Source organism: Zootoca vivipara, chromosome 13 (assembly GCF_963506605.1).
Source record: "Zootoca vivipara chromosome 13, rZooViv1.1, whole genome shotgun sequence".
Lineage (NCBI taxonomy): Eukaryota > Metazoa > Chordata > Lepidosauria > Squamata > Lacertidae > Zootoca > Zootoca vivipara.
The window spans coordinates 22,674,103-22,775,453 of NC_083288.1; the positions used below are offsets into that span (position 1 = coordinate 22,674,103).

At 46.4% G+C, this 101,351-nt stretch overlaps 2 protein-coding genes across 6 annotated transcripts; both read right to left on the reverse strand.

Annotated features, from left to right (window-relative positions):
- Window positions 1-16,537: 16,537 nt before the first annotated feature.
- Window positions 16,538-58,894, reverse strand: STAT3 (signal transducer and activator of transcription 3). Of its 5 annotated transcripts, none has more exons than XM_060281459.1 (24): window positions 58,791-58,894; window positions 41,801-41,950; window positions 39,348-39,492; window positions 38,573-38,671; window positions 36,404-36,499; window positions 36,158-36,239; window positions 35,091-35,185; window positions 32,149-32,300; window positions 31,527-31,685; window positions 31,229-31,321; window positions 30,121-30,180; window positions 28,725-28,754; window positions 27,926-28,019; window positions 27,771-27,818; window positions 26,672-26,755; window positions 25,959-26,057; window positions 25,690-25,825; window positions 24,544-24,596; window positions 24,349-24,443; window positions 23,313-23,452; window positions 22,085-22,297; window positions 21,346-21,388; window positions 20,743-20,855; window positions 16,538-18,742 (listed from the first exon to the last, which is right to left on the reverse strand). In XM_060281459.1, exons 2-24 carry the CDS (start codon window positions 41,926-41,928, stop codon window positions 18,684-18,686), a joined length of 2,316 nt encoding a protein of 771 aa, XP_060137442.1. In that variant the 5' UTR covers window positions 41,929-41,950; window positions 58,791-58,894; the 3' UTR covers window positions 16,538-18,683. The 5 variants fall into 5 exon arrangements, with proteins under 5 accessions (XP_060137442.1, XP_034992410.1, XP_034992411.1 ...); XM_035136519.2 differs by having other exon boundaries at window positions 22,082-22,297; XM_035136520.2 differs by lacking the exon at window positions 58,791-58,894 and adding an exon at window positions 50,798-58,708 and having other exon boundaries at window positions 22,082-22,297.
- A 7,158-nt stretch (window positions 58,895-66,052) lies between these two features.
- CAVIN1 (caveolae associated protein 1) lies at window positions 66,053-91,892 on the reverse strand. The gene is made up of 2 exons (XM_035136521.2): window positions 91,208-91,892; window positions 66,053-69,094 (listed from the first exon to the last, which is right to left on the reverse strand). The coding sequence occupies exons 1-2, from the start codon at window positions 91,631-91,633 to the stop codon at window positions 68,411-68,413; spliced, it is 1,110 nt and encodes a 369-aa protein (XP_034992412.1). The 5' UTR covers window positions 91,634-91,892; the 3' UTR covers window positions 66,053-68,410.
- Between the last annotated feature and the right edge of the window lie 9,459 nt (window positions 91,893-101,351).

Below are 101,351 nucleotides of genomic sequence, written 5' to 3' on the forward strand. Positions count from 1 at the left end.
GGATTTCAATGTGGCCTGAGTGGTCCAGGTAGCCAATATTTTAGAAGATCACAACAGGGCAGGATCTGGCTAAAATGGGTTAGGTTGGGTTGAGGAGTTACCGGTACTTGAGAGTTCTGTATGTCTCCCTGCCCCCACTGCCATAAAATTGTATACACCACTTAATTGTGAAAAACCTCAAAGCAACGTACAGTACAAAATGAATACAACAATGAAATTACCAGTAAATAAAGAAGAAGAGAGTTAAAAACTATGTTCTAAAACCTTCAAAAATAATTAAAAATCACTGGAAAGTTAAAAACCAGATTAAAACACATATCCAAATTCTAGAAGGCCAATTATGCTTGCCTAAACAACAATGTTTTTAGCAGGCCCCAAAAAGACTGAGTGCAGGTGCCTTCCTGATGTCATTTGGCAGGGAATTCCAAAGTGTGTGCTCCCCTCCAACCCCCTCCCCCAAATAATTTGCGTAAATCCTTGGTGAAAGCACACACAGATACAGTTGTTCCTTGGATCCCGAACGCCTTGGTACTCGGACATTTTGGCTCCCAAATGCTGCAAACTGTTCTGGTATGTGAATGTTCTTTGGAACGAGAATGTCCGACGGGGCTTCCACAGCTTACTATTGGCTGCAGGAGCTTCCTGCAAGCCAATCAGAAGCCGCACTTTGGTTTCCAAATGGAATTCCGTTTGACTTCCAAGGTACAACCATATAGTGTATACCTATAGTGTGAACATGAATCCCTGGCTAACTCATGTGATGAACTTTTTCAATTTACAGTACTAGCATACTTCCAAGAAATGTGGGGAAGGTGAGGAGCATCTTTCCCTCACCCCACCCCACATTTTTGCTTTCTGTACCAAGGGTGATAGGCAGCCAACTCAAAGACTGCCAGGTTTTTTCTGTTTGACTGTTGTCTTGTGGCCTTGTACTTAGTTCAGATTAGTTTGCTTCCATTTCCCTGCCTGAACAACACCAGGGGCCGCTGGCTAAAGCTGTAGGGAAGGAAAGAAAATCCAAGTATGAAAAGGATTTTACTAAATGATACAGATTTCTCTGCTCATTTCTCCACCCACATGCCTTTCCCTCAATGAAATCTTGTTTTGAAAAGTATGGAATAATATAAGAAACTGTCTCTGCCACAACTCCTTGATCTCCAGATTAATAAATCACTTCACAGATTACATTCAATGGTAAATTAATCGATTTGGCCTCAACTAAAGATAATGCATTTAGTCAACTGGCTAAAACATGGCTATATAGTTTCACTAGACCAAACTACGATTTTATTAAATCAAATAAGACCTCCACTCTTCCAATATCTTCGATTCTGGCATAGAACAAATGAACGATGTGGACTGCAAAACACCACGTTTGAAAACATAATAGTTAGTGATAATCCAAGGTTGGGGGGTAGTGGTAAGTGAGGAATATGCCTCTTCCTTTCCAATATCAAGACTGATCAGCTGACAACCGTATATAAAACAAAATGCAGGGGGATTTGAGAAACAGTCACATGAAGTACAAACAGAATGGACTTAGTTTTTTGAAGATAAATACTGAAAATAGAAATAAGCACAAATCTAAGAGATATTTTTTTCAAGTCTGTTTATCAGTGGTCCTTACATCTTATCAATTAAACAAGATATACCAGTTTGTTTTGTTTTGTTGGAGGCATAGGAGATGAAGAGCGGATTATGTACACATTTTTGTGGAAGTGTAAAAATGAAAATCAGACATTGGTCTTAAAACACACTACAGGAAATGACAGGATACAATATCTTAAGGAAGTCCTAAAAATGCTGTTGTATATTAAAAGCAGGTATACAAATTTTCCCCAGTTTCTTAACAGGAATGAGACCAAGTTTGGAAAGAAAGAACTTCATCTTTAAAAGAAAGGTTACAGAAAATATAGGAAATTGCTCTAATGAGTACATTGACATATTAGAGGCAAACGCCAAATAATCAATGAGAGAGATTTATAGAACGACGAGCTTTCTTTAGTTACCATATAATTAATTCCCACCCACATGACTCTGAGTTCTTCTCTGATATTGACATATTCTTTAATATACTCTTCTTCTACTGTACTTTTATATATATTTGATATATATTTACTATCTTTAACATAAACACAACTTATAATGTAATCACAACTTTAGTTCTTCATTTTTTTATCTGCTCAAAGAAAATAAGGAGGGCAAGGTTGAAGGTCGAAAACAATGGTTGTGGTGAAGCCTTTGCAAATAGCTGAACCCACACTAGAAGTTGTTTCTGAGCCTTAAAAAAAACTATTAAAAAAAACCATTTTCAAAAATTGCCTCCTCAGGATAGATTGATGCTGCAGCCCAAAATCTGGTTACCTGAGAGAAAGCCCTATTGAACCCAGAAGGGCTTACTTCTGAGCAAAGGTGCCATCTTTTGAAAAACATGGACATCACTGGAGGGCCCATCTTCATGTTTGTCCTAACAAATGATGTGCGGCCCCCTCAAAAACAACATTGAGGGGGCCCAAAGTGTTTCGGCCCCTATGAGCTGGCCCCTATGCTTCTGATCAGAAAAAGTATGGAGGGGAGAGTGTTCTTGTGCTCATGCCCGGCTTGCAGGCTTTCCCACAGGCATCTTGCTGACCACGGTGGGATCCTGCACTAGAACGGCTTTTGGTCTCATCCAGCAGGGCTGCTGTTATGTTTTATATTAATACTGTATATTGAGCAATGGTCAGGGATGCATGAAGAATTGTCCCTTAATTGCCCCTTGAATAACCTCTCTCTTAATTGCCTCTCAGTCCACTTTTGCTCTGTGGGGGTGACTTTAATTGCTAATTTATTTGCATTGCCTATTCTTTCCACTATTTAACAGAAAAATGGTATTTCTTCAGAAAAAAGGGAAGCGGACAGTAAGAGGAAGAGAAACTCAGCAATTAAAGCCTTTCATCCTCCCCCGATAACAGAAACTGAAATTGGGGGAATTAGCAGGAGCAATTCAGGAGGCAAGAGGGTATTCACTGCTATTCGTCACTCAGCCTGAACCCACAGAAAGCTACAAAAGAGGCCACACTGGCAAACAGGATTCTCTTTGTTAAAGGCACAAGAGCCCTGAAAGGCCTCAATAGTGTTTTGCTTGTCCACACTGGGCAGGCTGGTTTCACACCTGCTTTCCATTATTGTTTTGTTTTATGCTAGATTTTGCTTTTAAAAAGAAAGAAAGAAAAGAAAATGTAATGTAACGTAATATAATGTAATGTAACATCACATCACGTTGCGTCATGTCACGTCTTGACGGCACAACACATCATGTCACAACACGTCACAATGCCACAGCACACCATGTCATGATGTCGTGACCCGTCACATCACGACCCACCATAGTGTGGCACCCGCCATGGCATGACACGCCAAGTTGTGACACAGCACGTGATGCCGTAACACGACACACCACACAGTCACATCACAATGTCATGTCCTGACATCGTGACCCTCCGTGTCGCGAGTCCCATCACATCATGACACTGCTGGTCTCGTTGTGTTCCACCCTACCAGCCCCAATGGGTATGAGATGAAACACAGCTGTTAAAAAGACGACGACAACTTGGGTTATTATATTTCTGCCTGGTACTTGGCTGCATTGGAATGATTCCTGTGGCCTTTTGGTCACTGAACTGCTGATGATGGGTTTGAACTTCAAGGTTCTTTTCTACAGTATCTGAAAGACTGTTCTGACATTTTGATTCATTTGCCACTCTGGAGTTCCTCGGAAAGTAGGCAGGATATAATCCAAGTAATAATAAAGCCACAGACAGCAACCTTTTAAAGAATAAACTTCCTTTTTTGCAACGCAAGCAAATTGACTAAAATTGACCCCCAAAGGTGCACTTGCAAGACTACTTGCAAGACTACTTTTACTATTGCAAAAGCACAAAGCAGGGCAGCAGGTACTGTAACTCTTAGGGCACCAGGTCCAAGTTAAGAACACCTTTACCTTTTGCATGCCTGTCTTGGAGCTTGCAAGGATGCAGGGGCCTGCTTGGGGCCAGTCTGGCATCGTGGTTAGAGTGTCAGACTAGGACCTGGGAGACCCAGGTTCAAATCCCTACTTGGCCATGAAGCTCAGTGAGTGACTTCAGGCCAGTCACTGTCTCTCAGCCTATCCTACCACACAGGGTCGTTGTGGGGATTAGATAAGATGGGAGAGAACATTGTGTGTCACCTTGAGCTCCTCGGAGGAAGAGAATATGGACTGTGTTGTATATCTTGTCCTTCTCCTATTCTGGGGTCAGCCCTGCCCTACCACCATGCATTATCCTGCACTTCCCAATTGATTTTCCCATTCCCTTTCCTTATTGCAAAAGGGGGAAGCAAGTTTGTTGTGCAAAATCACCAAATCTACATCCTGAATTTTCTGGGATGTGACTGACTCCTACCCGCTAAATATCAACAGTCTGGTGTCCACACAGCAGTCTTGAGAGACTGGTGAGCTATTTGCATTTTTCTGTGAAACTTTAAATGCCATTTCTAGAAACCGTGTAAAAGCTGATTTCATTGAGTAAGATGTTAGCAGCCAACAGTAAAGGCATTTCATATAGGCTTGAATAAAAGGTAAAGGTAAAGGGACCCCTGACTATTAGGTCCAGTCGCGACCGACTCTGGGGTTGTGCGCTCATCTTGCATTATTGGCTGAGGGAGCTGGCGTATAGCTTCCAGGTCATGTGGCCAGCATGACAAAGCCACTTCTGGCAAACCAGAGCAGCACATGGAAACGCCGTTTACCTTCCCGCTGTAGCGGTTCCTATTTATCTACTTGCATTTTGGCGTGCTTTCGAACTGCTAGGTTGGCAGGAGCTGGGACCAAGCAACGGGAGCTCACCCCGTCACAGGGATTCGAACCGCCGACCTTCTGATCAGCAAACCCTAGGCTCAGTGGTTTAACCCACAGCGCCACCTGGGTCCCTATAGGCTTGAATAGGGTTGACATATTTCAAAAAGTAAAAATCCAGACACAAAAGTTGTTGAGCTTTCGTCCGGATGCTATTTCCAAATCCCAAATATGTCCGGGAAATTACAGGTGTATGGCAGCCCTAGAATGGAGTAGGCAATCTGGAAGAGGGAGCAATCTAGCAGCCACTTACAGAGACTTTAACAAAAAACAACCTGGAGGATTAAAACACAGAAGCGATATTGGAGTAATGAACTGCAGATGGAGGGAACTCGAGGAAGTCCCCCCATACAATGTTAAAAGAAAAGGATTTTGCATTTGGATTTTTGTATTTGTCTTTTTAATGTTGTCTTATTGTGTTTATTGTTATTTTCATATTGTGTTGTTTTTTCTGTTGTAAAATCAATAAAAATCATTACAAAAAAACAAAACAAAAAAACACAGAAACAATATTGAATAACAACTATCAAAGCCAGTTATTATAACAAGGCTGAAAACAATGCTCTAGGATGGGGAAATGGGGATGATAAAAGGGGTTGAGAGGGACAGAATTAGCTTGATAAAATAGCTGCAAGAAATAGATTATCACTGTTGTCTGTATGAAAGACCTTGTGTGGGACTCTGCTGATGAGGAGATCCGCACCAGTTCAGGAGAAAAACAATGTGGGTGTGGGTTGTATGAGTGTTTGTTTTAGTAGGCATATCATGTGCTTTAAGGAGGTCTGTGTTAAGGTCAATAAAACTACAATACTAATCCTGTACAGCTGAAAAAGAAGGGGAAAGGAGATAGTCTGAGCTCTGCAAGTGCACCTTCCTCCCGATGGAAGTGCAGAGGATCTGAGGACCAGGACATTGGCAGGGAAACCAAAATACTTCTTTCCGAAGCTATAGTACCACTTATAATAAATGCCATCTCCAACTCCTTGAAAGATTCCATCAACAGAGTCTCCGAAATTTTTTGCACATCGCTTGGGAAGACAAGCAAACTAATGTCAGTGTACTGGAAGAAGCAAAGATCACTAGTGTCGAAGCAAATTATTCAACATCAGCTTCGTTGGACTGGTCATGTTGTACGGATGCCTGATTATCGTCTTCCAAAGCAACTACACTATTCCCAACTCAAAAACAGAAAGCAAAATACCAGTGGACAACATAAGAGGTTTAAAGACACTCATAGAATCATAGAATTGCAAAGTTGGAAGGGACCACGAGGGTCATCTAATCCAACCCCTGCAATGCAGGAATATTTTAATGGACACATGTACCATGAACCTATCACAGGTGGTTATAAGGCAACTTCCTATGTTCCTAGCAGTCTATGCTGGCTGTGGGCAGTCTTTCGCAGCCCTTCCTGGAGATGCCAGGGATTAAACTTGGGACTTTCAGCATAGAGAAGCACTACGCCAATGAGCTACAAGCCCTTCCCTAGCTAGTGTGCTACCATTTGTGCCTGAAAGCAAGACTCCAGCCCATCTCTCGGAAGGCTGAGGTCCATGGCAACCAGGAACTCATGAGATGGCGACAGGAGGGTCCCAAGAAAATGAAAACGGAACAGCTCACCCTTTCCCCTGGCCTTTGTCTCTTTCACTGGCTGAAATCTAAACCATCCATGTATATCTGGGCAAACAGCATGCTGAAATTGCATAATGCCCTAGGAAATTGCGTAATACAATTCAAGTGTCCAAGGAAGTGGGCTTGGTGAGTTTCCAAGCCATTTAGCTCTAGTCCTGAGAAATCCATCCTCTTTCCTCAGCTGGGTCATGGAAAAGATCCAAAAGCGTGGGTGACTGGTTAACACAGCCAAGGTGGGGCTGTTTGGGAAAAGCTGGTTTCGGAAGGTGGTTTCTTTTTTGTTTGTTTGTTTGTTTTTGGCAGAGTCCTAGACCCATTTAGCATTTGCCGCCTGGATTTAGTTGGGAAGAGTTGTAACCAGAAGCATCTTAAATACTCTGTGAGATGCAAAGTGGAGTCACCAGATGGATTTTGCATGTGGGAATAACAAGAAAGAAGAAGAAAAGAAGCAAAAGCAAAGACTTGCTTGTTTTGTTTTTAAAGCTGTTGCTAAGCGGTGGTGCTCTATTTGTTGGCTAAACTGGGTTGCCACCTTTTTCCATATAGGAATGATAAGCATTTTCCCACATGAATTTGTCTCATCCTCTTTTAAACCCATTCAAGTTGGTGGTCATCACTGCCTCCAGTGGCAGCAAGTTCCACAGTTTAACCAGTGTTGGATTACCAAATAGGCAGAGCCTTTGGGCCCTCACGTCTTTTAGGGTCTCTGTGACAACAGATCAAAATCATATTGATTTGATCTTGAAAGAAATTTACAAAAACATACTAGCAGATAATTTACAAGGGGAGGCCCCTGAAATTTCAACTGCCTAGGGGGATCCACAGGGGTTTAACCCAACCCCAAGTTTAACCATGTGCTGCATAAAAAGTTACTTTATTTCATCTGTCCTGAATCTCCCAACAGTCAGCTTCCCTGGTTCTAGCGTTACGAGAGAGGAAGACCAGGCTTTCTCTGCCTGCCTTCTCCATGCCATTTTGTGCTTACCGGTTTTGATATACTCAGGCAGCTTTACTTGGAAACAGGGCTGCTGTCTCTGGGACAGAGGTGGTTGTCCAGATCAGCTGGAACAATCTGATCTGGTCTCTAATCAAAAGACAATTTACCTATCAGCCGAACAGAACAAATACATGAACAAAGAGAAAAACAAAAGGCACAAAAGAGGACAGAGACGTGCCTAGCATTTGTGCGTGTTAATTTACACGTATAGATGCCAACTTTGAAATCATTAGTATAATAAAAATAGGAATACAATATGTCTTACCATAGTGGGGAAGACTGTGAGCTGGTGACTTACTCTGCTCGACAGATGCTAACGAATGATGGTCAACTTGTTCTTCCCTTCTTAGCGTTCTTTATCATTAAGCTGGACGTGAACCCGGGCAGCCCTTTCATAGAGGGCTCCTTTACATAGAGGACTGCCCTCTGTGAACTAGGCCACCTTGCCCACTGTAGCAGGAAGGCAAAGGCAGCAGCGAAACAAGGCAGCTTCTCCCTCAGGTGGCCTCAGGTGAGGGCATTGTAGTGGGATCCAGACAGTTTGGACCTGTGGGACGCAATGGGCTGGAGTGTTCTCCCTGCGCAAGCCCCATCGAAAGGAATTAAGCCCACATCCATACCTTACATGTAAAGCATTCCCATGCTACTTTAAATAGCCATGGCTTCTGCCAAAGCATCCCGAGAGCTGCAGTTTGTTAAAGGTACTGAGAGTTGTTAGGAAAGGCCTATTCCCCTCACAGAACTGCCGTTCCCAGAGTTCCCTGTAAAGAGGCAGTGATTGTTACAAACCCACCCTCTGATAAGTGTAGTCCTGGCAGGGGAATAGCAGGTCTCCCTCCTAACAACTCTCAGTACCCTTAAACTCAGTTCCCAGAATTCTCTGTGGGAAGCTTTCACTGTTTAAACCACGGTGCCTTAAAACTATGGTGTGAATGTGGCCTAACTCTGCACAAGGGCACTAAGCAGCTTTCGCATGGCTCTTTTTCATTCCAGTGCGGTGGGTGGGTGAGAATGCCCTAGTGGTTTGGGCCCTGTGTTAATTAGCTGAGGAAAGCATTTTTTTTTTTACCTCAGGCACCGACCATAATGCCTGGGAGCAGCTCAGAGCAGGAAACCTGGATGTGGGAGGGACGACTATGAGCCCCAGGGTGTTCTCTTCCGAGAACTGTTTTCCAGAATGGCTCCCTCAGATAGCCAGAGATGGCTATGGCCAAAGACAGGCACGTCCAAAGTCCGTTTTGGGGGCCTAATCCGGCCCGCTGGTCGATTTAATCCGCCCCCCATGGCAGTATATGCCCTGGGGTAAAACCCTAAAAAAAAACCTCAACAACCTTGGTTGGCCCTCACATATGTTCACTTCATCAAATCTGGCCCTCTTTGAAAAAAGTTTGGGCACCCCTGGCCTAAGACCTTCACTGCACCTCAAGTTGTGGGTAATCATTCTGAACAATGTGGGATTCACTGCAGCTGGGCTGCTGTCCATCTCTGCATGCTATTCTGGCGATATGGGAAATGCAGCAACTGGTAAGTTGAGTGGAATGGGCCCTTCTCCTCTGGCTCCTACCGTATGAGGATGGCTTCTTGTCAGACATTACCAAAATACCCCAGGAAGTAAATGGTCTGTGCCCCAGCAAATTGCACTCTACTGAGGGAATAGCACCCTCATTTATTCAATCAATCAATCAAAATTTGCAGACTAAGAAAAAGAATAATATGGCCACGAACAGCAATAAAATTACACCCACAAAACATACAAAATGCACCGGAAAATCATAATACTTCAACGTAGCTAGATCACCCCTTGGGGGGAAGCCTGGGGGAGCAGGGTTGTCAGAGCACTATGCCAATCATTTCACGGTTCTTTTTTCAGTCAGCTGAGTCACCCAGAATCTTGTCTCAGTTCAGCTCATCTGTTGGTGAATTCCCACATGGGAATAAACTCTTCACCCTTTCCAGTTTAAAGCAGAGGTTTTCAACCTTTTTGAGTCCATAGCTCCCTTGACCAACTACATTTTTTCTGCGGCACCCTTGTGGGGCTCAGGAGCCCAGTTATGATGTCACCCCTTGCTTGCAAGAGCCCAGTTATGTCACCCTTTTTTGAACATCTTCTATTGTGAAGTGTTCCCTCAGCCTCCTCTCCCCTCCTTTGGGCAGTGACTGATGTGACTGGGCTGGGCTCTGTGCTGCCCTCCTTGCCTCAAAGAGAGGTGCCTCCTCACACTGTCCCACATTGGCCTAGGACTTGTCTGTCCATTCCCAACAGCAAGGGCTGGTGGACTGGCTGGCTGGGCTCCCTCACCCACTTGCTTGCTTACTCCAAGGCTGCCTCAGCTCCTGTCAACCAGCACCCCCTGACCAGCCCCACAGTTACCATTCACATGGGGAGCTTGTAGCCGGAGCAGCTGCAACAAACAGCTGTGCAAGTCCTTTGGGAGACGGAGACATGAGAGGGCATCGGAGGGGGGGAGGGAAGGAAAGAGGGACAGAGGCCAGTGTTAAATTACTGAATTATTGAATAATTAAATTAATTAATTATTGAATAATTACTACAACTTATACAACTACTGGTCTAAGGAAAATAAAGTAAAACTATGTAACAGATAATTATTTCACCTCTTTGTTCTTTAGCCATCTGGGCAAAGTAACAGCCACATCACTTCTCTCCCCTTTTTGGAGTCTGTCTAATAAATAAGTCTTTTGCTAAGGAAAGCCTGTTGCTAGGGGCAAAAATACACAAGGATCATTTCAAGCCTACTTTTAGACTACACCAACAAGGGTGAGTTCTAAGCAGGTGTCAAAATGCCAGTAGGTGCCTTCCTGATATTTATTGGAAGTGCATTCCAAAGGGCAGGTACGGTACCACCACACTAAAGGCCCTGGTCTGAGTGGAGACAAGATGAACCTCAGTAGCATAAGACAATAAATGTCACTCCTGAGGACCAAAGTGACCAGGCAGCGGTATGCAAGGCAAGGGTATCCCAGAGGCCCTAAGTTGATCATGCCTTTACATGCCCATAGGAATACCTTAAACTTGGCCTAGTGGTACATCAGCAGCCAATGCAGCTCTTTCAGCACAGGCAATGCACCTCCTCCAGCAATTTTGCTGCAGCATTCTGTACCAGCTACACCTTAGACGTCTGCGCTACTTATCACTGTGTGTGTGTGTGTGTGTGTGTGTGTGTGTGTGTGTGTGTGTGTGTGACAGAGGGACAGCCGCCTGCAGCCTCCAACCCTATGATCAGTTAATCCTTTCATTACTGAAGCTGCTCCCCCAGATTCCTTGTTGTCTGTAGGGAGTGAACTTTGTAAATAAGAGAACAGAAGGCTGGGGGAAAGGAAAAGGATAGGCTTTGGTTGTTCCCAGTCTCAGAGGCAGCTGGTCCTACTTTCCCCCTGGAACACCATTTTTGAAGAGAAAACAACAAAGGGGTCTTGAGGCACCTTGAAGATTAGAACTAGCAGACTTATTATGCTGTCCTCTTTTATGTGCGACAGACAGTCCACGTCTATCGGATGTACGAAGCCTTATCCCAAATTGCAGATACATAAACAGATGTCTGGGTGCACAGGAATATAAAAAGTGAAGTGAAAATGCAGAAAAGTACAGCCAGTGGTGACTACCTACTGAGCAGTGGTAATTCACAAAGCAGTTTTTGAAGACACAGACACCCTAGCATTGGTAACTGGCATATAAAGTGTTAAGAGTCCTCAGTCGCATTTCAATCCACCAATGCCAGTGCTGGTTTCACATAGCAAGGGCCTTTGCTCCAGGATTGCTGCTTTTAAGGTCACTTCCAGTGTGTCCTGGGAAGGTTGAACAGTTCCCCCGCAGGCTTTTGGATATTGCGTGGCAGGGCATCTTCCCTCTGTGCAAGAGTAGCTTTTGTGACAAATTACCAGCAACATGGGTCCCTCCATCCATCTTCTGCCATCCTCTCTGCATCTAACCCAGGTGCCTGAGGGTTTATCTGGGGAGTGGCATGTATGCAGTGATAAGGGCTCCTTGCCTTGCTTTGCATCCTCCTACTGTATTAGGTGTGCGAGTCACATTTGTTGCTAAAACGCAGTTGCAATAGCGGTTGTATTAAACCCAATCAGCACAATGAAGAAGAACAGCCTAATGCTTCATCTTTCCCCAGGACTGTCTGGACAGAGCTCCCACCCTGCTTCAGGGAAGAGGAAACCAGACTGGTTTGCAGGGGGTGATGTCATGGACTGGCTAGACACAGAGGAATGGTGGGAGGCACCAGCTGGGGAACCCCCAAGGGAAAAAGGCTCAGAACCAGGGAGTTGGTGGTGGGACAACAATGAGTGGTCAGAGGAAGAAGACTGAGAGGGGCAGGTGTCAGAAGCTGAAGCAGTAACAGGGCTTGGTGAGCAGGGGGAGTCTGTGGCAGAAAGAAGTCCAGAATCAGAGGCAGAAGCGGAGGCTGCAGGGCCAAAAGGCAGAGATGAGTCAAGCTGCTGAAGAAGCCAGGGTGTTTCCCCCTCCTGCTGCAACAAGCTCCCCTCCCCACTGGACTCCCAAGGCCAGAAGAGGTATGAAGAGGGAGGAACAGACAGAGACTTGCAGGCCTAGTCTCAGGTTGCTTGGGAAGAACCTGGGAAGGGAGTGATTTAGGCAGCTATGGGAAGGCAGGGACCTTCAGCCCCCACAACTGCCTCATAGGGCAAGACCTACTGAGAAGAGCTGCTGTGGCCATTGGGCCTGGTGCTCTTGAGTTGACCTTGTTTCTTCTAATGAAGAGTTTATGTGATTTATTTATGACACCCGCTCTTGACAGACAGGATACACATCACATTGACAACTAGGGACTGGGTGTATAGCCAGAGAGATAGATAGAAAGATTATTGTGTGTGTGTGTGTGTGTGTGTGTGTGTGTGTGTGTGTTCAAGATTCAATCACATGCTGGCAACTTTGGGTAGCACAACTAAAGCTGATTTATGGGCTCTTATGCAGCAACAAGCTCACTTCCCCAGAAAATCAGGTTTTGGGGGAGTAAGGAAAATGATGGGGAAATGAAATGCTGAAGAATTTCCACAAGGGCTTTTCTTTAAAAGTAAGTAAATCACAGACTGATATGCAAATGTGAAGAACTGAATGTTAAGGTTGAAAAAACGAGGAACCGAAAACAGGAGAGATTTGCCCGTCCTTAAAGCTTGACAAACAATCTGCCTGGAAGCATCCGCAGAATTATAGCCGCAGTGATTCCAGCTCTCCACACGAGAGCAGCACTTCACCTCTTCCAAAAATAGTGGTTTTTACAAAATTTGTTCCTCTCCAGCTTTGCTAGATCAGAAATGGTGGGCAATGACAGCTTGGGAAATCAGGGTGGGAAACTAGTTTACTACAAGGAGACACCTATAATAAACCAGACTGGGGCTTCACCCCTTATCAGATCACACCTTAGGGTTGCGGGGCGGACATTCTTTCTATTTGTTGTATTTTTATATTCTGTTGAAAGCCACCCAGTGTGGCTGGGGCAACCCGGTCAGATGGGCAGAGTACAAATAACAAATTATTATTACTAATAGTAATTATTACTAATAATTTGTATTATTATTGAGAATCTACTGAGCCTTTTCTACTTTTTGCACCATAGCCACCAAACAATCGTGTGACTTCCCCATTACAGGTTCTCTACTCTCCCCCCGCCCCAGTAGTGGCAACCTGCAATTTTCCAGACAAGCAAACACGAACACCTGCAAACTAGATGCCTTCAGGAAGACTCAATGATAACCTCCTCTGTTTCTTTCCTTGCCCCCTTCTCCGAAAATAAGACATAGCCATAAAATAAGCCATAGCAGGATTTTTAAGCATTCAAGGAATATAAGCCATACCCCGAAAATAAGACATAGTGATAGGTGCAGCTGCAATGCCAGTCGCGGCAGGAGGAGGAGGGAAAAAATAAGACATCTCCTAAAAATAAGCCATAGTGTGTGTGTTTTTAAAGGAAAAATAAATATAAGACGGTGTCTTATTTTTGGAGAAGCACGGTACCTTGCCCCATGCTATGATGCCGTGCAGCCTCAAACATCAAAGTTGGTCCATGGTGATGGAGGGGAGATAAAGGTCTGGGGCAAAGAAGGTTCCTCACTACTGTTCTGCTGGATCCATCTTTTACCTGCCCCCCCAAAACTCTCTCTCTCTCTCTCTCTCTCTCTCTCTCTCTCTCTGTGTGTGTGTGTATTTCATCAGTCTACCTGGGACAGAATGACCCAGGGGTGGGATTAGGAAAAGAGAAATAACCAGAGACAGTGGTACCCATAGCACTGTCTCACAATTCCAAATGTGCCAACAGCCCCCCCCCCAAAGTTAGTAACCTCTGTTTGCTTATTTATGGACTAGCACTTGAGACGAATACCATCAGCCTAACTGCTGAGGTAAGAACACTCCTGAAAACCCGGGATTCAGCCTTTAAGTCAGGGAATATAGACATATACAGAGAGGCAAGAACAAATCTCAAAAAAGGCATTAAGGCAGCAAAACAACAATATAAGCTTAAGGTGGAAAATTATTTAGCCGAAAACAACATGAAACAAGTGTGGCAAGGACTGCAGCACTTAACCAACTACAATACGAGGAACATGGTTAAGGCTGATGATTCGCTGGCAGAGGAGCTGAACATCTTCTTTGCTCGCTACGAGGTTAAGAGATTGAACACTTTAGCCCCTGCCTGCCAGCCTACAAACTCTCAGCCACTTATTCTATATGATCATCAAGTGAAAGCTGCATTGAAGGCAGTGAATCCCAGTAAAGCGGCTGGCCCAAATGGGGTGCTGAGGATAGTGGTCAAAAATTGTGCTGATCAACTAGCAGGGGTCCTGACAAAGATTTTTAACATCTCCCTGCAAATGGCTTGTGTTCCATCATGCTTAAAGGCAGCTACTATTGTCCCAGTTCCAAAGAAAACGGCAATTACCTTCCTGAATGACTACAGACCTATTGCATTAACATCTGTAGCGATGAAATGCTTCGAAAGACTGGTCCTTCAACACCTTAGAACTTGCTTTCCACCGGACTTTGATAAACATCAGTCTGCCTATAGAAGAAATAGGTCCACAGATTATGCCATAGCTACTGCCTTTCATCTTACAGCAAGTCATCTAGAGAAACCGGAGAACTGTGTCAGGATGTTGTTTATTGATTATAGCTCAGCTTTTAATACCATCCTTCTGGACATCCTCATTAAAAAGCTGACTGACATGAACCTTTCTTCTACCATATGTGGCTGGAATTAAAGACTTTCAGATCGATCGGACACAAACAGTGAGGATTGGACAAGTAACATCTAATTCCTTAAAAATCAGCACCGGCACACCACAGGGATTTGTGCTAAGTCCCTACCTGTATTCATTGTATACATACGATTGTGTATCAACTGACTCGTCTACTGCAATTATTAAGTTTGCAGATGACACCACCATAATGGGTTTAATAACAGGTGGAGACGAATCAGCGTATAGAGGGGGAAGTCCAAAAAATATCTACATGGTGCCTAGAGAACAACTTGCACCTTAATATTAGCAAGACAAAGGAGATGGTGTTGGACTTCCGGAGGAAGAGAGAACTAGCCCCGCTGTACATCGGGGAGGGCTGTGTGGAGAGAGTCTCTTCCTTTAAATTCCTAGGAGTTTATCGCAGGGAAGACCTTACTTGGGAAATCAATACAACCCAGGTGGTTAAGAAAGCCCAACAGAGACTCTATTTCCTTAGAGTATTGCGAAAGAACGATGTCAATCAACATTTGATGATCTCCTTCTACAATAGAAAGTGTCCTTCATACTGCATCATGGTGTGGTACGCTGGCTTGACATCAACAGATAGGAAATGCCTACAGAGAGTGGTAAATACAGCACAAGATATTATGGGCTGTCCCGTCAATCCGCTGGATGATATCGCAGAAGAAGAGTGAGGAAAATTCTTAGGGATGATTCACACCCTAGCCGGCACTTTTTTGATCTCCTGCCCTTGGGCAGAAGATATAGAAGCATGATTAGTCGCACCAACAGGGTAAAGAACAGCTTCTATCCGTGGGCTGTTAGGCTGCTGAATGAAAAGATAACAACAGGGCAACTGACTTTCGGGTTTGGTGGGTGTGCGTCAGTAAACGTGGGGAATTAAGACTAAGAGAGCTGAGTGGGGGTGCTTGTGTAATCTCAATGTATACAAGTTGTACAAGTGACAATAAAGTATATCAAATTTCAAAATTCAAAAACTTGAGGCATCCTTTTCAAGTATGATGCAATGAACACAAGGGTGGGATCCTGGGTGCTTCCAGACTGATGCTATTTTCAGGAGGGATTCAGTCCCATAGCAACAAATACAGGCTGCACAGTTTAGTTGTTGGGGAGGTCTCCTAATCTCCCCTCATCTCTGATCTTCTTCACAGAACTAAAATCGCCGGAGTTCCCTGGGAAGAGGGATTGGCTGTTAAACCAGTTTCAGTCTGTGGTGTGGATGTGCCCCAAATCTTCTGCGCGCACACACACACACCTTACTAAAAGTGTACCTAAAGCACTTAAAAGAATCTCATTTATACTTCTTCAAAAAAACAACAACAAACCACCCCACAACCTTTAAAAAGTAAAAAGTTAATGGAGTGAAGTAGAAACCTAGTTAAATGAACAAAACTTAACACCTGCACCAAATAGTTCAATCTTGTTTATACGACTTCTCTGAAGTAAACCCTGGAAATTTCAATGGGACTTACACCCAGGTAACTACGGACAGGGTTCCACTCATCACCTCAATACAGTTTTGGCCCCACAGCACGGGGGGGGGGGGACCCAGCCCCTCATCTATGCATTTGGAGAAAAGATCCAACTCATCTCATCTCTAAGTCAAATTTCTTTCAAACAGACTCTCTCTCTCTCTCTCTCTCTCTCTCTCTCTCTCTCTCTCTCTCTCTCTCTCTCTCTCTCTCTCTCTCTCTCTCTCTCACACACACACACACACACACACAAGCCACTCTGCTTTCTCAGCTCAACAAACACACCAAGTACCCAATGCTTCATCTCCAGCAGAGAAATGTGGTGTTAAGGACATTTATTTATTTAAGAGAAAGTTTAAGCCTGTAGATACAGCAATAAAATATACAAAACATACTATTAAGATATTTACGCTTTGGGGAGCAGTTAGCTATAAAAGAAAAAAAAAGGAAATTTTTGGCGGTGATGATGGGGGAGTAGCTTTGGTACTAAGAATTTGGGGTATATAAGCTATTTTGGAATTAGGGCAGCTTTGCACTAGTTGGTACGCTTTCTAAGGCTTGGCATTTCTGAAGGAGGCAAGTTCTCTTCGTAATAGCAAGGGCCTGCTTTTCCCTCCAAAGGTTGCTGAACTACACTCTGGGTTGAGGAAGTCTGGTGTAGGGAAAGAGGACAGCTCTGACCACGAACTGCCTCCTGTTTAGCCAACGCCTCTAAGTAATACTGGAAAATACTTGTTGCATCATTCTCTCTCAGTGCCGGGAGAGCCCACTGGGCTATTGCAGAGCTGAAAGGGACCCTAAGGGTCACCTAATCCAACCCCCCCCTGCAAAGCAGGAATCTGCAGCTGTGATTCCTCATTCCTTTGGGTTCCTGCCCATCTCTACGAGGCTACAATTCTATGAACTCGCACAAGCCCAACAGCTGAGATTTACAACTAGATTATCAGCGTCTGAGTTCTAGTTTGCCTATGCCAGACTGCCAATTGTTATCTCAGGCAAGCAACAGCCGACTAGCATCAGGTACAGCTCAGGCTTAAGCCCCAGGAGGTGGAGAGAATGACTGGGCAGATAGTAATAAAAAATAATTACAGCCGAGAATATTTTAAAAATGGGAAAGCGTAGGAAATGGGCAAGCCAGACAAAGCCCGGTTTGGGGTGGGAGGAGAGGAGAGACGCTGGCAGGAACGCTTTTTGCCTCTTTGCTCCTAACACAACAGCTAAGATGAGAGTGCAGTGGCTAGAATCAGGAGACCCGGGTTCAAAGCCTGACTTAGCCAGAAAGCTCAGGCCTATTGCTGCCACTAATCTACCTTACAGGAGGAATCCTTGTCATCCCTAACCTACACCGCAAGGTTGTTGAGAGGATAAAAGGATAAGGGGAAAGGAAGGGGCGGAGGTGTGCATGCTGCCCAGGGCTCCTTCAAGGAAGGGCAGGATAAAAGTGCAATAAATAATAATTATTTTAAAAAAGATAACCGGAGTGAACAGATCTCCAAGTGTGAATCTAGCAGGTGAGCTCTTGACTCAGCTCGGTTGCCTCATCTGGGCTTAAGCGCAGAAGAGAAGAGCTCTCCACCGCTAATTTGAGTGTCCTGGGTCAAAACCCCACTTCTGCCAAGGGTTGCTCCATTAATGGTGAGCACATAATTCTAACAACTTTCGTTCCCTATCTGTAAAACTGGAATTAGCCTAGTGCTGGTGGAAAAAAAGTATTTAAAAAATAGAAATTCCCGGAGCTGGCAACCAAGTGCAAAGTGTGCACAGGTGTCCAATGCCCCTGGCCTTTCTCTAGCCCTGGGGAACACAGGTATCTTACCTTGAAGGGCCTAGGTGCTAGGCCTACATTCACCTTCGCACCATTTGGCAAGTTTTTTTTTTAAGCAGAAGTGGGCCAGCGAAAGATGAGTGGGGAGGGAAATGGAGCTTTAATGTGGGCAATGATACAGAAAAAAGTTGCACCGATATCTAAGAATGATACCCCCACAATTTCTTCTTCCTTCCCCTCCTGCCTACACTTGACAACACAGCTTGTCGAATAGACTGGTTAAAAACCTTGGAAGTTGGTGTGAGCTGCACAAGCAGCCTTTTGCGGCATGCAGCAAACATGTACAGGAGGCCAGCAATGTGGACATGAAGAGGCACTTGGTCTAGCGAAGACAAACAGAAACACCCCTGATACAAGTAGCTTTTATACATGAGGGAGAACTATTTTTTTTTTCTTCTGGAGGGGAAAAAGCCCAACTAAAATCAAGCAGGGCTTTCCCTCCAGTCACGGGAGCTCAGGCAAGGAGCTGCTGACGACGGTGTATTTGAAAGCGGCTCGCGACGGACCCACAATCAAACGTCTCATGCCGAGGCAGAGTCTGGGTGCCGATTGGGCTCATCCGACAATGCAAGAAGAGGAAGAAGGTGTTTCTTGTGCCAGGGAAATGCAGAACCGATCAGCTGCCCGGGAGGAGTCCAATCACATGGGAGAGTTGGCGCTCTCAGCGGCCATCTCCATGTCGAAGACTTGCAAGGACTCTGCGGGAGATACGGAAAGAGAGTTGAATGCAATAATTCCGGTTCAACATCTCCTGGACAGATTCACAGCCTGCAGCATGCTCAAGGTTTTGCATATTCCTCAATGAAGTGCATATGTAAACAAACCCTTTCAGAACAGGATATGGCTGTAGAATTCCGCTCCTTGAGATCTCCCAAGTTTCTAGCCATTATGGTTGCAAAGACAGTCTTTAAAGCCAGGCTGGAGAGCCTTGGGCCTGAGGGTTAGATATGGCCTCTCTTATCTCTCCTCCTTTCCCCTTTCCACAGCACATACCCCTTGACGGCTATGCTTTGCACCCCAAATATTTTTGCATGACTGTAACATGTCCTTGAACTCTAATAATGCCACTTGCTGGCCTGGGTGGAGTGGGTGTAGGAACTAGCCTACTCCACAAAGGTAAAAATCCGCACTCGTCACTTTGTTGTCTCCCACCCACCACTGCTGTGGAGCTCTTGGGAGGCAGCACAGAAGGCAGTGCAGCCCCCAACAACATGACCATTGGAGGAATCCTTTCTGACCGGGATCAAATTGTGGTTTGCAATTCTACCGTGTTTCTCCTAAAATAAGACACGTCTTATATTTATTTTTCTGCCCAAAAAACACAACATGGCTTATTTTCAGGGGATGTCTTTTTTTTTTTTTAAGCTACTACCCTGGGAGGCTCGGCTCGCCGCTGCCGCAGCCGACGTCCTCCCAGGCGGAACGCTCCACAGCGCTTTGCCCCACAGCGAGCCCTTCAAGGCGCCGCCACCGCCACCACCGCCGTTGGCCACCAGGTGCTGCTGCGGATGCGACGTCGGCTCCTCCTTCCGCTGGCCGCCGCTCATTTTCCTTTTCGGCCGCGGCCGTCTCCCTCCCTCCCCGCCGGGCCACTGCTGGGTCGGGGCTCGAGCGGGAGCCGGCAATGACAGGCGCGCCGCCGCCGCCTCCCTCCCTCCCCGCCGGGCCGCTGCTGGGTCGAGGCTCGAACGGGCGCCGGCAAAGACAGGCGCGCCGCCGCCTCCCTCCCTCCCCGCCGCTGCTGGGTCGGGGCTCGAATGGGCGCCGGCAAAGACAGGCGCGCCGCCGCTGCCTCCCTCCCTCCCCGCCGGGCCGCTGCTGGGTTGGGGCTCGAGCGGGAGCCGGCAAAGACAGCAGTGCGCGCCTGTCTTTGCCGGCTCCCACTCGAGCCCCGACCCAGCAGCGGCCCGGCGGGGAGGGAGGGAGGCGGCTGCGGCGCGCCTGTCATTGCCGGCTCCCGCTCGAGCTCCGACCCAGCAGCGGCCCGGCGGGGAGGGAGGGAGGCGGCGGCGGCGCGCCTGTCATTGCTGGCTCCCGCTCGAGCCCCGACCCAGCAGCGGCCCGGCGGGGAGGGAGGGAGGCGGCGGCCGAAAAGGACAATGAGCGGCGGCCAGCAGAAGGAGGAGCCGACGTCGCATCCGCAGCAGCACCTGGTGGCCAGCGGCGGCGCCTTGAAGGGCTCGCTGTGGGGCAAAGCGCTGCGGAGCGACTCAGCGAGACCCAGCGGGACCCGGGAGAGACAATACCCCAACACGTCTTATTTTTGGGGGATGTCTTATTTTTTTTTTCTTTCGAAAATCGTGCCATGGCTTATTTTAGAGGCACGTCTTATTTTAGGAGAAACACGGTAGTTCAAAGGGAGCACTGAGACAATAGTTCCCTGGGTTGGATGCAATAGGAAACTGTGGTTTGATTAAAACAGGAAGGCAATGAATTAAGCTGCAGGAGGAGGAGGAGGAGCAGGAGCAGGAGGAGGGTGTGTGTGAGAGAATGATGCTTGTTCATGATCCACTGAAATCAGAGGCGCTTGGACTTGTGGAATCTACATTGACAAGGGTTGAAAGCTCGAGTTTCAGTAACCTGCTTCTAGAGGGCAGTCTGGATGCAGCCTCGGCCTGTCCTTTCCATAATGAGATGCACGAGAGCAGAGCCCGCCCCCTTCCAGCAAACAAAACAGCACTGCAGACCACACACTCACCAAACTGGCCACTGGCGTTCCCCTCTGCTCCCTCACCATTACTGCCAAAATGGATCAGAGATTCGAGAGTGCGGGGTGACATAGGCAGTTCAATAGTATTACTGCAAGTGGTTCTGGGAAAGGCACGTGGGAGTGGGGGGGGTAGAGAAAAATAGGAGAGGGTACAGAAGGGAAGCACAAGTTATAAGTTGTAAAAGCCCCAGTCTCCAGAACCACCAAACTCTGCTCTGCACCATGGAGTACAGAGCTTTGACTCTCAATGAAATAAAACCCAACCTGTATCTTTATGCATACGTGTGTAGCTGCGCATGTTAGTAAGTTTGATCCCTCCTTCTATCTCTATGCCTTATGTCTTTAACACGAGGTGCCTGCCGGATTTTGTTCCTCACTTATGCACCGGGTGCAGTGGTGTGGTGGTCGCTGCATTGAACCACTTCCTCTCTGGGCACTTTTCCACCTGTGCTTCAGCTGTTTCTGAAGAGAGACCTCTTGTTTCCAAAGCACAGGTGAGGGAGGGAGCTCGGCTTCTCAGCAAGCCCCAGCTAATTGCTGTGCAAGACCTCTGGAGTCCCACCCAACCCTTTCAAAGAGGGAAATACTCACGGGGTCACACAGATGAACTTGGTCTTCAGATATGGAGCAGCACCTGTTTTTGGGGTGGGGAAAGAGGAGAAGGTATTTGATAAGCTGGTGTGTGCCAAAGATCAGCAGGGGCATCTCCTCTTCAATATGCTATGACTCTGAAACCCTTTCCATAGAGAGGATTTGAAGGTGGGAGAGGGGGAAAGGAGGGGAAGTGAGAATTGCCCCAAAACTATGGTAGGAGGATTTGGAGGTGGGAAAGGGGAACTGAGAATTGCCCCAAAACTATGGTAGGAGCCAGAGGGACTGCTGCTGCTGTTGTTTTTTGGGCTTCTTAACTGCTAACAACGTGCATATTGTTTCCAGAAGCATCAGCAAACAATACAAAACTCACAGCGGCCATGCCAAACTTCAATTTGAAAAAGTTCTTGCCTTCACTCCTCTCTAGTTTTTAAAAAGCTGCGAGTCAGACTTTAGCCAACAATGACAATTGGCAACAATTCATACGGGCTTTTCCCCTGGCTTCCCATCTGTTCGCTTTTTTCACCAACCCGTTATGGTCACAAAAGGAAGAGCTGGGAACGTAATCAAAATAAACAAGCCAAGCCCCCTGCATTTTGGAGAGAGTGCTGGAGGATGCTAGTCACAGTTATTACCGTAGCAGTGTGAGACCTTTTTGTGGAGAAAGCCAAAATCCCAAAAAGTCCCTGTAAAGTGGAGAACCAAAGGGCTGGAGCAAGCGCGGAAAGCCAACAACTACCTGGGTCAGTGGCTTCGGGATGCTCCTGGCTCTCAGGGCGGCAGTATTTTCCAAAAGCCTCCTCCTTGGGGATATCAGGATACAAGTAGACAAGTGGGGAGACCAGGATGTTGGTGGCATCCATGATCTTATAGCCCATGATAATCTCAGCAAACGACATGCTGTTGAGCTGTTGCTTGGTGTACGGCTCCACTGACTGGATTTGTGTCTTCCCTATGGCAAAGGGTAAACAAGAGATTTGATCAAAGGGGACGGTTTTTATTTGCAAGGATAGCATGAAAAGGAGCACAATTTCTTGCTCAAATGAAGAGAGCCAGAGTCACATCAACATCAAAGCTTCACCAAATTAAGAGAGTTGAAAATATATTTTTTTAAAAATCACAAGACAAGATTAAAAACTGACCATCATTGATGGCCTGTCCCCTAGCCATTGGCTGAGCTGATGTGGTGTCACTGAACGTTCATGAATGCTACTTAGGAGTGTGCAACAGATGACTGGTACAACTTCTGCAAGAAGTGAGGTGTCAGTATGGGGTAATTTAGGAGCAGAGGATATACTTTGCCTGCAGAGTGCTGTAGGCTCAATCTATGCCATCTCAATGATTAAAGGATCTCTGCAAGGCTGAGAAAGACCTTTGCGTAAGAGGGAAGGGCCATAGCTCAGCGGCAGAGCACCTTTGTATGCAGAAGGTCCCAGGTCCAATTCTTGGCATCTCCAGGTAGGGCTGGGAATGTCCTCCACCTGACATACCTGGAGCGCCACTGCTGGTCAGTGTAGACATCACTGACCTAGATGGACCAAAGCTCTGACTCTGTATAAGGCAGCGTTCTTCAATCGTTCATTGACTGACACAACAGTCTGGACCAAGTACCCTGAGATTTACCCTGATTTGGTATGAGCAGGGCTGCAATGTGTGAGCAATTAACTGGGTTCTAAAAATGGTTAATTGGCTAAAAAGCCTCACCCAATTAACAAGGCAGATCTTGTTAAAAACACGATTTTTAATACGAGCGCTAACAAAAACTGCTGGTAGCACAGAGGCCTTTCTTTCCAAGGAAGAATGTGTCCTTTTCTCGCCTGCTACGATCAAGTGCATGCATCATCCAAAAATGGAAAATGGGCTTGAGAAGAACACAGCTTTTACACACAGGCAAACGTAATTAATAGATAAAAAGGAAGATCTGGCTTCAGCCCTAAGCATAAGGCAGCTCCAGTGGCATTCCTTACCGCTAATGTCCTTCTCCACCCAGGTGAAGGTGATCCCACCCTCCTTGCTGCTCTCACTGAATCGCAACAGGAAGGTACCGGGGGGCTTCGTGCTCAGGATTGCTCTCTCCCGCTCCTTGCTGATGAATCCCATGATATATCTGAGGAAGAAGAAATGGAAATATGAGGTTTTCATTGGCTTCCTTTCCTTTTCCTTGGCCCACCAAGCCTAGCCCCCAACGCCAAGAGCCACCAAGAAGTTCCACTGGAAGTTTAGCACAGGGATGGAGAGTCTGCATCCCTCCAGGTAAGGATGAATTCCTATCAGCCCTAATCAGCATCAGATACAGCAGGGTTTCCCGAACTTGGGTCTCCAGCTGTTTTTGGACTACAGTTCCCATCATCCCTGACCACAGGTCCTACTAGCTAGGGATGATGGGGGTTGTAGTCCAAAAGCAGCCGGAGACCCAAGTTTGGGAAACCCACAGGGCCGTGGGCACAGCATCTGTCTTGCATGCAGAAGGTCCCAGGTTCAATCCCCAGCATCTCCAGGTAGAACTGGGAAGAGAGGCCCCTTCCTGGAAATCCACTACCTCTCCGTGTGTAGACAATGCTGAGCAAGATGAACCAATGGTGAAGTGTTCCAGTTTGCGAACTATTTTTGGAAGCTGGAAGTCCGACGGGGCTTTTGTGGCTTCCGATTGGCTGTAGGAGCTTCCTGCAGCCAATCAGAAGCCACACCTTGGTTTCCGAACATTTTGGAAGTTGAACAGACTTCCGGAATGGATTCTGTTCAGCTTCCGAGGTACAACTGTGTAAAGCAGCCTCCTATGTTCCCATCAGGAATAATGGGAGCTGGGAGCTCAACAGCCACTATAGGGCAACACGTTCCCCATCCCTGCTCTCCAACTTGTTAGGGTTTCTTTGTTTACTGGATAGGCAGAGTGGCCTCTTTGGGGGGGGGAGGGAGAGAGAGAGAGAGAGAGAGAGAGAGAGAGAGAGAGAGAGAGAGAGAGATATGCTGGCAACTGCGGTGACGTCTCTGGCAGATGCTCACCCTTCATTCCACAGGGCCAAGATGTACTTCTTCACCAGGTCGATGATGTTATCCAGCCAGACCCAGAAGGAGAAGCCTTTGCCTGCCATGTTCTCCTGCAGCGATAAAAGCAAAGGTTCCCCCCACGTGAACAAAACGGCAGATGCACCTTCGGCCCCACCCAATGCCGCAGCTAAGCTTTCCGAAACCCCCTACCTTGCAGAACTTCGCCCATGTTATCTGACATCCGGAGTAATTGACGCCAGGGCCTGTAGAGGGGTGGGAGGGAAGAAAAGACATTAAAGAGAGCTGGTTAGAGCCTCAGGCAAGGGCCTAGGAGGGCCAGGTTCAAATCTCACCCATCCCCACCCCTCAGCCACCATAGGAGCCAACACCTAGAGGCCAAGGGCCCAAGGCCCCTTCAGCCCCCATTTGATGGGGTTGCCCCCCTAAAGTTGTTGGGAATTGCCATTCAAATGGTATGTGTGCACTGCATCGTGTGATTGATTATGAGGAGGCCTACCTGCCCTGCTCCCCCCCCCCCCATATTTTGTTCAAGTTGGCATGCCTGTCAGCCACAAAGTACACTGGGGGTCTTGGGCCAGTTGTTGCTTCTCAGCCTAACCAACTTCACACGGTTGTTGTGAGGATAAAAGTGTGTGTGTGTGTGTGTGTGTGTGTGTGTGTGTGTGTGTGTGTGTACACACATCCATATGTCTGTCACCTCATGTTCCTTGGAGGAAAGGCATTTTTAAAAGGAAGCACACTATTCTTAAAAGGCTTGCCCGGGCTTTTCTAAACTGTCAACACCAACTTGAATATTTGATATTTTGGCTTCCAGGCATTCAACATGCCAACACTTTTTGCACATGCTTTGGTCCCAAGTTTGAATCCCACAGCTAAAAAAGGATTTCTGGTTGTGCACCTGGGCAAGGCTCCTCTCCCACTTAAGAGCCAATACCCCTAGGCTGGGTAGCCCAGATGGGAAGACAGCAACTCCTTATGACCCATATCAGGGCCTGAATGCTGCCCCTCCAGGCCTCTCTGGACTTCCCCCAAGGCCACAACCCTCACAGGATCTGCTTCACACTTCTTGAGTGTTTTTGCCTGATGAGAACTTGCCACCAAAGTTTGATAATGTTTGCTGGTTGCCTGGACAGGAGGACAGAGAGGGGCGTGTTCCGAGGTAGAAGCTTACGGCACAAAGGGAACATCCACATTTGTTTCTGCTTCTGGCCCTGTCCACCCCTGGCAATGTGGACCCCGGAAAGTTGCCTGGAAGGGCATGTGGCCCTTGCGCTGCTGAGCAAGGTTCCCTGCCATTGGCCCACATATAAGGAGGAGAGGAGCTTGTTAAGTTACCAAGTAGTTTCTCTGCCAGTGTCGTCAGCTGCTCTATGCTGAGCCCTCGCTTGGTGGTGGAGGAGAACTGCCAGCTCAGCACTTCGGCCACCTGGTCCCAAGTGCCAATGGGTGGTTTGGTGAAGAAGTTGACGTTCTGTCAAGAGAGGGACTCGGTCACAATCAGGAACAAACAACACACCCAGACGAAAAACAAATAAAAACACCCTCCTTCTCTTGCTCTCTCGCCCTCTCTTTTGTCCGTGCAAGCTTTGGGAAACTCAACGTACCTTGGGGTTGTTTGTCAGCATGTTGTACCACAAGATTGACGCCCAGGCGTTGGGCATCTGGCAAATGTTGGAGATCACCACCACAGGGAGGGAATGGGTCTACAGGGAAAGAAAGACAGCAGCTCTCGAGCACATAGACTAGCCCCTCTCTTTTTTCAGGTCTCTGCTGTGCAACAGGAAACCCCCCCCCCCAGGCTCCTGCTCCACAGCAAACCAGAACACCAAGTTTCTAGTCCTTATGCATCGTTATGAAGTTAATTGTCTTCAGGTAGGGAGACTCATGGGACCCCTTTCCAACTCTCTTGTGGTGAAGCAAGCCAGAAATGCTGGTATGACCATAAGAGAAAGGGGAGGTTTGGAGAAGGCATGCAACAAGCAGTTAGGTTTAAGAGATTTAACAAGAGACTTTATCTCTAGAGTTTGCCATCATTGTTTCGGACTGTTCAGTTTTTCTGAGTTCTTTTTCATGGATGTTGTCAGTCTAGGTTTTCAAGATTTGCCCTTGAGCGTTGTTGAGCATGCAAATTGTAGGTTGTAGTTTACTGACATGGTTTCTTCCCCGCATTCTGCTCAATGCAAACTCCCAACAAGACACCCACACCAGTACCACAAAAGAGGGTTTCTAGCAGGGTAGATTCCCAGTGCAGTTGTAACCCCCACCCCACCCCTATAAAGTGGGTGGACTGTGGGGAATCAGCACAACCAGGGCTCACCTCTAGGTCAATCTTCAGGCCTTGGTGGTAAACCTCTGTCTCAAAGGTGATGAGATGGAGCTCTTCTGTGACGATGAGGGAGGCCTGAGGAGGAAGTGGAAAGTAAATGCGGGGGAAGATAATAAATATTTCTCTAGGGTATTTTTTTTGTCCCCTTGGAAAAAAACACAGCAGCAACCTGCAATTTTGGTTTCGTTTTTAGTTCTGCTGAGCTAGGCTTAAGCGGAGAGACCAACAAAGGAATCAGCCTTTGAAAAGGCGTTTACAGGACTAATCTTCCCTAAAGTCAAACCTAAAAGAGACCACTTCCCCATTCCCAAGGGTTGGTCTTTTTCTTTTGCAGGAGATACTTGACTGTAAACATTTTAGGGGCATGGTTTAGAACAGTGTTTCTCAACCTTTTTTGGGCCAAGGCACACTTGTTCCATGAAAAAAATCACGAGGCACACCACCATTAAAAAAGTTAAAAAAATTAACTCTGTGCCGCCCTATATTGACTATATAATTATGACTGTAAGAAACACTTGCCAATTGCTGTGTTGGTTGCAATCTCCTGTAATAAGGCTTCACAAGCCGCTGATTTCTCTGCCAGCACAATCCTTTGCTCAGCAAGTTTCAGGTTGAGCTCATCCAGCCAGCTTCTTTAAGTTTGTCTAAATTTTAGTTTAGTTTGTCTAAATTTTGCCGCGATGTGCGGCGACGAGAAGGGCGATTTGCATTGTCACAAGCCTAGCTTTCCAGCGGGTCAGCGGTTAAGCCTAGCTTTCCAGCGGGTCAGTAGTGTGTATTGGCGGCCGCCAGGCACGTGACAATGCAAATTGCCCTTCTCGTCGCCGCACGTCGCGGCACACCAGCCAGCGTTTCACCAGAACAGCGGTTGAGAAACGCTGGTTTAGAAAACCTAGAGGAATTGGGATGATGAGGAGGGAGGGAGGGAGGGAGGGAGGGAGGGAGGGAGGGAGGGAGAGAGAGAGAGAGAGGGGACATCCCCAGAACAGAGATTTCTGCAAGTAGCACTTCCCAGTGGAGCAAGAGAAGTAACTACTCCTGCTCTCAAACATTTCATTTTACACCAGCAGTGCTGTGTTGGGTCACTCACATCGCAGTTTGCTCTTCCGCCATTACCACACCTCTGTTCCCGCAGTGTCTGTGATTGGGGGGGGGGAGAGAGATAAAAATGGATAAATTAGACACACTGTGCTTCCAGGGAGTGTTTTGGGGAGCAAGGGAGGGGAGATATGCTGTGTCACTCACCAGGTGCTTGAACTCTGCAGAGAGGCTCCCATTGTTGGACTCTTCCATATTCATCACTTTGGTGTTTGTGCCCAGGATGTTAAACTTCCGGGACCTTGATGGGCAAAGCGGGAGGGGAAAAAAATGAGAGGAGTGCCTTGAGAGTGTGTTAGATTTAAAATACCATTATTAACCATCACCAACCCCATCTTTTAAAATGTAAAGAGCAGCTGCCCTGGATCAGACCAGTGACCCGTACTCACTGCGGCCAGCTGGACGCTGCAAGCAGCTTTCAAAGCACTAGAGCACTCTTCCCGAAATGCAATTCCCAGCCAAACTCTGGGACATAAAAGCCCCTGACCGCCCTCATCTTCCCTGATTTGATTTTGCCTACCCCCCCCCTTTAAAAAGCCATCCAAGTTTGTGGTCATTTTGCAGAAGCAGATTCCACAGCTGTACCCCACCCCAGAAAACACGAGTGGTCCCCTTCTTTGCAAGCCTTTGGAAATGGATTCCCCCCCCCCAGTTATTCCCCCCAACAAAATGTTAACTTTTATTTCAGTCTGCTTTTTATTAAGGGCTCGGGTTTTAACCGGATGATTTTTTTGCTCTGTGTTTTACAGCTATTGCCTTGAACGTGGTGGTGATTGGGAGCTATTGTGCCCCCAAAAGCAACTGAATATAATGATTTAAAATAAAATTATTTTACTGCTAATGAAACAATCCCCCACCCCATCCCCAACAAAGTGCAGCTGCCTGCAAACCCATGAGATGCATCTCAGCAGAGGGGAAGCCACAGGGCGCAGTGCCTTCAACTTACCCCCGGAGGGCAGCAACTTCACCGGAATCCCTGTGACACGAAAAAGAACAAGAGAGCACGTTCAGATTAGGTTGCTGTATGCAGCAATCAGAAAGGGCTTGCGGCAGCGCCTGACTTGGGTACTGTGGGGCCCTGTGTCAGGCAAAAAATTGGCACACCCCCCACCCCGAACTGCCTTCCCAAAGGCAGGTAAGGAGGCTTCCGGCTTTGGGAAGGAGGTGTGAGGCTCTGACAGGGTCTGAGAGCCCCCTGACCTCCTTCCCCAAACTGGGAAAGTCCTAACTAGGCTTTGGGAAGGAGGTGGGAGGCCCGTCGCCCAGTGCTCAACTTACTGGGCTTTGAAATGGCTGCCCCCCCCCGGCCCAGTCAGTACCCAGTGCGTGCACACCGCTTCAACAGCTCTAAATTCCACCCACTCCCTGCAGCAAGAGGGACAGGGTGTGGTTTGGCAGAGAAGTCAGCATAATAATAATAATAATAATAATAATAATAATAATAATAATAGCAATGCCATCACTGGAAGGTATTAGTGTAGGGGTGGCTAGCCTGAAGCCCTCTCCGCTTCTGGCTGGACTACAAATTCCTGTCACCCCCGATTACTGGCCAAGCTTGCAGGCGCTGGGGTCCAAGTGGAGGGGCCAGAGATTTCTTCACCCCTGCATTTGGGGGGGGGAAGGTCTTGGGGCTCTGTGGGCCTTCCTCCCTACTTTTAAGGGAATGCGGGTAGGCAGGCTGAAGACCGCTGAAGGTTAGGCTCTAAACCTAAAACCTGAGCCAAATTAATATTAATAATAATTAAAGGAATAATATTTGTAAAGGCCTCTCAAGCTGCAGTAGCAGACAAGCTTTACAGGTTTGGGCTGTGCCTCTCCTCCCCCCTTCCAGGAAAGATCATCGCCACACTTTGGGACCAGAAGAACTGATCTCTTTTTCAGGAGGGGCAGGGAGAGCTGGCTCAGTACCAAGGCGTTCCTACGTAGGAAGCTGTGGTCACTGTGCTCTTCCTCTGGCACTGCTACGAATTAAGAGATAGTTTGGCTTAAGAGCGCTGTTCAAACCGGGGCTGGTGGTTTCTCTCCTCTGGATAAACTTTGAGCGATAAAGAGCCCAGGGGCAAATCATGAGCTGCAAAAGATCCAAGGACAAACCTTTGTTACAGCTCATGGTTTGTCTGAAACGGGACAAACCATAAGAATGGATCCGGGTGACACACTCAAGCAAACCAAGGCTTAGCTCACAGCGGCACAGCAGGATTATAGGTGGAGCAACCCCCAGGAGCCAGCACTAAGCCATGGTTTGACCTGTGTGAACCAGTAAGTCAGTTATATATATTTAAAGGAACCTCTGCCCACAATCCCTGCCCTCAAGTTTGTTCACGAAAAGGGTCCGGACCTACTTGTCAATGCAAACTTTGATTTTCAGCTGGTAGTTCAGCTCAGGAAATTTAACCAGTAACCTGCAGAAGTCAAAAGTTCACATTAGCTTCCGAAGACACAAATCTCACCCTTTCTCCATGCCCCCCTATCCCTCATATGCTATTCATATGCTCCAAATGTTGATTTTTTTTGGGGGGGGAGCAGCTGGGCAGCTGCTGCCCCTTGGAAGGGGCACCAGGTTAACAAGTAGAACATAGTCCATGTCCATTGAAACTAGTTTCACTGTGTACAGATGCTTTTCAGGCAAGAGAGCTTCAATATACCACCACTGTGATGCTCAATTGCACTGTGCTTAAGAATCCCATCTACACCTTTTGGGGGGAAGAGGAGACAAAAAACAAGTTTCTAGGCTGCACCAACAAACTTGAAAATATGTGGGTAATGCCCAGTTTAAGCCTCAGAAGCTAGAATGGGAGGCAGTTGTGGGTAGGGAGGAAAGAGAGGCTGAGAAGGATTCCCGACAGCACGTGGGGTTCCCTGTCTTTTTCCTCTTTGCCCCTCTCCCCAAACCTACCGTAGCAGAAGTGAAATAAAATTTGAAAAGCCAAGTACATATACACAAAGTCTGTATAATTTATACTGTTGCAGAATGCCTCTTTTCTGGTGCAGAATTTTAAGTGTAGAAGGTACGCAGAACATCAGAACAGCCTGCTGGATCAGGTCAATGGCCTATCTAGTCCAGCATCCCGTTCTCACAGTGGCCGACAAGATACCCCAAGAGGAAACCTGCACAGAGGACTCAAGCACAAGAGCCACTCTCCCCTCCTGTAGTTTCCAGCAACTGGTATTCAGAAGTATTGCTGCCTCCAACTGTGGACAGCAGAGCGCAGCCATCCTAGCTAGATGGACAGCCCTCTCCTCCTCCATGAATTTGCCCAACGCTCTGATAAAGCCATCCAAGTTGGTGGCATATCACTGCTTCCTGCGGGAGTGAGTTCCACAGTTTTACTAGGAGCCACGTGAAGAACTACTTTATGTTATCTGCCCTAAGCCTTGCAACATTCAGCAACATATAGCTGACCCTCCGCCCCATATAATGCGTGCACACACACAAAACCAACAACTCACCGCACTTTTGTCGTGAACTGTACTCCAGTTTTGATAACCAGTGGGCGATCCGGGTGCATTGGCATACAGGGCTGCCGCTCCACCACAAATGCACTGTGGGCAGGGGTGGTAGTGTTAAGAGACAGACAGACAGACAGACAGACAGACAGGAGTCAGTGGTGGGAATTGGGTGCTGATCCAAACTTCCAGATTCAGTAGAAGGTTCCCAGATGAACATGCTCTCGACAGCAGCACCCCACCCCACAACCTCACGGGATGGCACCCCTCCCATACACGCAAGGGCAGCAGGCCAACATACCTCTTCATGAGGTTCCTGAATAGCTCCACGATGCGCTCCTCCAGCAAGGGCCGGTGCTGAACGATGGGGTCACCCTTGTAGGAGACCTTCTGCTGGAGCTCCTCGAGTTTCTTAATCTGCTGGCGGGTCTGAAGCTGCGACTCAGCAAGGGATGTGATCCTGCGGCGAGGGAGAAGAAAGTGAGCTGAAAATACACACACACACACACACACACACACACACACACACACGTGTCTTAAAAAGAAAACAACACTACCGTGTTAACTGGACATTGTCTTGATAATGCTTTTGAACAGCTGTATCCTCCCCTTTGGGAAACCTCACCGATGCCACGTTCCATCCAAATCTACGCAAGCGGAGACCGCTGTGGCCCAGCTAAGCCCAGTATTTGCTCTGACAGGCAGCAGCCTGTCCAAGGGCCAGGCAGAAAGAGCTGGAGGGCCAGATTTGGTCTTTGCCCTGCCTGTTCTGTCTTCCACGTAAGGTCGATGCTGCTCTGTGGCTCCCAACACCCTCCTCTGCTTTGAGGTGTATTAAAGTAAGGGCAATCCACTCTCAATCAGATTCTCGCTTTGTAAGCCTTGGAAAGGTAAGTGGGCTGTCAAGGGCACTCGGCTCTCACCAGTTCTCTAGGCGGTCAAGGCAGATGTTGGGTGGGCCACCGATGCATGCGATCTGCTGCCTCCTCTTCCAGTCAGCCAACTCGTCATCGACCAGCGTCTTCTGCACGTACTCCATGGCTGACAAGAGCCCAGCCAGCTCGCTCACAATCCCCTAGGTGAGGAAGGAAATAGGCAACGTTCAGGACTCCATTTGCTTCCCCTGTTTACATGCAAACTTGCCTCTCCATGGCTTTAATGTACGATAGAGGCAAACCCCAGAGGCGGAGACCTTTGCATCAAGATAAGGAAATCTGAAATGTCATTGTCTGAAATAGAGCCAGCAGCAAGTCACCTGGCCAAGAGACGTGGAGTTAAATAGGCTTCTGGTCCAGTGCCAGCGCCGTCCGTTGGGGTTTGCCTCGAGCTCCGAGGCAACTAGACTTCGCGGGGGGGGGGGGGAGAGCAGCGAGAGCGACGCTGTGCCCCAAAGAGCCCCAGATCGAGCGTTCTGGGGACGAAGATAACTCAGCAGTGCCCCATGCCGGACTCCCCAACTCTCTAGTAGGCTCTAATAGAGCTCCGGAGCGAGAAGGGTCGCAGTCGCCATCTTTGAGCGACATCGTTACCCTCGTGGAGGGAAGCTCCGAAAACGGAGGCGGAGAGCGCGGAATGCTTCCAAAGAAGGATTTGAAAAAAGACTGTGAGTAAAAGAATCAAAAGTTTTATTTGGAGTCTTAAATTTGGAATGGGAGGGAGATTTAAAGAACGGAAGCCGATCTCCCCTCACTGATTGAAGTAGGAAACAGTTAAGAAAAAAAATACCCGGTGCCGGGGAAAGGAAGTTGTTTGTTATCTGAATACTTCCAAGGACTGACTAAATATTCTCCCGCAGAGGCAGGGCAAAGGGGGAGAATTGTTTAAAACTGGAAAAATCCCTGTAAATATGTGTTAATTGAAGACGGAAGAGCCTTTTCCTAGCCTGAAACCGGCAACCCGGACAGAACAGTAAACCTATGGTGACGTCACAAAGGGGTGGAAGGAAGGAATTTCTAGAGACTTTTAAGTTAATAACAGGAGGCTGAACTGATGCAAAGTTGAAGAATTGGAGAGTTTAAAAAGTGGGAACTGTTGCAGACTGTTGGAAATAACTGTAAATTAATGTTACAAGACTTGGATGGATATACTGTATCCAGTATGGAGTATTTGGAAGAGTAGCAATTTGTAACCACTTCCTGTTTTTCAAGCTTTACTCTGTCCTTGGAAAGTCCTGAAAATGTCAACAAAAGATTACGCACCTGGATTCCAAGACAAAGTTCTGAAATTCTTATGGGAAATTAAAATTGGAATGAGTAAGACTGAACAACAATCGAAAGAATTGAACCAAGTTCTACAGAAAGAACAGTGAAAGAAGATAATAAAGTCCCTGAACTGAACAATAATATTATTAAAGAACAAGAAGAACTCTTTCGGGAAGTACAAGAGGAAAAAGACCAAGTCTGGATTTAGATTATCCCCCCCGGGGGGGGGGACAATATTGGTTTGAGGATCAGAAAACCCATAAGAAAAACTGTGTGCAAGGAAGAAGGGAACAAGGGGGGAGGAACAGAGACGTCTGGGTGGTAAAACACGTCAGGAAGGGAGTGGGATGAAGGAAGATTGGATATTCTGTTTATTAGGATGGATAAAAAGGATTGAAAACTGGATTGTTGATTTTGGAGCTTGCTGGACTGGAAGGGAATAGCCGTGATCAGGGGAGGAGGAGGTAAAATAGAGGATAATATAAAAAAATTAAAATTGGGAAAGTAAAAAGGATTTAAAATGTATGGATGTGCTTGGAAGAAAATTGAGGCAAGGGAAGAAAAGAAATGTTAATTATGTTAGAAGTAAGATGTAGTTAGTAAATGAGAATACTAGAAATATAAGGTTTTATTTTTCTAAGATGAATTGTTATGTGGGGATGGTTGGATGGTTCTCGCCCTCTTGTCTGTCACCTACGTGCTGGGGGCCCTTGGTGGCAGGGGGGGCCTCTGGGGCGGGGAGGGGGTAAGGATTCAACCAGAAAAAGAACCACCTCCTCCTTCCCTTTTCCCTCTAGGGACTTCTCGTGGCAAGGGGAGCCCTGGGGGATGGGGGAAGGAGGGGGGGGGTAATGATAATAAAGGAGAAATTAATAAGAAAGATAGATAGAATGCCAAATATAAGGTTGGAAAATTTGCAATTAGAATGGGGATAATGATAAGAAAACTGTTAAATGATATTTAAAAATGAAAATCGGAAAAGTGTAGGGGAAGCCTAAAAAACAATGTTTATGAAAAATGAATAGTTATAATAATTTTGTAAGTGTTGTGTTGTGTTTATTTGCTTTGCTTTGTATTGTATTTTATTTGTTTTTGTATTGTAGTTTTTATGTTTTTCTTTATTATGTAAAATTAATAATGTATGTTTAGATAAGATAGTTGGGTGGACACTCGCCTGCATCTCCCCTTGTCATCCTAGAGCCTCTTGGTGGCAGGAGGTGGTTCTGGGAGGAGGGAGAGTGGGGTGGGGACAAACCCAATTATAAAATGGACCACCTTCGACTGCCCACTTTTCATGGGACTCTCTCGTGGCAGGAGGGGGCTCGTGGATGGGGGTTAGAAGAAGGGGGATAATATGTTGCCTATGTTTTTCTTTATTATGTAAAATCAATAAAAATTTATTATAAAAAAAGAGAGGCGTGGAGTTAACCACGGGTGTGTGACTCGTCCCTATTAGAGACAGAAAGGCAATGCCCAAAGGTCATCGCCCCCCTGGCTTGCTATAAGCATCAATGTTCAGCAAGGAGGAAGCTCTGTGCTAAAGCTGGATGCTTTTCTCCCAGGCAACATGCTGCAAAACCAGGCATATCCCACACCATTCTGCCTTACTCAATAGCAGTTCAGGTGGGGTTGTTTGGAGCTGGGGAGGAGCCGCCCTTACTTACCCTCCGCATCTGATCCAGGGCTGTCAGCATCTGCTCCAGCTGCTGCATCTTCTGTCGCGTCACCGACTGGTTGTTCCCGTTCAGGTCCTGCATGTCTAAAGAAAAGCAGCGGGAGAGGGGCAAGGAAACATGTCAGAGGTTCCAGGAGTTTCCTAGTTCTTCCCCTCTGCACACCTGTTTTGGTCAGCCTAATTCAGATGCTGTTGGAGACTCCCACCTGTCCCAGCCAACATGGCCCAATGGCCAGGGATGGTGGGAGCTATAGTCTAAAGCAGGCATAGGCAAACTCGGCCCTTCAGGTGTTGGCCCTCCTAGCTAACAGGACCAGTGGTCAGGGATGGTGGGAATTGTAGTCCCAAAACATCTGGAGGGCAGAGTTTGCCTATGCCTGGTCTAAAGCAACAGAAGGAGGGATACCAGATTAAGAAAGGCTGGCCTAATTCCTCTTTTAGGCAGTTGGGCATTCTGTTCCTCTTTAGCAGCCCCACGTAGAACAGATTTGGGAGACGATGGGCATCATGTTCCTGGTGAGAACTGCAGCCAGTGTACAAGGTTCCCCTGCCTTTTATTTAAAACAGGGGTGGTGAACTGGATCTGGCCAGCAGATCTTCACCCACCCTCTGCATGCCATGGGTGACAGGTGTGCGATGGTGTCAAGCGAATGACATTTGCCCACCCAACGTTGCAGAGCTCACGTGAAAGTGTAATGCCTGGCTATCAGTTCGCTGGCGCGTATTATGGAGCGCTGCATAGAGGGCTTTGCAAGCCCCTTTTGGCTCAGCGCATCCTTACCTGCCCCACAACCTGACATTGTACATGACATCGGGAGTGACGCAGGCCGGTGTGGCTTGTCAGAAATGCCCTGGCAGACCCAATGCTGAGGCCAGGCATTCCTCGTGAAGTCTGCAGGCCAGAAGCTCCCCTGATTTAAAAGGAAAGCTAAGCGCCTGGGCTGCATGAGCACCCTTGCCCCCCAAAGGATGAGGACAGAAGGGCATCTCCCCATCCATGAATTTGCCGCAATGGAAAAGTTGTTACCCCCCTTTCCCCAGCAAGCTCCCACCTACCGCCTTGACTCTTCAAGGTTTTGTAGTTGAAGTCAAAGTCATCCTGGAGGTTTTCCACCACTTTCATCTTTTGCTCCAAGTCCTGCAAGAATAAGCCAAGGAATAGGAGGTTGGGGAGGAGTCACAAACTCTAGGCAGGCTTGAAACTTGGGGGCAAAGAAGAGAGAGAGAGAGAGAGAGAGAGAGAGAGAGAGAGAGAGAGAGAGAGAGAGAGAGAGAGAGAGAGAGCACAGCTCTCCCACCTACCTGCACCCTTTTCCTGACATCTTGTAAGTGTTGCTCCAGCATCTGCTGCTTCTCTGTCACCACGGCAGCCGTAGGGTGGTTTGCCTGCCCACCTTGCTGTATTAAAGCGGGGAGGAGGAGAGAGATAAGACATTAAGAGATTTAAGTTCATAAATCAGTTTTGGCCAAGTGCAAATGTAATAAACCAGATTTTCCGGTTTACTGCAACTTATCAGGAACACACACATGAATGCTGAGCTCTGGTCACCGGTCCACCTGGCTTGGTATCGTCTGCCTGACTGGCAATGGCTCTCCTGGATTTCAGGCAAGGGACATTCCCAGCCCTGCCAGAGCTTGGACCGCCTACTCTTCCACTGAGCTGTGTGTCCCTTTGCCAGGTACACGCTGTCAGGTTGTTCCTCCCTTGCTCCTCCCCAGTGTGAACAGGATTAAAACAAACAAACCCTGGAGGACCTGTGGTTTCCTGCTACATCCGAATCTGGGACTGGCTCGCCTATCCCCGTTCCTGCTGGAAAGGTGCAAAGCAGGAGCAATGCCTTGGCATCCGCTTCATTCCTGAACACTGCAGCAAGCAAGCCAGTTTAGAGGAGGCAGCGTTTTCCCCTGGGGGGGGGGGGTGTCCATAGAATTGTCTAGCCAGCGTTTTGTCACGTCTTGTCAAAACAGGGGACACGCTGTGAGTTAAGCCGGGGTGGAAGTGCCAGCAGTGTTGGTTCCACCAACTTGCCCCTGTATCTGTTGAGATGAAGGCAAAGGGCTTCTCTCTAACCCATGGTGTGAGACAGGCAGGGGCGTCCTTTTATTAAGCATCTATCCTACCTTTTCATGCATTTTTCAACCTGCACCTGCAGGGAGTTCCATTCCCCAACACAGATTGGGATGACGACACACAGCAAAGGAACACCTGACATTTCCGCCTGTGCCGTTTTCAAACTGTAAGCACCCTTCCCCCCCCCCAAAAAAAAACCCCTGCTATTTGCTTCTGAAGGGGCCATTGCAGCAAATTACACCTTCTGGAGAAAACAGCAAATGAGAAGGAGGGAAAGCCAGCCTCCTGCTACCGTGCTGTTGCCTTGATCCAGACTGAGGCCCCTCATGGCTGCAATTTCTTTCATTCTTTTTAAGAAGAGCAAACCTGGGAGAGACTATCACATGGTAAATACATTCTGATCCAGACTGCGACATTACAAATCAGAATAAGCCCTGAGGTGTCCACAGGGAAAATTCTGATGAGTGCTGGGGGTGGCATTTAAAGACCTCTTTGACTTTACCTAGGAGAAAACAGCTGAGTTGCATAATAAAAAAGGATGGACAAGAAGCCACGGGGTGTGGGTGTGTTGACTGAACATCCAGGGCTGCCTAGCATTGGCCGCTTGCACTCACTTACCTCTGAGTGTGCTCACTCAAGGAAAGAGGATAATGTCTTTGGAGGAGCTCTTTTGGTGCTGCTTCCTCCCCCCACCCCCCATGGTTAAGCTTCAAGCTGGCACAGACTAGCAAGCCATTTGCTCTGCTCGGAAGCATACAGCTGCGCAGACTTGTCTTGTGGCAAAAGGAAATATTGTGCTGAATGATCCACCCTGGGGGGCCAACACCTGCAAGACCTTGCTGCCATTCAACAGCTCCAGCCACAGAATTAAAAAATGGCTGCATTTCAAACCCCAACGCAGAAAAGAAATATTGACAAGGGAAAAGCTCAAGGCGTGTTGAGGCAACCGAGGCAAAAGCGTGCAGGGACCCGTTTTGGGTGGTGTGTGCTACCCTAGCTGCGAGGTACTGCTTCCTGGCAAGCAAAGATGTAGGCTTTGGAAGAAACATCAAAGGAAAGGCCCGTTGTGTCAACCATCAAGCTTTTTACCCCTTATAAGCCAAGGACAGGGAATGGGTTGGGACTCCAAATTCCTGTCAGCCCCCGCCAGCGTGTTCAATGTATGGTGTGTGTGCCGTACTCCCGACAACTTTTGGAGTGTCCCAGGTTTCTCTCTCCCTGCTGCAAACAGCAGTAGCAGCATATGGAGACAGGAGGATGCACTGATCATGGTGTATTTGCACCGAGAGCCGTCAATGTGATTCACTCTTGGCTCGTGTTCTAAACACCCACGCGGCCAGCCAGTCCCTTACGGGAACCGATGCCGACAGCACAAGCCGCTCCCTTCAACCTCCTCTCACCTGGGCTGCCGTGGCTGCTGTCTGCAGCAGCCGGTTCTCCTCCCAGAGGCAGCGGGCCACGATGCGGGCAATCTCCATGGGCTTCTCCAGGTACCTGCTCTGTAAGAGAGGAAGAGGAACGGAATGAATGATCGCCACACATAGAGAGCAAAACTTAGGTGAAGATGTCAAGCTTTTCTTAAGAAACCCAGCCTTGATTTGGAGGAATGCAGCGATGGGGCAGCTGGGTGCTTCTTTTATGGGAGCAAGTAAAAGAAGTGTTGTGTGCTGGTTTCAGATTCAGGGCAGCAGGTGAAAATATATGCTGGGCGCCCAACATGAGCAGCCGAGAATTTACGTCCAACAGGATGTCATCGTAAAAGCTAAAATAAGCCTGTCGTGGGCACTGCTCCTAAGCTCAGGGCTCATCATCTCTCTCTAATCTGTGCTATTAAGAGTTCCCTAAACCATCAAACTATTCCATCAAATTTGGCCTTGCAAATTTCAGCGATGCTCTGTGCAAGGACAAAATTCAACGCTCTCCCGCCTTCCTACTCTTTCAAATAGTTTGTAATAATTCCTATAAATCCAACTTAGTAGCCACCGATTGCTCTCTCCTCTATGGATCTGCCCAATCCTCTCTTGAAGTTGGTGACCTTCATCACTGCCTCCTGTCAAGAGTGGAATAAACACCGTCATTCCCAGACACTTCCATCTCCTGAGTTCTATGACTTGGGTTGGCGTGCCCACAAAACACAAGACCCTCCGAAGCTCAGGACCTGCCAGCTCCTCCCACCTGCAGGAACTGCTTGATCCGGCGCAGGTTGTGCTGGTAGAGGACATTGGACTCCTGTAGGAAGCGGCTGTACTGCTGGTCAATTTCCCCCAGGAGGTTGTGGAACACCAACGTGGCGTGGGACTCCTTGCTGGCAGCATAGGCCCTGTACAGATCGGAAAGGAAACAAGACTTAAACAAAAACAGCCTTCCCCCGGGGCGTGACAAAAACAACAACACTCCAGTGCCAAGTGTTCCCTCTAGAGGATTCCAGTCACACCAGGCCATGTCGAACTCGGGACGAAAGGGAGAAACGCGCTAAGAGGAAGGCACGCTTGGCAAACCCTCACCATGATCAACTCCCGCCCGGAAAACTATGTCCCCATTGTGGAAGGATGTGTGGACCTAGAATTGGCCTCCACGGCCACTTATGAACTCACTTTAAAACCGTGTTTATGGAAGGCAATCTTACTCGGCTACAAGTGATCGCCAAAGAAGAAAGAAGACACATTTAAAGCACTATTACACCACTTTAACACACTCATGCCTATTCCCCTCACAGAGCTGCAATTCTGGATATTTCCATTGGTTCTGTTAATGTCAAAGTTGCTGGTTCGATCCCCGTATGGGACAGTTGCATATTCCTGGATTGCAGGGGGTGGACGAAACGATCCTCAGGGCCTCTTTCAGCTCTGCAATTCTGTATGATTTTCAGAATGGTTTAGCAGCCAGTCCCCCTTCACAGGGAACCCTGGGAATTGTAGTTCTGGGTGGGGAATAGGGGCTCCTAACAATTCTCTAACAAACTATAGCTCCCAGAATTATTTAGGAGAAGTCATGACTGTCTAAAGTGGCATCAGAGTGGGCTTCCCATCTACCTATGCCCCAAACAGCCAGCATTCTCAGTTCCTCACCGGGCTGGTTTGGGGTATCAATACCCCCCCTCCCTGAAGTGGTTTTTTTTTTAGTTCTGGACACTGATCCAAGCCAATACTTCCCTTTTTGTGCCTGGGTAGTGCCATTTTGGCTTCATAAGCAACAGCACCTCTCAGTTACAATGTTGGAAACAGAGGAGGCGACTCCGGAGGCCAAGAATCTCCTCTCAGTTTCATTCCATGAATGCCGCTTCTTCCATTCGAAGCAGGAAGTACAATTAATATCAGGAAGCTTCTGTATGTTTTTCAAGAGGCAAAAAGGTTTCTGGGAATTTCCAGCGAGTTTTGCAAAAACGTAATCAAGAGCAAACTCTCGCTCAAGAGAAAATGCCCACAAAGTGAAGGTTCTTGGAAATCTCAGGATTTCAGCTACAAGCCACATTGCTTTATCATAATAAAGAATTTACAGGATGCCAATTGGAAGGTCGTGATGGTTTGAGCATTTAGATCAGGGATTAAGAGCTTGTGTGTGTGCCCCCCCCCCCAATGATATTGTTGGATTCCAACTCCCATCACCCCTGCCCATTGATCGTGCTGGCTGGGCTTGATGGCAATTAGGAGTTCCAACAGCATCTGGAGGGCCAAAGATTCCCCACCCTTGATCCAAATCATTAAACCAGCAGTCTGTAGGTTAGGTTCAATCCCCAGAGCAGTTTTGCCTGGACCTCAATGTCTCTCTGCAAAATATTGTTCAAGTTGGTGTTAAGAAAAATGCAAGAAAGGAAGAAAGTTTGCAAGGAAGAAATGGCTCCACACTTCCATGTTACATCATGAAAGAAGATTCCACCTAAACATTAGGAAGAACTTCCTGACAGTAAGAGCTGTTCGGCAGTGGAATTTGCTACCAATGTGGTGTGGTGGAGTCTCCTTCTTTGGAGGTCTTTAAGCAGAGGCTTGACAGGCATATGTCAAGAATGCTTTGATGATGTTTCCTGCTTGGCAGGGGGTTGGACTGGATGGCCCTTGTGGTCTCTTCCAACTCTATGATTCTATGATTCTATGTTACCTTTGGAGCAAACAGCACAACTCCTCCTCAGTGACCTCAGCTTTCTCCAGAGTGACCCTAGGAGCCAATCCTCAGTGGCTGACTCTTCTCCTTTCACTTTGATTGGCTCCAATCAGCACAAAGTGTGAGAAGACGTCTTCTCAGTGGCCAAAAAGCTCCCTCTTTCATGCTGACTGCGTAGCACTAGGACTCTATAGAGATGGGGACCTTGCTTCAGTGGTGACCCTCCACCACTAAAAAACCTCTTTGCTTGATCATGCATATGGGGGTCAGTTTGCATAGTGCAATACATGCATGGCCACGTTCTGGGTCTCCAAGAAGAGAGGGGCTGAGCACCCCTGGATCAACAAATTCAAGAATGGCATTTTACTGTGCAACAATATTCGTTTCCATCATAAAACCCTCTTTTAATTTTTCCTATGTCGATTTGCAGAGCTCTGGCATTAGGAAAGGATCTCACTCAAAGCCAGCCAGTCCATTTCCCTGTGTGGGTGTACACAGGCACAAATGCTGAGAAAAGTTCAATGGCTCACCAGTCCTGGCTCTCTATCCAGGGTGCAAGGAACTGCCGCAGCTCCATCGGAAAGCTGTCGCTGTAGAGCTGGTGGAGCTGCTCCAAATACCGGGTGTCCAGCTGCTGCAGCTGGTTCCACTGTGCCATCTTGGCCACTGACTCTGGAAACCTACGAACACACAGAACATTTTTTATTTAACAAGCAAGTTGGTGCACCAGGCTATTTCCACCAATACGGGACACTTCCTTAAAAATCCGTAAATTTCAATTGCAAACCAACCTAAACTTAAAACACAAAGGGTTTCTAAATAAATAACTAAATAGGCAGACATTCCTATTAGTGATTCATAAATGCATTTTTCATGTCAAGTTAAACTACATCATCCAGTTCTTTTTCTCAGAGTTTAGGTGTGGGGAAACTTGGGCCGTGGGGGCGGGGCTACATGTAGCCCCTCTCACAGGTCCTGGGGACTCTTCCTGGCCACGCCCCCCACCCCCTCAGTAGCCCTGCTCTGTACCGAGTGCTTTCCCCTGCCAGAATGGGTCCTTGCACTATGACAATATCTCTTCCTTGTTTTGATGGAGGACGGAAAGGGAGATGTGTGTAATTACGGCTTGCGTGGCTGGTAGATAGCCTCTACTGCAGGCTTCTTCAACCTTGGCCCTCCAGATGTTTTTGGCCTACAATTCCCACGATCCCTAGCTAGCAGGACCAGTGGTCAGGGATGGTGGGAATTGTAGTCTCAAAACATCTGGAGGGCCAAGGTTGAGGAAGCCTGCTCTACTGCATCAAGATAAAAGTCCTTTCCATTGTTTCTAACCACTTTTGTCTTAGAATCACCCACTGCTGGCTTGTGGCTCCTGGAAGGTTCTGCGAAAACTTCCAGGTAGAAAAAGGTGCCCCTCCCCTCCCCTAGTCGCTCAGGATGATTAGTTCAATGACAGTACGAAACCATGACGTCATGCTTAATCTTTACTTCAGACCAGAGCTTGGTAGGGGTTTTCATTATGGTGGTGGGAGTGTGCCAATTTATACATTAACTATTGTCTTGTTGCATTCGCCTTCCTTTCCTATTCTTCTCGCTGCTAATAGATATGGTATATGTTTCCCCAGAAGCAGGGTAAGAAGTTAATTTGTACTACATTGTATCTGATATAGCTATCCGGTGCGCAAATCTGAAGATAACAACAGAAAGAAGCCACGCGAGCCTCCGAGAAATGGAAAATTACTGTCTGCCTTTAAGAAGTGTCTGCCTAGCCCTAGATAATATATCAGCCCTGTAGCAGCACCTCAGCTTTGATCTTCAAAAGTGGCTTACACATTCCACACAACAGTTGCGGCCCCTTCATCCATTTTCAACTGGAATCTCAGTCAGTGCAGATTTTACTGCAGCTGCACAAATCTCTCTGCTCACCCAAGTAGGGGAGGTCTGCAAGGAATCTTGATTCCTCCACAATTAACAACAGGGGGGGCAAAATGGTTGCCTGGAGCCCCCCCTTTGTTTCTATCCTGTTCTTTTTCTTGTTCTTAAAGTTTTCTTCCTTTCTTCGGAGACTAAAAGAAACAGAATAGCTTTGTAAAACAAATTTGTTTCTGTTCGCTCTGATTTTAAATACTATATATTTAAATTGTAATGCACACTGGGACTCTGAGGTGAGAGGCAGGGTAAGAAACAAACAAACAAACAACAACAACAGTAAGTTAAATAATCCTAAATAATAAACACATTTGGTTATTTGAATCCCAGAATTCACTTTCTTTAGCACAGAATTATCAGTGCAGAATTCTGCCTCTGTGCAGAATTCTGCCTCTGCATGCTGCTTTGTTTATACAATGTATAAAGCAGGGGGTGTTATTGGGTTGTTGTTTTTATTTTGTTTATATATTTTGTTTATACAGGGTGAGTCTTTTAAAAGAGGCCCTGTGGCACATGTGTACTCTGTATCCACGGGGCTTCTTTTAAAGGACTCGCCCTGTATATACAGTGGTGCCTCGCAAGACGAATTTAATTCGTTCTGTGAGTCAATTCGTTTTGCAAAAATTCGTCTTGCGAATACCATAGGATTGAATTTTTTTGAAATTGAAATAGCATTGAAAAAAAATATTTTTTTTGCCCATAGGAACGCATTAATTGAATTTCAATGCATTCCTATGGGAAACTGCGATTCGCTAGACGAATTTTTCACAAAACGAATTTGTCTTGCGAGGCAACCTCCGATCGCCAAACCCTCCGATCGCCAAACCATTCGTCTAGTGAAAAATTCGTCTAGCACGGCATTTGTCTAGCGAGGTACCACTGTATGGTGGTTTTTATGTTGATTTTTTCTGTGAACCGCCATGAGACCTCCAGGTATAGGGTGGTATATAAATTCTAATAATAATAATAGACATATGAGGTGGGAAATGCTAACAATAATCCATAGCCAGATGCACGAATAATCTTGATTCTCTCCATCCCTCCTGCTTTCCTGCATGCAAGATGACTAAGGCTGCAATCTCATATCCACTTTCCTGGGAGTAATCCCCAGTGAATTTAAAGTGGACATACTTCTGAATACAGGTATACAGGTGTGCACTGCAAAAATTCCTTTGATGGGTCAGGTCACTTAGCTCAACACTCATTTTCAAGAGTGACCAGCCAGATTGCATAGGAAGTGCATGGGTTGAGCAGAATGTAACAGCCATGCCCTGTTCCTGGCTACCAACTATCAAGAGGTACATTGCCTCTATTCATGGAGTCTCCACTTGGTTTACCAAGGCTGTTATCTACTCACAAGCCTCTCTTTCATAAATTGGGACTTTTTAAAAAAGTGGTTTCTTAGTGATCAGGGACTGTCCCCTTGCCCTAATGCAACAAGCGGGTTCCCTTCCTCCCAGCGCAAGTCAGATTTGCTGCATCCAGCAGCCACTTCCCTCTAACGAAGGAAACAAGCCAAGGCAGCACACAGGAAATCCCGTTTTGCTTCAAAAAAGATACTGGGGACTTGTGGCAAGGCAATGCAGAATGATCACAATTGCTTCAGAAAGCAGAACTCGGTGTAGAAGAAAACCAAGATCATGACACATGTGGAACAAGCAAATATTTGCCAAATCAACTGTGATGAAGAGCAGAGTTGCGTGAGCTCCACTAGGGAAATCCCAAATGTTTGACCTCTGGAATTACTGGAGTAATTCAAGGTGAGTCTGAACTGCTAGGCCTCATAGAGATCTCAGCCTAACATAGCCTTTCCTCCAATCTCCAGACTCCCAACTATTACCAAGCCCACTCAGAGTGGCCAACACTTAGGAATGATTGGAGTTCGTAATCCAAAATTTACAGGGTGGTCCTGATGTTGGGAAAGATTCACAAGGAGAAGGGGGCGACAGAGGACGAGATGGTTGGACGGTGTTCTTGAAGCTACTAACATGAGTTTGACCAAACTGCAGGAGGCAGTGGAAGACAGGAGTGCCTGGCGTGCTCTGGTCCATGGGCTCACGAAGAGTCAGACACGACTAAACAACAACAATTCAACTAATTTCACTCAAAGTACCCACTGAAACTGATGGAACCATGACTCAGGTACATTAATTACAACAGGTCTACTCTGAGTAAAACCTAATTGAATACCAACCTTGGAAGGCAACAGATTGGGAAACCATGTTAAAGTGTTAGCAAATTGCTTGGAAGGCCTCTTAATAATAATAATAATAATAATAATAATAATAATATATTATTTATCTGCCAGTTAAATAATATAGCAGTTCGAAACAACCTAGCAGTTCGAAAGCACGTCAAAATGCAAGTAGATAAATAGGAACCGCTACAGCGGGAAGGTAAACGGCGTTTCCATGTGCTGCTCTGGTTCGTCAGAAGCGGCTTTGTCATGCTGGCCACATGACCTGGAAGCTATACGCCGGCTCCCTCGGCCAATAATGCGAGATGAGCGCACAACCCCAGAGTCGGTCACGACTGGACCTAATGGTCAGGGGTCCCTTTACCTTTACCTTAATATATTATTTATACCCCGCCCATCTGGCTGGGTTTCCCCAGCCACTCTGGGCTGATTCCAACAGAAAAATGAAATAAAATAATCTATTAAACATTAAAAGCCTCCCTAAACAGGGCTGCCTTCAGATGTCTTCTAAAAATCTGGTAGCTGTTTTTCTCTTTGACATCTGATGGGAGGGTGTTCCACAGGGCGGGCGCCACCACCGAGAAGGCCCTCTGCCTGGTTCCCTGCATCTTGGCTACTATAACAATCCCCCCCAATTCCTTTGACAGATGCTACGGAGTTTCATGGAAGCTGTCAATATATGTTCCATTTTGGACAGTTTTCTGTTCCACCCCTGTTTTGGTAGCAGAACATTTTTCACCCAGAGCTATTTTTAATATTTGTGGTATGTCACCAGTGACGTTCCCTCCTACCTCTTTCTTATATGTGTGAAAATAAAAGTAACATTTATTCCACACATTGTCCTCCAACTCTTGGCAGGTTTTTGTGTGTCAGTTTTTAAGTGCACAACATATGCCCAACTTTTATATGCCTGGGAGTCGCCATAGCGCTTAAACTGGAACCACAACTGACTGAGAGCGAGGGAGCTCATGTGATCCCGTTCACTCTCTCACCCAAACTCCATGATCAGAATACTATCTAGACTCATCTCCATGTACCCTAAAAAGAGACACATGCTGCAGAAAGTAAGCAGCAGAGAGGACTCTCCAAAGCAAACCATGCCACAATCTTCAGCAAGCCATTCCAACCACCAGCTAGACTGGTGACTAGGAGTGGCCGCCAAGACCACATAACACCAGTCCTGAAAGACCTACCGTTACATTGGCACCCAGTACATTTCCGGGCACAATTCAAAGTGTTGGTGCTGACCTTTAAAGCCCTAAACCAGGTGTCGGCAACGTTTTCCACCCATGGGCCGGATCATCGACACTGACGCTGGTCCGTGGGCCGGACACGCTCTGGACTTGTGCAGAAGCGATTTCCGGTGCTGCGCTGCCCATTTCCAGGGCACTGGAAATCGCTTCTGCGCATGCCTGGACATACGCAGAAGCGGTTTCCGGCGTCTGGGCATGCCCAGACGCTGTTTCTAGCATCTGCACATGCACAGATGCCATTTTTGGCACCACTCTGTGAGTTCCCATGCGGCGCGGCGCCAGTTTAGCGCAGCGCGGGGACTTGTCGAGTGGGCGGCTGGGTGACCGGGCGGCTCATGGGCTTGATAAACAGCCTCCGTGGGCCGCAGGTTGCCGATGCCTGCCCTAAATGGACTCAGCCTAGTATACCTGAAGGAGTGTCTCCACCCCCATAATTCAGACCGGACACTGAGGTCCAGCTCCGGGGGCCTTCTGGCAGTTCCCTCACTGCGAGATGTGAGTTTACAGGGAACCAAGCAGAGGGCCTTCTTGGTAGTGGCACCCACCCTGTGGAATGCCCTCCCATCAGATGTCAAGGAAATGAAACAACTACCTGACTTTTAGAAGACATCTGAAGGCAGCCCTGTTTAGGGAAGTTTTTAATGTTTGATGTTTTATTGTTTTTTTAATTCTGTTTGGAGCTGCCCAGAGTGGCTGGGGAAACCCAGTCAGATGGGTGAAGTATAAATAAATTTATTATTATTATTATTATTATTATTATTATTATTATTATTATTCAGGGTCAAGCAAACAACACAGCACCAAACCCCCCAGGTCTGAGGCCTGGAAAGAATTTTGTCATCAAGACACAAAGGCAACGCAGTTCTCTCTTCCGCTTTGCAGGGCAGGCAGCTCAAGTAGTCCTGCTACAACTTTCCACTTATCTTCTGCAAGCTGATTAAGGAAGCCGCCCACTGCCATCACCAAAAGCGCAAATAAAACAAATCAAAGACAAAACTATTTGTTGACCGACACACATAGCCAGGCAACAATGAAAAGAACTTAGAGAAACACTGGGGCGTGGGGAGACAGGTGTATGTGTATAGGTACTGAAAAGATATATGCAGAAATGCGGGTGTGTGTTCCTAAATGGCATTGCCTCATTGACTGCCAACATTGTCAATCAACACAAAAAGCGAGTGACCAAACAGCTGCCCCATGATACTAATCAGAAATCATCCCATGGTGGATGGAGCCAAAATGGGGCCACTAGGAAGCAAGAGGTAAATATAACGTTTGTGGGCACACAGGGTTTTGCAGAAGTACATCTATTTCTGAGGCTGTTCTTTTAAATTGAAGGGAAAACCAAAGCCAGTACTGTAGCTGCAAAAAGGTTATGAGTGTCACTTTGAAAAACAAATGGGAAATCAGAGTGTAACTGGGTGGGGGCGGGGCACTCTGTTTCATAACACAAGGGATAACTCATTGTTGGGAAAGGTGCCGACTAGGCACCTTCAAATGGAGCACCCCCGTTATAAGTGATGACAAATTGCCCTCAACTTGCCCTCTCCTCATTTAAAGGTAGGTGAGGCTGAGAGGCAGTGACTGGCCCAAGGTCACTCAGTGAGCTTCATAGCCGAGTGGGGATTTGAACCCAAGTCCACCAGGTCCAAGTACCACACACTCTTAACCACTACACTCTATATTCAGCATTTATGGAGCTCACTTCCAAGTGTCCAAAGAGCCCAACATATTTTCTCTCAGTTTATCAACAAGTTAGGTCAGCATTATTATTTCTGAAAGCTAGACGGTCGAGGTGGAATCTGGACTGGAGATTTCCCGGGAGCTAAGCAAACAGGCTTGTGCCCCTGGCTCCTTACCCCAAAAGACATAAAATGTTCCAAGTGTGTGTATTTAACTCACACTTCAGAATGACGACAGCGCGAAATTCAGTGAGGTAACAAACGTCGTATTGTTTTCAAAGGGAAGCCGCCATTAGGCGGGCAGCCCATACCGAAGCTTCTCTGTAGAGGGAAAACATAAAAAACATAAAAGAAGAGAAACGGGAGGGGGTAGGGTTTTCTGTGCCTAATTCTAGTTCAGAATACCTGTGGATCTAGCCCGGTATTGTCCACTCTGACTGGCAGCAGCTTTCCAGGGCACCTATTTTCCCCCTTTTAACTGGAAATGCCAGGATTCAACCTGACACCTTGTAAAGGCCAAGCAGATGCACTACTGAGGAATCCACAATCCTTCCTCCCCAGGAATATATATATAGTCTCTGTACCATTCACATTCCCCGCACAGAGAATCTCACGAGAGGATGCCAGCCAGAGTTCTCTCAAGTTCAGATTCCTAAAGATGTATTTCTCCTCCGTGGCAGTTAAAGTCAGCCTGGAAAGGGGGGGCAGACCTCGTTCTGGTAACAGTACGTTTTTTGCATTGATGATTTCATTTTGGCTAGCCTGCTCCTCCTGTCAAGTTACAAATTAAAATGAGCAGAGGTGACAAGGTAAGGAGATACAGGATCACTTGGCACGTATTCAAGTGAGAAAATGCCCTTAACACATCCGCATTCGTAAAATGGCAGCATTGCTTGGAAAATTATTTGACAGGTCATGGTTTCGGTAAGTGTCCTCTGGTTTCAATTTATGCAGGTAACTGACTTAAAAAGAGCCACTATTCTCAAACGTGCATGAAAGGCCACATTTTGCATTTGTTGGTCTGGAGTGACAAAATAACTCTTGCCTAATTTGCAAGTATCAGCCACAGGGTAAATTGCTTGCATCTGTTCTGGACAGAAGCCATAGTCAACCCCCATAAACTAATTAATCTGCTGAATTGCAAAGAAGATGCTATGCAAATAACAAGTAGCTTCATTTGTTTGTTTGTATTAAGATGCCAACAGATTTTGGCTGGCCTTGGCTGCTTAACAAGATACTGTACATTATTTCAGTTACCCGTAATGTACAGTATTTGTTTTAAAAGTTCGTCTGGCTTTATCTGTGCTTTAATAATTATTTTATGTGTGTTTGTTTTTTAATTGTTTTGCAGATTTTAGCTGGGTTAGCTACATTTTATTTGTACACCACTTTAGGGAGCTCTTTGATTAAGCGGCTTATAAATCTTCTAAATAAATACAGTTGACTCGAAAGTTGCGCGATCACAGTTTTATGCATTTGGCGGCTGGCCAGCACACCCATCATACAAATTAAACACATGCAAGGTGGAGAGCTTACCAGGCCCTGGTATATCACAAAGGCCTCCAGGTGAGTGTCTCCCAGAGCCTGGTAAGCAAGTCAGAGTGCTTAAAAGCTCTTTTTGCTGGGTTTTCCTGCTCTTTGTTTATCTTATTGCATTTCTATCCCACCTTTCCTCCAAAGAGTTCTAGGTGGCATACAGAGTTTGTTGAGCTTTTTTTGGCAAACAAACAAAGAACTTTTTGCCCTATTTTTAAGGGAAATCGAAAAAAATGACACTTCCAACACAGGTTGCCCTATGTCTGGATTTCCCCGAACATTTTTAGTGATTTCCACCCAGACACTGCTTTTGACTGCAGTATTCCGGATATGTCTGGGATATTCCGGACGTATGGCAACCCTAAGTTTTCATCCTCTTCATTTAAACCGCACAACAACCCTGTGAGGTAGGCTAGACTAAAAGGGAGTGTTTGACCCAAGGTTCCCCAGTGAGCTTCATAGCTGAGCGGAGGTTCAAACCCTGGTCTCCCAAGTCTTAGTCAGACATTCTCACCATTACACCAAACGGATGCTCCTCCAGGCATACCTCCTAGGAAGGAAACAAACTAGAACATCCATTTTTCAGTTCTAGTTTTCTAGTTACGGAATTAAAATATTTACATTTAAATAAATTTTATTGTATACTGTATAGCCAAAGGCCTTTAAAATGGATGGCAGGTTGTCCAGAATTAAAATGAGATAGTTTTTTTAAAAGTAATTCCCCACCATCTCTTTGCTGTGGTGCGATTCACACCAGCACCTCATTCTGTCACATCTGCAGAACAGACCTGAAGAACAGATGGGACTTTTGGCAAACGTGCCACATTCACCGAGTCACGAATCATGTTTACTTTCACCCACATTCAAAAAGCCCCTTCGGAGCACGAAACAAAACAAAACTCACAGGACAACCCCTCAACAACACTGTACCTTTAAAGTCCTGACTCGTAAGCACGGGATGAATTCTCAATCTCTGTTCTCATTTGCCCCCAAAGCAGGAAAGGGGCTTACAGGAAATGCAGGAGGCAGACTCTGCTGGGAACTGCCCCAGAGACAAGGAAGTTGCCTTCAGATGTGTTCCACGCACAGGTCATTTGGAAGCTAGCTATGAAGCCCAGGAGGAAAGAACTGTTATTGTCTGTTCCAATGTTTCAGTTTCCTGAGGGTCAATAATCATTTGAAATAAGTCGGCAGCAGGCAAGGGAGAGGGTAGACATTCAGTCTCACAGAACAACGACCACCATGGCACAATTCAGAGCCGTCTTCTTTTTTCAGACCATGAATGGAAAGTGAAAGAAGCCAGCAGTCTGCACAGTGGATCAGGAAATGCTTTTGATTCCCCATTGCAAGCAGCAGACTCATCACGCTTGCACAAAAGCCAAGCTGGGCCAAGAGAAAGATTTTAAAGAAGCAGAACTTCTTTAAGTACTGGGAGGTGGCACATAGCCAATCCATAATATAAATTCTCTAAGTGGCCCACAAAACAAATACAACTATTAAAATACCGTATCAAACAAAACCTATTAAAATATAAAAGCACAATTAAGACACTTGACTTGACTTGTTTTGTTTTTTAAAAAATATATATGCATGAAATTTGTCCCTTGTCTGGTTTGGATGTAACACAGCAAGAACATGCATAGGTACAGGTGCCTAGGGAAAAAGCTGACTGCTTCACTCCTCCTGTGGTTCTGATGCTGTCAGGCTACCCAGAGCAAAGCCCTGATTTGGCTCAGTGCTGTATGTGAACTCAAGTGGCTCCAAGGTTTGTACTTAGTTAACTGTCCATGGTTTGTTTGGAGGAGACAAACCACGAGTGCTGGTTTGGATGACACACTAAGCTCAGCGGCAGGACTGTGGGGTGGAGGGTAGTGAAGTGGCTGCAATTGCTCACTAAGCTATGGTTTGGGCTTAGCATTAGAGCCGTACCTTGGATCCCAAACGCCTTGCGAGCCGAACGTTCTGGCTCCCGAACGCCGCAAACCTGGAAGTGAGTGTTCCAGTTTGCAAACGTTATTTGGAGCCCGGATGTCCGAAGGAGCTTCCGAACATTTTGGAAGTCAAACAGACTTCCGGAACGAATTCCGTTCAACTTCCAAGGTACCACTGTATAAGCAAATGAGGCCAGTGAGCTAGATGGTGTCCATAAAGATGGGATCCCCAAGACAAACACCACCTCTAACAGTGGTTACAGGCTGTGTGAGCTTTCTGCACATGGTTGTTAATAAGCTGAATCTGCAGGGGTCCCATCTGTCAACACGCCCATGCTTTTCTTCAAGCAGTTGAAGGAGTGGGATGAGGGAGGGTGCTGATAAATGTCCTCTGAGATACAATATGCTGCTGGACAAGATGGGCCATTGGCCTGCTGCAGCAGGATTCTTCATAGGCTTAAAAAAGAGAGAGAGGCGCAGAACAGAAACCAGATACTGTACACCAAGAAACCATTGAAAGCACTTCTGCACGTGGAAGGAGATAATGCAGCTTTGAATGCACTGGCCACTTCTCACTTTGAGAAACGTTTCCTGTGCACATGGCAAAGGAACCACTAAAAGCAAAGTGCTGGGAGAGCCACAACAAGCAAAGAAAACTGAAAGCATTTGTTTCGAAATAAAGACAGCCACTGAACTTTCTGCCTCTCCTACCGGTAGTTGAGTGACACTTCTCCACTCATTTGAAGGGATGGCCTCTGGGATTCTCGCCATTTCTATGAGAAACATTATGACACACCCTTCTGAGCACCCTGGGAAACTCGGAATGCAAACTAAATAGAGACATACTGTATTGTCAAAGAAGATGCTACAGACTTAGATATCTATTCTGGAGAAGCCAAGACTTGAGGGGTGTGGCGGCTGCTGTGTGAAAATACCTTCAGGTAATGAAGGAGTGCTATGACAAAGTCTTGTTCTCTACGTCCCAGAGGGCAGGATTAGATTTTGGATGTACATTAAAAAGTTCTTTATGATTAGATCAGTTTGATGCTGGAAACTGTTGCCTGGCAGGTGGGCTGGCTCTCTCTCTCTCTCTGGAGATATTATCATAAATATTACAATTTATTACCCGCCCTTTACCCTAAGGTGCCAGGCCATGGTACAACAATTAAAATGCAATACTGACACTAAAACACAGTATTGCACAACATTAAAAGCAGTTCAAAACCACCTACAATCGCAGAAACAAGTTGGGTACTAAAAATAAGACATAAAAAGGTAAAGGTAAAGGACCCCTGACAGTTAAGTCCAGTCACGAACGACTCTGCGGTTGCGGCGCTCATTTCGCTTTACTGACTGAGGGAGCCGACGTTTGTCCACAGACAGTTTCTCCAGGTTATGTGGCCAGCATGACTAAGTCGCTTATGGCGAAACCAGAGCGGTGCACGGAAACACTGTTTACCTTCCTGCCAGGGAGGTACCTATTTATCTACTTGCACTTTGACGTGCTTTCAAACTGCTAGGTTGGCAGGAGCAGGGGCCGAGCAATGGGAGCTCACCCCATCGCGGGGATTTGAACCGCCAACCTTCCGATCGGCAAGCCCCAGGCTCAGTGGTTTAGACCACAGTGCCATCCGCGTCCCTAAAAATAAGACCTATCGAGTGTCAAAAGCCACAGTGAAGAGGCATTGTCTTCAGCATTCACCAAAAGCTCCCTATTGAAGGTGCCAGACACACCTCTGTGGGGAAGGAAGTTCTACAGATGAGGAGCTGCCACAGAAAAATGCCCTCTCCTGGCCTGTCAGCCTGAGATCTTCAATCAGTGGCTTGGCAGTCACCTATTCATAGAATAACAGAACTGTATGATTGGAAGGTACCCATAGATTTACCAAGCTCAACACCCTGCGATGCAGGAATCCTGCCCACAGTTGTCCCTGGGTGGGCTCGAACCACCAACCTTCTGGTTAAGAAGTATACTGACCCACTGCACCACCTGCCAAGTATGCTGACCCACTGCACCACCTGAGATATGGGGCACTCTAGCTCTGAATGTCCTGCATGGTGCAGGGTGTGTGTGGACTACAAGGCACTCTCCAACTCTACAAGTTAGGCAGAATAAAACAGTGCATGGAATGCGGGGGGCAGGAAGACGCTGAGTGCAAAAGCACTTCACCTGCCGAAAACCCTCCAGCGGCGCCATTAAGAAGCAGAGGTTCTCCTGTTAATTAGAGCTTAATTTGGACTAAAGTACAGGCACATGCTAGAAGAGATGAGATCACAAAGTGCAGAACAAACCAACTGCAAGGATAGAAGGTTTGAACTTGAGATAAGACTTCATTTGGTGCAAATGACTGGGGGGGGGGGAAGCCTACAGGTTCAAATTATATTTTTACAAGCAAGGATGGAAGAAAAAGGATTATAAACATGGAATATAACATCAAACGGAAATGTGTGTGTAAAAAGGGGGGAAAGGGAGGGAAGCTCTATTTTGCAAAAGGTTTATGATGGAAACTTAGAACTGACTCTTCCCCATCCTTTATTATTTAAAAAGTGAACAATGCCAAGAGGACATGAAATTTAATTTTATTGGAAGTATAATTGCTCATATATCTTCAGCAGGAAGGAAGGATGAAAGGAGTCTGTGAACTGCCAAGTAGCTGCTAAGGTTCTTTACTGAATCATCTGCAGTTCGACAGACCGCTCTTCTTCCCAGGCGGAGAAGAAAAATGGTGACAACAGTTTATTTACTGGGAAAGAGTGACTTTTGCAGCTATTGTTAAAGTTCTCAGTGCAAAACAACGAAGCATGGGATGGAGCGATGGAGAAATTTCTGAAACAACAATGGGATATCAGCTCCGCTAAAGGCATGACGGATAACAGCAACGATCAGAGGAAAGAAAGACATAACATCTTACAAGGACAGGAAGAAACACCATGGGCAAAATAATTGCCACACACAGGAAGAGCAAGGATATAGCTTGAGTTCCTCACTTGCAATTTTATAAATCATTTAATGTGACAACACGATTAAAAGTTATTAATATTGCTGTTGTATAAGGGATTATCATTATGACTGGAATGTAATTGAAACTAATAAGATTTTGGAATGCAGAAATAAAGAAAATCATCAAACCATCAAATCTAGCACCTGGGGCCACTTTAACTAAATTAGATAATTCAGTATTTGAATGATTGGTATTAATAAATGTATTATAAATTGGCATTGTTATAATGAGGCTATTATTGGACTGTAATTGAAAACTAATAAAAATGTATTACAAAAAGAAAAAGAAAAATTATACAGCACCAAAACAGACAATAAAATTAGTGATATTACTATGCAAAAAAAAATACAAAATGTTACTTGGGAGTAGGTAAGGGATAGGGGCACGGACTCCCTGTGTGCATTCCATGGGTCCCCGGACCCCTAATTAGGAACCACTGGTCTAAGATAAATTTAGTGATTGTAAAGATATGTTATTTTGCTGCATTTTATACATGTGCATTTTAAAGAAGACAAAACAGCATGGGATTAAAACTTAAGATGCAGAAGTATGTCCTGAACATAGGCACACAATTTCATTTCAATACCTGTTAACAGGACTATCACATGACATATGGGGCAAAAGCTTTGGTTTAACTCAAGGGCCTCACTTCAACTGGCTAAAGTAAAACAGGCATGCCTCTGGCAAAGGACTCATTAGAAATCCAGACTTCCAAGCAGGACCAGTTCCTAATAGCTGGCAGACTTTGTCAAACTTTTAAAAGCCGCATTGAGTACCCCCCCCCCCCGCCGAATAAATGCTCCCATTTCTATTTATTCTGGGAAAAGAATTAAAATGAAAGCAAAGTTGTTTTGCATGTGTGACCTTTAACAAGTTCCATTTGTTCCACGTAGCCAAGGGCTTTGTGGTGGATCATGATGGGTTATTATGCTTACAGAATAGCTGTCCTGATCTTTATAACCAAGCTCCTCTATAAGATGTTGCTTCTTTCGCACCTTGCTTCTATAAACTCAGGCCAGAGACAAACACTGCACTGTGGTTTTGACATTGGAGACGTCAGCTGGGAGAACAGCAGCAGCAGGAGTCAGCCAGGAATCATAAAACTGACTTACTGCAAACCAGAGGGGGGTGGGGAAGCGGGGGAGAAAGAGACAGAGAAAGAATACTGGCTCTCAGCAAACATCACAGTCAACATCATGGAAATCAGGGCACTGGAACATCAATATCAGACCCTCCAAGTGTCTGTTTTTTTCTAGGGACAGTCCCAGATTTACAGAAGCCGACCCGGTTTTTTATTTGATCCTGGAATATCCCACTTTTCCTTAGGATGTCCCTATTTTCATAGGAGAAATGTTGGAGGGTACGCAACCCCTAAGCCAAGGAGATAAGTAACTATACAACCTATTTACAAGACATCTGAAGGCAGCCCTGAATAGGGAAGTTTAAAAATTTTATATATGTTGGAAGCCGCCCAGAGTGGCTGGGGCATCCCAGTCAGATGGGTGGGGTATAAATAATAAATTATTATTATGGAATAGGATGTCCCTATTTTCATCGGGAAAATGTTGGAGGGTATGCAATATTACTGCATCTTTTAAGTGCCCAGATCAGCTGAAAACAGCAGGACATTCCTGCTTCTTTGCAAGATCTCAGCCTATGCTGCTGCTCTTCACTTCCATTTCCCTGTGGTTATCCTGTGATACGGAAATTATTCCACCTTTTTCACCTGGAGGACAGGAGCAGGAATATGTCCCAATGCCTAAACCAGGGACAGTGGCCCTCCAGGGTCTGTTGGACTACAACTCCCATCAGCCCCAGCTAGGATGGTCAATGGTCCAGGATGATGACAGCGACCAAAGCGTCCAGGATGGAGCCAACTGACTTCTTAAAGGCCACAGTTCCTCATCCCTTGTTAAGAAAGCAAGCACCTTGCCGTAGGCAGGAGAAAGTGATCATCGCTAACCCTGCCCCCTCAATTAAATAGCCATTGTAATGTCTATACAAGGGATCCCTGGGTCAGATAAACTAACGGAAAAACCCGCCTGTGCAACCCACAGTCAAAAGAGCAAGCTCCGTCTTCAGCCACTTCCCTAACCATGCAAGAACCCCCCTGAAAGATCTGAATGCTCTGGTGAAGGAGCACATTCTTAAATTATTGCTAGAAGCTTCTTAAGGACAATTTGGGAATTTGCAAGTTCCAGCAGGCATCCCAGGCAACCTTGGAAGCAGCCAAGCACCTCCTCTCCCCATCAAAACCTGGTAATGCAATCCAGAGCAAAAAGCCGAAGTACCTCGAAAGTAGCGAAGGCCTTCCTTCTGAAACAGAAAGGTAAACATTGACAGAGGTTTCAAGGCCGCACCGCCAGATCCTAACCCTTGGACTGGCCAGCTTTGCAGCAGAGCTGTTTTTGCACCATAACGCAACCTCCCCCACACTTGGCCTATTGAGACACTTGTGCAAACAGAAGCTTCCTGTCAGCCTTTTTTTTAAGTTTAGTTGAGTTTTTTTTTTGCTTTGTTTTTAAATCTGATTTTTATGAAGACTCATGTTCAGGGACACTGTGTTTGTATAGCCAGATAAAGAAGTGGTGCCAGGTCGGGTGAGAGAAGAGAGGGGAAAAATAGGGGATTTCCCAATTGATAACTTCCAGCAACAGGGATACCACCCCCACACAAAAAAAGGCATGTGGATGTCAGCTGTGGCCCCAACCCTTCCTTGTTGAATGATAGGAAGAACCAAGAACAATGCACCCTAGATAACACCATATCAGCTAGCTCTGCATAGGTGACAGCTGCCATACTGCCCTAGAACCCCCATCGTCAGTATACTCTTAAAGCTGCATCACAGCACTTTATTTTACTTATTTCCTAAAATAAATACACCGCTTGATTTAAAAAACAACAACATAAACTGCAAAGGAGTTTTTTTAAAAAAAACGCCTTAAACCAGCATGCGTTTTCCCCAAAGTAGTTTATAAGAGTGCTGAGAGTTGTCATGAGACAGCCCTCCCCCCTCCCACACACATTCAGCTCCCAATCTCAGGGAGGTCTAACAATCAATCCTTCTTCCCAGGAAATTCCGAGAATTGACGCTCAACTCTCCTCACAACTTTCAGTCCTCTTACACTTCCCAGGATGCTTGGGCGGGAGGGGAGGGGGTTCCATGACTGTTTAAAGCGGTACAAAACCGCTTAAAATTCGTAGGGCAGATGGGACCCTAGCTTTCAGCAGCCGTTTTCCTTGTAGTTGAGGGAACAGCATGGGTTTCCAAACCACCTGCAACAGCCCTACAATTATTTCCTTTTCCGCGCCTCTCCAGACGCTCCCCGCCATTGAGGCAGGGCCTGCAGAATGTACCTAATAAATACTTCAGGGGCAATAACCTACATCGGGGCGCGCGTAGACTTCTCACACTTTTTGGAGGAAGTACGGAGAGCAAACATCTCCCTCCTCCGCCGACAGACCCAACACCTTGAGTTAATCCGAAGTCCAGGAAACCGAACGCGCATTAACACATAAACACACCCACCCCTCCAAAAGAATTACGGTATATACATGACAGCAGACTTCCCAGCTCCTTCAAGAGACAACTTTCGCTCCCATGACCCACCACTTCTTCCAAGGCTCATAGCTGGCTGGATAAAGCAGACCTCCCCCCACCAGCACCCACAAAGCCACCTCTTCCCGGCACCCAAGATGAGCCACTTTTCAGCCTCTTCCTCCCCCCTACTTGCTCTTTCCTAGCCGCTCGCCGACCCCATCCTGACTAAAGCATTACTGCCTACTCTGCCCTTGATTCCCCAAGGGAAGCAGTTGTTCCTCGGAGCAGCGCCTCGCCCCCAGCTGTCACCCTTCAAGTGGCGGATGGAGCGGGCACTCTGCACATGCTTAGAGGTAACCTCTACCTGAGCCGCGGCTGAGCCCTCCCGCCCCAGAGCGAGCCTTCGGCACGCCCGGCCTCCCCCCCCCCATCTGTGCCTCCCGGCCTACCTTGCAGACCACCCGGCGCCCCTTGCCCACCGCTGGGACCGATCCGGCCTCTTCCCGTCGCCGCGCTCTTAGCCCTGCCCCAGCTGCTGGCTGCGAGCCTGACCCCGCCCCCTCCCTCTCGCCCGCGCGCCTCTAGTTGCCGACACTCTCCGCCGTCGACCAATCGCCGGCGAGCTCCGCGGGTCCCTTCGCCGGGAGGCGCCTCTGGTAGCCAATCAGCGTGGGCATCGGCTTTCATTATTCATCCGGCTGTTCCACGCCTGGCTTCCTCCTCCCGCCGCTCTGCTGGAAACCCAGCTGAGTTCCGGGCAGCGCGTGACGTCGCCGCCGCCGCTGTTGTCTTTCTCCTAAGCGGGAGGGAGGGTTCGCTTCAGCCCCAGCTTCTCCCAGTCCCAGTGGGCGGGGGAAGGAGCTCTCAGCGGGGCTGCTGCAGGGCTGCTTGTAGGGTGGGGTGGGGGTTGCTGGGTCACCTCCCCCAGTGGCATAGCTGCCAAGTTATCCCTTTTTTTAAGGGATTTTCCATTATGCTGAATAGGCTTCCTCGTGAGAAAAGGGAAAACTTGGCAGCTATGCCCAGTGGGCTCAGCCCTCTCCCCTGCCCTGCTCAGCAAAGTGAAGTCGAGCCCGCCTTTCCTCTCCCAGTGTGACAGAGAGTCTTGACAGGAAGGAAGCCACAGCAGCTGCTGTCTCTGCCTACTCCTGCCAGGAAGCACTGGACGAGTGCCTAGTTGCAAGGAGCCTCCATCAGCTGGTCGTTTGGCCCAGACTCTCTCCTACCTCTTTGCTTGCCTTCTCTCTTGGTGGAGCAGTAGGTATTGGGCGGGGGATAGGAGTTACTGGGACCCAGCCCCTCCACTTTGTGTGGCACCCAGAAGAAAATGGCAAGTGACCAAGGAGGAGGAGGCGGCGGCTGGTATTTGCATGAGTAGCTGCCACAGATGGTTCTACCATTCAACAAAATGAGGTGGTTGCCTTAGGGGCAGATCCTGGGAGGCAAGAAGTGGCGGCGAGGTGGTTGATTACATGGCATGGAGAGAGGTGAGGAACAGAAAGATAAGCCGCTTCACTTCCTTCCTCATGGAGGGTAAGTGGCATGACCTAGCTGAGTCTAGGAACTCTGTGGTCTTAAACCCTTCATGCACCAACTAGTATGTATGCATAGTTATGTTTGACTGCCATTTCCCACGGTGTATAAATTATTTTAATAACAACAGCAATCCGGTTTCCTTTGTTGTTTTTGTGCCATGTATGAAAATAATTCAGTACATGTAACAAAAACGGGTTTCAGAACTTGTTGGTTTGTAAGCCAATCAAGAAAATGAGTTTCACAAAACAGAGAAACACACAAAAAAGAGGAAATTGGCATAACAGGGACAGAGGTGAACAAGTGAGCTTTCCAACATCCTTTGCTACGCAAGGCAGAACTCATTAATCCAGACCAAACGTGTTTTTCCTTCTGGTGTACACACCACCTGTGCACTAACAGTGCTCATCCCTTCCCAGGGTCAGCTGCAGAGGTCACACAGCACCTTGGGAGGACTGGCTAATGCCAACCACTAACACACCTCAAGGAGGTTTGGGACTTTCTGCTTCATGCCATACCCACCAGTAGCAATGCTGCCACCTTCAACTGATACAGAGACAGACTCAAAGGGCAAGGTAGCTCAGGTCAGAAGCTAGACACTCATTTCCCCATGAAAGTCAAAAGATGATTATTACCGTTACAAAACACCACCACCACATTACCAGGCCCAGTTCAAATTGCTGGTTTTGACTTTAAAGTTTGGGCCCGAGCTACCCGTATTTCCTGGATCACCCACACCTATACCAACCAGCCTACACGTTAAGATCTGCTTCAGAGGCTCTCCTGGTATGCTCACTACATAGATCAGTAATGAGGGTAGCCATGAGAAGACCTTTTGGTGGCCTGCCTCTAGCTTCATACAATTCCAGGATTGTGATGCAAGTATTCCAATGGGGGCTGTGTGATGACAGCCTTATGTGTATGTGTATAGGAATAAATGTATTCACCATTGTGGCACCTTCATGCTGCAAAGTTGCACTTTTTGAAGTGCTGCAACTCCTGCAGCTGTTGGGGACACAGTGACTCTGTTGCATGGATGAGTGGGGCACAATCCTATAGGTAGTAGGAGACCCTGGAAGAAATCATTCCACAGCCGTGAAGTGCACTGGCTAAGCTAGTTTTTTCTTGGTGGGCTGCTCAGCTGGGTTATGCAATTTAAGACCTGATTAATATGCAGTGAGTGTAGACATGATAACCAGAGTAGAGTCCGAGGGCTCATTCACATTGGGGTTTACTGTGTGTTGGCAGCTGTTTGTATTCCCATTTAATTTGCATTGGCTAAATGACATTACCATCAAGCAACACCCATCTGAATGCAGACCCCTGTCAATTCTAATCCAATAAGTTGGGGGAGATAAAGCTCTAAACATCTCTACTCAGGGTTGCATACAATGTGTTTTGTTTTTGTTTTTGGGGAGTGGATGGATAAATTACCACTTTCTGCTACTCTGCTTTCCACACCCGCTGCTTCATCAGTGTGTTCATTTCTTATCCAGCTTTCCTTTGACCCTCAGATTTGCATGAAACCAGAAAACTGCACAGGCAAATTTACAGTTGGCTGACTGCACTTTTGCACAGTTCTTAGGTGAGGATTTTTGTGGTTTTGTTTTGTTTTTTAATTTAAAAAGCTATCCATGTGCATGCCTGTACAGTCCTTAACTGGCATTACAGAGTTAATAAATTAGAAGGCACACACAAAAGGGGGTGGGTAGTGAAGCTGCTTCGCATATAGAGATTCAAAAAGGCTGTGGGCATGGATTATTCCAGTCTAAATGTGAATGTGGGGAAAGTGGATTAAGAGCTGAATGTGGACAAGCCAGACCTGTGGCAAGGATTCTCAGTTGGACATGGCTGCTGCATCATTTTGGGGGAGCTTGCAGCAGTAATCGTATTAAAACAATCCATGGCCAGCAGTGATCTTTTCGAAAACCTTAGCATGCCACTCATTGAGTAATGCTTTTATGCAACTATGCTTTAAGTTCATGCCTATGGCATATCTGAATGGCACGTAGAATAGAATTCCAGGAGGCTCGCAGTTGTGGGCAGCCAATATGTTTTATTATCATTTATGGATCCCTGTGTGGTCAAAATGGCTCCATCTGCACACGAGGGGAGGAATCAGCAGCAGGATTACAGAAAAGCCGAAGATTTGCAGAACTATCCCCCCAAGAAACAAACAAAGCAATTGGGGACAAAACCCTTAAAACGGAGGGGCCCCCAAAACAGACCAATGAAGACTGAGTGTGCTCTATAGCCAGGGAATGCCAACGTGCTTTTTTGGGCGGGGGAGGGGGATGGAATGTAGTTTCCTGGGAAAGAGCATGAGTAGCTCACTGGCTGGCATAAATTTGGATGAGGCTCACTCTGCCCTGCAAAATTTCCCCCCAGTTGCACTTAATGAGCCACCCCAAGAGAGATTTCGGTCAGACCTTGTTAGTGGTTTCAGAGGCTTTACAGACTTGGGTTGGCTTTGATATAAATGATATGACAGCATTGTTGGGTGTTGTGGGGGAGAAGCAAGTGTGTATGGTCTGTTGCAATGCCTTGTTGTGGCACCCACCTATTTTGAGCAAACAATTTTGTGAAATGTCTTTATTTATTTCTTAACATGCCTTTTATGGTAATCTGAAATCTTTTTGGAGTTACCCACATACACTGTGATGTCACTAGGCGATGATGACCTTTGCTTTTAAGTCAATAAATGCCGCAGTGGCAATTGAAACTTGTGGTTATTGTGCCTTGGCTTTGATCTTATAAAAGGTCTTCTGCTGTGGTCTGTCTTGCCCTTTTGTCTTTCCCCCTACGAATCCCACGCAAATGCTTCTCTGTGCAGAGGGCTGTGTATTCAACTAATTTTCACTGAAAGCAGACCCACTTAAATAAATGGACTTAAGTTAGTCGTGGACATTTGTTTCATTGAGTCTACTCCGAGTAAAAGTTGGTTGTATACCAGCCAGAAGATTTTCCTTTCCTATCTCTTTCTCTCTGTTCCAGTGAAGACTGTCCTTTTCAGCTGCCAGAGATCAGTGGAGTCTCATGTGGTACTTCTGACTCAGCCTTGATATGGGTGGGTAAATTAACCCAGTCCCTTAGCATTTCCCGTCATGTTCAGTAACATCAAAGGAAACTCCAGGATAAGGACACCACTTTCTTACTTTCTTTTTTGAAGGAAGTGAAATGCACGAAGTCAGAAGAATGGGAAATCCATCTTTACAGATGGAAGGGAGTAGCTGTGGAATTTTGGCACTATCATATTGTCCTTATTCATTGCTCAAAGGTAGATTCCATTCTGGAGTTCCAAAGTAATGTATCAATTACCCACCCACCCACTCATTCTGTCACCATCATCTGTGTTCCGTGTCACGGGGGCCACTTACAGAGCGAGGAGGGGCCAACTCTGGAAAAGTCCCTTCACCTCTTCGCAGCAAGTCCCAACAGATGATGATGTGCTGTGGTATCAGTGATGGCTTCGCCAAGAACCTTCTGTTGAATGTTGCATCCAGTGGCGAATTAGTCGCTGGCTACTTCCCAGGACTGGCCCACCCAGGTGGTCTGATGAGGCAATTGTCTTGAGCGGCAGGCTGGGGACAGCTGGGAGCAGCAGCAGATCCAGGCCCTGGGGAGCATGCCACCCACCTCCTCCCGTGCTTGGCTCCCACCTCTTCCTCTACCTGCTCCTCTCCAGCCTCCTATTTTTTCTTCTCCTGCCACCTTCAGCCTGCCAGGGCTTCCATAAGCTGCCTCCATTCAGCGACTTGTGGGGTTGTGGGCAGAGGAGGAGGGCACAGCATGCATTTTTTGTTTTGTTTTGCCACTGACAAAACATCCTGGGCCGGCCATGCTACTTCCCGAGATTCAGCTAGGTCTAAGCCAAGGCTAGCTGTTTGGGGGTGATGGGAGGGGTGAGTTTAAGGCTGCACTGCTGGCACAAATAAAGGCATAACTAGGCAGAACAGTAGGAGATCCATAATGTGATAGGCAATTTTTAAAGAGCTAAATGCTGGTTCCCCACCCCTCAAATTTGAACTGGTGTCCATGGTGCTAATGGATGAGTATGGTAGTTTAACCCTTTCCGCTCTGCCATTCTCCTGATTGGAATTGCCCCACCCCAAGGTACTATTTGCCTCACAGGTCAAAGCATAAAGGTCACGTACCTTATCACCCCGAAAGGATGTACATAACCCCTCTGGTTGTTGAAGGAGGCAGCTGTGCAACTCTTACTGAACAAACCTGCGGGATGCTTCTAACTTACCTGGTTTTAAACCCGACCTCTTCTGCGCAAAGCGTATCCAGTGCCAGTCTTACTCATTGGAATGAATGGCCCTAAGTTGGTCGGGCTCATTCATTTCATCGGGTCTACTCTGAGTAGGATTAGCATTGGATGCTCCCCGATGGGTAGGCAAAGATTCCCCAGGAGGGGAAGAATGGTGCTGATAACATCCAGCTAGGCTTCTTTCCTATTCAATTTGTGAGCAGAGGCCTTAATCTTCAGCTGGTGTCTGGGGGCTCTAAGAAACTATATGACTGACAAACATGGGCTGTATCAGTGTTTCAGCAATGGCAGTGCCCTTCTGTTTTTTTGGTGTTTTTTTTTTAATGCTCCTACCTGAAGGGGAGCTGCTGCCACCTGCAGGGGAAAATAGAAGTCACACTTTCAGATCCTGGCTACTTGGGTGGAAATAGTTCTGAGTGGTGTGTCTCCTGCCTTGTCTTTTGGCTTGTCTTGTGGAGGGAGAAATGACACTATTTTTAAAGGGGCATACTGTACTTAAAAGTGACGCTTTTTGTTTGAAAAAAAAGCAGCCAATCTGCAGTTGTTGGTGGTTTAAAGAGAGGTGCTCAGATAGTCCTCATCCAACCTATGCCCTGTAACAGAGCCTAGAAAAGAGGCTGCCACTCCCCTACTAGTAGTTCAAAAGCACATCAGCGCAAGTAGACAAATAGGCACCGCTGCGCTGGGAAGGTAAATGGCGTTTCTATGCGCTCTGGCATTCATCATGGTGTCCCATTGCACCAGAAGCAGTATAGTCCTGCTGACCACATGACCCAGAAAGCTGTCTGTGGACAAATGCCGGCTTCCTCAGCCTGAAGCGAGATGAGCGCCGCAACCCATAGTCGCCTTTGACTAGACTTAACTGTCCAGGGGTCCTTTACCTTACTAGGTGGCACGGGGACTGGGCCCAGTGAATCCAATTGTCTCCGTCATGCCACCGAGTGAGAGAGGGTAAGTGAGCATGCAGAGGCTGCTCCTTTTGCCTGTTCCCTCTTCATGACCCTGCTGTGCCACCCAAAGAGAACAGGTAAAGCGTTGCGATCAAAGGCAGTGGGGTGGTAGCAACCAACCTTGGTGCCATCATGCTGAGGTGGGAACAACTGCTTTCTCCTCTTGCCTATCCTCCTTCAAGTGGCATAAGAGGAGGTGTTAGCCTTGCCGCGGTGAATTTCCATCATTGCTTCACCCAGGAGAATGTAGGTGAGCAAGTGAGAGAACAACGTGGCTGCTTCATCTGCAACCAGCTATCCATGCTGCACTGCCCAGGGCAAGGTTAGCCAACGTGGTGCCCTCCAGGTGTTGCTGGACTACAGCTCTCATCCAGCACTGATAGGTGTCCATTGGGACCGGTAGGGCAGAAGGCAGAGACAACAGGACGTAGAGTCAGAGCCAGCTAATTCTAATTTTGCCTCTATTCTCCTCCCAACCAAGTTCCTAAAGGGTGACGCTAAGAGGAACGAGGAGGAAGCTGGAAAGCAGCGCCACCCTCTGTGTCTTCTTACCTAGAAGGCCTCTTTCCCCTATCCAGCCTCTCCTCAGGACCTAGAAAGGGAGGCGAGGTTGCGATTTATTCTGCCTCCTCTCCCTAGCAACAGCTTCCAACTGGCTTTCACTTCAAAATAAAATAAAAATGGCACTGCTAAGGACACTCCCCCCCCCAAATTTCACATGTTAAATACAGGTCCCATGGTTTCAGCACTAGTGCCCATCCCTCAGTTTTGCTTGCTATGAAGAGTTCTGGAGAACTTTAAACCTTGCACACCTACTTTGCAAGTTTGGCCTGTTAAAGGTATTGCCTTCATGTTGCCTTTAAGCAAAGAATAAAAAAAGGAATCATGCTTTCTTTCAGACAACCCAATTATTGAGCATTCATTCTGATTTGTGTGCACAAAGTCTGCAGGGAGGTTAGATGATGTTGGCTATTTATTGAACATTCGTCTAATTTGTTTGCAGTGACGTTATACAATATAGTGTCAAGAAACCACTACCCCACATTCCAGTGTGTTTTCCCGTCACTTTCCTTACGGCACAGAAAGTATGATTAGCAAGAGCACCAGGTTGGCTTTCGCTGCACAACCTGAATTTGGCGGTGACTGAATCCCACCTGAAACAAAGCGAGCCTGGAAGTCCCCTTAATGTGTGTGGCTTGGTGCTGCGCTGCACCTGCCTAAGTGACCTGCCTGATGCCGCTCCCCCCCCTGCCCCTTGCAAACACCTCACACCTGTTCTTTTAGAAAAGGAAGTTTATTAGTCATGCTGCTCACCAGGATGCAGTCTTAGAAAAGGAACAATGCAGCAGCTTGGCACAACCCTCCCCCTGCCCCTTGCTCTCTCCCCAGAGTGGTGTGTGGTCTCTGCCCTATGTGTGATGGCCTTAAGAAAAGTCCAAGCATATCTGGTACTCTGGGCACTCCTGTCTTCTCCTGGACGCAAGATCCACAGCAACGTAACAAGAACAGAAAGGCTCACTGGAAACTCTAGTGTGGTGGGAGCTTGCACACTCCATGGTTGAGTAAAAACATTCCTATCACACACGCACATACCCCTCTACCTCCTTACCGGGCTATGGATGGCTCAGCCAAGCTACTGGCTAAGTTGATAGAGCAGGCAGCATTGGTATAGGTTGTGGTGGAAATGCTGGGCATGGAATGGTGGAGGTGGGTTGTTTTAGGCTCTGGACTTAATGGCCTTTTTCAGCCTTTTAGCTTATATGGCAATGCGTTACTACTTCATTGCTGCAGGTGGCAATGTGCATTACTTGTTCAAAATATGATAAAGCTGCCTTTGCTAGGTTTGGGGGCCCACCTGCTCTATCTGCTGAGATGTCTGCCCCCAAATCTTGCCCTGTTGGCACCACTGCCAAGGGAACCCTGGCAGAGTTCGCTGCTGGGACAGAGCATGCTGCAGACTTTCCCTCCTTGATCCCACAAGGGAGCTTGGGAGAATCACAGCAGGAAGTGGGGAAGAGGGGGCTGCTCATCTGCTTCATGAATTGGTGGACCAGAGATGTGTGTGTGCAGGCAGCTGCATGTGTTGAACACCATGGAAAGAAGCCTCTTTTTGGTGGTGCTTGGGGAAAAAAGTGAGGCTTCAGGCTCACCCACAAACTTAAAACAAAAAAGCCCAAAGAGGTAGCTATAACGAAGTATGGGGAGTTTGCTGAGAAGCACCTTACCCATACAACAAAGACGTCTTGGGTCACTGAATGCTCCCTCCCCAAGCAGCAAGTTCAGTCAATATAGCGACAGCAAACCCATATGGGTACCCCACTGGAGAGCACCCAAATAGCAGTGCCTGAGTTAAAAATGGGCTGCTGCAAGTCAGCCTAGCAGGAAAGCACAGATGTTGACCTGGAATCTAGGCACTGCAGAAAGCCATCTTCAGTGCGCAGAATCCAGCTCAGGGACAGGAGTTAAGGTGGCTGGCTGACCGGACAAGAGTTTCCTCTTGGCTCTTGCTATTAACACTTTGCTTGCAGCCAAAGACTCACAATCCACCTTTTCTCTGTGCTCTCTGTCCTCTTTCACAGACACACCTACTGGTCTGCCACTCCCCACCATGCCCTACCCAGGAAATGAGCACTGACCATTCGAGCCTGGACACCTTTCCTCTCCTCTCCTCCTTCCGGCATGCACAGCGGCAGCTGCTGTTCTTTCATGTATGCAAATATAAGGCCCTTTGAATGTGACTGCATAAAAAATAATCTCTTGGAAAATGGTTTGCGGGGTGCACAGACCTCCCTCTTGCACCATTGCATGGCTTCACATTTGCATCCCTCCCCAGTCACTTTTCCTCCCCCAGTTCAGTAAAGTACTGTGCCAAACCCTTCCTTCTTTTGGTTCTGCACCACACTGCTCTTCCTTCTGTCCGTCCAATCTTGTCTTCTGGTCCCTGGAAGCATTCTTGAGCCCCAAGGAGAATAGTTAAGAGGCAGCATGCTTCTTGGGCATGCAAATGGATTATTTTGCTGATAGCACCTTGGGCTGGGTGGGCGGGGGGTGTTGCCACAGCAGGCTGGCAGGCAAAGCAAGCTCTCGGTCGTAGGAATGGTGTTTGATGGATTGCTATGAAGTCCTGTGCTCTATATGCTGAAACAGAAATATACAAAAATGCACCTTGGTGTCGCATTTGGGGGGCGGGGCTGCAAGATCTATATATATATATTCCGTGTGTGTGTGTGCGCACACCCATGTGAGGCCAAAAAGGGGAAACGTGAGAGATTACATGGTCAGCTCTTGATGGTCTTCCAATGCCACTCTAGCCTCACTCGCTGTCACTCTTGTCTGCCAGCATCGTGTCCGCCTCTTCTTTAATATGCAAGAGGGTGCTCATCTCAGGGCTCTCACCCCTCAGCAGATCTGTGTTCTCTGCCTCATCCCCACCAACCTCCACCATCTCAGTGGCCTTCACTTCCACCTGCCCCTCTCGGATCTTCTTGACATGGAACGTGAAAGGTGGTACTTTGTAGACAGCTGTCTTGGAGCGTGCATAGACCACGTGGTCGGGGGTGAAGGACTTCTTCAGCTTCTCCCGGGAGGTCTTCATCTTCTCCCTGCGCTCATTGGTGACAATCTTGGTGCCCAACTTGTTCATCCTCTTCTCCAGGTTGTGTCGGGTCTTCTCCAGGTTCTGCTTGGTCTTCTCCAAGTTCTCTCTGGTCTTCACCCTGGTCTTTTCCAGGTTCTCTCTGGTCTTCACCCTGGTCTTCTCCATCTTCTCTTTGGAGAAGGCCTTCTTGAAGTCATCCACTTTCCTCATGCCACTCCTCTTAATGCGTTCTGCCCGTGACTCCTCAATAATCTCCTCCACCTCCACCTCTTCATCTGAGGAGAGCTCAATATGTTCCTCTTCATGGTGCTCCTCATCCACCACGACCTCTTCGCCTTCTTTTTCCGTCTCTTTCAAAGACTTACTAATGCTCAGCTTGGTTGGCAGCTTCACCTCGTCCTGCAAGACACAAGGATGAAATCATGAGATTCTTAATGCTGGCTGCCCTGTCCCCTGTGCTGTGGGGAGAAAGCAATCCCCACTGAAGGAGTCCTTAATTCTTCCCTACATCAACTAACCAGTGTCTCTTCTCTCTTGAGGAAGAGCTGGAGCTCAGAAGGTCTTAGGTTCAATTCCCAGCATCTCCGGCTAAAGCTGGGAACACCCCCTACCTGAAATTCTGGAGAGCTATCGCCGGTCAGTGTAGACCAGGGGTAATAATATAATAATAATAATTTATTATTTGTACCCTGCCCATCTGGCTGGGTTTCCCCAGCCACTCTAGGTGGCTTCCAACAAAGTTTTAAAATACATTAAAATGTCACACATTAAAAACTTCCCTGAACCTTTTAGCTCCTGTGACCAGAAGTTGATCTGTGCCAATTCTGGCAGGTGGCTAGGGCAACAGTTGTTTTTTTGGGCTGCAGGGCCCACACCTTGAATGGGGCAAAGGAGACGGTGATGCCCCTCATTCCATGTCCTGCACTGGCAATTGAACCTTATTTCAACACTGGTGATGGGACAAGAGCCTCCACTGAACCTAATGGGGGCAGGCTAGTTTAGGGCAGGTGTGGGGCATCTTTGGCCCTCCAGATGCTGTTGAACTTACAACTCCCATCATTCTTGGCTGTTGGCCATGCTTGTTGGGGCTGATGGGACTTTTAGTTCAGCAACATCTGGAAGGCCAATAGTCCCCTAAACCTGATTTAGGAGATTCACTGAGAATAGTGGAGGGACTGCTGCTGCCTGAGACTGTTTCTTGCTGCCTAATTGTAGAGCCTGCTTATGTGGAAAGAAGCCCACCTTGCAGAAACCTCCAACCCAGCACTGGCCCCACCACTAAAGGACTTTCTCCCTTTAAGACACCACATTTTCAAAGCAGTCCAATGCAGTATTTTGACACTGGCAAAACTATAATTATCCTTCCTGCATATATTGTTACTGTTAAGAGCTGTGAAGAATGGGATTGCAGAAATTTTGTGGGTACTTACTACTTATTGTTTGTGGCAGCATTTGGGAAAATGTCCATCTCATCATGTGACATATTCTGAACAATTCTTAGAGCTTCCTTTATTTCCAATGTACAATTTTTGGGGGCACAAGCCAATTTACCGTATATTGCATTATGTGCCCTGCTAGACACAAACCCTCACCAGTTTATGTTGTTGTTGTCCCAGGCATGCTGCAAAAGCAGACACTTTCATAATCCTGATTGGACTATAATTCATGGTTGATGTGCTGCATGAGGACTGATAGTTCACAGTGTGAGCAGACATGATCTAGTCAGCCTGTAATTGGATTATGAGCTACTAAGGTGCAGTAAAGATAGGGGGAAATTGTTAAAATAAGGAACTATAATCAATTTTTGAGAGTGGCTAAGAGCAGCAGTGGCGCTGTGATCCAAATCACAGAGCCTAGGACTTGCTGATCAGAAGGTTGGCGGTTCAAATCCCCGCGACGGGGTGAGCTCCCGTTGTTTGGTCCCAGTTCCTGCCCACCTAGCAGTTTGAAAGCACAAAGTGCAAGTAGATAAATAGGTACTGCTCCAGCGGGAAGGTAAATGGCATTTCCATGTGCTGCTCTGGTTCGTCAGAAGCGGCTTAGTCATGCTGGCCACATGACCCAGAAGCTGTCTGCGGACAAATGCCGGCTGCCTCGACTTATAGAGCGAGATGAACACCGCAGCCCCAGAATCGTCCACGACTGGACCTAACGGTCAGGGGTACCTTTACCTAAGAGCAGCAAAACTATCCCTCCCGTAAGCCTCTTCCACCTCCCCCGCATCATTGTTACATCTGTCTGTCACCATCTATGTCCTTGACACTTTAAGGAAACAGGCACGACAGGTCCCCGCATGATGGAAGTTACAATCCATAAGCTCACAGGGAAACAACAGAGAAAGGAGGTGAAATAGAGGCAGGCCTATGCAGGAGAAGAGTATGTGACTATTTCAAAGTATATGTACTTTGCTTTAAGTTACAGTAAGTTATTGTTATTGTCAGAAAAGATGTTCATAGTGCAGAATGACACCATGACTAATAGGTACAAGTTTGTGGCACTTGCCTGAAAAAAATTGCTGAAAGTCAAGGCTGCCCTCTGGTGCATATGGTCTGATATGGCACTTTCCCAGAGCAGCAAAAAAGGAAAGTGGTTAGGAAATGATTAGGAAATACAGTAATTCAGTAATAGGCCCTGAATAGTAATGGGCTCCTCCAGACAACCTGTTCATTGGGCATTCACTCTGATTTGCTTGCACTCATTCTGATTTGTTTGCGGGACATTCATATGACAATGGGCATTCACCCTGATTTGCTTGTTGTGGAGTATACACATCTTCTCATTAACCATCTGTTCAATCCACGCTTTCTAATGCATTTCCCCATCACTTTCCTAGCTGCAGACAGACGTAGTTGTCACTGCATTGGTCATCCTAAGTCAGAACTGTACCATTTCAGGGTGGGGGCTTCCATGATTTGTACACTCTACCCTGCAAAAAATAATACTGGTAATCTCTTTATGCAGTAAACTCAGGGAGAAAGGTTCTAGCTTGGTCTCCTGGACATGCCAATCTTCTAGATGGGAATTTTTTTTTTTATGAAGCAACTCACATTTATGTTATCCTCTGCTGCCCCCACCCACCACAAGGCAGTTTGAAGTGGTGCCTTCCAGACACTGGGATGCCACTTCAGATCAGAATTAGACCAAGTCTTCTATTAATTCAACTTCTTGTTCCTCTCTGAACAGAACCCGGCTCAGCCATGGTGTGCCTGCATGAAAGCGTGCAGGCAGGCATGTGGGTGAGGAGGGGGCAGATTGGAACTGATATTGGTTTTCACCCAAGCAGCACATAGCGTGCATCCCCCGCTTGGCATTCTTGGGACACGCTGGAAATAGCCACCGCCGTACACAGCGTTGGGACTGGGGCTGAAAGATAGGCAGATTTATGACTCCTGGAATGGTACTATTTGAAAAGTAGAGGGGGGGGCAGGGAATTGCTGGGAAAAGTCACAAGCCAAGCCCAAGGAAAAATGGGGAACGAGGCACAGGAGGAAAGGCGACAGAACAGTGACAATTCCAGCTTCCCATGCAGAAAACTTTTCTGCCTGATGAAGAACCTTGTGATTTGGGGAAACTTGAACATTTTAAAGACCCTCCTCAAGTTTGTCCAGCTAAAGCCCACACTGTCCTTTGTCCCTGACTTTTGCAGAGGGAATTCCTGAACGAAGCAAACTCTATCCTGCTTGGAATTCCTAGTTAGGCGCTGGTAATTTGTCTGTTTCATTCTTTAAGCCATCAGGCATTCACACTATCTGATATTACAAATTTTAAAAACTGGTAGCCCTTGTGGTTTATGCCACTTTATGACCCCGTTTATTTTTTAATCAATCTTTTAATTCGTGCAAAAATGCTTTCTCAGCTATACTGTTTTTAAATGAAAGAGACATATAGTGCTATTACACCATAATGCTGCTACGATTGCTTTATAAATGATTTTTTAAGAAGTCAATTCTGGTCACCACCCTTTCAAGCAATGTGACTAATGGCTGTGTTTCAACAGACCGGTTTGGGCTTCTTTGTTTTGCAGCAGTAGCTAGAATGCAGGCTTGACATGTGAGAAGAAGACCAAGCTGAAAATCTCCATGCATCTGTGAAGACCACTGGCTTGCATGTAATGGGGCAAGTCACTGTCTCACAACCTCACACGTTGGTTACAATAATAAAATGAGCCACCTAGAGCTCCTCAGAGGAAGGACAGGGTCCAAACATGACAAAGAAAAGCTTACGATTTGTGGGGTTGCACCAATACAGCAAAAGGTCCAGAGAGCTGCACTGGTGTGGTAGGCAATGCAACTGAGGTGCTGCATGGAGGGTATACCATACAAAGCCCTGCATGTGTTAAGATGGGACAGAGCTACATGGCCCACAGTCTATGGGTGAATATGCTCAAACATGAGTCCCAACTCAAGGCAAGGCAGGCAAAGTGCAGCAGCTCCAGATGGATTGAGCTGCGGCCCTTGCTACAAGCTAAGGCCCCCAATCTCACACACCTTTTCCTGGGTAATATAGTCCCAATTTTTTTACAAACTATCAAAGCAATAGCAATACTTTCTCAGAACATTCTCTCACATTTCTCCATGCCTGGGTCCTCTCCAATGATATCTGCTGTAGACACCAGGAGTTCACCCCAGTCCCAATCATCTTGGGTGGTTCACAATGGGTTATTTCTAGCTTGTGGGGTGTGGGGCACACCAATAGCCCCTATCCCACAGCTATGGGATATAGGGAGAGATCAGTCCTCTTGTTGGTGCCTTCTGAGGACACCCAATGGGCACTCAAATGGCCAGGTTCCCCAATATCCTCTACCAAGAGTATTAGGGTGGTAGGGAGAGCCTCTTGTCAGGTCCCCCTTGCCCTGGCCGAGAAAGAAATTGCACTGGATACAAGAGATGGCTGTCCCTCAGGCCTATGTTCCTCTCTTTCCTTCTCCATCAAGCCAGACTTCTTCCTCTCCTGATTACTACCTCTTGGCTATTTAAATTTCTGAGCTTCAAGAGCCCTTCATTAGGTCTTGGTAGTGCTAGCTGCTCCCTACTCTGCTCTTCTTTTGGGCTGGCCTGACTGTCTCCTGGAAAGGAGGACTGGGGCCTCCTTAAAGGGCCAGTCATGGTAGAAGCCATTCTGCACAAGGCAATCCCCTGAGGATCTTCATTGGAAGAAAGGAGGCATGGTGGGGCATTAGCATCACTGGTCAAATATCCTAGACCTAGAGTAACTTTCTACAAGTAGCTTTCAACAGTGTGTACAGTGACACGCATTTTACAGGCATCCAGAGGATTGGGCTGGTTGCTTTCCCAATGAGAACAGAATCTGGTTCTAACATGGACTTTGGCTATTTAAGAAGCAAAGTGATAACAGAACTAGGAGTTCAGACCTTTTTTTCTCTTATGCATGGGTTCAGCTGGTGGCTGTAGGTAAGCCATGAACTTTCAGCCCCAACACAGCCATAAAAACACTTGTCTACTCATAGGGCTGTTGTTATTGTGATAACATCTCAAATAATCTATTTGGCATGTAATAAAATGGCTACAGCAGTCCTTTTTACCCAGATCAGCATGCTCTGACAAACTATTTTTTGATATGGTGATCCTTTTAGTGTTGTCCTCGTCAAGTATCAGGCAGATATTGCTGTTTTAAGGTTTGCAGGTGACCCGTGTTTGCCAGACAAGCAGTGCAATGCCTGAGAAAAACCAGGTCCAGTGCTGAACTGTACAGAATGGCTGTGCTGGCTGCGGCTGGTGGGAATTGTATTCCAAAACCACTGGAGAGTATCAGGTTAGCAAAGGCTTGTAAAGAAAAACCCCATACAACAACAACTGAAACTTTAGAAATAGTTATTTAGTGGTATTGTGAATCTTGGATTCTCAGTTTCTGGCCCTGAGAGCACCCATTCTGCAATCAAGCAGAGCAGAAGTGATTTTTCTAACCTAAACCCTCTGCTGTTTACTCACACGAGCTGCCGTGCTGTGCTGGTTTTCCAGTCTTTTACTGGCTACGTAGGGCCAACATCTGCTTTAGCAATAAAGTCTGCAGATCTGGGACAAACTTCACATGTGGCCTCTGAGGGGAAAGGGTGGTTCTTCGGAATCAGGATATCCCACCACCCCCAGCCCCCAAATCTAGCAAGGGCAGTCATTTTCTCCACAACAACACCTGCGAGGGCAATTCCTCGTCTCCCAGAGACTCTTGGCTACTGCTGGACCAGCAACACCAGGAATCACTTCCTTCCCCCGGAAGTCACACAATGACAGCCTGAACAAAAGCTGCCCCCCTCTCCAGAGTGGCATAGCTACACCTGGAAGCCGGCCATATCCGGACGGCTCTGATCCTTATCGGCTCCTTCTTGGCTTCACAACATTTGTGCAAGGAAGGGCGAGTTCCAAACACCCCCTCTGTTGCACGTAGGTCCCGTCTTGACAGCCCCCCGGCTTATGGCACACAATGAACTACTACACCACAAATCATGGAACATGGTCTGCCATGAGCTTTTGTTCTTTTAAAGAGCTGCAGGTTTCAAGTCCTCAAGGTTTCAAACCTGCAAGTTTCAAGACCATCCAGCTGCCAAGCTCTACTGTTTAAACTTAAATGGAAGTGAACTATGACCAACAGCAGCTACAATACTCAGCATTCAACAAAGTATGCAGGAATATAGACTTATCCCACTGCCAGTGTGCATACAAACAAATGCTGGAGGAGGGCACTTAGCAGAGCACGAGACTCTTAATCTCAGGGCCATGGGTTCAAGCCCCATGTTGGACAAAATATTTGCATTGCAGGGGGTTGGACTAGATGACCCTCGCAGTCCCTTCCAACTCTACAATTCTATGATTCTAACACAATAGCGCAATGGAAGTATTCTCAAAACTGGCATGAACAGGTGGGGCTTACTATTTAAATTTGTGGTAGAAGTGGGAGGAAAAGTGGTGGATGACTGGAAGCAGCACCTCTGATAGTATGTTTGAAATAATCTGCCCCCCCCCCCGATATGCTCTGGGAACAGTTGGTACAGTCCACACTGGATTCTGAGTGGAAGCATTTGTGACTGAAACTGCTAAGCTAGGGCACATCTGACACGAGCACATCCACGAGCACCCTAGACTGTGTTTTAGCTTGCATTTTTATGCTGTGAACCACCCTGAGATCTAAGGATGCAAATTTAATGATGATGCTATGAATGGCAAGCAGATCTGTTGAAGAGAGACCCTAGCTAGTTTTGGTCAAGCAATTCCTGGCATAGTCCATTTCAGTTCTGAAGTGATTTCAAAACGACTCCTTGTTCTTTAGCAGTGAAACTGACCAAAGGAAGGATGGGCTTGCCAGGCAAAGGGTCTAGCATAGCATGGCTTGTAAAGTGGCAGTCTGCAACCCTCCCAGTCAGTCCACCAACAGCTTATGAGTAACCACCACAGCCTGCCACTCGGAAACAATAAATGTTTTGCCATCAGGGTACCCTTTCCACATGGACCCATCTGCTGAGGAACCTCTGCATGTATGCCATGAAACTCCCAGCACACTGCAGAAGGAAATTGGGGCCTGTTCCAGGGCTTGTACTTAGTTCACATGGAGCCTGGATTGGGTCTCATAGCCATTACCTTGTGTAATGCATCCAACATTCCCCCTGTGGCTGTGTGCATTGAGATGAAACTCGGGAGTAGATGGGCCAGCTGCCTTTTAGGGAAGCTTACCTGCCGATAGTGATGTCCCCACTGAGAAAACTTATTCGCTCCTGAGGAAGAGGAATGCAGGATTCCCTGGCAAGAGCACACTTTGAAAATTAGCAAGCAAGGATGCTAGTCCACCATGAATTCCTTGGCTGCTGTTTGTGTACGTACACAACCAAAGGCACAAAAGGGACTGGAATCTACTGGGAGGAACAAGGAAGAGCAAATTGGCTCCTTTGTCCTGGAAGCAATATAGACCCAAAAGGGAGTGCTGTTGCCGACCATCACTACCCCACCTCTGCTTTCTGCTGCACACAGAATGGAAAGAGGGGAGTCTGGCTTGTGCACTCCCAAATCCTTGATTTCCAGCTCCTGGGAAGGCTGGGTACACCTTTATGGGAGCTGCAAGGAGACAAAGTAGAAGGGCTCAGCTGTGTATGAATCCCTCCCAACTTGCAAGCTCCGCAGGACAGCTTTCCTTCCTGCTAGCCCCTCCATGTGTTCCCCATCCAAGTCCACGTTCCTGAGCAGTGAGTCACTGATCCAGCAGTCTTTATGGGCACACTCAAACCGCCTGGTTGCTACAACACATATAAACACTCCCCTTCATGTATAAAAGGCCAACAAGACACAAAGACGAGTGATGTTCCCAGCCTGGTGGGGCCTGGCGTTACGAAACTAGGAGTGGTGTAGGCGTAGGGAACAGCTAAAGGCCTGAGAGTGCGGCTGCATGAGAGAAGCAAAAACAACGGCACCGTTAGCCCAATTCAGGTTTCAAGAGAAGGGAAGGGGCATGGTTTCAAGCTCCAAATAAATAAGGGCTTATCCAGACAGCCGGTGAACTTACGCCACTACCATATTTTAATCTTTGGGACAAGAAAATGATGTTTTCAAAGCACTTGGGTCCTGAATGAGATCGAGCCAAATGTGCATATTCTCCTACAGTATCATGGTCTTGGGGTGGGGGGAATGTCAATAAATGCCACCCATTTTTTGTACTTTAAAAAGAAGTTTCCTTTTTGAAAAATAAAAAAGAGCCAATGCAATGAATGAATAGGTAAATGCATGAACTTTAAATATAAAATAAAAAGCAAAGAGTTGCCTGAACTGTATACAGTGGTACCTCTGGTTGCAGACAGGATCCGTTCCTGAGGTCTGTTCGGATCCCGAGGTTTCCGCAACCTGAGGACCACTGCTGCGCATGCACGTGTAGGTGAAACATGGTAAAATACTTGTGAGTTTGCCACACGCGCATCCCGAAGTTTATGTAACCAATGGGTTACGTAAATGGTGGTTCGACTGTATTCACATGTCATTTTAGTTGCAAAGCCAGACTTGTACCACAGCTGTGGGATGCTATTTTTTGTCTGTCTCCATCCTTTGTGTGATGGTGTCCCAAGTCTCCATTCAAGGACAACAGTGTGATACCAAATCTACCTATAATAGTTTTTGTGTGGAGCTGAGAGGGGGGAAATGGTTGTATTGCCATTTATTATGAGACGGGGGGTGGGGGGAGAGAAAGAAAAATAAAGAACCAGGGTTGTTGTGCACTCTGGCACTGAAGAGGAGTGTTCAGCTTCCAAATAATAATGGATGGGAAAGAAAAGGGTCAAAGAATGGCATGGCACAGATCTGGTGGAGAAGTAACATTGCTTGTGTTCACCATTCCTTCCCTCCTTCCTTTTTTTTCTTTTTTCTTTAAAAAAGCTCCTATGCTGGACTGGTGCATTGCTGTACTACTTGACCTGTAAAATGAGCTGTCAACTGATTGAAAGGGTTTTATTTATTGGATGGTATTCAACTAGGTTTTGCTCTGAAATTAATGAATATGACTAATTTGACCCAATTAATAAATCAATATGCATTTCCCCAAACCTGAAGTTTAAGATAACTTAAAATTTAATAAGCAAAAGCTACTATCCATTTTTCCAATGAAAAACCAACCTTTCCCTACTTTCATCCCTATTTCATTAGTAAACCAAAACTACACAAAATGTAAATTGGTATGCCAAATATATCCTGTGTGGGAACAGCAGCTGGGGGAGAGGGTATTCTGAGTGCAGAAACAGCTGGAGGGTTAAATGTTATGCACCTTTCCCCATCCTATATTACTCAGATCAAATTTGCAACTTTCTATAGATGCTTTTAATCAGGACACTGTTACATCTACTGTGCAAATTCAACTTTGGCTTTTACTTCCTAGGAAGCATGTTTAGGATTCCACCTTGGCTGCATTACTTTTCCTTATGTAGTTTTAATCAAGTTACATAGAGCTCACTTGGGCTTACTCCAAGTAACCATGCACAGTATTGTAGTTCAATTCTCTCAATGTTTATTCAGAGAAATGCTGCTGGGTAATGCCTACGACTGCATCCCTAATTGCATTATGAATGAATGAAAATACAAACTTTTTTTAAAAAAAAATGGCACAAGGTTTGGAGATGGGATTGTGGGAGAGTGACATTGCTTGTTGCCACAAATATCACACTTATGCCTGTGACATTTGATACAACCAGGTTCTACACTACAATCACAGCAGCAACAGATGTCCTGTTCTCTGGAGGGTACAGGAAAGAAAACCACTTTATTTATAGTTTGTCATCCATTCTTTCATTCAAACGGAAAGTTGATTTTCCCAGAAAGAAAATACAGCATGTGCAGTGCAGGGGAAAGGTATCACCCCTAGAAACAGAAACACAACCTGGAAAGATAATGTTATTGTAATGTTTTATTCTTTTATCTATGTGCTGCCCTGGAAGCTTGGGCAGCCCATAAATTCTCTACAAGAACAACAACAGTGATAAATAGTAGGCATTTTTATCCAACCCAAGGGTGAATACTACACAAAAAACCATTTTATGGGACCAAAGCAAGCTCCTTATTGGCCAATCTCTTCTCCAGATTAAAACCTTGATGAAGATTAGACAGACACAGATCTCATCACCTGTACAATCTAGCTATCCATCTGCCTAACTCTACTCTTGCCCATCCCAGACCAGCAGAGTTTGGGAGACTTCTTAAATGTGCATTTGGAAGCAACAGAAATCTGCTTGGGAGCCTGGCTCCTCTCTAGCCTCCAAAGGAACCGAGTGTGAATTCTGTACAGTACTTCTTAGTCACAGCAAAGCACTTCATTGTTCCACATCCTCCCTCCTCTCTCCCTGGCCTTTCCCGCTAGGTGCGGCTTCAGGAGGGAGAGATTAAGGCAGGAATTTGAAACATATACACACCAGGAGGGGGCCTCCTATGCCCAGCCAGGAAAATAATGAGGCTCTTCACTCTACAGAAGCATTTGAAATCTGTGTTCCTCTCAGTGAGGGTGTGGCTGGACAGCTAAAATTCCAAACTGGAACAAGCATACAACTGGGATCAGGCAGATGATACATTTATTTCCTAGCAGCAAATGTAGCCGTAGGTCAGGAAATACTCCAGTTTACCAAGATGACTTGCCCAGAAACAGCATATGTGAGGTCGCTCATTCTTTTCGCCAAATGGAATGTGGGATGTGCCAAATGGAATGTGGGCTTTGCTGCACCTGATGTGGGCTCTATATGCCTTTAACCTCTGCACAGCAGGCTTGAGGTTCAACAGGATCCTCCTTTTCCCATTGCTAGACCTCAAGGCTAAAAAGAGCCCTATCTGGGTGAATTTCTGCTTGATATGCATCTGTCAAAAGTCACAGTGGTGTCACGCCCCTGAAGAACAGCCCACTCATTTACCTGTATGGGGTCAGCCTCAGTCTGGGCCCTGCTTTCAGGGAACGCAAATCCTAACACAAGGATTCCTAGTCGTTGAGTGTGAAAACAGCAGGCCACACCTACATTTAATACAGCCTTGTATTTAACACTTGCTGGCTGCTAGCGATAAGTGACAAGGAGCTGCATGCAGACAAAGGCATGGAATTCAATGAAGCACAATGAGTGGGCTGGCTGAGGCAGAATGGCACACCCTTTCCCTCCTCTGTGCTCAGCACACAAACCAAGCAGGTTGGCTTTAAAGGGGAGATGCTCCTCTTCCATACACCCCATAAAAATGCAGTGGACAGCTGCGGGAGGGGCAGAGCTCTTTTCAGCTTCCTCTGTGAGTCCCCAGCAGGCTAGTAAGGGTTTTTTTTTAAAAAAAAAAACACGAACAAACAAATAAAAACAGGCTAGTAACCTTTTGTGAGTTTGTTTACAAAGCTGATTTAATAATAGGAGTCCGTTAAAATGCTGTAAGAGATCTAGGGGCCCCAAACTTTTCTTCGGACAAGAAGCTGGGCCTATTTTGAGCTTTGAACAGAACATTCTTTTTTAAAAGACAAACAAAAGCAAAACCTTATAGTAGCTGACTTTTGCACAGCAAAGATAAAAGGTACAATGCAGAATATTCTCCTGCATAAGCTCGGGAGCTTCACAAGAGCTTGCTCAGGAGAACTTCCTGCTGGATTACTATTATGGTTCCAGTCACTGTTATTGTGGAAGGCAACCTAAGCTATAGGAGACAGGCCTCTGCTCTTAGGAGCCAACAGTTTAAATTTTGACAGCTGGATGGCCCAGCTTCGCAGTCCAAAATTTCTGGTGAGCACCAAGGTAGGGAAGGCTGATGCACACACATACACATAGCAGGTTCCAGATAAAGTTTGTTAGCTTAGTTCCTACTGAAATCAATGGCCTTACATTAAAACATGCCCAATCTGTCCCAATGATATCAATAGGAACTAACAGTCCAACTCCAACCCACAGTATTTCAAACATGGTATTCTTAGGGAACCAGAATAGTTCTGGGGTGGGATTACCCATCAGTGGATTAGAAAAAGAAAAAGAAAAACCTTTTAGAGATGTCTCTCAAGATCCCATGAAATATTTATTTTGTGGAGCTAAGTTAAAGAGGAGCATTACTTTCATTCAAACCTTTTGCCCAAGTACAAATGCTGCCAAATATACATTATTATTTCATACTCAGGACCCAAAACAATCCCCGAAGAATGCAGCTTAGATTTTCAGAAGACCCATGATTTGTCCAGTTTTAATTTTGCTACCTCTTGAATTTGATGCTGTCCAAAATCTTAGAGGAGCTGATTTCCATTTCCATGACACCTTGGCACACACATTGCTTTGGGCAGGACTCTGCCAATATGTGCCACCTTGCCAGGGCAAGTGCTAGTTTGCACGACAGTGAGGCGGATTCGAAAACGTCACTTGCCAGCTAACATACAGCAGGTAGATCCTGTTGCCAGGCTCAAAGCACACATGAAACAAGGCGGCACCAACCCTCGGACCCCTTCCCATGCACTGACCTCAGGGAAATGCGCCCTGTCTACTTGGAGTGTCCAGAGCTTGTGGCCATTCTCAAACTGCTTGTACCTGTTAGTTCATCTTCTTCCAGCTTCCTAAGGTTGCAGTAGCCAAACCAAGCAGTTAAGCAAATGGTGATGTTCAGGAACATGTTGGGGGGGGAGGAGAAAAGAAGCTCTAGAGGACCTGAGAGGGTGTTTTTGGAGGACAAGAAGATATAATATATCCTTGTATTCAGTTCAGTGAGATGAAAAGCACAATTCCTCAAAGGAATGGTGCCAGTCAGGTGGTGTGGAGAGAGGAATCTCCACCCTCGGTTTTAGACCACATAGAATTATTTCTCAGGAGCATCTATATTTGTAGCCAACTATAGGCACATATTCATTTGAGGAAAGAGGGTGTGTCCGGCTTTTGTTGATTGAAACCTAGTTCTTTAGTTGCACTGTTTTGATTGTTATCATTTCTACAGTGAGTATGGGGGATAATCATCGTAAAAAGAGGGAGCAATGCAATCTTGATTGTATCCATGAACAGCACTTTGGATCTTACTCTGAATTCCTCACGCCCGAAATCCGCTCCCACTGAGCTTCAAAATGGCTGCAGACTCCCTCCCACTTTCACGGAAAGATAAGCTAAAGCACCGGGAGAAGCTGCACCTTGTTCAAGACTATCAAACAGTGCTCAGAATTATTATTAATAATAATTTCATATTTATACAGCTTTATGGTAAGGGGGGGCGAGTACCAGAGGGATCTTTTGCGAGAGCCCTGTAATTGTTAAGAAAAGGCTATGGGAAGCCATGATTTGGCTAAAGTTGGTGGGGGCCAAGGGTGGGGCTTGTGGCCCTCCTCTCTTTCCCCCTTTCTCCCAATAAGCTGCATTACAAACTGAACAGTGCAAAGCACCCAAGAGCTCTGGATATCCTGCTCTCTTTTTCTCCTTCCCTTCCAGAGGCGGCTAGGCAAACACAGCAGAAAGGCACACAATGCTTAAAGCAGAAGCCTCCTGCCCCACCCTCTGATCTACCAAGAAGCTAAAATGAACCAGGACCTCTCTGCAAGCAGAAGGAGCAGGGTCCTGGGTCTCAATGAGGCCAGCAGCCATTACTCAGGTGCCTGGTCAGCTGCTTTCAGAGTCTCAGGAGAAGGGGCTCAGTATGATCCGTGGATGGCTTTGCCTCCATTGGGCCAGAGTGGCTGCCTCCCTTCTCATCATGTGCTGGTTGGGGCCAGGGCCCATTCTCAGAAGGCAAAGTCTCTTCTGAAGGATCAGAAAGCTCACTGTCTTCCAAAAAGGGCATGCTCTCCGGTGATGGTCCATGGATGCTCTTGGGCTAAGGTGAGGAAAAGGAATGATCAGTGGGCACCATCGAGGAATCCAAAGGCTTCTTGGTAAGCACAGCCACAGCCGCCAGGCGCAGGCCAAGTCAATATCACGGCAGCAAGGATGTTGCACAAGCAAAGGCGCCCATAGCAGCCGGGCAAAGAATTCCCTCATCCCCCCAAAAAAGTAACAGGCCCCTGCTCTCTCACACAAATGTTAATAGGCATTTTCAGCCCACAAAGAAATGAAAGCTTCCTTTCTTGTTTCGCTGCAGACCGTTCTTACTCGCCACAGGTGACTTGCTGTTCCAGGTCTGAACAACTTGTAATTCACCCAAGGTAACCACAAACCCACCACCAATGAGTTATGGTCTGTCGGGTGCTTAAGAACCCCACCCTGATTTTTGCAGCCTGCAAAAACAAGAGGCTTCCCTTCCTGTGATTTGATATTTTTCAGAATTTCCTATGTTCCACTATTAAGTGCCTTCCTTCCTCATTACTGAAGTATATGCTAGTCTTTTTCTCATTTCACCTGACCACATTTGTGCCTGCTTTTATCTGTCAAATACTGAAGGTTGGACATTCAATCAGACCTTCTCAGCTTGAAGGGGCAGGGAGGGTCTTGGGGATAAAAAGTAAAGAGATTGTGCTGCAACCCTAAAAACTTGCAAGCCTAAAAATAACTTATCTTTCCTTCTGAAAATTAATGCACTTTCTGCTTCAAATGTCTACCCCATCTTTCAATGCAAACAGGTCAACTGACTGATTCCGGAGTTTCTTTCTCCTTCTCCCTGAAGCTATCCATAACTCACAACCAGGCAGCCTGCAGAAGATGGAGTGAGACACACACACACACAACCTAAGCCATATTTGCCTCAAGGTGCAGACTAAACATCCTGTGGCATTCTGTTCTAAATGTTTAATCTGCTTTTCCTTCCCCCGACATGATACAAAATCAACAAAAGCCTCCTGCTCTGGTCTTTGTTCTGTACTGCAGGCATTGTCAGCTTTGGAATTTACTCCAGGAGTCTGAAAAAGGGTCCACAGGTAGGCTTGGTTCCCTTTTGTAACAAATGCACCTACTGTAGAAGAAAACTTTTCAGGGCAGTCTGTTTTTATGCAAAAGTACTTTTTGGACTCCCATTTCCTCCGGTAACAAATCTCTTCCCTAAATGGCTTTTCTTCAGACTGGTTCTTTTCTCTACTTTTGGTGCATTTTGCTTTCTCATTTCTCCATCTCACATAAATCATGGAGCTAAGCCCATGAGTACAGCCTCCGTGTGATGAATTCTCACTGTCCCAAACTGTATTACTGTATAGCCAGAGAGCACAGCGAAGAGTGTGTGCATGTGCGTGCTCTCTCTTGCTCCTCTTTCTCGTTATAACCTGTCAGTTGATGTCAAACAATAGGTGCCTGCTTAATGGATAGTGCAGCTGCTCTTTGTCTAAAGTCATGTCACACCCAATTCTAAAATTGTGGTGGAGCTGAAAATCAGTTTTGCATGGCAATGGTTGCAAAAAGGCATGGCAAAGTAAAATAACTTTTTGATTTGGTGAAAGAACTGTTTTCAGGGACACAGGGAACTGCCTTAGCAACTCTCCAGGGATAGAGACAGGAATCTTTACCAGCTCTGCTTGCATATGCTGTGGAATGAACATGTAAAACACACACTCTATTACTGTGCTGTGCTCTTTCCTCCAGGGTTTAGGGGTGCTGGACTTCTATTGCTTTGGAATTAGCACCGATTGCATGTGCCTATCAGCCTGTATATCTGTTGGAAAAGAAAAAGTGTACTAAGCTACCGTATGGTCCCAGTGCTCTGGACTCCAAAGGAAACTGGTTCAGTAAAACACGGCTATAGAACCTGTGGCCCTCAAGATGTTGCTAGACTCCAGGTCCCATCAGCCTCAGGCACCATGGACAATTGTCAGGGATTATGGGAGATGCTGTCAAACAACATTTGGAGGGCCACAGTACTCCCATCCTTCATGTAAAGGCTTCCCTGACTTGCCCTGTTCCCAAGGAAGGGCTGCTGAATTTGCAACTCGAAAAACAATGCTGACTGAGAGGATAGAAATAAAATGGCTCCATAAATATTTAATTTATGGGTAAGAGATTGATAGCAAACCCTTTTGATGTCTAAAGTTTGGCAAAGGATACAACTTTATTCATGGCTGGAATGAGATGTAATTACTTCCAACCGAAAAGTGTGCTGCATTTATTTCTGTGGGCCCACAAGTACTATTATTGTTGTAGCTGTCATTACAACTTACCGTAGGTACCACTATGGCACCATGCCCCACTTTCATCCTCTTCCCAACTTTATCTTATCTTGAATACCAATGGGAAATGTTGCTTCCTTCCATCAAGCTGCTTGCAAACAGCATTCCAACAAGGCCATGTTTCCAGCCTCAGTTACTTTAAAATAAACAGCAAGAGCAGCAGCATGTTAACAATAAATCCTTCAGATTCTGCATTCTACGTGGGCAGAGAAACAACCCTATGCATCTAGATACAGAGCTTTTTCTTCATTTAGAAATTTGAAAAAGTAACCTTTTTTGCTAGCAGCCAATGATTATCATGATATACTGATGTTTAAATGGTGCCGATGGGAACCATGAAGCTGAATTCTCTGGGTGTCACTGGGGAACTGCAGCTTCGAGGCCACAAGTGAGTCTGAAAATAGAACAATCCCACAGCTGGCTCCCAGGAGAGGGCACAGCCATGGCCTTATAGGGCCTTCTGCGGCTCTAACTGGGATGGATTTTTATGCCCGAAGGACAAAAACTCATTCGTCAAAAGCACGTTGCAGCATCCAGGAGTTGCAGTTGTTCTTCTGACAGAGAGAGGCTGCTGTGTTACAGTAAACTCCAAAGTGAGGAGGGGAGAATAGGTGGGGTGTGGCAGCCCTTGACACTGCAAACCACATGCCTAAGGGTGTGAGCATGGGTGCACATGTATACCACAGAGTCCATATGCAGGTTGGGCCAAATCATGGATTCTCTCTGCAGTTTTGTTCCTGTTGCATATAGGACAAATGAAGAACCATCTTCTCTTGTGAAATCGGTGTGGAAGTAAATATATCAGAATAGATGAAGGGCTTGCATACAGGAGTAAAGAATGACTGTCATCAAGGTTGTGTGTGTGAATTCAATACACGGCGCAGATAAGAGAACCCTGAAAATCTCCAAGAATTTTGTCTGCCTTGTGGTTCTGCTGGAAAGTTTGAAGAGGTGCCAGCAGCCCGACAGTAGTTCACAGCCAAAGGGAGACTTGGGGTGCAGCTTCCAGTGATCAAGGAAGGGTTTTCGGCAGCCCATATTGTTCTCTCTTCCTCTTGATTCATGGCAATCGCCTTGCAGAAAAAGTCATTCCCTCACGCACCTACAGTTTTGTGTTTACGCCAAAGAAAGCTTCTTCAGCATTCTTGCCAAAATCATAGGAGTGTTTGTAAGTATGACTGTCAGATTACCGGTACATGTGGCCGGAACAAGGAGGACATGTAGACAGAGATCTAGAAAGACAAACTCTTTCTCCCACTTGCCTCAAGCTCTCACCACTGCCTTTAAAAATGGGAAGGGGTCGGCCCCTCTGTTTTACTGTAAGCCAAGGATGCTACCACCACCACCACACGCAGAGGGAGTAGAAGCAAGGAATAATGGAAAGATGTGGAAAAATAATTCTGTCTCATTGGCACCTAAACAGCGCTGCCAAAGACAGGAGTCAAGGACTGTGAATGATCTGGAATTCCAAATGATCCAGGCAGGAAAACAAGCAGCATTTCCAAGGAGTCAGCACAAGAGGTACTCATAACACCACCCACTCATTCCAGACTGAATAAATCCAGAACAAATGCCACACCCTAATTCTATTTTCACAGAGGAGCAATTCACACATTGCATTTTGGAGTATTATGTTTTAAGTGTGCACCCTTCAAATTGTAAAGATTCTGCAAAGACGTATTGTGCCAAAAACATGAATGCCAAACCTGTGTTCAGTGATAAACCAGGGTTTGCTATTGTGTAATTGCAGAGGTGGGGGAAACACTTTCAGCATGAGGGCAACATTCCCTTCTGAACAAGGGCCAGATGGCAATGGTGGGTGGGATCAGAGGCAAAAGTGGCAGAAGAACAAATTTACATTTCACCTTCTTATGCTAGGCTAGTTTCTACACACCATCACACAATCTTCTCTATCCTCCATCCAGGACAACAAGAGGCATTATCAGAGTTGTAGGGCATGTTACAGCCAGGCAAAAATATTTGGGGTGCAAAACAGAGCCAGTGAGGGCTGTGGCCTAAGGAGAATTCGAAGAATCAGCCAGCATTTGACTCTCAGGCCTGAGTGTGTAATGCATTAAAATGCTCAAATGCAGACAGCAGTTATTTCAAAGACTTTAAAGAAGGGATTCTCAGGACTGTCTACTGTGCTCTAGGTATTGCCTAACATACTTCAGACTCTTTTATTTTTTTGACAGAATCATTGTCAGCTGCAGTGTGAGTTGTGTAGGCAAGGTCAGGTGGCCTGGGCCTTAGAGACAACCAAAGTGATGGTGACAGAACACAATAGAAGTAGAGAGGCAGACCTTGGCACTCCTGCCTGCCAGTCCTCACTCACTGTACTCAAGTAGCCTTAGCAAACAACAGGCCATACTCAGGCCGCATGAGCTAGGTGCATGTTGATCTGCTAATTCTGATGAGGGCATGAAGCAACAATGAAAGTGCGTCCTGCAGTGTTCACAGTCACACCTGTGCAAGCAGCTGCTTTAATAAGTTCTGAGGAAATCATCCGCCTCTGATGTGGTCGATAGTAATAATCCACCCAGATCATGGCGCCAAACTTGCTCTGCCACCCCACTCCCCAATATTCATACAGTGCCCCACCTCCACCCCACTCAGTCATCCTAGACTGGATTCTTTGAAAGCTTGAATCAAAAGCATAGATTGAAAGCTGAAAACTCTGCTGCCCAGAGGGTTTTCAGAGTGTTAGTCCCATAGCTGCAGAACAGGGAATGTTAGTATTTTAGCAGTGCAACCCAATTCTCGCCCCAGATGGCAAACTCTGTTCAGCGTGCAAGACAAGAGTAATTCTGAAACAAAACAAACAGTGCCAGAAGCATCCACAGCAACAGTACAGGCTGACCTCAGTGAGAAAAAATCCCCCTTTGAAAGCAAATCCATTTTCTCCCATTGTTTGAAAAGTTGTTGCAACAGGGCAAGGTTCTGGTATATACACCGCCAGCTTTTCCTAGGCCCCCTACAGTCCATTGTGATTAATCACTGTGTTATGGGGCTATGTGTGAGGGAAACGCTTGCTCTCCATTTGCTCCAAAGGGCAGCATTTAATCATTGTTTCTGCAGCCCTTAATGGCGTACAGAAGTCCTTTGTGATTCTAATTTCATTTTTGCAACACCACAAGCCTGTGCCATCACTACATTTCCTTCATTATTATTATAGGCCTGCAGGGGTGGCCATCACTATTCCCATTTCAAAGATAAGTTAACAAAGGGTGTTTACATGAGACTATGTGCATGTGACTCTTAAGGGCAATGCTGGGATATGAACTCCAGACTCACAATATTTCAGTCAATACTCCACAATGGGCAACTATGAGGTGGCTACTCCTACTAATAGCCAACATGGTGGGGCACTGGCTAGAGTGTGATATCTGGAAATGGAAATCCTAGATTCAGGTCCTTAGCTCAGTCATGAAGCTCTCTGAGTAGCTGCAGCAAGTCACCATCCCTCAGGCTGCAATCCTATACAAGCTATCCTCGGAGTAAGCCCTGTGGAACTCAATGAGACTTCAGAGTATGCCAGCAGGTTTCCACTGCCAGCCTCTCTTACACCACAAGATTGTTGTGAGGTTAACATGCTGCTCTGAACTCATTGTAGGAAAAGTGAGATATAAAATCTAATACGTATCAAATAGAAATAGTAAGCAGCATTGCAACTGCATATAAGGAATGCTGCTTCGTGGAGGTACAAGGAAAGGTACTAATGGCTTCCATCTGCATGGCTTATGTCTTTCCAGTGGTTCTATCCTTATCATGCCTCCCATTGTCCCCAAACACAAGAAAATCCCTGTTGTCTCCAGCCATGAGATAGAAATGAGAAAATAACATGATCATCATAAAAAAATGAAGATACGATTTGGTCTAGTGGTGTGATACCAGGATCACTGAATAATCACTTCAGAAAGTGTGGAGTTTGGGTTTTTTCTTATGGCCCAACATGGGTAGGACCCCTTACATTTTATTTATCTTTTTTGTGATTCAAGACATGTCAGCTTGCTGGGATGTCCTTGAATATCTTGAATGGCCAAAGGAAAAATGGCAAGGTGGGTGGAAAACCCATTATCTGCATGGTCTGAGAAATTTCCCTCCTGATATCTGATCAATATCTGGTATTCACTGAGAAAATAACATTACGATGCTAATGCTAAACCAATTCTATGCAGGCTTAGTCAGAAACAACTGCCACTGAGTTTAAGCTAAATCACTTCAAGTTCCAGGTAAGGACATATAGGGCTGCAGCCTTAGTATTTATATAGCACTTTTGATGGAGTTCTCTATTGCACACGGGGTTCTCTGAGAAATTCTTAAGAACCATCCTGTACTACAAGTTAATATTATTACTCCCATATGACAGAGGAAGGTATGAAGGTTTGTTACCTGGGCATTGTCACCTAGTTCCCCCAGGGATGAGCTGCATTTGAACTACCGGTAGCTCCTGGCTCATTCCCTTAACCACTATACTGCACAACAGTATGTTCCCTATTGAGTTCATTCCAGGGGAACCAGACCCTGAAGGTGCTTTACAGATTCCAAGGTTTACTATCCCTACACCTGCACAACTTGGAACCCCAGGCTCCACTGTTCAAGAACTTGTTCAAGATCAGGTTGCTGATCTGGTTTCCACAAAAGCCCAAGAGCATTTTGCTACCGCCTCATAACTGTTTAGACTCCAGTGAAAGGGGAGAGGAAATATCTCAACCAAAATACTATCTGTGTTCATATTTGTAAAACGCCCTGAAAAATAAAACAGCACAGACAGATTTTCCTTTCTATTCCCTCCTCCGTTGGCTGCTGCATGTTCCATTTCTCTCTCCTCACTCCTGCACAATTTTCCTACTGGTGGGACCTGAAACTCCCTCAACATAATCTACAAGGCTTCCGATAAAGTGTATTTATAAATCTGGTTTGGTGGTGTTCATAACCCTTATATACTGGAGTATTCCCGCCTTTGAGGCATGATATAATTGAGAATGCTCAAGCCGTGAATCAGAGGGCTATATCCGTCAGCTACTTGCCAGATTCCTCAACCAGACATAACTAGATCCCCTTTCATGTTGCGATAGTAAGAAACGCAGCTACATTTTTGTAGGTTTTCTGTCCTAAGCCGTGTGTGTGTGTGTGTGTGTGTGTGTGTGTGTGTGTGTTTGTCCTTACAGGACAGGGCAACCTATCTCATGATGTCCCACTTCTCCTCCAACACAGGTATTAAAGGCCAGACCACCACAGAATAGGACGCATGGTTCAGAGCTGCCTATTTTGAACTGTTTGATATTAGGAGGTCCGTGAGGCTAGCCCGCAAACGTGTTAGAAAGAGGACTGCTAACAGCAGAACAAAGCAACCTCTCACTGAAGTGGTGAAAAAGCTCCAGGGCCTGAAAGGTCAGGGCCAAAAGAATCTGTAACCCACACTGCATCAGATTTAGTTTTGCAGGGAAAGTAGCAAGCACAAACCCAAGGGACAGAGAGCTCTGACTTGGCACCAAACTCCCAGAGTAGGAGTGGGCTCCTTGCAATGCTACTTCTCTAACAGACAACAGTGAAAATGTGCAGATTGCTTTCCCAAATGATTGCCCCAATAAGCACATTTTACAAACCAAAAAAGGGATTTCCAGGCTTTGTAGCTTTAAGGACACTGGTTGGCTTTCTATTGCCACGAGACAACAAATTATTTCCCTCCCCTCCTGCACCTGGCTCCCTCTACGGTTCTTTGGCAAATTCCTGCAAAGTTTGCACTGGTGCAGCATTTAAGGCGAACTCTGGAATATTTGCAAAATATTGGGCAATACATTTGTTCTCTTTAGGATTCCAGTGATGACACAAGTCCTGAATATCCTATATATGGCGTGCTGTAGAATGGGAATCTTGGGAAGCCCCATATAGAAGGCAATCTGTCATGCTGGACAGTCTTAAGCACCAACTGAAAAAGACACGAGCGGAAGAGATCAAAAGGTGCCTTACCTGGTAGATCATGACTTTGAAGTTCCTGCGCTTCAGCAGCTCTGCCTCATTAGATTCCAACTTCTTGATTTGGCCAGCTTGCTTCTCCAGGTTCTGCCGGACAGTTTTGACGTTGACACTGACCTTGCGGACTTTCTCCAACATCTTGTTGACTGTATTACTGGTGGTGGAGTGGGCCTTCGTGAGCTTGGCGAGCTCCCCTTGGATGCTGGACACCACCCCATCCATCTCCTGCTGCCTTTCCTCCAGCTGACTCTGGGTCAGCTGAATCTGATCAACAGCTCCGATGATCTTGTCCAGAAGGGTAAGAACCATAACGCCATTGATCTGGTCAGATTTGATGGGTTCTTCGGTCTCACCTGCTGGCTCCTCCGAGGCCTCAGAGACTGCTGGCTGCTCGACGATATGGAGGGTGGTGTCTGCCATGGTTGTTCAGGAGTCCTGACTAGCAGAGCTTGGAGAAGTTCGACACTGCAGGGACAAGAGAAAGTGAGAGAGAAGGGGTGGCTGAATCTGAGATCTCTCAGATCTGGGAGGCGAGCCAGAAGCCAAGAGCGCAGTGTGTGGATGTGTGCTTCTATTGAAATGGCACAACCCTTGCAAAGCTGTCCGGGGAAACTGCCCTGCAAAATTTTCCAAGCTTCCAGGCCATTGGCTGACTGCACTTCAACTGGAGGAAAGGAGCCTCTTGCCAAATGCCTGGCAGACCCACCCCTTTTTTTCTGAAATGATTAAAATAGTTGGAGAGGAGGCAACAGCTTTAGCATGCGAGCACAGGCAGGGTTCGCTCGCTCGCTCACTCACTCGCAGAGGAATGCAGCGCTCCAAACTTCAACAGCCTCTGATTTTAATAGACAGGACGAAGGCAGGGATTCCTAGCAAGATTTCTGGGGAATCCAGGGTGGTGGCGGCAGGGGACAAAACAAAACAAGCTCTGTGCAAAGCTGCTGATGAGAAACTGACAGCCCTGAACCAAACTGCAAATGTTTAAGTGTGGCTGGGACAAACCCAAAGGGATGCCTGCCTTCAGCCAGGCCTGCACAAAGTTGAGTGTTTCCTTTTAAAGTCACATAGTGACAGTTTAGGGCACGTGTGTAGCCAAGTGCAACTGGCTGTGTTAGTGAGCACATTTATACTGCAGAGATGTGATCGCAAGAGCAGGCACATTCAGCTCATATGCACTTCAGAAATCCAATCTGAATTAAAAGGAGCGTTATTTGGTATAAAATGCGAAGGGAGTAGGCAAGGGAAGATCATTAGCACACTATCTGCTGCAGTTGGCAACCATCCCCAAAAGCAGGGGTCAGCAAACTTTTTCAGCAGGGGTCCGGTCCACTGTCCCACAGACCTTGTGGGGGGCTGGACTATATTTTTTTGGAGGGGGGGGAAATGAACAAATTCCTATGCCCCACAAATATCCCAGAAATGCATTTTAAATAAAAGCACACATTCTACTCATGTAAAAACACGCTGATTCCTGGACTGTCCGCGGGCCGGATTTAAAAGGCGATTGGGTCGGATCTGGCCCCCGGGCCTTGGTTTGCCTACCCATGCCCATAAGCAACAGTTGCCATATTCTGCAGTGTGAAAAATAAAATCCTGATTGTGAATCAAATGCAAAGGGCCTATCTGAGGATGATTCTGGCTGTTTTCTGGTGCAGCTGTTTTGCAAGTGGGTCTGATAAAGTCGGGTTGTTGTTTTTTTAAATCCTATCTACGTACCTTGGTGCACCTTGGCCTCTCCTTAGGAGACAACAAAATGTGAGAGCTGGTGGCAGTGCAGTGTCACAGCATAGGGCTTGGATGTGGGGAATGCAAAGTTCACATCCTTAGTCAACTGCTATGAAGCTTGCTGGGTTCCCTTATGTAAACTGCTATGTGCACAGTCAGTGTAGCATAGGACAGCATAAGCAAAATACAGCAAGCACCTATCCACTGCACATCTGGCTCCAGGTCTACATCCCAGCTCCACAACGGATATCAGAGAGAATGAACTGCTGCTGTCAACAAACCCAGGCATGGGTCATTCCTCTGGCCACCACAATCTAAAATCTGGACAAAACACCTAAGGCTCAAAGCAAAGAACTTCAGAATCACTGTTTCTGCTGCACATCTCAGCAGAATGATGCACCTCACCTGTGGCTGGCATCTGACCAAATACCCACAAACACTTTGGGATGGTAATTAAAGTCAGAGGAAGTTATGCTATTTGCAGAAATTACTGCCTCTAGGTCCTTGAAGTTTTACAGAACTCCATGCCAACTCTCCCACTGCCTACAGAAAATGTAACTACAAGTCGTAACTGCTGAATACTTGTGACCTTTTTCTTTATAAATATTCTGGCATGTAGGCCCGAGTAGCTCCAAGTATGCACTCTTCTCCTGCACCCTTTTACAAGGAAAAAATACTTTCCAAAACATAACTAAGACCGAAGAGCTTCTGATCATGTATAGAGTGCTTTTCCTTTGTGCATCCAATGCAGGCATAGGCAAACTCTGGCCCTCCAGATTTTTGGGACTACAATTCCCATCATCCCTAGCTAACAGGACCAGTGGTCAGGGAGGATGGGAATTGTAGTCCCAAAATCTGGAGGGCCAGAGTTTGCCTATGCCTGATCCAATGCCTACTCAACTATCTAGTGCCCTGCAATCGGGTGCCCTGCATGGGGATGGCAATGATGAGGCCTGAGGGAATCATATGGTGTGCAGTCATTTGACAGGAGAGAAATTTGAGCTTTCATTTGGGCTTGCTGGTTTGCTTACGTGGCATCTGGCTTTTTTCAAAAAAAGAAATGGAAGAAATTTGGTGCTCTCAAGTATTGAGATTTCTGAGATAGACTACAGTTCCAATTACATATGCTACAGATGTTGCGTCTACAGAATCTATGTACTCTAGACATAATCCAGAATAAATTTCCAACAACTCTTATGTTTACCAGCTGCTGTACTGAGAATGGAGGCAGGCCTGGCATTCATTCTTTATTGGCTGCAATTACAGAAATTGCCAGATAATTACCCCCTCCCTCAAATTCTCAGTGGAATGTTTACTTGCTTTAAGTTGACATAAACAGCTTTCATGTGCTGCAGTTGTCAGCATTTCAAGAATAGATTGAACTCCAACAGCATTAATTTTGAAGTACGATTGTCTCCTGAGGTGTAGAAAACTGTGGACTAAAGTGCTAAGAAAATAAAATCCTTCTTGTAAATGCTCCTGTTTAAAACGGAGAACCATTCAAACTATTTGCTTTGCCAATTGGTATTATCTGCTTGAATAAAATCATTCAGTAAAGGTAGCTTCATGTATTAATAGTAGTCAATTTTCTGTTCTCATGCAATTGTGTTTTCAAGCAGTGGCACATCTTGATAGAAGATTCTCAAGCCTTAATCAATCAGCAGTTATGTGTACATGGCCTCACTACAGTTTAGGTGAACATTGTTCTATATATCCTTTGTGAACAGAGAATACTGCCTAAAATGGAGTATGTTTGATCCATCTAGCTCAATATTGTTTGCACTGATTGGCAGGGACAGCCCTACCTGAAAATGCCAGGGACCAACTCTAGAACCTTCTGAATGCAAAACATGGGCTCTATCCCTGAATTATGATCCTTCCAAATTTTTATCCAGTAGTGGATAAAATCATACAGGTAGATCATTAAAAAGTACACCTATATTGAACCCTCCCCCCTCAAAAAAAAATTCTGACTGCCACATCTCTTGCAATACCAATGTGAGCAAGGTCACTGGATATAAGCTAATCGTTTTGCTGCTCTTCGGCAAATCTGTTCATATTTCTAATGATGATGCCCTGTTTTCTTGAACCGTAAAATAACAAATGAATATTTTTAGGAAGGTTATTTATATATCTCTGTTGCTGGTGGTCTAATTCAAGCTTTGCTTTTTAATGACCTATGGTTGTATACAAATAAAGATTGCCTGACTAGCACGACATTGGAAACAAACAGAAAAGCATGCGCACAAACCAACCAACATTTTGCAAGGTGCATTTGGCAAAACTTCCTGAATTATTCTTATGAAAGGGTGGAGATGTAGGGAGCAGCATAGTCTGCATACCTTTGCTTTTTCCATCACAATGCTTTCATCAAGCATGCAGTGGAATACATACATTAGAAATTCAGTTGCTATCCTCATGTACCCACATAACTCAGCAGCATTCTCCAACCTCCTGACCACAGCTCATGGGTACTTCAGTTGCATTTGCAAGCAGGCAGTCTCAAATTCAGTCCTCGAAAACTCCAATTAAAACCTGCCTGAGCCAGGAGAGCTGCTTTCATACCCAAGAGCATTCTTAACACACAGGAGATTTGCTGTAAAATAAAAAAATTCCTTCAGTAGCACCTTAAAGACCAACTAAGTTTTTATTTTGGTATGAGCTTTCGTGTGCATGCACACTTCTTCAGATACAGTGAAATGGAAGTTTCCAGGCACTTATGTAGAGAAGGGGTGGGGAGGGGTGGGGATGGGGAGGGGGGATCACTCAGAAGGGTGGTGGAAATGGGTGATTGACTGACTGATAGCTGTTGATGACCGCAAACGACTGCAAATGGTTTTGCATGAAAAAGCAAGGGTTGAGATGGCTGAAGATCGCTTATCATGTATACCCTGTTTCCCCTTTTTTAATACATAGTCATAAAGTAAGCCATGGCAGGGTTTTTAAGGATTTGAGAAATATAAGACATACCCCGAAAATAAGCCATACTTCCACGCCGCGGAAACCAACCCCCACAGGCACCTCCACTCACAGAGTCACTCCATGCGGCCGGCACTGCAGGAGCGCGATCAGCTGTGAAGCGGCGCTCCAAGAGCGTCCCTACTGCTTCCGTGCTTGCCGCCACCGCTGGGCTCACTGCTTCTTCCTTGCCTGGCCCAGCCAAGGAGCTTGGAGCGCCCTGCAGCAGCGGGCGGAGCGCCTGAGCCAGCGGCCTCCGCCTGGCCTGGTCAAAGACGCCTGCCGCCCCGCCACCCGGAACCAGTGGCTGCTGCAGCACCGAGCACTCAAGAGAGCCCAGCGGCGCCCTGAGCCATAAATACCATACCGGCAATAAAAAAATAAGACACCCCACCGAAACTAAGCCACCCTGTGTTTTTTTGAGGAAAAAAAGTTATAAGACGGTGTCTTAAAAAAGGGGAAACACGGTAATGAGATAAGAACCCGATATCTCTGTTCAAACCAGGTCCCTCCATGGTTTTGAGCTTGGTGATAAGTTGCAATTCAGCAACTTCTCTTTCCAGTCTATTTCTGAAATTCTTTTGTAGTAAGACAGCTACTTTGAGATCTTGTATAGAATGTCCTGGGAGATTGAAGTGTTCTCCTACTGGTTTTTCTGTCTTCTGGTTCCTGATGTCAGATTTATGTCCATTTATCCTTTGGCGTAGGGTTTGGCCTGTTTGTCCAATATAGAGAGCTGAAGGGCACTGTTGGCATTTGATGGCATACACAATGTTAGAGGATGAGCAATTAAATAGTCCTGAGATGGTATGTTGGATGTTGTTGGGGCCAGTAATGGTGTTGTCTGGGTGTATGTGGCAGCAAAGTTGGCATCTGGGTTTATTGCAGGCTCTGGTACCAGTGTCCATGTTAAGTCTGGTGGTTGTATTATTGTGGGTGAGGAGTTGTTTAAGATTGGGTGGCTGTCTGTAGGCAATGAAAGGTCTTCCTCCCAGAGCTTGAGAAAGGGAGCGGTCATTGTCCAGGAGAGGCTGTAGATCTCTGATGATGCGTTGTACTGTTTTAGCTTGGGAGCTGTATGTGATGACTAGTGGTGTTCTGTTATTTTCTTTTAACAGCTATCAGTCAGTCAATCACCCATTTCCACCACCCTTCTGAGTGATCCCCCCTCCCCATCCCCACCCCTCCCCACCCCTTCTCTACATAAGTGCCTGGAAACTTCCATTTCACTGTATCTGAAGAAGTGTGCATGCACACGAAAGCTCATACCAAAATAAAAACTTAGTTGGTCTTTAAGGTGCTACTGAAGGAATTTTTTTATTTTACTTCGATCCAGACCAACACGGCTACCTACCTGTAACCAGGAGATTTGCTGGCAGTCAATTGAGCAGCATCCCCCTCCCCCAAGTGAACAATTTTATTTTTTATCAGGTTATCCCACATAAAGTGGAAACAATGACCCCTGTTCGTTTGGGTTTTTTTTGCCATATGTCGAAAATAGCAGACCATTTTATAGAAAAATATTTCCCAAGGCACGCCTGAGCAGAGGAAAAACAAATGTTCCCAGTGTTTGAGGGCGATGAGTCAGTTTTGCATGAAAAGTCTCTATTTCAAGCAGGAGCAAAGCAAGGGCATTTGCCCATATTACTCATATTGTTATGACATCTGCTTCAGAGATGCTCCAAAACGGTTAACGTTTCGTGCTGTTTTGGACGTGAGCCACTATATGAGGAAGATGTATGGACTTTAAAATGTTTGTCAAAGTAAAAAATGTTTACAAAAAGTTCTAGAAGTCTCATTGCTGATTAGAAGGCTGAAGTATTTTTACAAAACACACACACACACACCACAAAACATTGTTGGATGAGAACTTTAGATGTTTATGCCTTAATGTGCAAGCATTACAAAAAAAGAAAATCTTCCCTCTCCAAAGGTTATAGTGTAGTAAGTACACAACTAGGTCTGGAGAGAACTGAGTTTAAAGTCTGCTAAATCCCAAAGCTCATTGAGTAATCTTGACCTCATAATACTTTCAACCTAACCTATTTCACAGGCTTGGGGAGAAACACACACACAGTGCACATTACTGCCCTAAACTCCTCTGAGAAGCAGCTGGATAAAAATCTAAGAGACAAAAAAATATTTAAAGCTTTTCCTTGACAGAAACTCTATACACTTTACAGGTTCACGACAGGCAGAAATTCAACCTACAAAGCTTTGCTCATGAGGAAGGGCTGGAGAAGCTGCACCTACTAATTTCTCCTCACTATACTGCTGTTAGGCACCGTACCCCTAATGAACAAAAGTAACCATGAGGACAAAAAGAGTAATAAAAATAAATTCTACTCACAGCACAAAGAAGTCCTTTTCCCTACAGGTCTTCAGGCATCTCCAAATGCACAGAAAATTAAGTGATCTTTTGTTCCTTTCTGTATTGTTATAAGAATTTTGAGGTCATATATATATATAATAATTGTTCATAAAACATGTACATGAATGTACAGAAACATGTCTGAAGCAGCACAGGAAGACAGGCCTAACTGACACCATTTTGACTCTCTCTCTGACCAGGTGTTCCTCTGCAAGGAAGAAGGGGGGTGGGGGGAACCTTCTCATTGTCTCAGGAATTAAAGTGATAATCCCTGGCATCCTGATACCTGGGTGCCAGACAAAAGGGTGTGATTAACTTGGCTGGGAAACAGGGAAATGTAAATATCTCTCTTTTTTGTTGATTAGGTTTTGGGGGCAGGGGGCAGGGTCCAGGATGCTCAGATTACTGCCACCAGACCTCCCCTTTCATGATGTACCTATGATGAATCTAGGGAGAGGGGTCTTGGGCTACACCCCTTCTGTGACATATGGATGATGCTTCTGGGGGGTGGGCTGAAACCAATTTCAAATTTCTTTTTAAGGGCAGGACACCTTTGTTTGGGGTTCCTTCCTTGTTCTCCTGCGTGAGAGGAAGGACCCTGTTGCAACAGCGAAAATAAAAAGTGCCTTGCTTCGTACGTCCTGGTTTGGTCTCTGTTATTTGGTGGGCAGGAGACGCTTAAATTCGTCTGCCTGCCAGGATACCTGGACTCTACCTGGGTCAAGGATCCACTTATTCCTAGGACCGTGTAGCTCCGCAAATTTTTACAACAGTATCGCATTCCATCTCTGTGGACTTCTCTCACTTTTACAGCTTCCATAGTTTCTCCTGGGGGGGATTTCTGTCCTGCACCTTAACAAGGCCTATGTTACCCAATTTCCCACAGGAAACACAAGCTTTTCATGAAGGAGACTAACCAGATTATTGTGCAGTAGCTTTGCAGCTGAGCCATGCTATATAAATATTATTTCAGGTTGGGGGCCTGTACGGACTCACCAGGAGAAGGACATGGCCTCCTTTTGATGCCATACAATTGATAAGACTGGAGGAAAATGGTGGCAAAATTGGGGGAGGGGAATTATAACCTGAGCTGTACAGCATCAAGAGACGGAATTAAATTTATCATTAGGAAGATACCTGCTGCAGCAGACCAAACACTTTATCAGGGCCGGCTCTAAGGCAAGGCTGGGTGGCGCAGGGCCGCCAGGGGGGGCGCCGCGTGGCTTCACCCGCTGCAGCGGCGCTGCGCCCGCCAGACAGCCGCGGTGGAAAACGGGGTGGGGTGGGGCCGCTGGAGCGATCTTTGCACCACAGCGCCAGGGCACCCAATAGGCTTAAGACGGCCCTGCACTTTATCATGTTTATTGCTCTCTTCGCTTATCATAAAACTACCAATACAGTGGTACCTTGGTTCTCGAACTTAATTCATTCCAGGAGTCGGTTCGACTCCCGAAACGGTTCGAAAACCAAGACACGACTTCCAATTGGCTGCAGGAGTTTCCTGCACTCAAGCGGATGTTCAGCTTCCGAAAAATGTTTGCAAACTGGAACACTTAATTCCGGGTTTGCGGCGTTCGAGAGCCGATTTGTTCGACAACTAAGCCATTCGAGAAGCAAGGAACCAGTGTATACCTATGGGCACAGCTGACTCAATACATTTTGGCACCCAAGGCAGATCCCAAAATGGCACCCCCTTCCCTGCCAAGGAAGGAGTGAGGGAAGAAGGGCTATATCAAGAAGGGCAGGAATGATGGGGGAGAAATATCAACAGCAGGATCTGCTGCTCCAGTGAGTCCTGCTGCCTGAGGTGGTCCTCACCTTGCCTCAAGAGTGGGCCGGCCCTGTCTATGGGAAATCCACAAGGATATGAATTCTTCCCAGTACTATAACTGGTGTTTAGTGGAACACTGCTTCCAATTCTGGGAGCAATGTAGCCATCATGACTAGTAGGCTATAGCCTTATCTTGTCCAGTCCCCCTTTAAAACCGCCCAAGTCAGCAGCAATCACTATACCTTCTGGTCAAGAAGTGTGCCTTTCTCTGTCCCGAAGCTCCCACGTCCCACTGCTCAGTTTCATTGGATTCTGTTGTTAAAACTCTACATTCTAGTATGAGGAGATTTTCTCCCTGAACACTTTCTCCACAGCATAAACCACCCTTCTAATCTGCTATTTTCTAAACCAAGAAAGCTCCCGAACATTGCAGCTTTTCCTCACAGGGAAATTACTCTAGATCTCCCTAAATATTTTGGCAGCCGTTTTCCCGTGCTCTTTCAAGTTATTACACTATCCTCCCCCCCCCACCTCAGAGCCCCAGTGCGATTTACAATGATGCAATGATGTTTTGGGGACTTTCTTACTTTTCTTTATGCTATAAAGAATTTAGTAGGACGGCAATGTTTAGTGAATTGACCACTTAGTTAACGCAAAAAAGAAATAAGAAAAAAAAGCTTGAATCTCTAATTAATCAGCTGAAACTCAGTACAGTGGAACCTCGGTTTATGAACACCTTGGTTTACGAATTTTCAGTTTACGAGCACCGCGGACCCATCTGGAACGGATTAATTCATTTTCCATTACTTTCAATAGGAAAGTTCGCTTCAGTTTATGAACAGACTTCCAGAACCAATTACACCCATGCTTTGGGTTAAGTACGCTTCAGGTTGAGTACTCCGTGGACCCGTCTGGAACGGATTAATCCACTTTCCATTACTTTCAATGGGAAAGTTTGCTTCAGTTTATGAACGCTTCAGTTTATGAACAGACTTCCGGAACCAATCGTGTTCATAAACTGAGGTACCACTGTACAACTAATTTCTTATCAGGTAACAGCCTTGATAATTATGAATCAATGAGAATCATAGGATTGTAGAGTTGAGAAGGACCCTGCAGGTCTAACTCCCTGCAATGCAAGAATCTCAACTAGATCATACATGTCAGACGGCCATCCAGCCTCTGCTGTAAAACCTCCCAGGAAGGAAGGAAGAAGTGTCCACCATTTCTCGTGGGAGTCTGTTCCACTGTCGAACAGCTCTTACTCTCAGAAAGCACGTCCTGATGCTGACTTGGAATCTCCTTTCCTGTAA

Bases quoted from the DNA above. Each gene is read 5' to 3' on its own strand.
- STAT3 (XM_035136519.2), bottom strand. From the start codon at position 41,928: ATGGCACAGTGGAACCAGCTGCAGCAGCTGGACACCCGGTATTTGGAG. The intron at 35,186-36,157 runs GTAGGTGGGAGC...GCTTTTCTTTAG, and splicing joins AACCTTGAAGAGTCAAGGCG to ACATGCAGGACCTGAACGGG. The intron at 31,322-31,526 runs GTATGTTGGCCT...CCCTGCCCACAG, and splicing joins TTCAGGAACCTCATGAAGAG to TGCATTTGTGGTGGAGCGGC.
- CAVIN1 (XM_035136521.2), bottom strand. From the start codon at position 91,633: ATGGCAGACACCACCCTCCATATCGTCGAGCAGCCAGCAGTCTCTGAG. The intron at 69,095-91,207 runs GTAAGGCACCTT...TGTGTCTTGCAG, and splicing joins TCAAAGTCATGATCTACCAG to GACGAGGTGAAGCTGCCAAC.